This window comes from Somniosus microcephalus, chromosome 7 (genome assembly GCF_052327205.1).
Source record: "Somniosus microcephalus isolate GS21.2 chromosome 7, FLI_Smic_1.0, whole genome shotgun sequence".
Taxonomy (NCBI): Eukaryota; Metazoa; Chordata; class Chondrichthyes; order Squaliformes; family Somniosidae; genus Somniosus; species Somniosus microcephalus.
The window spans coordinates 78,847,880-78,992,058 of record NC_140993.1 but is presented as its reverse complement, the minus strand read 5'-3'; the positions used below and the strand labels follow the sequence as shown (position 1 = coordinate 78,992,058).

Below are 144,179 nucleotides of genomic sequence, written 5' to 3'. Positions count from 1 at the left end.
TGAGGAGCAGGACGTCTCTGTCAGTGGCAGTGAAGGTAACAGTGGCTCTCAACTTCTATGCCACCGGCTCCTTTCAATCCGCTACTGGGGACATTGCCAATATCTCCCAGTTCACAGTGCATTGCTGCATCCGTCAAGTTATGAATGCCCTCTTTAAAAGGAGACGACAGTACATCTCCTTCCCCATGACCCCGGACAAGCAGCAAGAATGCGCAATGGGCTTTGCAAGAATAGCAGGCTTCCCCATGGTGCAGGGCGCCATTGACTGCACGCATGTGGCTTTGCGGGCACCGCAAGAGAATGCAGAGGATTTCCACAACCGAAAGGGGTTCCATTCGTTGAACGTCCAGTTGGTCTGTGACCACAGACAGCTGATACTCGCTGTCAATGCCCACTTTCCAGGCAACAGCCACGACGCCTTCATCCTGCGCCAGACTTCTGTGGCAGACCTTTTCGAGGCCCCAGCTCACCCAGGAGGCTGGCTTCTCGGGGACAAGGGCTATCCTCTGTGCACCTGGCTGATGACCCCACTCCGTTCGCCCAGCACCCCTGCTGAAGAGCGATACAGTGAGAGCCATCAAGCTACCAGGAACATCATTGAGCACACAATCGGCGTGCTCAAGCAACGGTTCCGCTGTCTGGGCCATTCCGGAGGAGCCCTTCAGTACTCACCTGAGCGAGTCTCCCACTTTGTTGTTGTGTGCTGCATGCTGCATAACCTGGCAATCCTCAGGACTCAGCCAATGCCACCAGACATTGGAGCACCAGCAGAGGAGGAGCAGGAGGAGGAGGAGGAGCAGCAGCACCAAGACAGGAGGGAGGCACAAAGTGCAAGGGCCATCCGTTAGCAGCTTATAGGAAGTCGCTTCTAGGCCCCCCCTGAGGGAAAGGCTTCTGCCATTCAAAGAACCTGAAAGGAACTGTGCCGCAACCCCTAAGCCGGTCAAGGCAACAATTAGTTCAAAGAGCAAACATGCACATTCTGAATAAAGACACTTCTTTATTTAACAAACTGTGTACCCTTCCCGCATGACAAAGTAATAGAAAGAAACCCCCAAAAAAACAGTCAGTCACATAACTGGTTGTCACAACCTGGAGACAAAGACCAAAACAGTAACAAAAATATGACCACGATCCTCGGCCTTCAATAAAACAATTAACAACATTTTGCCACACCTCCTACTTTTTGCCCTTTGAGGGTGATCTGCTTCGCTTGAGAGATTGGCCCCTTCCCACCCTGCAGCTCCTCCGTAATGGGACCCCAGTGGCTGCAGCAAAGCTGGGGGAAGGCTGCTGAGTGTCAGAAACTGAGACTGCAGATCCCTTGAGGGCCGGCCTGGACCAGCTCTGGGCCTGGAGGGCTCGGCTGCTGACTGCTCCAACTCTGCATGGGCGGCACCAGTCTGTCCTACAGGTGGTGGCAGCTGCAGTGGCGAAGTGACAGTGCTGGCAGCAGGAATGCTGTCATCCTGAGAGAGGACAGCAACTCCCTGTTCGGCCGACACACTGGCACTCCCACGGGGCAGCACTGCAGCATGCGGAGCAATCTGCTGAAGCACGGATTGCTGGCCTGCTGCAGCGCGGTGAGGGCCCCGGGGAATCCTGCCCGATCCATCGAGGGTGGCAGCAGTCAGTGCTTGTGTGGCCTCAATCTGCGTCTGCATGAGACCAGCCACTGACTGCATTGCAGCACTTAGCAATTACGTGGCAGCCGCCTGTGCATCGCCGAAGTCATCCTTGCCTGTGCTGCGCCGAAGTCCTGGACGCTCCTTGCCAGTGACTCAATGGATTCGGGCATCCTTGCCACTGCAGCCATGAGCTCAGTGTGCCTTTGCTCCACCTGGGCGCTCATTTCAGTGAGGAGCCGCACCTCTTCTGCGCTCACTGTAGCAGGACTCGAGGCCATACTCTCCCTCCGGGGAGAAGGCCCCCGAGCTTCCCTACCCCCCTTGCATTACTGCAGCCCGCTGGGTCCTGGAGCTTCACCCTCATCAGACCATGTCCCCCCGCTCCCCTCCAGGGAAGGCGTGTCCCCAGTATGGCCATGAGCTGCCTCGGCAGAGGGTTGCGCTGATGGTCCAGCTTCCTCTTCCTCCTCGCCTTCAGATTCACTCCCAGTGGCAGCTTGAGAGCCCGCCTCCTCACCTGGTGAATCAGCATCTGAAAGCAGGGAGGCACAAGAGTGGCTTTAGCGTGAGGACAGGGTGGCAGCAAGGGAGGCATGAGTGCTGCGATGTAGTGATTTGGCTCGAAAGTGGCAAAGGATGCTGGTGTGAGGAACAAGTGGAAGGAGAGAGGTCAAAAAGGTGATGACCTTACCATTGCTGTCCATAACGGGGTCAGCATCTCCAGTGGTGATGGGCCAATCATCCGGCCTGCCATAATCCGCTGGACTCGCTGCTCCAGATCGGTCAGGGCTTGAAGGTGAGGCTGGCCTCCCCCGGTCTGTTGCTGCTGCCTCCTATTATGCACCAGCTTGCCCTGCAAGAGAAAGGACGGGGTCTGAGTACAGTGTGCCGCCCTGATCTTGGCTGCAATGCCTCACATGGTCGAATAGCCCTTACAGTGTGAAGCCCTGATCTTGGCTGCAATGCCTCCCATGGTCGAATAGCCCTTACAGTGTGCAAAGTGCTGAATGTGCATGTGAGTTTCCTGAAAGGGCAATAGGTGTTGGATGAGTGCTGGGCATTGGGGCTTTCAGGACCCTTTGGCCATAAAGTGAGGTTGAGATGCAGGGATGAAGAGGATTCTGAAAAGGGCACTCACCCTGACGACCCGAGTGAGGTCGTTGAACTTCTTCCTGCATTGCACAGGGGTCCTAGGCACCATGCTTCTGGAGGTCATTCTGTGAGCCACCTCCCTCCAAGCTTTTCGATAGTCGCTGGGCAGCGGCCTCCTGCCACTGTCCGGGTACAGGAGAGATTGCCTGTGCTCCACCGCGCCAACCAGAGCCTCCAAGGCCCCCTCGCTGAACCGCTGCGCTCGCTCCCTGGCCCTCTCCATGGTCCTTGGCTTAAGTAAGTGGTAACAGGTCTGTCCAGGCCGAGATTCAGGGCTCTGATGCGCAGGGTGTGGCTGCATTTCAAGATCGACCCTCCCCTTTAAGAGCTGACCAGCGCCAGCGTGTCTGTGTGCAATCGCTAACTGACAGCACCTGCGCTGCGCCCGTCCTCGGAGGTAGCGCCTCGCTCCTCCGGCTTAGCGCCTTAAGACAGTCATGCAGCGCCTGTTTTAGTGCTTCAATCACCTCCTGGGGTGAAGTAAGCCAATTTAGCAGTAGGTGGCGATAATTTGCATCGGGCGCAAAATTTCGCGCCCGGCAGATGCTTACGTCCCACACGGGGCGGTACCGAATTTCTCCCCCAGAGATTTTAAGGAGCGTCTTAAAGGAGGAGAGAGAGGTAGAGAGGCGGCGAGGTTTAGGGGCGAATTCCAAAGTGTAGAGCCTAGGCAGCTGAAAGCATGGCCGCCAATTTGGGATGCACAAGAGACATGAATTGGTGGAGTGCAGAGATATCAGAGGGTTCTAGGTCTGGAGGAGGTTACAAAGATAGGGAAGGGCGAGGAGGGATTGAAAACAAAGATGAGAATTTGAAAATTGAGACGTGACCTGACTGGGAACCAATGTAGGCGAGCAAGCACAGGGGTGATGGGTGAATTTCAATTGCTGTAATTATTTTATTCAAACCAATCATCTTTTAAATTTGTTTACAAACTGTGTTCAAGACATCCATTCGATCATGAATATTTCACCTTCTAAATTGTTTGGAGCATATATAATTCACTGGTTGGATGATTTTGAATGAGTTCTATATAAATTGGCTTTAAACCGGCAAGTTGATTATAGGAAAGGAGAAGTTGCAGCTTCGAAATACTGTTATTTTCCTGGCAAACCTATATGTTTATTTTCCCTCAGGGAATGTGCTGAGAACACAATAAGATGACTTAGAGCTTCCATTCTGTCCCCTCCACCATCATTTTGATAATATAATTGCTTTACGTTCATAAAGTACCATATTAAAAGGTGTCAGTTCTCATTCAAAGCTGCTCAGCCCACAATTAATGGGCGGAAACATATCTGCTTGAGGTCCGCTGTGACTGTTGAGATCAAGGCATCTTTCTGCATTCTAACATCCGACCCAGTGGGACCATCACAGCAGTCAACAGCCCACAATATGGCAGGCTAAGTGGAAACTGGTGACCTGACCTTGGGAACAAGCCAGAAGCTAATTCTGAAAGAATTTAGCTGCTGGGGTACTTGGACTAATGGTTTGTTTTTGCCAGATTACTCATTAACAAAAGTTTTGTTCTCTAGTTTAGGCTGATCTAATTATATTGTACCCATCTGTAGACAATAAATTATATAAGAATAAACAAAGAATTTTATTTTTCTCTCTATGTTTTAACACTTGTAACGAGCTTCCCAAGCTTTTAGTGTTGCCTCATGGTTTGTTTATTTATTTTAACTTTATCCTAGTAGGTCATTTTTTTTCTTTTTCCCATTGTTCTTCAAATATTCTCTCTCTCTTTCCCATCTTCAGAAGGTAGGAAGGATCATCATGGTAGAAAAATGTTGTAAGTACGATTACAATAGATCACAAATGAGTGGAGACAGCGTAAGAGAGAAAGAAAGAAGGAAGATTGGAGAGAGTGAGATAAATCCTTTATAAACGAACACGCAAAATACTGCAGATGCTGGAAATCTGAAAAGAAAAATAGGAAAAGCTGGAAATAGTCAGCAAGTCAGATGCTATCTGTGGAGAAACAGAAGCCAGTCAGTCGACGTTTCAGGTCATAAGGTCGTTCTGTTTCTCCAGAGATGTCGCCTGACCTGCTGAGTATTTCCATCTTTTTCTGAGACAAAGGCTCAATATTAATCCCCCTTCCACCCACAACGGATGGGAGGGGGTTGGTGAGGGGGTGTGATGCTAAAAATTAAAAAGTGGGGAACGCATTCCCAACCGGCCGCATAAGCACCTGTTGCTGGGTTTCGTGACATGTGAAGGGGGCCACTTAATTAACATATTTAAATCAGGCTCCCATAGTGCAGTTGGGAGCCTTATTTAAATTGCCACGTGGGTTTCTCAGGGTTTGGGAATCCTGGCAGCTCAAGAAGGTAAGTGCCGTTTATAGCACTCCGTGTGGGCCAGGCCTGGCCACTCAAGGAAGCCTTCGGCCTCCCCCTGCTGATCATGGTCTCTCTCTCTCTCTCTCTCTCTCTCTCTCCCCTGCTGTGATAGCTGACCTCCCCCCATCCGCCCCCCCCCCACCAAGTGTCTCTGCATGTCACAATTGTGGCCAAACTAACCACCCCCGATCTCTCATTCTCTCATTCCCTCCCTCCTCCCAATTTCCAGGGACCGTACCCAAGGGTCCTCGGCTGCGGCCTCCTGCTGTTGTTTTTCCTGCCCGCCTCCCCAAAAATATTGCGGGCAAAGCCTTTGTTGTTACTTGAAAACTGACAAGTTCCTTTATTAGAGCCCATTATAAAAGATGTAATAGCAGAGCACTTGGAAAACAGTGACAGGATCGGACAAAGTCAACATGGATTTACAAAAGGTAAATCATGCTTGACTAATCTACTGGAATTTTTTGAGGATGTAACTGGTAGAATAGATAGGGGAGAACCAGTGGATGTGGTGTATTTGGACTTTCAGAAGGCTTTCGATAAGGTCCCGCATAAGAGATTAGCGTGTAAAGTTAAGGCACATGGGATTGGGGGTAAGTTACTGACTTGGAGAGAGAACTGGTTGGCAGACAGGAAGCAAAGAGTTGGAATAAATGGGTCTTTTTCCGAGTGGCAGGCAGTGGCGGGTACCGCAGGGATCGGTCCTAGGACCCCAGCTATTCACAATATATATAAATGATCTAGACGAGGGAACTAGATGGAATATCTCCAAGTTTGCAGACGACACAAAGCTGGGTGGGTATGTGTGCTGTGAAGAGGATGCCGACAAACTCCAGTATGATTTGGACAGGTTGGGTGATTGGGCAGATGCATGGCAGATGCAGAATAACGTGGATAAATGCGAGGTTATTCACTTTGGTGGCAAAAACAGGAAGGCAGATTATTATCTGAAAGGCAATAGATTGGGAGAAGGGGAAGTGCAACGAGACCTGGGTGTCCTTGTGCCCCAGTCGCTGAAGGTAAGCATGCAGGTGCAGCAGGCGGTTAAGAAGGCAAATGTTATGTTGGCCTTCATAGCGAGAGGATTCGAGTACAGGAGCAAGGGTGTCTTGCTGCAGTTGTACAGGGCCTTGGTGAGACTACACCTTGAGTATTGTGTGCAGTTTTGGTCGCCTTATCTGAGGAAGGATGTTCTTGCCATGGAGGGAGTGCAGCGAAGATTCACCAGACTGATACCTGGGATGGCAGGAATGACCTATGAGGAGAGATTGGGTCGATTAGGCTTATACTCGCTGGAGTTTAGAAGAATGAGAGGGGATCTCATTGAAACTTATAAAATTCTAACAGGACTAGACAGACTAGATGCAGGAAGGATGTTCCCGATGGTGGGGGAGTCCAGAACCAGGGGTCACAGTCTAAAGAGAAGGGGTAAGCCATTTCGGACAGAGATGAGGAGGAATTTCTTCACCCAGAGAGTGGTGAACCTGTGGAATTCTCTACCACAAAAGGTAGTTGAGGCCAATTCATTAAATATATTCAAGAAGGAGTTAGATATATTTCTTAAGGTTAAAGGGATCAAGGGATATGCGGAGAAAGCAGGGACAGGGTACTGAATTTGGATGATCAGCCATGATCTCATTAAATGGCGGAGCAGGCTCGAGGGGCCAAATGGCCTACTCCTGCTCCTATCTTCTATGTTTCTATGCTTCTATTCTTCAGCTTGGCAAAACTGGGAGATAGTTTGCTGGGGAAGTTTTCAACCGTGACAAATTGCTGTTCCTGCTGCTTGATCAACTCACTAAAAATGGTGCTGCTCATAAACCAACTCTTATGTGTGCATGACGGATGTGGAACTATAGTAAATTAAAATAAGCAAAATACAGGAAATATTTGACACCTTGATAGCTCTTGTGCTCAATGGGGAAATCACTGCTCAGTGTGGTACTGTGCCATACCAATCAGGAAGAACTTTAGATTCAATCTTTGCTCCATGCTTACTTCATTAATCTCAGCTGGGGCAATGGCCAGGGTATGATGATTGGCCTTAGCATTTCCAAGGTAGGGAAGGGAACAATCAACCAGGGTGCCCACTTCTGTCCAAAGTGTGTTTGTGTGGGACACTGGGTGAGGACAGGAACAGACTTAAACAGTGCTTTCTCCCATAATGGAATAATCCACCAATATTCACTTTATAGGCTCACAGATGAATAATGGCCACTTCAGCAAGGTCCTGGAGAGCTGCTGGTATCTGTGGAGTCAGGCTTCAACATACACCAGTGCCATCCGGACAGAAGACAAAAATATGGGAGAAAATCTCTGAAAAGCAACTGCCAAGCTTGCAATCTGCCATTGCTACAAGAATCCAGAAGGATAATGAGTTAAATTGTCGCAAAAGCTGTAGTTTGATAATCGTGACTGTACTTGCATAGTGCATGGGATTCAAAGATAGGAAGCTGGTTGACCTGCTTGCCCCTGGAGCAACACTGATTGCTAATTACTACTTCAATTCGAGTTGTAATATATGTCAAAAGCAGCGTTGAACACTAACAGAGATTGTGCTTGTAATGCATATTTGTAGAAGCCCTTAAACGATATTCTGGTGCATGTTTCAGGGTGCAATGCATGTACATATTCTGGTATTCTGGTGCATTCCCTCCCTAAACATCTGTCTCTCTCTCCCCTCCTTAAAGACACTCCTTAAGACCTATCTCTTTGGCCAAGCTTTTGGTCACCTGTCCTAAAATTTCCTTATGTGGCAGAGGGAGGAGGAGGACGGAGGGCTCTCAGCAGGAGGTCTTCCCCACCTAGGATCTCAGGGAACACTTCTCCTACCTGCAACTAAGCTAGGAGCAGTGTATGCGGCGACTCTGCTTCACCAAGGAGGTGGTCACAGAACTCTGCCACCTCTTGCAAACAGACCTCAGAGTAGGGTGATGACAGCTTTTTTGCCAGCGGTTCCTCCCAGGCTGGAAGAGGCAATATAGCAAACATTTTGCAGCTCACCCTCCATTGCTGCATCCAGGAGGTCAGAGAGCCTCATGGCAATGTCAAGGAGCATGGAGGAGTCTGGCTCTAACATTGAATGGGGCTTTGCGCAGAACTTTGAGCCCATGATTTCCAGGCTGGAAACCACAAGGGTGATTCGTTGATATTGTAATGTGAATTGAATAGTGATAATTTATTAATTTTGTTTGGAATGTTTATTTTTTGATGGCTCTCATTTCAGCTTTGTGCCCAGGAGGATGCTGTGATATTCCGTGACAGAGGGATGGTATGATGGGGATGTGGTGAGCAATGGGGATCTGGGCTTTCATTCACTGGAATGTAAGTCTGATAAGGCTGTAGTGTCCGTGTGTTGATAAAGACACTGAAGACAGGAGTTGGTTCATAGGTGTTTACTAAGCAAAGTCTGGGGGGGGGTTCTAACGGATATACACAATATACAGGCTTATATAGCCCGAGTGGCCATTACCGGCATTACAGCACACCTGGGGCTCTTAAAGGCACATACACTACAATTCCTCCCCTTTTAGTTAACCAGTACATCATATTTTAAGTAATTATTAATTACATGTTATAAGAAAAATAATATACACATTGCTGTAGTTAATTAATTATAAGTCAGTCTCTCAGGAGGCTTCCTGACTCGGTCCGGATAACGCCTCGGGGGTGTAGTAGTTTCTGGTGGTGTAGTAGGTTCTTTTGGCAAGGCTGATTCGGCTTGAATGCCAGTGTCGGGTTCATCGGGTTCCAGTATCACCGGATCGGAGGTAGATATGGGTATCTCTACTTCATCGTTAGACGTATAGAGTTGTGGTGTAGGTTGTCCCTTTTTGGGTGACTTTATGATTTGGTCAGCATGGCGCCTTATTATGCTTTCTCCGATGTCCACGGTATACATCAGTGGTCCTAGTCATGTGCAGATAGTTCCAGGCTGCCATTTCTCGGTATGGTAGTCCCGGGCCAAAACTTGTTGACCTATCTGGAAGGTTCTAGTTGGCCTTTCATTCATGCCTTGAAACTGCCGGTTCTCCACGTCCCTTCTGATGTTGGGCTTGACCAAATCCAGCCAGCATCTTAGGTTTCTATTTAAGAACATCATGGCGGGAGTTTGGTTGGTAACCATATGTGTTGCATTCCTGTATGCGAATAAGAAGTTATCCACCTTGTGCTGAAGTTTTATGTCTTCATTACCCATGGCCTTTATGGCCTTCTTGAAGGTCTGGACAAACCTTTCAGCCAATCCATTGGTGGCGGGATGGTATGGGGCGGACGTGTAGTGCTTAACCCCATTGTTTTTTAAGAACTTTCTGAATTCTTCGGACACAAATTGCGGTCCATTATCAGAACATATCTGTTCCGGCAGCCCATTCCTGGCAAATATGGTCCTTAATACTGTGATGGTTTTTTCCGTGGTGGTGAAGGACATCTTTATTACCTCCGGCCACTTGGAGTGTGCATCAACCGCGATTAAGAACATTGAGTCCATAAATGGACCAGCAAAGTCGATGTGCACCCTTTGCCAGGGAGATGAGGGCCACTCCCATGGATGTAGAGGGGCTTGTGGTGGAGCGTTTTGGACCTTCTGGCATCCTAGGCAGCTCTTGGTCATTTCTTCGATGTCTCCATCGATACCTGGCCACCATACAAACGCCCTAGCTAGGTTCTTCATTTTCACTCCACCCAGATGCCCCTCGTGAAGCTCCTTTAGCACTTTATCCTGGAGTTTGGGTGGAATCACCACTCTGGATCCACACATCAAGGTTCCTCGACACACTGACAGCTGTTCTCTTCTTTGCAAGAATGCTGGCAACAGTGGTTCGCCATGTGCTGGCCATCCCTTCACTGTTAAATCGTAGACCCGTGAGAGAGTCGGGTCATTTCTCGTCTCCTTTTCAATGGCAGAATTTGTTACTGGTAGATATTCCACTATGGTAGAGTGGAACATCTCTACTGGGTCTACTGTAGGTGCCCCTTCTACCGTTGGCAACGGTAGGTGCGATAAACCGTCAGCATTCCCATGCTGTTTTGATCCTTTGTATTCTATGTTGAATTGGTGTGCCCCTAGAAAAAGGGACCACCTCTGTAGCCTTTGCGCTGTCATAATGGGAACACCCTTTTTAGGGTTGAATATGGAGATGAGGGGTTGATGGTCAGTCAACAAGGTAAATTTTTGTCCGTGTAGGTAATGGTTGAATTTCTTCACTCCCCATACCAGGCTGAGTGCTTCCCTGTCGATTTGGGCAAAGTTACGCTCAGCTGAGTTTAATGAGCGTGATGCAAAAGCTATCGGCCGTTCTGAGCCATCAGGGAATTTATGGAATAATACTGCTCCTATGCTGTAAGGGGATGCATCGCACGCCAATCTGATTGGCAGTGATGGGTTGTAATGAGCCAAAACTTCTCCGGATGTGATTAAGTCTTTGCATTTATGGAAGGCACGTTTACAGTCTTCGTTCCATTTCCAAATCACTCCTGTTTGTAGAAGTTCATTAAGAGGGTGTAGAAGAGTTGATAAGTTCGGTAAAAATTTATGATAGTAATTTATTAATCCCAGGAACGACCTTAATTGTGAAACATTTTCAGGTGCTGGGACTTTTATGACCGCTTCAATTTTTTCAGGTGACTTATGCAACCCTTCCTTATTAATTATGTGGCCACAATATGATATCTGATTTTGGAAAAATTCGCACTTGGGGCGATTTGCTCGTAGACCCCGTTCTTTCAGCCTAGTGAGCACCTGCTCCAAATTGGCAAGGTGCTCGTTGTCGTTTTCTCCTGTTACAAGGATGTCATCTAGGTAGCATTGAGTCCCCAGAATCCCTTGCAGGACTTGCTCCATAGCTCTTTGCCAGATAGCTGGAGCTGATGCTACTCCAAAAACCAGTCGATTGTACTGGTACAGGCCTTTGTGTGTGTTTATCGTGAGATACTTTTTAGAGGCCTCTTCAACCTCCATCTGTAGATATGCCTGTGCCAAGTCAATTTTGTTGAAACGTTTCCCTCTGGATAGTGAGGCGAAAATATCTTCTATCCTCGGAAGAGGATATTGTACCGCGTGAAGGACCGGGTTTACAGTCACCTTGAAGTCTCCACAGATGCAAATTTTTCTCTGTTCTTCAGATTTATCATTATTCAATGCTTTTTTCATGACTGGAACGATGGGTGTTGCCCACTCGCTCCAATCTATTTTGGATAATACGCCTGCCTTTTCCAAATTCTCCAGCTCTGCCTCGACTGCTGGATGAATTGCGTATGGCACCGGTCTTGCCTTAAAAAATTTGGGAATTGCTGCATCTTCCACTTTTATTGAGGCGGTGATGCCTTTCAAGGTTCCTAGTTTCTCTTGAAACACTTCTTTGGCGTTGGCCAAGATGTCTTTTAATCGTTCAGGTATGATGTCATCATTGTTTATTTTCTTACTGGTCACCGTCAGTGCCTGAATGGAGTGCCAGTCTAAATGTATCTTTCTGATCCATTCACGTCCCAACAACGGTGGACCACCATCTTGTAGAATGTATAAATACAACTTTTGTATTTCTTTGCCGTTGTATACAACAGGCACCCTTATTTTTCCTTTGGGGTATACTTTCTGCCCCGTATATGTTTTTAAGATAATGGATGTGTCTTTTAGAGGTATATGCGAAAATAGCCTCTCGTAATCCCGTCGATTTATTACGGTTAGAGCTGATCCTGTATCTAGCTCCATTTTAACAGGGGACCCTGCTATCGTGAGGGTAACCCAAATGGTTTGGTAATCATCTTTGGCAAGTACATTATGTAATTTGAGACAGCTTAGTCTCTTGTTTTCGGAGTCGCTATCGCTCTTCTGGTCTTCGGAGCTACTGTCCGTCATCATTTGTACCTTCCTGTACTTTCCTTTATTGATTTTTTTTTTCTGTCTGTGGATTTATTTTGTCCAGATCGACATACCCGTGCAATGTGTCCAATCTTTCCGCATTGCCTGCATGCTTTGTCCTTGAACCAGCAGTCCTTCTGGTTATGGGTGGATCTGCCGCAGCGATAACATCTTTCGAAACCCTGTGTCATTTCATGGGTGCCGAAGTCCTGTGTCTTTTGTTGTATCTCTGCAGCTCCTCTTGCTGCTGCTTCGTATGATACAGCCATACTGAAAGCTTTGTCCAATGTTAAATCTTTTTCAGAAAGCAGCCTTTTTTGTGTTCCTTCACTTAAGAGACCGCAAACGAATTTGTCTCGAAGATAATCTGCTAGTCCTGCCCCGAATTGGCAGTACTTTGATAGCTTTCTTAATTCGGTTAGGTAATCAGCGTTACTTTCATTCTTGTGTTGATTTCTCTTGAAGAATTTGAATCGTTCCGCTATCAGCAGCGGTGTTGGGTTTAAGTGCTCCTGCAGGGTATCAACAATTTCTTTAAAATTCTTGTCCTTTGGTTTGGCTGGAGTGATTAAATTTTGTAACAGCCCGTATGCCCTTGCGCCCATTAGGTTCAGCAGTACTGAAGCTTTTTTTTCATCTTCTATTCCATTTGCAGTGCAATATACCTCTACTCTTTCCACGTATGTGGTCCAATCCTCTATTTCGCTATCAAAAGCATCAATATTGCCAGACTTAGGCATTTCAGAAAAGATATGGCGCTTCCCGCGCTTTTCTTTCTTTTCAGCAGCAAAGGTATGGCGCTTCCCGCGCTTTCCCGCTGCTGCTGTCGATGACAACGCTGTTTCCCGTGGTTTCCGTTCTTTGTTTTTTTATTTTTTTAAATTTTATTTGTTTACAGTTGGAGACTCGTTCCCGCCGGACTTTCTCTGCAGGTCTGAACGCTGACCTGCTTGCCGCGCCAGCCGTCTCCCGAGTGCTCCCTCCCAGTCCGTTATTGCTTGCCTCTGATTTTGCTGCCTGTCTCAGCTGTAGAGCCAGCCGCTGGAGCCCCAGCCTGATGCCCAGGAAGGATTAGCGCAGTACCTGCCACCAGCTTGGCCAGCTGGTGAACCACAGCTTCTCTCACTTTCTTGAGTCTTCTGGATGCCCGAGAAATCGATGTCCTGGAGGTGCTGCCGAATTGCAGGTAAGTCCGTTTCCACTTCGTCGCCACTGTAGTGTCCGTGTGTTGATAAAGACACTGAAGACAGGAGTTGGTTCATAGGTGTTTACTAAGCAAAGTCTGGGGGGGGGGTTCTAATGGATATACACAATATACAGGCTTATATAGCCCGAGTGGCCATTACCGGCATTACAGCACACCAGGGGCTCTTAAAGGCACATACACTACAAAGGCGTTCACGGACATCCCGTGCTGAAGTGGGATTTGCTGCCTGCCTCCTCCCATCCTCTTCCTCTTCCTGAGGTGGTCCCACAATCCTTGCAGGACCAAGCTTTCGGAGCACTGAAATAGTTGGATAATAAATAACTGTTAGGTGAGCAGGAGAGCCCCATGATTCTCTGATGCAGCTGTAGAAGTGCTGCTGGAGGGAGGCAAGGCAAGGAGAGGGGTCTTGTTGAGCACCAAGAGACACAGGCCACCAAGGAGAGGTGGCCTGGTGCAATGGAAGGAAGTAGCCAGGGCAGTGAGTGCGAACTCCAACACTCCATGCATAGCCACTCAATGCAGGAAAACACTTAATTCCCTTTTTAAGTCAGGCAAGGTAAGAGGGTCCAGTCACACCTTCCAAGAATGTACTATACTAAGCAGGTCAGCCACTTACAATGATCTTCCCCTTAAACTGTGTTAAAGTGCTTGGATTGCCCACTAGGTGCTGAAGAAAAGCGATGTGGCTGGGAACCTGGGTCTTAGCAAGTACATGATCAAAAACAAGAAGGGAAAGGTGAACACGGTTAGAGACAAGCAGAAATAACTTCAATGAGAAGAATAGAACTGTTTCATGGCAGAACCCTCATTGCATTTAAGAACTACTTATATATGCACTTCGACGTAATAAAACTCACTACGCACTTGGTTTGAGCTTAAAGCAAGGCTTTAATCAACTTGTTTCAGAACATGGAGGTCTAGTTGTACTTCACTAGTTCCTTGTCTTACAAAATGTCCCTGGAAAGCTGGGCCCACACCCGAGTATTTATACTCCTTGGACAGCGCCACCAGCTGGCTGTCCAGCGTTATTTCATGAGTAGTTTTTTGATGAATGATGAGATTTATAACACACTTGAAGTGCCATAACCTGCAAGGCTACGGACCAAGAGATGGTATGTGGGATTAGGCTGGATAGCTCTCTTTTGGCCGACACAGACACGATGGGCCGAATGGCCTCCTTCTGTGCCATAAATTTCTATGATTCTATAAGAAAAGTGACAGTGAATTAAACAATAAAACAAAAAGCAAAAAACTGCTGATGCTGCAAATCTGCAACAAAAAGTGAAAATGTTGGAAACACTCAGCAGGTCAGACATCTGTGGAGAGAACAGATAAGTTAATGAAGGTGTAAGTCCTTCGTCAGAACTCTCACACTGGGTTTATACCTGAAACATTAACTGGTCTCTCCAGGGATGCTGTGTGTTTCTAGCAGGTTCTGTTTTTGTTCCAAAGGTATACATGTTTGTGACTGAAAAGCGTTTGCAATCTTTAAAGAAAAGAGGTCTGCTGGTGAACTATTGACTGGATCTTCTCAGGAGAAAACCCACCATTTGTCTGCCCACTTACCAATTCTGTCTATATCTGCCTGCAGTGACTCACTGGACTGCGAAAGTTAAGGGGTGACTTGAAAGAGATCTTCAAAATCATAAACGGTTATTGTGATAGCTTATTTCTATTGGCCGACAAGACAAGAGGGCCCAAATTTAAGATAAAACAAAGTTAAAAATTTCATTGCACAGAAGGTGGTTAAAATGTGAAAATCTCTGCTAAAACCGATATGCTGTGCCCTGACCTTAGTTGAACTTTCTTGCTCAGCCTTACAAGGTCATTTACACAGGGGTGGGGGGTGGGGGGTGTGCGGAGTGGCGTGGTGGTGTTGGGGCGAGACTCCCAACACGTGGAGTTCCCACTTTCATAGTCCATAAGGGACCTGTCATAGGACTGGTGGCCGGTAGTGCTGTTAAGATGCATTGTAAGGTAACACTGCAAAATTAAGACAAACGTGAGCAGTACTTGGCAAACACCAGCAGATTTCTTCTTCACCTGCTCTCATAATATGTGCACAGATGAGGCAGTGGGTAAAAATTCTATTTCTGCATTCCCAGCAGACACTGGGGGGCACATAATTTGCCTATTATTTGCCATCCATTAAAATGAATGGACAGAAAATCATGGATTGGAACTGTCCAGTTTAGCAATATAGAAGCGGAATTTTAACCCAGTACTGAATCTTTAAGCTACCACAGTTCAGGTAGTGCTGCCACGGGTCTTCTATGGAGGATGCCACTTCTCTCCAAAAAAAGCTCAATGTTCTCAGCAGGATCTTCTTCAGCACTACCAAAGCTGCTACCTTGTATGGTGCTCTTCAGTCTCTTGGCTTCACTGCAATCATTCATCACTATGGATATCATTGCCCCCTTAAAGGTGATCAGCAACCCACATGTGCTGTGTGACAGGTGAATCGCAATAATATGGTAAGGAGCTAACATTGCATTATGCCACAAGGATAACTCTTTACACAGTAGCAGTTCTTGTGCCTCTAGGCTGAGACCACATTATTGACTCCTAAATGTCATTACAGTAAACAAAATAAAATAATCATAGAACTTTCAACATGGTATCGATTCTTTTGCATTTCAGATAGCTGGGCACTTTCTGTAGAGTTTGATAAAATTACAAGAATGGAATACTATAAACTTGACAAAATTCTAGATCCAGTCATCTTTTGAGAAGAGAAAGCTGACCTACGTTACCCTTAACATTAGCATTATGCCTTCTAATAACTGCATCATATCATATTTAAAGTGCCCAAAAAGCCCCACAAATAACAAGAAATACCAGCAATGAGTGGTACAGCACTTCAGCACCGTACAGCCTGCAGTGCCAGCTTGAAATGCTACTCGCAACCCGTTACACAGAACAGATGTCCTCACCCTCAGCTGTTTATAGTCAAGTTTGTCAGCTTTTCATTGGTACACTTCATCACCAAGTAGCTGTCAAAACTGACAAAGATTACGCACCCACAACGCCCAGAAAACATGCACCAGAACATCCTCTTGTGGGTTCTGTGATTAATTACCCAAAATACGCACCAATAGCATTTATCACCTCTAACCATTCCCAGCATTGCCTACTCATAATTACAGTCACTATCTCACAACCTGAGGGATAAAGAAAACATTTGCCTGCTTTCAACAGAAAATGTTTTTTAGTGATATAAATAACAATTATTAAAGTCATTGATATTTATTGTCTGTTTATACAAGATTTGCTAATGCTGTGTTTCCATGGGATCTTTCTGGTTTGAAAAAAAATCGTGTTTATAGAATAAACCAGTGCCACTGGTAAATCATTACAATTTGATGAGTTTATATGGCTTTCCTCCTTCTCTTCTAATAAATTGCAGGGGAGGAGATTCAGACCTGTGTTAATATTACACAGCCCATTTACCACTGATAGTTGTCTGTTATTTTTGGCAGTGGCGTTACTTTTAGGGCAATTAGCACTTGGCTACAACTTGTGTTTTGTTTTTGCATATCAGCTGGAATAAGGACACTGTACAGCTGTAGACAGCTCCAGCAAGCATTCACCTTTCACCTGTTGGATGCTGCGAACATAATTTTTTACATCAGTTTAAGTAAAGGAGTAATGGATCATCGCACACCAACTGCAAACATGAATTAAACCAACTACTGGGAGAAAATCTGATTTGAATAAGCTCAATCTACAATACTATGAATTTGATGAGCACTCGACTGCCATGTTAAGGAGGAATGGAGAGCAGATTTGGGAACTATCATTTTAGAGGAACAGTGGAAAGTTATCTGCACACACGAATCAGCAACCAACAACCATTTGAGGGAGGCTCAGTTCAAATTACAATCGGCAACATTTACGCCATCTCATTTATCCTGGGCCTATATTGGGCAAATGGCGCTAATCATTATCATTACCATAGGCACTAATTACAAATCCATTGCTTAAACCATATTAAGCACGCCGGCTATATCGGGCAGTTCAAGCAGCTGTTCACAACTCTGTAAAGTGCAATTACCTGTCATTAAGTCCTTTCAGGCAGCCCCGCCGCCTTCAGTCACCCCCGTGGCCTCTAGAACTCCTACGATTGCGGCTTACAAATATTTACCTGCTGTAGAAGTGAAATTGATCAGAGGTGAAACTGACTAGGACCACTGCAAACTTCAGCCCCGAACTTCAGAACTTCTTTTGCATAACACTTACCGTGCCCCGACTGGATTAGTAGATATGCAGAGTAAACTCTCACCAAGAGTAATTAATCATAGAATCGTACAGCACAGAAGGAGGCCAGTCGACCCATCATGCTTGTGCTGGCTCCTTGAACAAGCTATCCAATTAGTCCCATGCCTCTACTCTTTCCCATTAGCCCTGCAAATATTTCCCCTTCAAGTATTTATCCAATTCCCTTTTGAAAGTTATTATTGAATCTGCTTCCACCACCCTTTCAGGCAGTGCATTCCAGATCATAAAAACTCGCTGCATAAAAAGAATTCTCCTCATCTCACCTCTGGTTTGTTTGCCAATTACATTACGTAAGCCCCCAAGTCTCTCTGTTCCTGCACCCACTTTAAATTGCATCATTTAGTTTATATTGCCTCTCCTCATTCTTCCTTCTAAAATGTTACGTTAATTAGCTACTTTAAAAACGTCACCAGAAAACGCACCCATGCCAAAATGCCGAAGAGTAGAGTAAAGAATCACACACAGCGTAGTAATGGTCAATTGATGCTGTAGTCAGTGTTAAAATCCTAACAAGTGGAGTTTACAAAATATGGCCGTGAAATTCGGCACCTTATCGCCAGCAGTTAAGACCAGTTCGAGAAAAAAATGGCGGTTGCCTTGCTTCCACCCACTTCCGGCACGGCCCGCGCTGGTCGTCATCTCAGTGACGGTGATAGCACAGGCAAGACATGCGTGCGCTGGCAGTATGCAGAGTAGGCAGATCGTGACATCAGTCAGCGTGTAACGGTGATTTGACGCACGACATACCTTTTTGGACATCGCCGCTCCAAACAACGCCCTCTCCTAAACATGCACAGCTGAACGGAATTAGCTTGCAAGTAATTTGATTATTTCTCTTGTACTGGCTCTTGCAAAGTTTATATCAATACTGGATTGCTGGATGACATTTATAACGTTGTTAAAGTGTGCAGAGGGTGCTGCTGGACGTTGGGAAGCTGTTGGCTGCTACTGGAAGGCCTCTGACTATACCACTTGCTCCCAGTCATGGGAACTCTAGTTGCAGTTTCTGGGCCATCATGAGGGAGCAGCCCTTGCCACCACGGATTCCGCAACCACCTCAGGAGGAGGAACAGGAGGAAGAGGAAGAGGAGGAGGAGAAGGAGGATGAGAAAGGGAGGAGGCAGCCTCTCAATCCCCATTCCGGCCGGACTGTCATGGAGCATCACAGCATCCTCTTGGCTACAATGCTGAAATGAGAGCCACCAGAAAACAAATATTCCAAACATAATTTATAAAAGTTTAATTAAAATATTACAATACACAGTCAACTAATCATCCTTGTGCATTCCCTTAGTGTCTGTCTTTTGGGTGCCTTCGCCTAGTTTAGTTTTCCTATGCAACGCTACCCCAATGGCTACAGCATGGCTGGTGGGAGGCTGCTGACTTTCCATTGGGAAGACTGCAGATAGCCTTGCACAACGACCTCGAGCAGCTCTGGGCCTAGAAGGCCCGGCTGCAGACTGCACCACTTCGGCATGGGTGGCAGCAGTCTGAGATATTTGGCGAACAGGCAACTGCAATGGCACTAGCGGAGTGGCAGTGGTGGAAGTTGGAATACTGTCATCCTGATGGAGGTCAGCAGGTTCGAGCTTCACGGAGCCACTGCCATTCCCCCAGGGCGGCGCCCCAGCATTCCTAGCCATCTGTTGGAGGACAAATTGCTGGACTGCTTGTGAAGGAATAAGCCATGTTCAGAAAAAGACACCATTCTATGAAAGAATTCTAGCCTTATTAAAACATGACAAACTAGGTCTGGAAATCTAGAAACCCGGCTATGAAAAGCTGTATTGTTAACAGCATACAGGCTATTGAGATAAGATAAGTTGTTGACACTGAATCAATAACCTTATTGAAACAGGAGGTTGGAGGCTCCTGAAGTCTGAAGCTTTGGAAAGAACACAATGGTATACCCTGTTAAGGTGTCCTAAATTACACTTTGGAAAGAAACACAGAAAATTAAGAAACATATGCCTTCATAAAAATGACATCAAATGAAACACAGGAGACACAATTCTGTGCTGCAACCAGCTGAAGTAAATAAGAATTGCATAGATCACCCTGGTTGAGGTGTGTTAATTTACACGTCATAAAAAGACACAAACAGAAGACCTTGATAAAAATGACATCAAATAGATGCACCTGCTGATTACACCATTTTTTATGGTGAGCTTCGAAGACCTGAGGTAGAGACATAGGGGGAAAAATTTGGTATCGCCCCATTTGGGGCGCCATTATTAGCGGTGCGCAAAGTTTAGTGCCTGCTGCTAATTATTGCCTCCGACAGCAAACTTGGCTTTTGTCGCCCCTGGAGGTGATTGGAGCGCTAAATCAGGCGCTACACACCTCTCTTAAAGCGCTAAGGCCGAGGAGCGAGGCGCTACCTCAGAGCGCTGGTGAAGCTCATGTGATGTCAGTCAGCAATGGAACACAGGCACACTGACACCATCCAATTCTTAAAGGGGAGTTCTGACGAATGGTCATTGATCTGAAACGTTAACTCTGTTTCTCTCTTCACAGATGTTGCTTGACCTGCTGAGTTTCTCCTGCATTTTATGTTTTTATCTTAAAGGGGAGGGTTGATCTTGCTCTCCATCCACATCCTGCTCATTGCAGCCTTGAATCTCGGCCTGAACCTCAGCCTGGAGAGACCTGTACATCAAATCTGCTGGAAAGAACAATGGAGAGAACCAGGGAAAGAGCTCAGAGTGCAGACCCCATAGTCTCTTCTAAATCGATACAAGGAAGATCAAATCAAAATCAACCTACAATGTGCTGCTCAGTACCCAAAACTCCTTTACACAGCATTGAATCTCTCCAGAAGTCTCTCTCACTCTCTCAGAATGCATGGTGCATAAATGTCACCGACAAAAAAAGGCAGGAAGTGGTCACCTTTAAATAGCGCTCCCCTAGTCCCTTTCTGACAGCATAACGCTCCCCTCAACCTGTCGTTGCTAGCGGCAGGCAGTAAGGCAGGGGGCGCCACCCAATTTTCGGTCCGGAGTGCTAACGGGGTGTTGCGCACTCGACTGACATCACAATTTGCCAGCGCAGGAGATTGTGGTGGTAGTGTTTAGCGCGGATGCAAAATGTCTAGTTAATTTCGCGAGTGGCGCAAACATCGCCGCGCCCGGGCGCTAGTTGCTTTGCGCCCCACTTGGCACCCTCTTAAGGCGCTAACGGGAGGCGCAAACAACTGAATTTTTCCCCCATAATTCTTAATGCTACCAGCTGATCCAACTGTAAGAATAGCAGGGGTCAGCAGAAAAATGACTAGAGATAATTAGCTTACATCAGCAGAAAACTTCAAAGGAAATACCACTGAGAAAGGATATTAATATTGAACTTTCAAATGGGATGATAGATTTGCTGTAAAGGGGCAAAGCGATTCTCGGCTTCAGAGGCAGGCTCTGTAAGTCTACACCTCTTTGTATCTCGGGTATCAAAGGTATTTGATTTTGGTGGATATCCTGGAATAAGACTAAGAACTGTAAAACTGTAGAGAAATTAAGATCTCTAATAAGAATTGTAAAGCTTATTCTTTTTGGAACTGTTAATGTTGCGATTGAAACACCTACTGTAATTACATGTTGGTTCTTTAATAAATCTATATATTTTTAGAATTGTCTCACATAATACTTCTGTATCAAACTCATGAACTCAATCTCTGTATACTCTTTGGTGAGGAGTTGCAGAATTCTGGGGGAGTTTTCCGGACCCTCATAATATCCGGAATGTTACAGACTAGCTAAACTTATTAAAAGTGCTATCTGAAGGACGGTAACATCTTCAGGTTGTTCCTTTCCTTTAGGGAGAGATAGTCTGGACCTTTAGACCCAATTAAGCGTCTTTAGGATTCGGCTACCTCAAACTTTAGTTGAAAGTGAACGTCTGAGGAATACACCTGATCCGGGGTAGCCCTAAAGGGGCTAGGACTAGTAATAATCCCTTCATGCTGTGACACCCTGCAAGCCCCATTCCACACTTGTAAATCCAACCACAAAGGTAGCAGTCTGAGCTTGCATGGCAGCAACTGAGCTTGCATGACAGAAGTCTGAGCTTCCACTGCAGCACTGAGACGTTGGGTCACTTCCGCTTGTGCTGCAATGGAAGCTGCGACATCGCCCGTCACACCCAGCATCATGGTTGGGCCCACAAGTGCATTAATGGTGTTGCCCATTGTAATGCATATACCTTTAAGGGCGCGAAACCTACAGGGCGCCGCCGTTGCCACGAGGACCACCGAGAGCGGTGTTGGCAGCAGCGGGGGAGGAAGGAAAGCGCGGGAGACGCCATTTTAAGCCATTGAAAACCACACCCAAAATGCCGAAGAGTGGCAGTATCACCGCATTTGACAATGAAGTCGAAGATTGGACTACATATGTTGAACGAATAGAGGTATACTGCAAGGCAAATGAGGTGTCAGATGACAAGAACACGCCGGTATTGTGAAATTTAATGGGTGCAAAGACGTATGGCTTATTACGAAATCTAGTAACCCCAGCGAAGCCAGTGGAAAAGAGTTTTGGAGACATAGTGACGATACTACAGGAACATTTAAACCCCACACCGCTGCTGATAGCAGAAAGATTCAAGTTTCACAAACGGAACCAGCATAAGGATGAAAGCAATGCTGAATATTTAACAGAACTGCGCAAACTATCGAAACACTGCCAGTTTGGAACGGGACTGGCAGATACCTTAAGGGACAACTTTGTGTGTGGGCTTCAAAGAGAAGGAACCCAGAAACGGCTTTTATCTGAAAAGGACCTTACGCTGGACAAGGCTTTCAGCATTGCGGTATCATATGAAGCAGCAGCACGGGGCGCTGCAGAGATACACAGAGACCGCAAGAATATGGCACAAATGAAATGTCATACAGAACAGAGAAGTGCTATCGCTGCAGCAGAACAACACACGACCACAATGATTGCTGGTTCAAAGACAAAGTGTGCAGACAGTGTGGAAAAGTAGGACACATAGCACGAGTCTGCAGGTCGGGAAAGAAAACCAGCAATAAGAAATCTCCAAAAGAAAAGTACAAGAAGGTACATAAGGTGACGGAGAATAGTTCAGATGAACAAAAGAGTGATACTGACTCTGAAAACAGGGAGCTGAGTTGTCTGAAACTACATAATGTGATCAAAACGGAGGATCACCGAACCATTTGGGTCACTCTCAAGATAGCAGGAGTCCAGGTAAAAATGGAATTGGACACAGGATCAGCCCTAACAGTCATAAACCGACGGGGCTATGAGCGGCTATTCTCACACATACCCTTGAGAGACACAAAAATTATTTTGAAGACGTACACAGGGCAAAAAGTCTACCCCAAAGGAAAAATAAGGGTGACCGTTATATATAACGGTAAGGAAACACCAAAACTAGACCTGTATGTATTGCAAGATGGAGGACCACCATTACTGGGACGTGAATGTATCCGGAAAATACAGCTGGATTGGCATTCCATACAAGCACTGACTGTGGCTGCCAAAAAGGATGACGACGTCACACCTGGGCGACTGTCAAAGATCCTAACCGACGCGCAAGAAGTGTTCCAGCAAGGACTCGGAACACTAAAAGGCATGACAGCAACAATTAAAATCGAAGAAAACGCAAGCCCAACATTTTTTAAGGCCAGACCGGTACCTTATGCGATCCGCCCAGCCGTCGAAGCAGAGCTGGAGAGTTTGGAACGTTCAGGAGTACTGTCCAAGGTAGACTGGAGCGAGTGGGCTACACCCATCATCCCTGTGATGAAAATGTTGTTGAGCAGCACGCCTGGGGAACCAAGGAAGGTTCGCATCTGTGGGGACTTTAAGGTAACAGTGAACCTAGTCCTTCACACCGTGCAATATCCACTTCCGCGGATTGAAGATATTTTCGCCTCGCTATCTGGAGGGAAACGCTTCACTAAGATTGATCTGGCCCAGGCGTATCTGCAAATGGAGGTAGAAGAAGCATCAAAAAAATACCTCACAATCAACACCCATAAAGGTCTCTACCAATACAACCGGCTGGTATTCGGGGTAGCATCAGCTCCGGCTATTTGGCAAAGGGCAATGGAACAAGTCCTGCAAGGGATCCCAGGGACCCAGTGTTATTTGGACGACATCCTGGTCACAGGCGAAAATGACAGTGATCACCTCGCCAACCTGGAGCAGGTGCTCACTAGATTGAAGGAATATGGGCTCCGAGCTAACCGCCCCAAATGCGAGTTTTTAAAAAAACAGATCTCGTATTGTGGCCACATTATCGATAAAGAGGGGTTACATAAGTCCCCAGAAAAGATTGAGGCAGTAGTCAAGGCTCCAGCACCGGAAAACGTGTCACAACTGAGGTCGTTCCTCAGGCTGGTAAACTACTACCATAAGTTCTTGCCAAATTTGTCTACAATACTACACCCACTGAACACCCTACTGCAAACTGGAGTGCCATGGAAGTGGAGTGACGAATGTAAACGAGCTTTCCAGAAGAGCAAAACACTAATCACATCGAAAGAGGTATTGGCCCATTTCAACCCAGCACTACCAATTCGGTTGGCGTGTGATGCATCACCCTACGGCATTGGAGCGGTGCTGTCGCACAAATTCTCGGCAGGCTCAGAGAGGCCAATAGCCTTTGCGTCACGATCACTAACCTCAGCCGAGCGTAACTACACCCAGATTGACAGGGAGGCCCTCAGCCTAGTGTGGGGAGTGAAAAAGTTCAATCACTATCTGCAAGGGCAGAAATTCACCTTGCTGACTGACCACCAGCCTCTTGTCTCCATTTTTAATCCGAAGAAGGGCGTTCCGGTGATGACTGCGCAACGACTACAAAGATGGTCGCTCTTTCTAGGGGCGCACCACTATGAGATTGAATATAAGGGCACGAAACAGCATGGAAATGCTGATGGGCTATGACGCCTGCCACTGCCTACTGCGGAGGAAGCACCAGCAGTGGATCCTGTCGAAATATTCCATTCGGCTATAGTTGAATACCTACCGGTAACTAACGCTCCTGTAGAAAAGGAGACCCGAAATGACCCGACACTGTCTCGGGTATATGATTTGACGGTGAAGTGATGGCCAGCACATGGCGACTCACTGTTGCCAGCATTCTTGACAAGAAGAGAACAGCTGTCAGTGTGCCGGGGGACCTTGATGTGTGGATCCCGAGTGGTAATTCCACCCAAGTTAAGGGATAGAGTGCTCAATGAGCTTCATGAGGGTCATCTGGGAGGGGTAAAAATGAAAAGCCTTGCCAGGGCTTATGGGTGGTGGCCGGGAATCGATAAACAAATCGAGGACCTGACCAAGAGCTGCTCAGGATGCCAGAAAGTCCAAAATGCACCACCACATGCCCCTCTACACCCATGGGAGTGGCCCTCATCTCCATGGCAATGGGTGCATATTGATTTTGCTGGTCCATTCATGGACTCAATGTTTTTAATAGCCGTGGATGCGCACTCGAAATGGCCTGAGGTCATCAAAATGTCCTCCACCACCACGGAGAAAACTATTGCAGTCCTACGGACCATTTTTGCTAGGAACGGCTTGCCAGAGCAGATTTGCTCCGATAACGGACCACAGTTTGTGTCCGAAGAGTTCCGGAGGTTTATGCAGAAGAATGGGGTAAGGCGTTACACATCCGCCCCGTATCATCCAGCCACAAATGGATTGGCTGAGAGGTTCGTACAAACCTTTAAGAAGGCAATAAAGGCTATGTACAATGACAACATTCCGCTGCAGCATAAGGTGGACAATTTCCTGTTCGCCTACCGGAATGCGACACATGCAGTCACCAACCAGGATGATGTTCTTTAACCGAAGGTTAAGATCTCGCCTGGATTTGCTCAGACCAAACGTACGAAGAGATGTTGAGAGTAAGCAATTCCAGCACATCCATGAGAAGCCAACAAGGAGCTTCAATGTAGGGCAACCAGTCTTGGCCCACGACTACCGAACAGAAAAATGGCAGCCAGGAACGATATGCACACGGCAGGGCCCACTAATGTACACAGTGGACGTTGGGGAGAACATCGTGAGATGCCATGCTGACCAGATCCTAGAGTCACAGGAACAAGTCAACCCCATGCCTCGCCCATACGTACCTGGTGAGGAACCCGACGTACAGGTCACATCTACCCCAGAAACAGTAGCATCGGAAGCTGATGACCCAACCGACGACAGGGTGCCAGAATCGCCTCCGCACCAAGAGCGAGACACTCGGGAAAGGCGCTATCCAGAAAGGATCAGGAAGCCTCCCCAAAGACTGAATATATAAATGGACTATTTTCAGCTAACGTTGTATGTTAAAAGTGTTAATTGTAATTAGTTTGATATTTAATTGTTAAATGAGTGTTATGGTACTGTTAATCTAAAAGGGAAGGAATTGTAATGTATATACCTTTAAGGTGGGAACTACTTTTTACAGCTCATGTATACTGTAGTACCGGCAGTGACCACACCTGTATATAGCACTGAGTAGTAATCTTTACAGTCAGTTCCAGAGTGAGCCACGTTGAGTAAACACCTGTTGTACCGTTCTCCTGCAGTCTGTGTCTTACTACTGACGGACACAACACCCATCACTTTGATCCTAGAAATCATGGGCTCCAAGCTCCACGCAAAGCCCCATGCAATGTTGGAGCCGGAATCCTCCATGCTCCTTGACACAGACAAGAGGTTCTCTGGCAGGCCTGTCATTGCACCAAGCATTTCTGTGTGCACACCCATCACCCTTCTTCTGAAGGCCGCCCCATTGAATCCTCATCGGAATGCTCTGCAGCAGAACTCGTGTATGACCTCGCCCTCCAGGGAGCTGGCACCTACGCTACCCTTTCCCCCTGGCCTGGCTGCAGCCCACTCATGCCCGGTGACTCATCATGTAGAGATGCTGCCTCTGTACTACCCTCGAAAGTTCGTACATTGCCATTTTCTGAGCTGGTGCCTGGGAGTGTCAGATTGAGTGACGGTGCCTCTTCTTCTCCATCACTCACCTCCTCTACTTCTTCCTGCACAAGCTGGGCTGCTGGCAGTTCTTGGGTATCGGAAAGAAGAAACGCACAAGGGTTGGGTTATGGTGAGGAAGGTGGGGGGGAGCAAGATGTGCATTGTAAGATTCGAAATTTTCAGCAATAATCACGCAAGAAAACAGGATAAAATAAGACAGTTTATTGACCACAGTAAGCTTGCACAGAAAAACCTTTGATAAAAGGGCATACAAAATGGCCGCCGGGCCTTGTGATCAGTTTTCTGGACCATTTGATTTCTGTTACTGCAAGCCAGACAGGCTTGTGGATTGAAGACAGTAAGCCCGCGAAAGCCAGTATCGGGAAACCGAAACTCAGGGAAACAGCATACATATTCAATGGATTCTAAGTACAGGATGGGGCCCATCAAGATATGGGCGGACAATGCATGTACACTTATACCCATTTAATGTACAAAGGAGAAACCGTTTAACAGCCATCAAGGGAAATCTCCAGACCGATCAATATGCGAACCGAGTCACGGTGACAATGTAAAAGACATTAAAAGACATTATCGGCCAGGAAGGCCAGTTAAGTTATCACCGGCTCCCGTTACAAGACAAAGCGCCCCTGCAGAGATTTCTGCCCGCCAAAATTAATACAAAGACAGGACTATGATTTGGCGGTAGATAAGACTGTCCCAAAAGGGTATAAATATGGATTTTGAAAAGTCCATCGGCGCGCCTCTTCTACCTCGGTAGCTTCGGAATTGATCAAGACGCTTCGTCTTTTTAAAGACGCTTCGGACGGACAATTTCGGTGAAAAGACAACGTGGTCAGTGTTCAGCCAGACAAGGCTCGGTGACGACGGGAAGACGACGAGGGTGGCCCGGGTACTGTTGTCGGGAGATCATCGACGACCCAGGCCGAAGGAGAAGATACCCTCAGGAAAACCGACGATCCAGGCCGGAGAGAAAGGACATTCCGGGCCTGACACTTCCGTGCCTCAACATCCCATCGGGTTGTTGCTCTGTTCCATGAACCCAAATCGACAACAGACCTAGTGGAACTCAACCTTGACGAGCGCTCATCGAGGCTGTGTCTACCCCGCCGCCTCGAGAGAGAGAGAGAGAGAGAGAGAATATCGACTGCGCCAGAAGTTTCCAAATCCACGTGACGACGGAAAGCTGTGTCAAAAGGCTGCGAACCCCTTTTTCACGATTTTGAGAGTGGTGAGCATGATCCCGAGTTCCTCAGGTCAAAACTTAGTTTAGGTATAGGGGAGGGAGTTAAGGGTAATCGTAATGTGTTTTCCCTTTTACGATGTGCCGTGTGTTCCCCATTTCCATAGAGTCAAGTTCATAAATTTGTGCATGATTGTAGTTACTTTAATCTGTGCCTATGACATGTATTTTGTAATGCTTCAAACTGTTTAAAATAAAAGCATCCATTTCGTGCTATTCAACCTGGTCTATTGAGTCCTTTCTCTGCACTACAGTTCTCTGCATCTAAGTCCAAGGTCTAGAACCGTAGGGGAGAGTGGGTCGAACCACTCAAGGGTAATTATTGCACAAAGCCTGGCAGGAGACCAGAACGAGCAAGAGAAACCCCCTACAGCATGCTTACACCATCAGCAGCTTGTAAGTGAGAAGCGATTGTCGGATGAAGTGGAAGTGGGATGTGTGAAGAGGGATTAGGTATGAGCATACCGTCACCATCAATGCTTTCAGTCTTGCCGATCACCACGGCCTCAGTGACGGCCCCTCCAATTATCCCTGGAACTAACTCATCCAGCTGGGTCAAGTTCTGCAGCCTTGCCTGCCCTTCGCCTGTTAACTCCTGCTCCTGTCGGTTGTGAGCCATCTTGGCCTGCAAGAGAAAGGGAAGTGTGTCAGTGAGTGTGGTGCAATGTGTTTGGGTGATGTGCCTGCCATGGTTGGATAGCTGCCATTATGTGCAAGGTGAGAGATGTGTGTGAGGGTGAGGTGGAGGTATGATTGTGAGGCATGAGTCGTGATTGATAGAGATTGTTGGTAGGTGAGTGATGGGGGTGTGTTGCATTGAGCAGTGTGTGAGGATAGTGGTACGGTTGGTGGGATAGGGCATTTGAAATGGATTCACTTACCTTGACCACTCGTGTGAGGTCATTATACTTCTTCCAGCACTGGATCCATGTCCTGGGGAAAAGACTGGAGGCACTGACCGCTTCAGCCATCTCCTCCCACTGCCTTTGAACAGTGTGTCTGGAAGGCCTTGGCCTCCTGCGGGTAGAGGACCTGTCCCCTCCTATAGACCCCCTGCACCAAGGTCTGCCCTGTTGTGACATTGCTAACTTCCAGCTCCAGTCAGAATGAGGTACTTTTCTCACAAAGCAACTTCTCTTTAAGAATTGCAGACAGCCTTTCACTCTGCAGGCAACCTTTAAATATAGAGCAGACTTCCCACGATATTGGGCCCCCTGTTGAGTGTGATTAGCGCTGGGCTCAGCGCTTCAATCATGTTAATGAGCAGGCAGCATGAATTTCCCGATGCGCGATCTGCCCATGCCCGTTTTGATGCCTTATCCAAGTTAGCCCCCTATATCTGCAAAATACCAACAGGTTTCAACAGACCTGTTCGTGATCAGTGTCAAAAGATAGCAGGGTTCTGCACCATGGTTCCTGCCATCTCCAAGATCTCGGCCATCAGGCTGCACTGGCCACCCTGTAGGGTGGGCAGATTGCGTCCACACGAACATGTCCGCACTGAGCGGTGGGGACTGTACTGCTTTTATCTTACTTCAGCCATTCAAGGTCCTTCTTTCAGGAGTTAAATGAGCACCTTGTCAATGGTAGCCCCACCCTGATTCTACCAGTCATCTTAACTGAACCTTCTTCGCAAGACTGGTAAGGAGGCAGCTAACACAAGGATTTGAGGGGCTTATTGCCTGAGGACTGTTAATCTCATGACCTACCTAAGATAAATTTGTGGAGCCATTTCTCTTCCTTTTCCCAATTTCCTTTTCCCCACTTTTCCCTTTTTCTTTCTTCTTCCCAAAACTTGACAGTTGTTGTTGTGCGACACAAATAACTGACCCGGCCTGCCAATCTCCCTTGCAATGGAAGCTTTGGCCAGGATCTACTTATTCACTCTGCCTCCACCTTACGAAAAGAATATCCAGATGTTTCAGGTGAACATAGTCAATATATAATACTCTTTTTAACTGTCTGCCATTTTAGAAACATAGAAACATAGAAGATAGGAGCAGGAGCAGGCCATTCGAGCCTGCTCCGCCATTCAACGAGATCATGGCTGATCATCCAAACCCTAGCACCCGGTCCCTACACCGACAGCCATCCCACCCAAGCCCTATCCCCGTAACCCCACGTATTTAATCCCCCCTAACACTAAGGGCCAATTTTTATCATGGCCAATCAACCTAACCCGCACATCTTTGGACTGTGGGAGGAAACCGGAGCACCCGGAGGAAACCCACGCAAACACAGGGAGAATGTGCAAACTCCACACAGACAGTCACCCGAGGCCGGATTTGAACCCGGGTCCCTGGCGCTGTGAGGCAACAGTGCTAACCACTATGCCACCTGTGGTAAACCACTGTTATTGTTGTTCACCGTTGTTGTTGTTGTTGCACACTGTTGTACCTATGCATGCCTCAGCATGTCTCTGCTGGCTCCGCCCCTGGCTCCACCCACAGGCCCAGGTATAAAGGTGACCGCTCTGCAGCCCCCTGCCTTCTTGGAACCCAGTCAACCACGAGAGGCATGCTCTGTTCTTTGCTAATAAAAGCCTTTTAGTTACTCTCCTAACTCTCCGTCTTTTATGAGTAATTGATAGCGCATCAATTTTATTAGCAAAAACAAAATGTTGGCAACAAACGCTGAGCAGCAGGCTGCTGCACCAAACGCTGAGCAGCAGGAGCTGCTGTGAGCCCTCAGACCAACATGCCTGGACCTAGACCCCCAAGAAGCGGGTTCGGCTACCAAATTCGCGCATTGGCTGTGTTGCTTCGAGGCTTACCTGCAAGCCTCAACTGTGACCCTGGATGAAAACAAGCTGGAAATCCTGGCCTCAAAGGTGAGCCACCAAGTTTATACAATAATCCAGGACGCGACGACCTACGCGGCAGCTATTGATCTGCTAAAAGGGCAATACGCACGCCCGGTAAATACGGTCTATGCCAGGCACCTCTTAAGATCCCGCAGACAGCAGCCCGGGGAATCGGTGGAGGCCTTCCTACGGGCACTACGGATACTCGGCCAAGGCTGCGATTGCAAAGAAGTATCAGCCACAGCACACACGGAGGGACTGATCCGAGATGCTTTCGTTGCGGGTCTAAGGTCTGACTACTCCCGGCAGAGACTGTTGGAAAAGGGAGAAATGGACCTGAGAAAGGCAGTGTCCCTTGCGCTCTCGCTCGACGCGGCCCACAGGAATATGGGCGCCTTCTCCCCTAACCGCTCCGCAACGTGGACGCCACAACCTTGGGTCATGGGACCGCCACCTTCAACTGCTGCTGCGATGTCCAAGGCACAGAAATGTTATTTTTGTGGCCAGGCAAAACACCCCAGAGCGCGCTGCCCGGCGAGAAACGCTACCTGCTCCGGCTGCGGGAAGAAAGGACACTATGTCAGCGCCTGCAAAGGTAAAACAGCTAACGCCAGCAGCGCCGCGTGCGAACCGTGGGGGCAGCCATCTTGTCCGCCATCTTGGGCTCCCCCAGCCGCGTGGGGATCGGGATCATGGGCGCCGCCATTTTGTCCGCCATCTTGGACGTCTCCAACTTCAACCACGGGGGACCCGGACTCAACCACCGCCTCATCTGACGACCACATCGACTCGCTCGACCATACGCTGGCCTCCGTGACGCTGGACCAATCTCTCCCTCATCAACTGTCCAGGTCCATGATGGACATTACGGTAAACGGCCGCGCCACTACCTGCCTTTTTGACAGCGGGAGCACGGAGAGCTTTATCCACCCCGACACGGTGCGCAGTTACTCTCTCTCGGTCCTGCCGACGCGCCATCAGATCTCTTTGGCTTCCAAAGCCCAGTCAGCGGACGTCGGTGGCTACTGTGTAGTGACCCTTTCAGTACGGGGCACAGAATACAAAAATTTTAAACTTCTGGTCATGCCACATCTCTGCGCTGCCGTTCTACTGGGGTTGGATTTTCAGTGCCACCTTAAGAGTGTCACATTAGCGTACGACGGACCCCTCCCCCCACTCACAGTCTGCAGCCAGCAGCTTTTAAATCGCCCGCCGCGCACCATTTGCAGCCTCTCCACCCTTAAAGTCCCCCCCCCCTCCTTGTTCGCTAACCTCACCCGCGACTGTAAGCCCATCGCTACCAAAAGCAGGCGTTACAGTGCCGGGGATAGGAGCTTCATTAAATCCGAGGTAGCGAGACTCCTGAAGGAAGGGATTATTGAAAGTAGCACCAGCCCATGGCGAGCACAAGTGGTGGTAGTGAAGACTGGTGAAAAACAGCGCCTAGTTATTGACTACAGCCAGACGATCAATCGCTACACCCAGCTAGATGCATACCCACTCCCCCGCATATCTGACATGGTCAATCAGATAGCACAATACCGGGTGTTCTCGACGATTGATCTGAAGTCGGCATACCACCAGCTCCCCATCAGGGCTGAGGACCGCCAGTACACAGCTTTTGAAGCTGATGGTCGTCTCTACCACTTCCTCAGAGTTCCCTTCGGCGTCGCCAACGGGGTTTCAGTCTTCCAACGGGAGATGGACCGGATGGTTGACCAGAACGCGCTCCAGGCCACGTTCCCCTATCTAGACAACGTCACCACCTGCGGCCCCGACCAGCAGGACCATGATGTTAATCTAGAGAAATTCCTCCGTACGGCCCAGCGGCTGAACCTAACATACAACAAGGACAAATGTATGTTTCGTACCACGCGCCTTGCCATTCTTGGCTGTGTAGTGGAGAACGGAGTCATTGGCCCCGACTCCGACAGGATGCGCCCCCTTATGGAGCCCCCCCTCCCCCACTGCCAAAAAGCACTGAAGAGATGCCTAGGGTTTCTCTCGTACTATGCTCAGTGGGTGCCCAACTATGCGGACAAAGCCAGACCCCTCATCAAGTCCACCTCCTTCCCCCTGACAGCAGAGGCCTGTGCAGCCTTCACTCTCATAAAAAGAGATATTGCGAGGGCCACGATGCACGCAGTGGATGAGTCCATCACTTTCCAAGTGGAGAGCGACGCATCCGACTTTGCCCTAGCTGCAACCCTTAACCAGGCGGGGAGACCCGTGGCCTTTTTCTCAAGGACCCTCCAGGGCCCCGAGATTCGACACTCCTCTGTCGAAAAGGAGGCCCAGGCCATTGTGGAAGCTGTGCGACATTGGAGGCATTGCCTGGCCGGAAAACGATTTACCCTGCTCACTGACCAGCATTCAGTAGCTTTTATGTTTAATAATAAGCAGAGGGGCAAAATCAAGAATGACAAGATCTTGAGGTGGAGAATCGAACTCTCCACCTACAATTACGATATCTTGTACCGGCCCGGGAAACTCAATGAGCCCCCAGATGCCCTATCACGTGGTACATGCGCCAACGCGCAGGTTGATAGACTGAAGACCCTCCACAATGACCTCTGCCACCCGGGGGTCACCAGGTTTTTTCACTTCATCAATTCCCGTAACCTGCCCTACTCCATCGAGGAGGTCAGGACCATGACCAGGAACTGCCAAATCTGTGCCGAGTGCAAACCGCATTTTTATAGGCCAGACAGAGCAAGCCTGATCAAAGCCACGCGCCCCTTTGAACGGCTGAGCGTCGATTTTAAAGGGCCCCTCCCCTCCTCTGACCGCAATGTGTACTTCCTCAACATAATTGACGAGTACTCCCGTTTCTCGTTTGCCATCCCTTGCTCAGACATGACCAGTACCACGGTCATTAAATGTCTGAATAACCTCTTCGCCTTGTTCGGTTTCCCTAGCTATATTCATAGCGACAGGGGCTCATCCTTTATGAGCGACGAACTTCGTCAGTACCTGCTCACGAGAGGTATTGCCACAAGCAGGACCACCAGCTACAACCCCCGGGGGAATGGCCAGGTGGAATGGGAGAATGCGACGGTCTGGAAGGCAGTCCTTTTAAACTTGAAATCTAAGGGCCTTCCGACCTCTCGCTGGCAGGAGGTCCTCCCTGCGGCGCTCCATTCCATTCGGTCACTGCTCTGTACAGCCACCAATGCCACCTCTCATGAGAGAATGTTCTCCTTCCCCAGGAAGTCCACATCGGGGATCTCGTTACCGACATGGCTGACTTCTCCAGGACCCGTCCTACTGCGGAAGCACGTGAGGTCCCATAAGACGGACCCCCTGGTCGAGAGGGTGAGCCTCCTCCATGCCAACCCTCAGTATGCTTACGTGGTGTACCCAGACGGGCGGGAGGACACAGTCTCTATACGAGACCTCGCACCTTCAGGTGCTCCCGAAACACCTCCTTCGCCACCCACCACTACCCACGCCTACCCCCAGTACGCTTACGTAGCGTACCCGGACGGGCGGGAGGACACAGCCTCCACACGAGATCTCGCACCTTCGGGTGCCCCTGAAACACTACCATTGCCATCCACCACTACCCACAACCCAACCCCGCTAGACGGCATGCCGCAGCCCCAGGACCCGTCATTGACCACCCAACCACTCAATGAGACACCTGATTCAACGTTGGATGCTGCACCATCACCGCCGCCACCACGACGATCAGGACGGCATACAAGGCCACCTGATAGACTTACTTACACGAACCTTTAGTACACTTCACCCCGCCGGACTCAATTTTAAACAAGGGGTGAATGTGGTAAACCACTGTTATTGTTGTTCACCGTTGTTGTTGTTGTTGCACACTGTTGTACCTATGCATGCCTCAGCATGTCTCTGCTGGCTCCGCCCCTGGCTCCACCCACAGGCCCAGGTATAAAGGTGACTGCTCTGCAGCCCCCTGCCTTCTTGGAACCCAGTCAACCACGAGAGGCATGCTCTGTTCTTTGCTAATAAAAGCCTTTTAGTTACTCTCCTAACTCTCCGTCTTTTATGAGTAATTGATAGCGCATCACCACCGTGCTGCTATATATGCTTATATATATCCCCTTGTAGGATAAAATTCTAAATAAAAAGTGATAAAAAATCATTTACCCAATAGTTACTTTTTCCAGATACCGGCACCCTAAATCAAAGAAACGTAGCACAGAACCAAACAAAGGCTGTTGCGAATATACAACAGATAAAAGCAGACAAACCATGCTATGCATTGCATAATTTTCCTGTTGTGATCCAAATGATCCAATTAAAGTCAAAATTCTAATTCATGTGAATAAATCCAAATTTAGCCAATACATGTCATTTTGATTTTTTTTTAAATCACTGCCACTTAGTTCAACTGATCACATTATAGTTGGGCGCCTGTCAACCGCTTTCAAACTGGACAGGGGCAATGCGCCTCAAATCTTCACCTATGGGGCCTTTGTGACGATGGCAAATGTCTTTTGCAGGCAAATACAAACCATGTCCCACATCATTGAATGGTGCCCACCAACTAAACGTGGGCCATTTTACTATGTTAAAGGTGCTATATAAGTGCAAGTTGTTGTTGTTTATATGCTGCTAATGACAATGCTCTAAGATGGCTGGAATTATATGCCGAGTCTGCATGCGCTAAGTAATAACTGTCATTTAATATTTTTATCTTTGTTTGACACCATCAATCTCTGTGGAATTACTGTCAAAGCCTGAAGGTGAGTTGAAGTTTCTCTAGCCATCATTTCTGGCACATCTTACTGTGTATTCAAATCACTTTTTAGTTTTAACAAATTCTGTCCAGCAGAATGTTGTTACTGTAACATATCATAGTGTTGGCAAGAAGAGAAAGGAGTGACAGTGTATGAGTAGTTGAATTTTAAACTACGTCTAACTAGTTTTTCTGTTGACTGTGTTTGTTTACTACATTTGTTTTATTTCTTTTAAACAAATGATGTTGGCATGAAGTTCTTAACCATGAATCCTTAAAGTACTGAAAGTGAACGTTTGCTAGACGGTGCTAAAAAAAATAAAGTCCAAACATGGTCTTTATCCACCATTCCTAAGTGTGTACTCCACGTATTCTACTGTAAACTTACTATGACTGATGAAGGCTTGCAAACCTTGGTTGTGCCCTTTTACATGCATTATCATCCGTTTGATGGTTTGTGTGGACCACTGTTTTGGAACGTGTATCCTAGATACTGCTGTACTCTGACCTCAGTCCTCTAAATAAAGTCAACTGACATTTAGCGTAAAGCATAACAGACTTGGGGATCAACACAGAGAGTTTAACAATGATTTAGACAAGAACTGCTAAAGATCCAAGGTAATAAAACAAAGAAAATTTATAAAGAGTGACAAAGACAAAAGAGACTTTTCATATTCAAATCCCATCTTGTTTCTTTAAGTCACATTAAAGAAAATGCTTTATAAACTTTATTGGTCTTTGGTTTTTTTAATTTTGAAAATGGATTGTAAGTTCTGAGGACTCTAAAGTTTCATGTTCTTACTTGTTTGGTATGTGACTTTTTCTCCCTTATCTTTTTACTTTTATTTATTTTTAGATTTAATACCCCTCTCAACCTTGGAAATTAATTTTATCTGTTTCTTTTGTATGGTTAGGCGAGCACTCTCTTCCCTGTTCTTTCCCACTGTTACCATTAGTGCAGTGGCAATTTAAAACATGTTTGCCCTGTACATTTCGGGTGGTCTTGAAGCGTGCGCCCAAGACAATTTTTATTTTTGAGACTGCACTTGGTGAATTTTATAGCATTTTGCAATAGAATTTATAATATTCTATAATAGCAATTTTGTAAATGGGAATGCTGTATATCTATGGAGGCCTGGGAGCAAGTTCTTTCAGAAAATGTTCATTTTTGACACTTCATTTGTGGCCCCTTCCATTTGTTCCATTCTGCCTTCAATCATCTTTGCTCTCCTCTGTGCCACAATTTCACATGTGCACTCTGGATTCATAGGGATAGAAATTGTTATGCGTTGCGTCTGTTTCTTGAGCGTAAAATGGGCACGAAGCATACCAATTTAGCACCGGGACAGCCTGTGCCAATATGCAGCAGCGATGGACCCACTGCCAAATTCATGGGGCTCATTTTTTTAGGCATTTCGAACAGACGCCTAACCTGTCTGTTAGGCCACTTGGATATGTAAATTAGGGGCCTAACATCTGCTGAAGCACCCCTTTGACAAGTTGGTCACCCATGAGCCACTGAGGATTCTTCAGTGGCTCCCGCAGCCACCAGCCAAAGGAAAGTTTTTGCAGTTTAAAAAGAAAACACCTTCCTATAGAATCAGGAAGAGCGTGAGTGCTTCTCCAAGTCCACAGCAGTCACGGTCGGCCCCCACTCCCGTTACCCACAATAAACCCCTCCTGGGACTTACCAGAGGGCCACTCCTGGTGAGTCAGGTTTCCCGAAATTGACGTCTCCTGTCAGGTGAACAATATGTACTCCAGTCTCTCTCTTCACACTTCTGCTGGCTTCTACCCAATCGCTGTACCACTCATTGTGAAGTACACACCTTACTCCTTCAAGTGCTCCGGTGACTTTGTGACACTGCAGTCTAACTATTCTGAAAATCAAAAAACAAATTACGAACTTCCTATCAGACTAAAACTATGAAGCCTTGAAGAGGCGATTCAGCAGAATAGTTATGCATTACTGACAACCTGACGTATGGCGTGTGGCACTTGCCAAATTGTCTTTCCTTGTAATCCAGCCAGGGATATTGTTCCTTGACGTCATCCTACTGTTTGGGGTTCCAAACGTTAGAGCTCCAGAGCTGCTGACATAAGGGGACTCATTCATTGGCATTGGCTAATTTCACCCCCATGAATTCCTGCCCCCGAACGGGCAAGCACCAAATAGGAGACAGTCATCACACCTGTTGCTCGCCAACCTCATACAAGTTAGTTGAACCTGGAAATACAGCAGGGTTCAGTAGACATTGAGTTGGGCATATGCAAACTGCGCACAATCCGATTCATGCTAGGGTGCTATTTTCAAGCCTTGGGTCAAGTCCATAAAGTAAACAAACTGGCCCCTAATTTGACCCAAGACTTGAAACTAAAACAAATATGTAAACATTCTCTAAACCTAGGACCCAGGCTTCAGTTGGAATTAAATAAATCTAACCGCATTGGCAGTATTACTGACAAACTTAATCTCACCTTTTTATAGAAATGCCCAGATTACAGTGGAGCAATAAAACAAAGTTAATAATAAATAAAAGCACAGAGAAAAATGTCTGAAATTTGTTAAAGCATCAAACATATGCTACAGTTGTTGGAAGTCTGACTGCTACCACAGTCATGGTCTTTAACCGCTAAATACCCAAAGTTTTTTTCTCACAGAATTAGATTTCATAAAATAGTGTCGAAGGAAGAATACCAACTCAAAAATTCATATTTTAGCAAATTTTCTTCAAAAGCTGAAAATTTATCAAACACCACATAACTGCTATTCGCAAACTTTTTGTTGAAGTTTTTACCAATCTGCAATTGCATGAAATGGAATAAAAAAGGGTCTGAAAATAACATCCAGATGGTGAGATTGCTGGCATTTCAAGCCACTTGAACCACTTGTTTTTCTGCAAATTGCAACATTTATCTGTTAGAAATTGTCCATAGCAACCGCAGAAAGAATGGAATAAGAAAAAGCCATTTTTTAAATTCATTCACAGGATGTGGGCATCGCTGGCAAGGCTAGGATTTATTGCCCATCCCTAATTGCCCTTGAGAAGGTGGCGGTGAGCCGCCTTCTTGAACCGCTACCGTCCTTGTGGTGAAGCTACTCCCACAGTGCTGTTAGGGAGGGAGTTCCAGGATTTTGACCCAGCAATGATGAAGGAACAGCGATATATTTCCAAGTTAGGATGGTGTGCGACTTGGAGGGGAATTTGGAGGTGGTGGTGTTCCCATGTGCCTGCTGCTCTTGTCCTTCTAGGTGGAAGAGGTCGCGGGTTTGGGGGGTGCTGCCGAAGAAGCCTTGGCAAGTTGCTGCATTGCATCTTGCAGATGGTACACACAGCAGTCACGGTACGTCAGTGGTGGAGGGAGTGAATGTTTAAGGTGGTGGAAAGGGTGCCAAATGAGCGGGCTGCTTTGTCCTGGATGCTGTCGAGCTTCTTGAGTGTTGTTGGAGCTGCACTCATCCAGGCAAGTGGAGAATATTCCATCACAATCCTTCTGCTTCTTCTCACTTCTTAGGCAGTCCCTCGGAACCGAGGATGTCTTGCTTCCACAATAGAAATCAGTTCTCAGGTGACTTATGAGTCCAATGCGGGATCTACAGTCTCTGTCACAGGTGGGGCAGACGGTGGTTGAAGGGGCGGGTGGGTGGGGTGCTTGGGTTGACGTGCGCTACTTCCATTGTTTGCGTTTGGCTTCTGTGGTAAACTACTGTTAACTCTGTACAGGTCCAGGCATGTCTCCGCCCCTGGCTCCACCCCTAAGCCCGGGTAGAAAGGTGACTCACCACCCTTCCCCCGGGAGCTCTTAGGATGGATCCACTAGCAGAGGCATGCTCCAGTTCTTAGTCAATAAAAGCCTACTTCGTATAAGTTCAACTCGTAGTCTTTGGTGTTGTTGATAGTGCATCAATTTTATTGACTAAATTTTCGACATGGAGCAAATCTTGAAGCCGGAACGTTTAGACCTGGATCCTCAAGCAGCAGATGCAGCCAATAACTTTGAACACTGGCTGAGCTGTTTCGAAGCCTTCCTGGAGGCCTCCAGCACTACCGTCACTACAGGTGACGCGAAACGGCTTGTCTTGAACTCACGGATGAGCCACCGAGTCTACTCGATCATCCGAGACGCCACAACCTACGCGGCCGCCATCGCAACGCTAAAGGAACAATACGTGAGGCCTGTTAACGAGGTCTACGCCAGACACCTCTTGGCTACCCGAAAACAGCGCCCCGGGGAATCGGGCGCCGAATATTTACTGGCACTGAGAGTCCTCGGCCGGGCCTGTAATTGCAAAGCGGTGACGGCCAAGGAATGCACGGAAGACCTGATCCGAGACGCCTACGTAGCCGGCATCAGGTCCAACTATACTCAGCAGAGGCTGCTGGAACAGAGGGGGTTCGACCTGCAGAAGACGGTGGCCCTCGCTAACTCGTTAGATGTGGCCCTCCAGAACATGGACGCCTACCCCCCTGACCGGATGGCCACGTGGATGTCACGGGAGCAGCCATCTTGGGACCCGGTAAGGCCACAAGCCGCCAGCAGCCCAACTACAGCTGCAATGACCAGAGGCCAGAAATGCTACTTCTGTGGCCAGGCCAAGCACCCCAGACAGCAATGCCCAGCAAAGGACGCGACCTGCTCCAAATGCGGCAAGAAAGGCCACTACGCGAGAGTGTGCAGGGCAAAATTGACCCCCAATTCCAGCAGCGCCGCGTGTGAACCGTGCAGGCCGCCATTTTGGACCCCACCAACCACGTGTGAGCCGTGCGGGCCGCCATTTTGGGCACCACCAGCCGCAGGGGAGCCGCCATTTTGGACACCATTTCGGGACCAGGCCCCCGGCGCGGGCGAATACTACAGCGACCCACCGACCTCGACGATGGCCTCCATCACCCTGGACCAATCTAGGCCCCATCAACTAGCCAGGTCCATGATGAACGTAAAGGTAAATGGCCATGCCACAAATTGCCTTTTCGACTGCGGAAGCACGGAGAGCTTCATCCACCCCGACACGGTGCGACGCTACTCCCTATCGGTTATGCACACACGCCACCAGGTCTTTATGGCCTCAAAGTCCCATACGGCGGACGTCGGCGGCTACTGTGTAGCGACTCTGACAGTGAACGGCGTGGAGTACAGAGATTTTAAATTCCTCGTCCTGCCACAGCTCTGCGCTCCCGTACTGCTAGGATTAGACTTCCAGTGCCATCTGGAGAGCGTCACGATGGCATATGGCGGGCCCCTGCCCCCACTTACAGTCTGCAGCCGGCAGAATTTAAACACGGTGCCGCGCAAAGTATGCAGCCTGCCCACCCTGAAGGTCAAACCCCCCCCGTTGTTCGCTAACCTCGCCAAAGACTGCAAGCCAATTGCTACTAAAAGCAGGCGGTACAGTGCCGGGGATAGGAGCTTTATTAAATCAGAAGTAGAAAGACTCCTGAGGGAAGGGATTATCGAGGGCAGCACCAGCCCATGGTGAGCCCAAGTGGTGATAGTGAAGACCGGCGAAAAACAGCGCCTGGTTATTGATTACAGCCAGACGATCAATCGATACACGCAATTAGACGCATACCCACTTCCCCGCATATCTGACATGGTCAACCAGATAGCACAATACCGGGTATTCTCGACGATTGATCTGAAGTCGGCATACCACCAGCTCCCCATCAGGCCTGAGGACCGCCAGTACACGGCCTTCGAGGCCGACGGTCGCCTCTACCACTTCCTCCGAGTCCCCTTCGGCGTCACCAACGGGGTCTCGGTCTTCCAAAGGGAGATGGACCGGATGGTTGACCAGAACGCGCTGCAGGCCACCTTCCCCTATCTAGACAACGTCACCATCTGCGGCCATGACCAGCATGACCACGACACCAACCTAGCAAAATTCCTCCGTACGGCCCAACGGCTGAATCTGACATACAACAGAGAAAAGTGTATGTTCCGCACCACGCGCCTCGCTATTCTTGGCTGCGTGGTGGAAAACGGAGTCATCGGCCCCGACCCCGACCGAATGCGCCCCCTCCTGGAACTACCCCTCCCCCACTGCCTAAAAGCCCTGAAGAGATACCTAGGGTTCTTCTCTTACTACGCCCAGTGGGTGCCCAACTATGCGGACAAAGCCCGGCCCCTCATCAAGTCAACCTCCTTCCCCCTGACGGCAGAGGCCCGTGCGGCCTTCACCCTCATAAAAGAGGACATTACGAAGGCCACAATGCACGCAGTGGATGAGTCCATCCCTTTCCAAGTGGAGAGCTATGCATCCGACTTCGCCCTAGCCGCAACCCTTAACCAGGCGGGGAGACCCATGGCCTTCTTTTCACGGACCCTCCAGGGCCCTGAAATTCGACACTCCTCAGTCGAGAAGGAGGCCCAGGCGATAGTGGAGGCTGTATGGCACTGGAGGCATTACCTGGCCGGTAAACGTTTCACCCTGCTCACTGACCAATGGTCAGTAGCATTTATGTTTAACAACAGACAAAGGGGGAAAATCAAAAATGATAAGATATTGCGGTGGAGGATCGAGTTATCCACCTACAACTACGATATCTTATACCGGCCCGGGAAACTTAATGAGCCCCCAGATGCCCTATCCCGTGGGACATGTGCCAACGCACAAGTCGATAGGCTACGGACCCTCCACAATGATCTCTGCCACCCGGGGGTCACCACGTTCTTCCATTTTATTAAAGCTCGCAACCTGCCTTACTCCATCGAGGAGGTCAGGACCATGACCAGGAACTGCCAGGTCGGCGCCGAATGCAAACCGCATTTTTATAGGCCAGACAGGGCACACCTGATTAAAGCCACCCGCCCCTTCGAACGTCTCGGCGTCGATTTCAAGGGGCCCCTTCCCTCCTCTGTCCGCAACACGTACTTCCTCAATATTATTGACGAGTACTCCCGTTTCCCCTTCGCCATCCCCTGCCCGGACATGACCAGCGCCACAGTCATCAGGTGCCTCAACGACCTGTTCGCCATATTTGGCTTCCCCAATTACATCCACAGCGACAGGGGCTCGTCGTTCATGAGCGACGAGCTGCGCCAGTACCTGCTCGAGAAGGGCATAGCCACGAGCAGGACTACCAGCTACAACCCCCGGGGTAACGGACAGGTAGAGAGGGAGAACGCAACGGTGTGGAAGACCGCCATGCTCGCCCTAAAATCCAAGGGCCTCCCAATCTCCCGCTGGCAAGATGTCCTCCCCGATGCGCTCCACTCCATACGATCACTGCTCTGTACTGCCACAAACGCCACCCCTCACGAGAAGATGTTCGTCTTCCCCAGGAAATCCACCTCGGGGACATCACTACCGCCATGGCTGACGTCTCCGGGACCCGTCCTGCTCAGGAAACACGTGAGGAGCCATAAGACGGACCCCCTGGTCGAAAAGGTTCACCTCCTCCACGCCAACCCACAGTACGCCTACGTGGCGTATCCTGACGGGCGGGAGGACACAGTCTCAATTCGAGACCTCGCACCCTCAGGTACCACCCGAAACACCATCGATCACCATCCACTACCTCCACCCACCACCACTACCCACGACGCACCACCGGGGTATCTACCACGAACTGACGACATGCCGGTGCCATCCCTACCCCGAGAGGACGACACGCCAGTGCTCCGTCCCACGCGAGAAGCGGCCGCGGGCAAAGAACCGCCGCAACCGGCACCACAAAGATCATTACGGCAGACAAGACCCCCGGAGAGACTTTCGTATACGAACTTTTGAAACACTTCACCCCGCCGGACTCTTTTTTAAACGAGGGGTGAATGTGGTAAACCATTGTTAACTCTGTACAGGTCCGGGCATGTCTCCGCCCCTGGCTCCACCCCTAAGCCCGGGTATAAAGGTGACTCACCACCCTTCCCCCGGGAGCTCTTAGGATGGATCCACTAGCAGAGGCATGCTCCAGTTCTTAGTCAATAAAAACCTACTTCGTATAAGTTCAACTCGTAGTCTTTGGTGTTGTTGATAGTGCATCAGCTTCCACTTGCTCCCGGCAAAGAGACTCAAAGTGTTCGGCGCCTTCCCGGATGCTTCTCCTCCACTTTGAGTGGCCTTGGGTCAGGGATGTTGCACTTTTTCAAGGAGGCTTTGAGGGTGTCCTTGAAGCGTTTCCTCTGTCCACCTAGGGCTCTCTTGTCGTGTCGGAGCTCCGAGTAGAGCGCTTGTTTTGGGAGTCTCGTATTGGGCATGCAGATGATGTGACCAGTCCTTCAGAGCTGATCGAGCGTGGTCAGATCTTCGGTGCTGGGGATGTTGGCCTGAGTGAGAACACTGACGTTGGTGCGCCTATCCTGCCAATGGAATCACAATCCTGATATGTGCCTTGTAGATGGTGGAAAGGCTTTGGGGAGTCAGGAGGTGAGTCACATGCCACAGAATACCCAGCCTCTGACCTGCTCTTGTAGCCACAGTATTTATGTGGCTAGTCCAGTTAGGTTTCTGGTCAATGATAACCCCCAGGATGTTGATGTTGAGGGATTTGACGATGGTAATGCCATTGAACCCCCAACCAGCGGAAATAGTTTCTCTCTATTTACCCTATCTGTTCCCCTTAATATCCTGAAAACTTCAATCAGATCACCCCTTAACCTTCTAAATTCTAGGGAATACAACCCTAATTTGTGTAATCTCTCCTCATAACTTAACCCTTGAATTTATAATTCTGGTAAATCTACGCTGAACTCCCTCCAAGGTCAATATATCCTTCCTAAGGTGTGGTGCCCAGAACTGCTCACAATACTCCAGGTGTGGTCTAACCAGGGTTTTGTACAGCTGCAGTGTAACTTTTACCCCCTTGTATTCTAGTCCTCTAGATATAAAGCCCAGCATTCCATTAGTCTTTTTGATTATTTTCTGTACCTGTTCATGACATTTTAATGATCTATGTACCTGAACTCCCAAGTCTCTTTGGACCTCCACTGTTTTTAGCTTTTTACCATTTAGAAAGTACCCTGTTCTATCCTTCTCAGGTCCAAAGTGGATGACCTCACATTTGCCTACATTGAAATCCATTTGCCACAGTTTTGTCCATTCACTTAATCTATCAATATCCCTTTGTAATTTTATGCTTTCATCTACACTGCCTACAATGCTGCCTATCTTTGTGTCATCAGCAAATTTGGATATATGACCTTCTATGCCATCATCTAAGTCGTTAATAAATATTGTGAATAGTTGAGGCCCCAACACAGATCCCTGCAGGATACCACTAATCACATCCTGCCAACTTGAGTACCTGCCCATTATCCCTACGCTCTGTCTCCTGCCGCTCAGCCAATTTCCTAACCAGGTCAATAATGTGCCCTCAATTCAGTGGGCTTCTACCTTAGATAGCAGTCTCTTATGTGGGACTTTATCAAATGCCTTCTGGAAGTCCATATAAATAACATCCATAGACGTTCCCCTGTCCACTACTTTAGTCACCTCTTCAAAAAATTCTATCAGGTTTGTCAGGCATGACCTACCTTTCACAAATCCATGCTGGCTCTCTCTGATCAACTGAGAATTTTCGATGTGTTCAGTCTGTAGGGTTCTCAAAATTCCCACATTCCCCAAAAGTTATGGATAAAGGGACCCTGTATGGACAAGTTATTAAAAAGGGTACCCAAAATGGCTTCTGAGACCTCATGACCAAAACCGACAGGATTTTAAAAGCAAGGCCCTGCAAAAAGGCAGGCCCTGAAATGAAGCCTAACATGCATGGATCTGTGAAAGACTTTGTAAAGCCAGACAGCTAGGTAAACACAGAATATGCATTCTTCACCTTGGAACAGATCAAGTCAGGATGGTCCTAATCTGAAGGCCATCAACTCTTCGCATAAATAATTGGTAACAGCTCACAGGTAGCTGCCAAGCCAGGAAAGACGATTAAGTTTCATAAATGACAAACGGCCAGGATATCAAAGCCATTATACAAGGAGACAACCGCCCCATAAGTCGTTAAAGTAAATGGCTGTTATCATTTTAAACAAGCCCGCCAAAAGTTAGACAAAGGACTGACCTGATTTGGCGGGCAGATAAGGGGTGAAGAACCGGGTATAATTGTAGGCCCACCGGTAGTAATCGGCCTCTTATCTCTTGTCGCTTGCCTCTTAGCGCCTGCCTCCCTCCTGCCTCCTGCTCTCACTTCATGCCTCGTGGCGGGCCCTCTTCTCCCTCCCCACACCGCTTGACACCAAGGACGCCCATTAATACACTGGGGCCACACGCGAGAGGAGAACGAGACCCGAATCGAAGAAGCACAGGACACACGGGGCCACGAACAGACGAGACGAGACGAGGAAAACGGTAACACCGGTAAAGGCAGAGAAGGGCAGCGGAAAGATGCGTTGGGGGACAAACGGCCTAGTTATAAGCTGGCGTTTGATGCTTGGACAGTAAAGCCCAATTAAGAATAAACTGGTGTTCGAAGCTTGGGTAGGAAAATCTCATTAACGGTAAAAACCGCCAACCGAGCCCCAACCGTAATACCATCGGCGACCGCCGGAAGAAGAAGAAGAGCCATCGCGACAAAGTACCCAATGAAGACGTTAACGGAGGAAAAGGAGGGTGCTTCGCACAAACAACTCCATCGCCGCGCCCTGCGAACACGTGACGACGACGAACCCCAAAGGACAACAAGAGTGAACCTCAAAACCCACAACCAGTTAAAGCAGCAGGTTTTGAATTGGTGAGCATGAATTCCTGGCCCCTCATAGCTTAATCTAGCTAGGTATTGTGGGTGGGATAAGGATAAGGGGATTTTTAATGTATTTGTTTCCCTCGATGTGCCGTGTGTTCCCCATTCCCATATAAGTGTAATTGTATATGCCTGTAATTATTCCAGTAATTCTCAGTAAGATTGTGTTTTATTGTGCCTTTAATAAAATTTGCAGTTTTCTTGCACCAAACCACTTGTCTACTCAATTTTCTGTATCGCCACCTGTACCTAAGTCCGGTGTCTAGAACCCAGGGGTGTGGGAGCGATTCAAACCACTCAGAGACAGTCAGAGGTGAAGCTGACTGGGCACACGCCACCCCCTACAAGTTACCCTATCCTTTATTATAGACAGATGTTAGGCTAACTGGTCTATAATTCTTTAGTTTCCCTCTCTCTCTATTCTTAAAAAGCGGAGTGACATGTGCAATTTTCCAACCTCAAGGGACGGTTCCTGAATCTAGAGAACTTTGGAAGATTATCGTTAGGGCATCTGCAATGTGCTCATCTACTTCCTTTAAAACCCTGGGATGGAAACCATCTGGCCCTGGGGACTTGTCACTCTTTAGTGCCATTATTTTCTTCATTACTGTTATTTTACTTACATTAATTTTATTGAGTCCCTGTCCCTGATTCAATATTCGTTTCTTTGGGGTTTCCGGCATGCTATCCTCTTCCTCTATTGTAAATAATGATGCATAGTAATTATTCAACACGTCTGCCATTTCCCCATTGTCATTGACAATATCATCACTTTCAGTTTTTAAGGGACCAACATTGCTCCTGACCACCCTCTTTTTCCTAATGTAACTATAAAAATTCATCGTATTGATATCCCTTGCAAGTTTTTTTTCATACTCCCTTTTTGTAGATCTTACTATCTGTTTTGTGACCCTTCACTGTTCTTTGTATCTTTCCCATTCTCCAGGATCTCTGCTATTTTTTTGGATTTTTTGTATGCCCTTTCCTTTAGTTTTATACTATCCCTTACCTCTTTAGTTGTCCATGATTGTTTTTTTTTGATAAGTAGAGCTCTTGCCCCTCAGTGGTATAAACTGGTTCTGTATCACATTAAATTCTTTTTTTTAAATCTCCCACTGATCTTCTGTCATTTTACCCATTAACAGATTTGCCCAGTTTACTGTGGACAGTCGCTGCCTCATCCCATTGAAGTCAACCACACCTAAATCTAGATACTTAGTAGCTGTTTCGCATTTCTCCCTTTCAAACGTTGCGTTGAATTGGATCGTGTTATGATCTCTATTGGATAAATGTTCGCTCACAGTTAGGCTGTTAACTAAATCTGGCTCATTACTCAATATTAAATCTAATGTGACTTTCCCCCTTGTTGCCTCTAGGACAAATTGTTGTAGAAAACTATCCCAGACACACTCAAGAAGTTCACTACCTTTCTGACAGGTGCTAGTCTGCTTTTCGCAATCAGTATGAAAGTTAAAATTTCCCATTAAAACCACTCTGCCTTTACTATACGCTTGTATAATTTCTGCATTTATACAATCTAGCACTTCAGAGCTACTACCAGGGGGTCTATACACAACTCCCAGTACAGTCATAGATCCTTTCCTATTTCTTAATTCAACCCATAAGGCCTCCACTGGCTGCTTACCTCTCTTTAAATTCTCTTTTATCATTGAAGTGATTTCATGCTTAATCACTAAAGCTGCTCCTCCCCTTCCCCCATTTTCCCTTTCTGTCCTGTAGACCTTATAACCTGGCATATTTAGTTCCCAGTCCTGACTGTCTTGCAGCCATGTCTCAGTAATGGCTACCATGTCACACTCTCCAATTTGAATTCATGCCTGCAGTTAATTCAATTTACTCCTTACTAGCTGGAGTGCCCGACGGTGCTGAGGCTTTTTCGAGGGCATGTTGTTGTTGGAAGAGAGAGAGAGAGCGACTGGGGGGAAGAGAGAGGGCGACTGGGGGGAAGAGAGAGCGACTGGGGGGAAGAGAGAGAGCGACTGGGGGGAAGAGAGAGAGCGACTGGGGGGAAACATAGAAACATAGAGATAGGAACAGGAGTAGGCCATTCGGCCCTTCGAGCCTGCTCCGCCATTCAATGAGATCACGGCTGATCTTCGTCTGAGATCATAGCTGATCTTACCAGTTCAGTACCCCGTCCCCGCCTTTTCTCCGTAACCCTTAATCCCCTTAGCCTTCAGAAATATATCCAATTCTCTCTTGAAAATATTTATTGAATTAGCCTTCACAGCCCTCTGTGGCAGGGAATTCCACAGGCTCACCACTCTTTGAGTGAAGAAATTCTTCCTCATCTCTGTTTTAAATGATTTGCCCGCTATTTTTAGACTGTGGCCCCTGGTTCTGTGCTCCCCGGCCATTGGAAACATTCTCTCTGAATTCAGCCTGTCCAGGCCTGCCATAATTTTATATGTTTCGATGAGATCCCCTCTCAATCTTCTAAACTCCAGTGAGTACAAGCCCAAACTATTTAATCTCTCTTCGTAGGTCATTCCCGCCATTCCAGGTATCAGCCTGGTGAATCGCCGTTGCACTCTTTCCATGGCAAGAACATCCTTCCGCAGATGGGGCGACCAAAACTGTACACAATACTCCAGATGCGGTCTCACCAGCACCTTGTACAGCTGTAGTAAGGTATCCCTATTCCTATACTAGAACCCCCTTGATATGAAGGCCAACATACCATTTGCCTTCTTGATCGCCTGTTGCACCTGCATGCTCTCCTTCAGTGACTGGTGCACAAGAACACCCAGGTCCCTCTGCACTTCCCCATCTCCCAATCTATTGCCATTTAGATAATAATCTACCCTCCTGTTTTTACCCCCAAAGTGGATAACCTCGCATTTATCCACATTATAGTGCATCTGCCACGTATCCGCCCATTCCCCCAACCTGTCCAAATCGCACTGTAGCCTCCTGACATCCTCATCAGAGCCCACCCCTCCTCCTAGTTTAGTGTCGTCAGCGAATTTGGAAATATTGCATCCAATTCCCTGATCCAGATCATTTATATATATTGTGAACAGCTGGGGTCCCAGGACAGATCCTTGCGGCACCCCGCTGGTCACTGCCTGCCACTCCGAAAACGAGCCGTTTATTCCAACTCTCTGTTTTCTATCCGCCAGCCAGTTCTCTATCCACGTTAATACTTTGCCCCCAATCCCATGAGCCTTAATTTTGCATGATAATCTTTTGTGTGGAACCTTATCGAAGGCTTTCTGGAAGTCAAGGTACACCACATCCACTGGCTCTCCCCCATCTATTTTACCAGTTACTTCCTCAAAAAATTCCAGCAGATTAGTCAAACACGATTTACCCTTTGTAAATCCATGTTGACTCTGTCCGATCCTTTCCCCATTTGTCAAGTGCTCCGCTATTTTATCCTTAATAATGGACTCTAGCATTTTGCCCACAACCGACGTAAGGCTTACTGGTCTATAATTCCCTGCTTTCTCTCTACCCCCCTTTTTAAATATTGGGGTAACATTAGCTACCCTCCAATCCACGGGTACTGTTCCCGAGTCAATGGAGTTCCGGAAGATGATCCTTAGAGCATCTGCTATCTCCAGGGCCACCTCCTTAAGTACCCTAGGATGTAGTTTATCAGGCCCCGGGGATTTGTCGGCCTTCAGTCCCCTCAACTTACCCAACACCATATCCCTAGAGATACTAATTTCTGTCAGCTCCTCCCTCTCATTAGTCCCTATGTTTGCCGATATTCCTGGGAGGTTATTTGTGTCCTCCTTTGTGAATACAGAACCAAAGTATGAGTTTAATTGGTCTGCCATTTCCTTATTCTCCATTATATATTCTCCCGAATCGGACTGCAAGGGACCGACTTGGGATTTTACCAGTCTTTTCCTCCTGATATACCGATAAAAGCTTTTGCAGTCTGTCTTTATGTTTGCTGCAAGTTTACTTTCGTATTCTATTTTCCCCTTCCTGATTAATCCCTTTGTCCTCTTTTGCTGTATCTTGTACTGCCCCCAATCTTCCGGTCTGGTGCTTTTTTTTGCCAGTTGATATGCCCTTTATTTTGATTTTATGCTGTCCCTAATTTCCCTCGTTATCCACGGTTGAGTCACCTTTTTAGGTTTATTTTTATGCCAAACCGGTATAAACATGTTCTGGAATTCTTCCATTCTATCTTTGAATGCTTGCCATTGTCTCTCCACTGTCAATCCCCCCAGAAACACCACCCAATCAATCTTACCCAATTCCCGTCTCATACCCTCGTAATTCCCTTTATTTAAGTTCTGGACCTTAGTCTCTGATTCAATTTCCTCACTCTCCATCTCGACTGAGAGCTCTCATATATGATCGCTCTGACCCAAGGGGCCTCGTACAAGAAGATTGCTGATAAGTCCCTTCTCATTGCACAATACCCAGTCTAAAATGGCCTGATCTCGAGTCGGCTCCTCGACATATTGGTCCAGATAACCGTCCCGAAAACATTCCAGGAATTCCTCCTCCTCAGAATTTTTACTAATTTGGGTAGTCCAATCAATATGTAAATTAAAGTCACCCATGATGACAGCTGTGCTCTTATCGCACGCTTCTCTAATTTCCCTTTTTATGCCTTCCCTCACCTCCATATTACTATTTGGAGGCCTATATATCACACCCACTAACGTTTTCCTCCCCTTGCTATTTCTCATTTCTACCCATACAGATTCCGTTTCATCCGAGTTAATATCCTTCCTTTCCATTGCATTAATCCCCTCCTTTACCAGCAATGCTACCCCACCTCCCCTACCTTTTTGCCGATCCTTCCTAAATATTGTATATCCCTGGATGTTAAGTTCCCAGCCTTGCCCACCCTGCAGCCACGTTTCTGTAATCCCAATCAAATCATACTTGTTTACCTCTATTTCCACAACTAATTCATCCACCTTGTTCCTAATGCTTCTAGCATTAAGATACAAAGCCTTCAGGCTTGCTTTTTTCACACTCTCATTATGAATTAGTTTGGCCCTTTGTGTTTCTCTCCTTTGCTTATTGCTTCTCACCTTTCTACCATCTATTTCTGACTTCATATGACTTCCCTCTTTTCCACTACCTAGGTTCCCATCCCCCTGCCAAATTAGTTTAAATCCTCCCGAACCGCCCTAGAAAATATTACCCCGAGGACATCGGCTCCCTCACAGTTCAGGTGTAGACCGTCCCCTTGGTACAGGTCACTCCTCCCCAAGAACTGGTTCCAATGCCTCAAGAAATTAAATCCCTCTCCCTTGCACCACTGCTCAAGCCACGTATTTAGCTTATCTATCTTACTCTCTCTAAACTTATTAGCTCGTGGCACTGGTAGCAATCCAGAGATTACTACCTTTGAGGTCCTACTTTTCAATTTAGCTCCTAACTCCCTAAATTCAGCTTGTAGGACCTCCTCCCTCTTTTTACCTACATCGTTGGTACCTACATGTACCACGACAACTGGCTGATCCCCCTCCCCCTTCAGAATGCTCTGCACCCGCTCCGAGACATCCTTGACCCGTGCACCAGGGAGGCAACATACCATCTTGGAGTCTCGGTCTCGGCCACAGAAACTCCTATCTATCCCCCTTACAATTGAATCCCCTATCACTATAGCCCTATCCCTCTTTTTCCCGCCCTTCTGTGCAGCAGAGCCAGTCATGGTGTCCTGAACCTGGCTGCTGGTGCCTTCCCCTGATAAGTCATCTCCCCCAACAGTACCCAAAACGGTAAACCTGTTTTGGAGGGAGATGACCGCAGGTGACTCCTGCACTACCTTCCTGCCTTTACCCTGCCTTTTGGTCACCCATTTACTGTCTGAGCTAGCCTTTACCTGCGGTGTGACCAACTCACTGAATGTGCTATCCACAACATCCTCAGCATCGCGTATGCTCCAGAGTGAGTCCATTCGCAGCTCCAGCGCCGCCATGCGGTCCGCTAGGAGCTGCAGCTGGACACACTTCCTGCACACATAGTTGTCAGGGACAGTGTCCCTGATTTCCCACATGGCACAGGAGGAGCATGACACGGGTCTGAGCTGCCCTTCCATGACTTAACCCTTACAATACCTTTTTATTTACTACGATTTAGCTTAATTATTGAATTCTACTTAGAATAAGTTTGTGAAAGTACTCACCAACCAGTCACCTACCTGTTTTCTGGTGTTGTATTTTCACTGCCGCCTCCTGTCCTGGAACCTTTTCCACCTAGGTTAGGCTCCTGAAATAAAATAAATTGAACCTACCTTTTCAACTTCCCCTAACCCCTAAAAGGTTAGAGGAGGTGGAAGGGTGGGAGACACTACACTGTAGTGTTTCGGGTTTAGCAACAGCTCCACCTATATAGAGTTACTGGCCTCCTGCTCTCCCGACTGCACCAGCTGCTCCCTGGTGACGTCACACACTGATTACTATTTACCCCTCTCCTCTGCTGTTGATTTGGTACGCCTCGCAGCTGCCGCCGGTTTTTAAGCCAGGCTCCTCCTCGCTGCTCTCTGCAGGCCTCGGTGCTCGCGCCGGTTTTTATACCGGGCTCCTCCTCGCCTCACTGCTCCCTGGAACTGGTCGGGCCTCGGTGCTCGCGCCGGTTTTTATACCGGGCTCCTCCTCGCCTCACTGCTCCCTGGAACTGGTCGGGCCTCGGTGCTCGCGCCGGTTTTTATACCGGGCTCCTCCTCGCCTCACTGCTCCCTGGAACTGGTCGGGCCTCGGTGCTCGCGCCGGTTTTTATACCGGGCTCCTCCTCGCCTCACTGCTCCCTGGAACTGGTCGGGCCTCGGTGCTCGCGCCGGTTTTTATACCGGACTCCTCCTCGCCTCACTGCTCCCTGGAACTGGTCGGGCCTCGGTGCTCGCGCCGGTTTTTATACCGGGCTCCTCCTCGCCTCACTGCTCCCTGGAACTGGTCGGGCCTCGGTGCTCGCGCCGGTTTTTATACCGGGCTCCTCCTCGCCTCACTGCTCCCTGGAACTGGTCGGGCCTCGGTGCTCGCGCCGGTTTTTATACCGGGCTCCTCCTCGCCTCACTGCTCCCTGGAAGAGAGAGAGCGACTGGGGGGAAGGAGACAGAGAGAGAGAGACTTGGGGGAAGGAGAGAGCGAGAGAGAGGCTGGGGGGAAGGAGAGAGCGAGAGAGAGACTGGGGGGAAGGAGAGAGGGGGGGGAAGGAGAGAAAGAGAGAGAGGGAAGGAGAGAGAGACAGAGAGGGGGAAGGTGAGAGTGAGGGAAGGGGCTGGACTCAGAGCCCGGTGGGTGAAGGGCGGCCGCCATTTTGTGAGGTCGGCGGGACGGTTGAGACCGTGGGGAAGGGCTTGGACTTAGAGCCCAGCCGCGGTGACCGTGGGTTATATTGCGATGACTGTGTTATAGGACAATGAAGCCAGCTACCCTCTGACCGGAGGAATCAGGAGCCACTTTCTTAAGGCTTTTAATCTGCGATTTAATAATTTCAAAATACTGTTACTTGTTCCACATTTAAATTTTATGTAGTTTAAAATACTTCTAACATTGAATATAATTCTGGTTAATGTTTGGGATCCAGGGTGTAGTTAGTAATGCTTGAAGTCTTACGTTGCAGCTTCTGACCGCCTGTGTGGAGCAGAAACTCAGACATAGTTTGATGCTGAATCTTTGCTGGTTGTTCGAATGATGCCAATAAATCTGTATCCGTTTCTGTGAATTTTTCTTAATTAGGAAATGCCCCTAATTGATGAAACGCCGACTCCCTCCTACCTCTCCCCCCCACCTCTTCCCCCCCTCCCCCTCCTACATCTTCCCCCCCTCCTACCTCTTCCCCCCTCTTCCCCCCCTCCTCTTCCCCCCTCCTCTCCCCCCCTGCCCCCTCTTCCCCCCTCCTCTTCCCCCCTCCCCACTCTTCCCCCCTCCCCCCTCTTCCCTCCCTCCCCCTCCTACCTCTTCCCCCCCACCTCTTCCCCCCTCCCCTCCTACCTCTTCCCCCCTTCCCCCCCTCCCCCCTCTTCCCCCTCCTCTTCCCCCCTCCCCCCTCTTACCCCCCTCCTCTTCCCCCCTCCCCCCTCTTACCCGCCCCTCTTCCCCCCTCCTCTTCCCCCCCCTCCTCTTCCCCCCCTCCCACCTCTTCCCCCCCTCTTCCCCCCCTCCTCTTCCCCCCTCCCCCCTCTTCTCCCCCTCCTCTTCACCCCTCCTCTTCCCCCCTCTCACCTCTTCCCCCCCTCCCCCCTCTTCCCCCCCTCTGCCCCCCCTCCCCCCCTTCCCCCCCTCCCCCTCCCCCCTCTTCCCACCCCCTCCCCCCTCTTCCCCCTCCTATTCCCCCTCTTCCCCTCCTCTTCCCCCCCTCCCCCCTCTTCCCCCCTCCTCTTCCCCCTCCCCCCTCTTCCCCCTCCCCCCTCTTCCCCCCCTTCCCCCCTCCTCTTCCCCCCTCCCACCTCTTCCCCCCTTCCCCCCTCCCCCTCCTACCTCTTCCCCCCTCCCCCTCCACCTCCTACCTCCCCCCCTTCCCCCCCCTCCTACCTCTTCCGCCCCCTCCCCCTCCTACCTCTTCCCCCCCTCCCCCTCCTACCTCTTCCCCCCTCTGCCCCTCCTCCTACCTCTTCCCCCCCCTCCTCCTACCTCTTCCCCCCCTCCCCCCTACCTCTTCCCCCCTTCCCCCCTTCTCCTACCTCTTCCCCCCCTCCCCCTCCTACCTCTTCCCCCCCACCTCTTCCCCCCCTCCCCCTCCTACCTCTTCCCCCCCTCCCCTCCTACCTCTTCCCCCCCTCCCCCCCTACCTCTTCCCCCCCTCCTACCTCTTCCCCCCCCTCCCCCTCCTACCTCTCCCCCCCTCCCCCTCCTACCTCTTCCCCCCTCCCCCTCCTACCTCTTCCCCCCCTCCTCCCTCCCTCCCTCTCCCCTCCCCTCCTCTCCTCCCCTCCTCTCCTCTCCTCCCTCTCATAAAACATAGAAACATAGAGATAGGAACAGGAGTAGGCCATTCGGCCCTTCGAGCCTGCTCCGCCATTCAATGAGATCATGGCTGATCTTCGTCTGAGATCTTAGCTGATCTTACCAGTTCAGTACCCCCGTCCCCGCCTTTTCTCCGTAACCCTTAATCCCCTTAGCCTTCAGAAATATATCCAATTCTCTCTTGAAAATATTTATTGAATTAGCCTTCACAGCCCTCTGTGGCAGGGAATTCCACAGGCTCACCACTCTTTGAGTGAAGAAATTCTTCCTCATCTCTGTTTTAAATGATTTGCCCGCTATTTTTAGACTGTGGCCCCTGGTTCTGTGCTCCCCTGCCATTGGAAACATTCTCTCTGAATTCAGCCTGTCCAGGCCTGCCATAATTTTATATGTTTCGATGAGATCCCCTCTCAATCTTCTAAACTCCAGTGAGTACAAGCCCAAACTATTCAATCTCTCCTCGTAGGTCATTCCCGCCATTCCAGGTATCAGCCTGGTGAATCGCCGCTGCACTCTTTCCATGGCAAGAACATCCTTCCGCAGATGGGGCGACCAAAACTGTACACAATACTCCAGATGCGGTCTCACCAGCACCTTGTACAGCTGTAGTAAGGTATCCCTATTCCTATACTCGAACCCCCTTGATATGAAGGCCAACATACCATTTGCCTTCTTAATCGCCTGTTGCACCTGCATGCTCTCCTTCAGTGACTGGTGCACAAGAACACCCAGGTCCCTCTGCACTTCCCCATCTCCCAATCTATTGCCATTTAGATAATAATCTACCTTCCTGTTTTTACCCCCAAAGTGGATAACCTCGCATTTATCCACATTATAGTGCATCTGCCACGTATCCGCCCATTCCCCCAACCTGTCCAAATCGCACTGTAGCCTCCTGACATCCTCATCAGAGCCCACCCCTGCTCCTAGTTTAGTGTCGTCAGCGAATTTGGAAATATTGCATCCAATTCCCTGATCCAGATCATTTATATATATTGTGAACAGCTGGGGTCCCAGGACAGATCCTTGCGGCACCCCGCTGGTCACTGCCTGCCACTCCGAAAACGAGCTGTTTATTCCAACTCTCTGTTTTCTATCCGCCAGCCAGTTCTCTATCCACGTTAATACTTTGCCACCAATCCCATGAGCCTTAATTTTGCATGATAATCTTTTGTGTGGAACCTTATCGAAGGCTTTCTGTAAGTCAAGGTACACCACATCCACTGGCTCTCCCCCATCTATTTTACCAGTTACTTCCTCAAAAAATTCCAGCAGATTAGTCAAACACGATTTACCCTTTGTAAATCCATGTTGACTCTGTCCGATCCTTTCCCCATTTGTCAAGTGCTCCGCTATTTTATCCTTAATAATGGACTCTAGCATTTTGCCCACAACCGATGTAAGGCTTACTGGTCTATAATTCCCTGCTTTCTCTCTACCCCCCTTTTTAAATATTGGGGTAACATTAGCTACCCTCCAATCCACGGGTACTGTTCCCGAGTCAATGGAGTTCCGGAAGATGATCCTTAGAGCATCTGCTATCTCCAGGGCCACCTCCTTAAGTACCCTAGGATGTAGTTTATCAGGCCCCGGGGATTTGTCGGCCTTCAGTCCCCTCAACTTACCCAACACCATATCCCTAGAGATACTAATTTCTGTCAGCTCCTCCCTCTCATTAGTCCCTATGTTTGCCGATATTCCTGGGAGGTTATTTGTGTCCTCCTTTGTGAATACAGAACCAAAGTATGAGTTTAATTGGTCTGCCATTTCCTTATTCTCCATTATATATTCTCCCGAATCGGACTGCAAGGGACCGACTTGGGATTTTACCAGTCTTTTCCTCCTGATATACCGATAAAAGCTTTTGCAGTCTGTCTTTATGTTTGCTGCAAGTTTACTTTCGTATTCTATTTTCCCCTTCCTGATTAATCCCTTTGTCCTCTTTTGCTGTATCCTGTACTGCCCCCAATCTTCCGGTCTGGTGCTTTTTTTTGCCAGTTGATATGCCCTTTTTTTTGATTTTATGCTGTCCCTAATTTCCCTCGTTATCCACGGTTGAGCCACCTTTTTAGGTTTATTTTTATGCCAAACCGGTATAAACATGTTCTGGAATTCTTCCATTCTATCTTTGAATGCTTGCCATTGTCTATCCACTGTCAATCCCCCCAGAAACACCACCCAATCAATCTTACCCAATTCCCGTCTCATACCCTCGTAATTCCCTTTATTTAAGTTCTGGACCTTAGTCTCTGATTCAATTTCCTCACTCTCCATCTCGACTGAGAGCTCGATCATATTATGATCGCTCTGACCCAAGGGGCCTCGTACAAGAAGATTGCTGATAAGTCCCTTCTCATTGCACAATACCCAGTCTAAAATGGCCTGATCTCGAGTCGGCTCCTCGACATATTGGTCCAGATAACCGTCCCGAAAACATTCCAGGAATTCCTCCTCCTCAGAATTTTTACTAATTTGGGTAGTCCAATCAATATGTAAATTAAAGTCACCCATGATGACAGCTGTGCTCTTATCGCACGCTTCTCTAATTTCCCTTTTTATGCCTTCCCTCACCTCCATATTACTATTTGGAGGCCTATATATCACACCCACTAACGTTTTCCTCCCCTTGCTATTTCTCATTTCTACCCATACAGATTCCGTTTCATCCGAGTTAATATCCTTCCTTTCCATTGCATTAATCCCCTCCTTTACCAGCAATGCTACCCCACCTCCCCTACCTTTTTGCCGATCCTTCCTAAATATTGTATATCCCTGGATGTTAAGTTCCCAGCCTTGCCCACCCTGCAGCCACGTTTCTGTAATCCCAATCAAATCATACTTGTTTACCTCTATTTCCACAACTAATTCATCCACCTTGTTCCTAATGCTTCTAGCATTAAGATACAAAGCCTTCAGGCTTGCTTTTTTCACACTCTCATTATGAATTAGTTTGGCCCTTTGTGTTTCTCTCCTTTGCTTATTGCTTCTCACCTTTCTACCATCTATTTCTAACTTCATATGACTTCCCTCTTTTCCACTACCTAGGTTCCCATCCCCCTGCCAAATTAGTTTAAATCCTCCCGAACCGCCCTAGAAAATATTACCCCGAGGACATCGGCTCCCTCACAGTTCAGGTGTAGACCGTCCCCTTGGTACAGGTCACTCCTCCCCAAGAACTGGTTCCAATGCCTCGAGAATTTAAATCCCTCTCCCTTGCACCACTGCTCAAGCCACGTATTTAGCTTATCTATCTTACTCTCTCTAAACTTATTAGCTCGTGGCACTGGTAATAATCCAGAGATTACTACCTTTGAGGTCCTACTTTTCAATTTAGCTCCTAACTCCCTAAATTCAGCTTGTAGGACCTCCTCCCTCTTTTTACCTACATCGTTGGTACCTACATGTACCACGACAACTGGCTGATCCCCCTCCCCCTTCAGAATGCTCTGCACCCGCTCCGAGACATCCTTGACCCTTGCACCAGGGAGGCAACATACCATCTTGGAGTCTCGGTCTCGGCCACAGAAACTCCTATCTATCCCCCTTACAATTGAATCCCCTATCACTATAGCCCTATCCCTCTTTTTCCCGCCCTTCTGTGCAGCAGAGCCAGTCATGGTGCCCTGAACCTGGCTGCTGGTGCCTTCCCCTGATAAGTCATCTCCCCCAACAGTACCCAAAACGGTAAACCTGTTTTGGAGGGAGATGACCGCAGGTGACTCCTGCACTACCTTCCTGCCTTTACCCTGCCTTTTGGTCACCCATTTACTGTCTGAGCTAGCCTTTACCTGCGGTGTGACCAACTCACTGAATGTGCTATCCACAACATCCTCAGCATCGCGTATGCTCCAGAGTGAGTCCATTCGCAGCTCCAGCGCCGCCATGCGGTCTGCTAGGAGCTGCAGCTGGACGCACTTCCTGCACACATAGTTGTCAGGGACAGTGTCCCTGATTTCCCACATGGCACAGGAGAAGCATGACACGGGTCCGAGCTGCCCTTCCATGACTTAACCCTTACAATACCCTTTTATTTACTACGATTTAGCTTAATTATTGAATTCTACTTAGAATAAGTTTGTGAAAGTACTCACCAACCAGTCACCTACCTGTTTTCTGGTGTTGTATTTTCACTGCCGCCTCCTGTCCTGGAACCTTCTCCACCTAGGTTAGGCTCCTGAAATAAAATAAATTGAACCTACCTTTTCAACTTCCCCTAACCCCTAAAAGGTTAGAGGAGGTGGAAGGGTGGGAGACACTACACTGTAGTGTTTCGGGTTTAGCAACAGCTCCACCTATATAAGAGTTACTGGCCTCCTGCTCTCCCGACTGCACCAGCTGTGAAAGAAAAAGCCCGCGAAAGGTGAGCTTTTAAACTCACCAGTTACTGGCCTCCTGCTCTCCCGACTGCCCCAGCAGTTACTGGCCTCCTGCTCTCCCGACTGCCCCAGCTGTGGTCTCAGGCCTCGCCTCTCTCCGGTTTTTATACCGGCTCTGAATCACTGCTCCCGACTGGTCTCGGGCCTCGCTGGTCGCCGGGTTTTCTCCCGAGCTCCTCCTCGCTGCTCCCGCTGGTCCCGACTGGTCTCGGGCCTCGCCTCTCTCCGGTTTTTATACCAGCTCTGAATCACTGCTCCCGACTGGTCTCGGGCCTCGCCTCTCTCCGGTTTTTATACCGGCTCTGAATCACTGCTCCCGACTGGTCTCGGGCCTCGCTGGTCGCCGGGTTTTCTCCCGAGCTCCTCCTCGCTGCTCCCGCTGGTCCCGACTGGTCTCGGGCCTCGCCTCTCTCCGGTTTTTATACCGGCTCTGAATCACTGCTCCCGACTGGTCTCGGGCCTCGCCTCTCTCCGGTTTTTATACCGGCTCTGAATCACTGCTCCCGACTGGTCTCAGGCCTCGCTGGTCGCCGGGTTTTCTCCCGAGCTCCTCCTCGCTGCTCCCGCTGGTCCCGACTGGTCTCGGGCCTCGCCTCTCTCCGGTTTTTATACCGGCTCTGAATCACTGCTCCCGACTGGTCTCGGGCCTCGCCTCTCTCCGGTTTTTATACCGGCTCTGAATCACTGCTCCCGACTGGTCTCGGGCCTCGCTGGTCGCCGGGTTTTCTCCCGAGCTCCCCCTCCTCCTCCCTCTCACCACCTCCCTACCCCCTCCTCCTCCCTCTCACCACCTCCCTACCCCCTTCCTCCCTCTCCCCCTCCTCCCCTCCTCCCCCTCTCCCCTGCCCGAGCCCTCATCCCCCGCTCCAATCCCTCTTTCCGCCCCGGGGCCCGGGCCTCGGCACCTGGATGAACGCGTTCCCTTGGACGCTTTTGGCGGCCTCGGCCGTCACCCTGATGCCGTTGGCCGAGGCGAACACCCGCAAAGACATGGCCCAGCCGAGTCCAGCGCCCCGGTCAGCTCGAGGTCCGCAGCTGCTGTTCGGCCGCAGGCCACAAAGCACCCGAGCCCAGCGCCGGCGATGGCTCCACGGAGCTCCGTGCCGCCCCACGCACTGACATGGCCCCGCCCTCCCGAGCTGGCTTGAAGAGCGCCGATTGCGGCTGTGAGAGACGGCCGGCGGGCCCGGTTGCCGGGGTAACCCTTCCCGCTCTCCAAGCCCCGCCCGAGATCAGCACTCCCGAGAGCCCCGCCCCCCCCGCCCGAGCCGAGCGGGGAACAGAGAGAGACGCCGCGTCTCAGCTGCTCCTGCTGCACGCGCACCCTTTACTAAGGTAGCGGCGCTTGGCTGAGGCCCGCCCCTCCAGCCTTCTCAAAGATGGCGGCGATCGGGGGCCGCTTGTTGACTGGGGCCGGGAGGTGCCTAACTTGGGCGTGGGTGCGGAGGAGAGGCCGAGGCTTCGAGGCCTACCTGGAAAAACGGGGAAAGGTAGGAAAATTAATGAGATTAGATAAAAGATTTAGAAAGTAATTAACTTTTTTAAAAAACAATATGGGCTAGATTTTCAGTATAGACAGTTTTGGGGCGCTAACCTTAGCGCCCGCCCGAAGTTAGCGCCCGCCCCAAAGTAGCGCCCCGTTGCCGGAAATTCAGTGGCTTCGCCCTAAGAGATTGGTGGAGCGCTAAAAGAGGTGTTCCACTCCTATCTTTAGGTGCTAAGCCGGCGGTCCAGAGGGATAGCGCCCAGGCGGGGCGCAGCGCGGGTGCGGTCATTTTTGGACTGACAGCAGACCCCGTGGCGCCGACCAGCTCTTAAAGGGGGAAGGGACGAATTGGTCTGCTGCCACGCCCTGCACACTGCAGCCTTGCAAAGAGGCCTCAACACTGCTGCTCAGCCCCAGGGAGTCATGGCAACACCAGAGAAGGCCCGTCAGCGTGCCCTGCGCTTCTCAGAGGGTGATCTGGACATAATGGTCACAGCTCTGGAGGTGAGGCGCAAGATCTTTGTGGTAAACCACTGTATTGTATATTGCCACCTCTGGGTGGCGCTGTGTATGGAGGCATGCCTCAGCTGACTCCACCCACCACTGTGTGGGTTTCGTTCAGACTTGTTCAGTCACTCACGAAGAAGCATGGTCTCTTCTTAGCTAATAAAAGGCTTATTCATCTCTTCTTTCGACTCATCATCTCTTCTTCGACTCATCACCTTTTATGAAGTAATTGATAAGCGTATCAATCTTGTTCCCAGAGAGTGGGAGGAATCCAACCCACCACGACTACACCAAAGCCTGGAAGCAGATCGCCCAGAGGGTGACGTTCACCGGCGATGCCCCCAGGACCCACAAACAATGTCGTAAAAAATACAACGATCTGACCAGGATTGTGAAGGTGAGTAGCCTTTCCAGTCTCCTCCTCATTCTTGCATGTACACCTGACATGATGGGCAAAGGGAGCTGAAAGTCCTATTGGCCAGCCCTCAGCCAGCAGCATTGGGACAGTCATGAGCATCACATGGCCATTCGGCACTCTACACTTTGTCCAAGCTATTCCACCATGGGAGGCAGTGCACACTACATCAGGGCTTCACTCTGTCCACGCTATTCCACCATGGGAGGCAGTGCACACTACATCAGGGCTTCACTGCGCACTTACAGCCCGTCCTTTCTCTTGCAGGCTAAAGTAGCGTTTAATCGCCAGGCGCGTGCCAGGGGTGGCCGCGCCAAGCTGCAGAAGCTCACTCGGCTGGAGGAGCGCGTGTGTGTGCTCATGGGAGCCCGTGTGATTGTCCCCACAGCGTGCGGAGTATCCGACCCTCCACTGCCCGGCAATGGTAAGGACCTCACCTTTTGGCCCTCTCGCGTCGCACTGGCCCATCTGAGCTACCTCCTTTGCCACTGTCCCACCAATGCGCTGAATGCCACCAGTCCTAACTCCCTCGCTGACGCCGTCTCCTCACCCTGAAGCTACTCTTGTGCATTCCTGCTTTCAGCTGGTGACGACCAGGACCCTGAAGCTGCCAGTGACAGCACCTCCGACCAGGAGGAGGAGGAGGAGCAAGCCGGACCTTCGGGGGAACAGTCACGTCCCGCAGGAGAGGAGGAAATGCTTGACACCTCCTCACTGGACGAGTGCCTGGAGGAACTGTCGCAGGGCAATGCAGCTTCTGGGACCAGTGGCATCCAGCCACCCAGGAGCCGTGCGCGTGGCCCATGGCCTTCCCCCCAAAGGGGGGAAGGATCAGAGGGGAGTGCTGCTGTTCGGCACACTCGCCGCCACCAACGCAGCAAGGGTCCCCTAGTTCGGCCCCCTCCTCCCCAGCGGGAGAGTCGCGACTCCAGTCCGGACACCTTCACCTCGGAGGAGGTGCGGAAGCTGGATAAGATGGCCGAGGATTCGGACCGGCGCCACACGGAGCTCATGAGCGTGGTGGGGCGCATGCCTGAGGCCATCGAGTCGCTGGCGACCAGTGTGCGCGAGTTCGGGGCAGCAACTGCCGCGAGTGGCCGCATGCTGACTGATGCCGTCAAGACCCTGGCGGCTGTGATGCGCGCGCACAGCAGGACCACAGGGGCACTCACTGCTGCCACACGCGCTGTCTCAGGCAGGCATCGCCAGGGCAGCCGCCGCGCTGGACCATCCCAGCAAGCCGCCCCTCGGCTGATTGTTGCGGATCCTGCAGTGCGGGCCCGGCCGAGTGCCACCGCGCCACAGCACCAGCCAGCGCATCCCAGACGCCAGCTGGCCCACATTGCGCCATCCGTCGCCGCCATTCCCCCACTGGGGCGTCAAGGGCAAGCGGCTGCAGCTGATGGTGGCCAGGCTCAGGTGCGCCACTCAGCAGACGGCCCCTCGAGGCCCAAACGCCGTGTAGGCCGCCCCCCAGCGGCATCTGGCGGAAGGGCATCTGAGCCTCAGGCGCCTTCCCCCAGCCTCGCAGCAGCCACTGGGCAGAGCTTGCGAAGGAGCAGCAGGCCGGGCAGGGGAGGCAAAAGGCTGGGCAAGGTCTCGCCCTCGCGGGCCACTCAGTAGAGGGTGTGGGCAGCTTTCCTTTTATATGGCGGTGGCCATCTTTATTTTGCCCATGGGTGTGTTGTTGGAGGGCTTATTTTTTGCGTTAGGCCGACGTTGAGGCCCGGTTTGAAGAAAGGTGGAGTGACTCCTCCCCAGTTTGTGGGAGTGAGTCGTTTGTTGGGCTTTTTGTGGGGCCCGTTTATTGTTTTTGGGGATTCATGTGGGAAGGGCTTTTCATTTTTGTGTAATAAAAAATTATCTTTATTCATGCAGTCTCCATGGTTGTTCTTCTTAGTGTTTGTTGGCTTTGCCGGCTGAGGGCTTGCGGAGCGGCTGCATTCATCTTCCCTCATGGCCCCTGGCCATTCCCTGACAGGGGGTTTAGAAGTACCGTGTAATAAGGTGGCGTCGTGCGGCCCTTGGCCCTGGTCGCTCCCTCCTGGGAACGTACTCCTGCTCCTCCTCCTCCTCCTCATGCTCCTCCTGCTCCTCCTCCTGAGGTGCTGGTCCAACGTCAGGTGGCAGTGCCTGAGTCCTGCGGATAGCCAGGTTGTGTAGCATGCTGCAAACCACCACAAATTGGGAGACCCGGTCCGGCGAATACTGGAGAGCTCCTCCGGAGCGATCAAGGCAGCGGAACCGCTGCTTGAGGACCCCAATAGTTAGCTCGATGATGTTGCGGGTGGTTTGATGGCTCTCGTTGTAGGCCTCTTCAGCAGCGGTCCTGGGCGCGCGGAGCGGGGTCATGAGCCAGGTGCACAAAGGATAGCCTTTGTCCCCGAGTAGCCATCCTCTTGGGGGAGGCTGTGCCTGGAACATGTCATGCACAGTACTCTGCCGCAGGATAAAGGCATCGTGGCTGCTGCCTGGGAAGCTGGCATTGACTGCCATGATGCGCTGCTTGTGGTCACAGACCAGCTGCACATTCAGAGAATGGTAGCCCTTCCTGTTGCGATACTGCTCGCCATGCTCCAGAGGGGCCCGCAAAGCCACATGCGTACAGTCAATGGCGCCCTGCACCAAGGGGAATTCCCCGAGTCTGGAAAATCCCAATGCGCGCTGATGCTGGCTCTCCAGGGCCATGGGGAAGGAGATGAATTGGCTTCTCCTTCTGAACAGTGCTTCGGTCACCTGGCGGATGCAGCGATGCGCGCCGTACTGGGAGATGTTTGCTATGTCCCCAGCAGCGTATTGGAAGGAGCCGGTGGCATAGAAGTTCAATGCCACCGTCACCTTCACTTCCACCGACAGAGACGTCCTGCACCTGAGCTTTGGCCGCAGATCTCGGCGAAGCAGGTGGCAGATCTCTGCAATCACCTCCTTTCGGAATCGGAGCCTTTTAACACATCGCGTGGCACTCATGTTTAGGTAGGAGCGCTGCTGGCGGTATAGCCTGACTGGGTAAGGCCTACGTGGCCGACGCATGTAGCCCCCTCTGCCTCTAGCCAGGGCTGCCCCTCTCACAATGCGTCTGCGAGCCCTACGGACATGGAGCTGCAGCTCCGCGTTGGCACCCCATGCAACCCCCATCAAATCCTGGCAAGCACTCTAATTTCCAAAAGGCCACTTGCAGCGCTCTGGCCTGAGTCCAAAAATACCTGGCTCTTGCTGCTTGAAACCAGTTAGCTATCCTCCTTGTTGTGTCTCCAGAAATGCGTTGCACAAGAGTGTTTTCTGAAAAAAGGCTGGCCTTTATACTGGAGAGTACGTCCCCTTTAATTTGCGCCCCCCGGGGCCCGCGCTGGTTGTGTTGCGTTCCTTTTTCCAAACGCTCCGGCCGCCAGCCGCACAATGGGGCGGTCCGACTGAAGTTTGGAATCGGGGCGCACAAAGGGCGTTGCACGAGGATGTGACGTCATTCTCTGCGCGCGCATCCGGGCGGGCGCTAAACTTTGCGCCGGCGCTAACGGGCAACTTAATTTGGGGCGGGGCGCGAACTGCGCTGCGCCCGGGCGCTACATGCATAGCGCCCAAAAAACACTTCTCTTAAGGCGCTAACTGCTGGCGCAAGCGACTGAAAATCTAGCCCTATGTGTTTTAAAAGCAACGTTTTTTTGAAAGACGCAGAAAGCAGGAAAAAGAAAGGAAAAGTTTGGAATCAAGATGGCGGTGACTCACCTTGGTTCAGAACGATAAGGCCCGCCCACACACGCACCGATTGGTCGACCGTCAGGTCACCAAAGCGTAGGATTGGTCAATCGTCCCATCACTCGACCGTAGGAGGGCCCGGCCGCACACGCCAGGAACCCGGCATACGATTGCTCGACCTCGAGGTCACTCTGTCGCCAATGAGCGGATAATGAGATGCTAATGAGCGGAATTTTGAACGTTTTTCGGATACCACGGGTGCGATTTTTGTCCGGCCGAAACGTAAATACACTTACGACCGTTTCGGAAAGGTAAGCTTTCTTTCGACGTAACGCACACGTAGGTACGCTCTATAACTTTCGAGCGCATAGCCGGACAGACGCACACGTGAGGACAGACAGACAGAAGGACAGACAGATAGACAGACAGACAGAACGATCCGTTTATATATATAGATACGCCGTGCGTTTGTATAAAGAATGTTTATTTGGGCCACACACCCTAGCCTGTCCTTCAGCTCTGATATTTTACTCACATGTTTCTTACTTCCCTCTCCTGGTTTAATTGCTTTACATCTTTTAGTTTTTCCTTTTCTTGTAGTGCCTAAAGCATAATTTCTGACTGCTACTCTACTCTCTTCCCTTTCGTTTGTTTTTGAACTACTATTTGTACTATTTGTACTGCAATTTCCCCCTGAGCCGTCCTCCACCCCACCCCCTCTGCATTTACTAGTTTAAAGTCCTTGTGACCGCCCTATTTATCCTTTCCATTAGGACCCTGGTCCCAGGTGGAGCCCGTCCCAATGGTACAGTTCCTTCCTGTCCCAATACAGGTGCCGGTGCCCCATGAAATGAACCCTCTTTCCCGCACCACTCCTTTAGCCACGTGTTTACTTCCCTAATCATCTTATCTCTATGTTAATTTGCATATAGCTCAGGAAATAATCCAGATATTATAGCCCTTGAGGTCCTATTCTTCAATTTAGCTCCTAGTTCCTGGTACTCTCCAAACAGGAACTCTTGCCTGCTCTTCCCTATGTTGTTGGTCCCAACATGGACGACAATGATTGGATCCTCCCCCTCCCTCTCCAATATCCTTTCAAGCCAGTTCAAGATGTCTCTTACCCTGGCACCAGGTAAGCAACATACCATGTGGGACTCTTGATCTTGCTTACAAAGGATGCTATCTGTCCCCCTAATTATAGAATCCCCTACAACTACCACATTACACTTCCTCTCCTCCTCTTCCTCCTTCCCCCGTAGGACAGCCTCCGGCTCCAAAGTGCCATGGTCTGCATTCTGGCTGTCCTTCCGACAGTCTTTATCCTTATCCTCACAGGTAGCAAGTACATTGTACCTTTTGGATGGAATCAGTTTCTGTGAATCCTCATTCCTTTTCTTACCTTGGTTTCCCTTACTCTGCACACTATCGGTCACACCGACCCCATTCTGATCCTGCACTGCTCTACGAGGTGTGACCGAAGTCTGGAGCAAACTGTTCAGATACTCTTCCCTCTCCCTTATGTGTTAGAGTATCTCCAATTCGCACTTCAGCTCAATGACTCTGAGCCGGAGAGATTCGAGACGGAGACATCTACTGCAGGTGTGTTTGCTCGGGACAGTCTCGCTATCCACAAACTTCCACATACTGCAGTCCAGACACACAACCTGCTCTGCCATGCCTTAGTCTAACCTTCTTTTATTTATTTAATTAGTTAAAATCTTTATTCAATTACTATTTATAGTTTTATAAATTAGGTTAACTAGTTAAGTTATAAATTTAATAAAGTACTGTTGTGTTTGTACCGCTGTACACAACTACATAAAATAATAAAGCAGCAGAGACTGAGAGTAACTTCAAGTGATCTTTACTGGTTAACTGGAACTTCGGCACTGACTATACAAATCGATATGCGTCTGTTATATACGCTCGCAACTAAGGATGTACATCTGCAAAACAAAGTAGTCCCTTCAATGTTGTATACATTACACTTCCTCCCCCTTTAGTTTAATAGTATATTAACGCAAAATTTCTATAATTAACATACAGAGCCTGTCTTTACAGTAACCATTTTGTTTTCTTAAAAGTAACAAAATTCAAATTCCAACATAACATTTTATTTTGTCAACAACCCTTTTACAAGTCAAGTCTCTGGGGAGGCCTCCTCTGCCTCTCTGGGTAACGTCTCTCCAGACTCTTTTGCTTTGGGGAATGACACTGTACAGGTATAGGTGCATCAGGTGAGCTATCAGCACAGGTAGAGCTCTCAGCTGTGGATGAGGCTGGTGCTGATACTGATGAATCAGGAGTGTCTGTTTTCATGTCAGGTGAGTCTGGGCGAGGTATAGGGGTGTTTTCCACCTAAACATCCAGAATTTGGTCCACATGACGTCTCAAAACGTTCTCTCCCACATCCACAGTATACATCAGTGGTCCCTCTCTCGTGGATATTGTCCCTGGTTGCCACTTTTCCATCCGGAAATCACGAGCAAGAACTGACTGTCCCACACTGAAGCTTCTTGTTGGCTTAGCATTGAAATGGTTGAACTGTTTGTTCTCTACATCACGACGTACATTCGGTTTAAGAAGATCCATGCGAGACCTCAGGTTCCTGTTCAGAAACATCATCGCTGGAGTCTGATTAGTGGCTGCGTGTACTGCGTTCCGATAAGCAAAGAGGAAATTGTCTATCTTGTGTTGCAGTGGTAGATTCTCGCTGTACATTGCTTTGATGGCCTTCTTGAAAGTCTGTACGAATCTTTCTGCCAAGCCATTTGTAGCTGGATGGTACGGGGCAGATGTGTAGTGCTTGATTCCATTTTTCCTCATGAAACCTTGGAATTCGTCAGAGACAAATTGTCGTCCATTGTCTGTGCAGATTTGTTCTGGTAGGCCATTTCTAGCGAACATGGTCCTCAGAACTGAAATGGTCTTTTCAGATGTGGTTAATTTCATTTTAATGACCTCGGGCCATTTGGAATGTGCATCGACTGCAATCAAGAACATGGAGTCCATGAACGGTCCAGCAAAGTCGATGTGCACACATTGCCATGGTGATGAGGGCCATTCCCATGGATGGAGAGGGGCTTGTGGTGGTGCGTTCTGGACCTTTTGACATCCTGAGCAGCTCTTTGTCAGGTCCTCGATCTGTTTGTCAATTCCCGGCCACCACACGTATCCACGGGCAAGGCTTTTCATCTTTACCGTACCTAAGTGGCCTTCATGCAGTTCATCTAGCACTCGGTTACGAAGCTTGGGAGGAATCACAACTCGTGAGCCGCACAGCAGTGTTCCCCGACACACTGATAACTGCTCCCTCCTAGCTGAGAATGCTGGAAACAATAAGTTACCATGCGCTGGCCATCCCTTCACAGTGATGTCATAAACGTTTGACAATGTAGGGTCATTGCGTGTTTCTCTTTCAATGAGGGAGTTTGTCACTGGTAGCTGCTCAACTATTGTTGTGTGAAATACCTCTGCTGAGTCAACTGTTGTAGTTCTCTCTGAGGTTGGCAGTGGTAAATGTGACAAACCATCGGCGTTGCCATGTTGCTTGGTCCCCTTGTATTCAATGTCATACAGGTGAGCCCCTAGGAAGAGTGACCATTGCTGCAGCCGTTGTGCCATCATCACTGGAACACCCTTCCTTGGGTTGAAGATTGAAACGACAAGTAGTGGTTGAATTTCTTGACTCCCCACACAAGGCTGAGGGCCTCTCGGTCAATCTGTGCATAATTGCGTTCAGCTGTAGTCAATGATCTTGAGGCAAAGGCTATTGGTCTTTCTGAGCCGTCTGGGAACTTAATTGACAACACGGCACCAATGCCATGGGGTGAAGCATCACATGCCAGTTGAATAGTTAAGGATGGGTCAAAGTGAGCTAGCACCTCTTCTGAAGTAATGAGTCTTTTACTCTCTTGAAAAGCTTGTTCACAGCTGTCACTCCACTTCCATTGTGACCCTGTCTGTAGCAGTGCATTTAGTGGATGTAACACTGTGGATAGGTTGGGCAAGAACTTGTGATAGTAGTTCACCAGTCCAAGATATGATCTCAACTGAGACACATTTTCAGGTGTTGGTGCATTAATCACAGCTTCAATCTTGTCTGGAGACTTGTGTAAACCGTCCTTGTCAATCACATGTCCACAGTATGAGATTTCCTTTTTGAAAAACTCACACTTGTCTCGGTTCGCTCGGAGCCCATACTCCCGTAACCTAATGAGCACCTGTTCGAGGTTGGAAAGGTGGTCGTTGTCATTCTTGCCAGTAATGATGATGTCATCAAGATAACACTGAGTACCTGGGATTCCCTGCAGGACTTGGTCCATTGCCCTTTCCCAGGTTGCAGGAGCTGATGCTATTCCGAATACCAGCCGATTGTACTGGTAAAGGCCTTTGTGCGTATTTATTGTCAGGTACTTCTTTGATGCATCATCAATTTCCATTTGGAGATAGGCCTGGGCCAAGTCAATCTTTGTGAAGCGTTCCCCTCTTGACAGGGAAGCAAAGATGTCCTCAATGCAAGGCAATGGGTACTGTACTGTGTGGAGGACTGGGTTAACAGTCACTTTAAAGTCTCCGCAGATGCGCACTTTTCTTGGCTTTCCTGGTTTTGTCCTGGAGGTTTTCTTCATCACTGGAACTATAGGTGTGGCCCATTCACTCCAATCCACCTTGGACAGGACCCCTAACTGCTCCAAGTTCTCCAGCTCTGCTTCTACTGAAGGGCGAATTGCATAAGGCACTCGTCTGGCCTTGTGGAACTTTGAATTTGCGTTCTCCTTAATCTTAATTTTTGCTTTCATGCCCTTAAGTGTTCCTATTCCCTTCTTGAACACTTCCTGAGAGTCAGAGAGTATTTGTGACAGTCTCTCAGGAGTGGCGTTGCTGTCCTCTTTTGCTGACACAAACAGTGCTTGGATGGTGTGCCAATCCAACTGTATTTTCCTGAGCCATTCGCGTCCCAGCAATGGTGGTCCTCCATTTTTCAGTACATAGAGGGTCTATTGCGTTATTTTTTTTTCTTTGTTTCAGTGACATTTTATTAGTTGAATATTCCAGGGATTTTTGTTGAATTTCTAAAGCGCCACGTGCTGCTGCTTCCATTGATATTGCAATACTCAGAGCCTTCTCCAATGTGAGGTCTTTTTCAGACAGGAGCTTCTTTTGTGTGCTTTCATTTTGCATGCCACACACAAATCTGTCCCTCAATGCGTCTGATAAGCCCACTCCAAATTGGCAATGTTCTGATAATTTGCGCAACTTTGCCAAATATTCAGAAATGCTTTCATTTTTGCTCTGGTTCCGTTTATGGAATTTAAATCTTTCAGCTATGAGCAGTGGTTTGGGGCTTAAATGGTCTTGGAGTGTGTCCACTATTTGTTTGAATGTTTTGTTTGCTGGCTTTTCAGGGGTTAATAAACTACGCAGCAGCCCATATGTCTTTGCGCCCATAACACTCAGCAAAACAGTGGCTTTCTTTTCTACCTCCACTCCGTTAGCCTCACAGTACAACTCCACTCTTTCAATGTAAGTTGCCCAGTCTTCAATGCTGCTATCAAATGCTGCAATAGTGCCAATCATCGCCATTTTTTTTTTCCAAACCCGTTTTTCTTTCTTTACTAGTTAGCTAGTGTCATGCAAGTCACTGTGCACTTTTCACTTGACTTACGTATCCCCTGCCTAGCTTAGCAAGCGTGCTGCATTTTCTCTACCTTCTCGCTCCTTTCTTCCAAGTTTCGGTGTCCTCTGGATGCGATGCCAGAATAGGAAGACGTAGGTTTATAATTCTCGTCGCCAATTTATTGTGTTTGTACTGCTATACACAACTACATAAAATAATAAAGCAGCAGAGACTGAGAGTAACTTCAAGTGATCTTTATTGGTTAACTGGAACTTCGGCACTGACTATACAAATCAATACGCCTCTGTTATATACGCTCGCAACGAAGGATGTACATCTGCAAAGCAAAGTAGTCCCTTCAATGTTGTATACATTACAAGTACGTTATAGTTTTTCGCTCCTAGTTTAACCACTGTCCTAGCTTAGAGAGAAAACGCATTAACATTCACCAACCAATCACCTACCTGCTGTCCTGTGATGTCACTCTTTGTTTTTTGATGTTGTTGAAATCGTCGGAGGTACCACATCCTCCGATGCTGCCGCCGCTAAGGTCCACGCTACCTTGGTCTCCCGCTGCTTTTATCTGCTGCCTGTAGCCTTTGCTATACCCAGTGCACTCAGCCTTTTCTTGATATCACGTGGACTGAATCAAATTGGCTGAAGGCTGGCTTCTGTAATGGTGGGGACCTCAGGAGGAGGCCGAGCTGGATCATCCACTCGGCACTACTGGCTGAAGGGGGTTGCATTCACATGCTGGGCTCTGCTATCATTGAGGACAGGGGTGATCATGGAGCCTCCTCCTCCCGTTAGTTGTTTAATTGTCCACCACCATTCACGACTGAATGTTGCAGGACTGCTGCTGCTCCTGGCATGCTCTTCTATACTTTTCATTGAACTAGGGTTGTCCCCTGGCTTGATGGTAATGGTAGAGCAAGGAATATGCCGGGCCATGTGGTTACAGATTGTGGTGGAATACAATTCTGCTGCTGCTGATGGCCCACAGTACCTCATGGATGCCCAGTTTTGAGCTGTTAGATCTGTTCTGAATCTATCCAATTTAGCACGGTGGTAGTGCCACATAACACAATGGAGGGTGTCTTCTGTGTGAAGACGGGACTTCTTCTTCACAAGGGCTGTGCGGTGGTCACTTCTACCAATACTGTAATGGACAGATGCATCTGCGATAGCTAGATTGGTGAGGATGAGGTCAAGTAGGTTTTCCCCTCGTGTTGGTTCTCTCACCACCTGCCGCAGGCCCAGACTGGCAGCTCTGTCCTTCAGGACTCGGCCAGATAAGTCAGTAGTGATGCTATCAAGCCACTCTTGGTGATGAACATTGAAGTCCCCCACCCAGAGTACATTCTGTGCCCTTGCTTCCAAGTGGTGTTCAACATGGAGGAGTACTGATTCATCAACTGAGGAAGGGCGGTAGGTGGTGTTCAGCAGAAAGATTCCATGTGCATGTTTGACCTGAAGCCATGAGACTTCATGGGGTCCGGAGTCAATGTTGAGGATCCCCAGAACCACTTCCTACCGACTGTATACCACTGGTGTGTCTGTCCTGCCAGTGGGAGGATTCTGGGACGTTGGCTGAAAGGTATGATTCTGTGAGTATGACTATGTCAGGCTGTTGCTTGACTGTCTGGGACAACTCTCCCAATTATGGCACAAGTCCCCAGATATTAGTGAGGAGGACTGGGCTGGGTGTGCCTTTGTCATGTCCTAATACAGTGTCATGGTCGATGCTGGGTGATCCGTTAGGTATTATTCTTATTATAGAGTTTCGTAGCGGTTTTGATACAAATGAGTGGCTTGCTAGGACAGTCAGACCGGGTAAGGACAACAGATTTTCTACCCTAAAGGACAACAGTGAACCAGATGGGTTTTTAGAACAGTCCAGTAGTTTTATGGTCACCATTACTGATACTGGGTTTTTATTACAGATTTATTTAATTCACTGAATTTAAACTCCCCAGCTGCCGTGGTGGGTTTTGAACGCATGGGCAGGATTTTAACTCAGGTGCGGGATGGTGTCGTGTTATCCGCATTTCGTGTTATCCACCGAATCTAAATGGCTGTGGGAGATTGATGCAATTTTAACTTAATTGTCCAATTGATTTCCAACGTGTGGGAACCCTTGGCAAATGGGTTTTTCATGACAGAAAGTCGCCTCCGATGACGTCATCATTGCTGCTGCATTTAAGGTCAACAGCAAGCCTTGCTTCTTCTGCAGGCTTCCAAGCTTTCTCCATTTGGTGTAAGAGGGACCTGCAGGAAAGATGACAAGCGGGAGGCCCAGAGCAGCTCCTCATTTCGACAAGGCAGCCCTGCAGGCATTGGTGGATGGGGCTAGGGCCAACAGGAAGGTGCTCTTCCCTTCCTCAGGGAGGAAGAGGCCTCCCAAGCAGACTAAGGCAGTGCGGATGCAGGTGGCTGAGGAGGTCAACTCCTTGGGAGTCACACGATGAACCTGGATTCAGTGCTGGAAAAGATTTCATGACCATCAGCGCACTGGAAAAGTGAGTATGAATATCCCATCACCCTCAACCTGACCCCCATTGCCTTTCCTCACCAGCACTCAGCTTTAGCAATCTCTTCTATAAAAATAGGGGTATGGTAGCATAATGGTTATGTTACTGGACTAGTGAGCCAGAGACCTGGACTAACTAAATCCAGAAATGCAAGTTCAAATCCCACCATGGGAATTTAAATTCAGTTAATTAAATAAATCTGGAATAAAAAGCTAGTCTCAGTAATGGTGACCATGAAACAACTGGATTGTTGTAAAAACTCTTTAAGGGTACTGAATTTGGATGATCAGCCATGATCTCATTGAATGGCGGAGCAGGCTCGAGGGGCCGAATGGCCTACTCTTGCTCCTATCTTCTATGTTTCTTCCTCCACATCCCACTTGACACTGACATCCATGCACCCTTACCCATTCACTCTCTCTCTATGCTCACATTCGCATAACTATTCGACTATGCAGCCCTATCACTCTGATGCTATGAAAACAACTGACAACACACAGGGAGGGCCCTTGGTCTTGCCACCTCACTCCATCTCTTTCTCCTTCTAAGTATCTATGCTATGCAATCTCTACACTCACTCCTTCATTCTCACTCAACCTCCACTTGTCTCCCTCATTGCAGGAAAAGAGAGCTCACAACAAAAGAGAGCAAGCGAGGACAGGAGGAGGGACAGCCTCAATAGTCCACCTGACCCCCTGGGAGGAGGCGGTCCTCGAAATAGTGGGACTGGAGGATGATGCGCATGTGGGGGACGGACAGACGGGTGCAACACAGCAAAGCTGGTGACAGAAAAGTTTCCCATCTCTCTCTTTGACATTGCATGAGTCGCTGATAATCATTGTGAAGCTCTAACAGATGGACTTATGAGCATCTGCAAAAAGGAATGTGCATGTAGCCTTGGCATCACATCTCTGACTCTTTCCTTTACTCCCCCACAGGACCATCACAAGCATCCGTCCCCCCTAGCCAGGAAGAAGAGGCTGAGCAGCCAGACTCCTCAGAGGAAGCTGCAACCTCTGAGGGCGCAACGTCACCAGAAATCTGCGCACCCAGCACCAGCGCAGACACTCACACCTCGGTGGGACCTTCGGGACACAGAGTAGTGTTGTCACCTGGCGTATCACAGCTCACAAGTGAGCATCAGCAGATTGTGGAGACAGGGACAGCAGTGGAGAGTCCTAGTCGGAGGATGCAGGACTCTTCCAGCTCGGCTCAGCAGCATGTCGACCCTCTGCCTCTGGGTCCATCCCTGAGATCAGCGGTGATGAAACTCCAGGCACAGATGCAGGAGTCTCTGGCAGGTTTTGTCTCTAGGGTTGCTGCGAGTGTGGAGCGAATAGAGGAGTCCATAGCGAACATGACCAGAGCCTTTGTGGAGTCATTGGCGCATGAACGCATCACCACGGAAAGGATGGCAAACTCCGTGGGAAGGATGGCTACCGTAGAGGAGAGGATGGGTACGGTAGAGGAGAGGATGGCTACGGCCATGGAGGAGATTAGTCGCCAGGGTATGGAAAACATGGTCATTTTTCAGAATACAATGACATCTCTTGAGAAGCGATGGGCATCTATTGAACAGAGAAACCAGGCCTTCATGGAAGTCCTTCTGAGTAGGACTGCCATTACAGATACGGGTCCCCATGGCCCCACTGATGTGCAGCAAGGTGCTCTCAAGCCACTTGCAGACGCTGAGGGGGACCTGACCCATGAGAGGGGGGTTGGTGGCAGACCTCAAGGAAGTGGGGGCTCCTCTCCAAGCGCTCACACTTCCATGCCACTGCAGAGCCCTCGGTCAGAGCCCCACCGGAGTCCACACCCAAGTGAGATAGGCGTCTCAACCCCTGCACAGCCGCAGGAGCAGCAGACTGTTGACGAACCCTCACAGGCTCGCCACCCCAGAGGACGCCCGCCAAAGGTGTCGAGACAGGAGCAGCAGGAAAGTGAGCAAGGGGCCTCCACATCTGCTGAAGCCACAGGGGAGGCACCACGTAGGAGCACGCGTAAGAGGAAAATTCTGCACAAATAGTCACAAGGGTAGTCACTTGGGTGCAATTTTGTGTTTACTTTAAAAATGCCATCACTTCGTTATTGTACATAAAATTTCTGATGGCAAATGTTGCAGTTGTATCGTCTGCCATTTCGCTATTGGAACTTCCACATTGAGGGCTTAGGCATACTTTCAACTGTCGGTATGGTGGTCAGAGTGCTAGGAATCCACTGGTTCTTGGCCATTGTTAATGCTCTGATATGAAGCTGCGAGGCAAAAGTGTTTGATTGACTAGGCGAAGCAAATCTGGCCAGGATGAGTGCGTTCCTTGCATCCCGGGCAGCAATGTTCTCGTGTAATGCTGCCGCTGGTTGATGGGCCTCTGCAGGATGTTTATTTTCACCCTCCTCCTCCTCCTCATCTGAGAAGGATATGTGAGGAGCCACTTGGTCCTCAGGAATCTGCAAGCCACGACACTGTGCCATGTTGTGAAGTGCACAGCAAACCACGACGATTCTGGAGACCCTGGCTGCTGAGTACTGCAGGGCTCCACCTGATCTATCCAGGCATCTGAAGCGCATCTTCAGCAAACCGATGGTTTGCTTGATTATGGCTCTGGTGGACATGTGGCTGGAGTTGTAGCTCTGCTCAGCTTCGTTGGATGGCCTCCTCAACGGCGTCATTAGCCACGTCCTCAGGGGATAGCCCTTGTCTCCAAGTAGCCATTCGTTAAGTTGACCTGGTGGACTGAATAGCAGAGGGACACTAGACTGGCGCAGTATGAAGGAGTCATGGCAACTGCCAGGGTACTTGGCACAAACATGCAAAATTTCCTTCTTGTGATCACACACCAGCTGAACGTTAAGGGAGTGGAAGCCCTTGCGGTTGACAAAAATACCTGGATTGCGATGGGGTGCCTTAAGGGCCACATGTGTGCAGTCAACGATGCCCTGCACCCTTGGAAAGCCTGCCAGGTGAGCTAATCCAACCACTCGCGTCGTGACACTTGCTCGATCCTTAGTGAAATGGATGTGATTGTGCGCGAGGGCAAAGAGGGCATTGGTTACCTGCGTGATGCAAGTGTATGCATCCGCCTGGGAGAAGCCGCTGATGTCTGCTGCTGATCCCTGGAATGAGCCTGAGGCAAAAATGTTGAGTGCGGTGGTGACTTTGATGGCCACCGGTAATGCTTGTCCACCTGGTCCTCTGGACAGCAGGTCTTGCTGTAGCATTGCGCAGATGTCACTCACTACCTCTCACGAAAGTCGGAGCCGCCTTTGGCACTGTTGCTCAGACATGTTGAGATAGCTGACTCTGTGTCTGTAGACCCTGTTTGGGGGGTATCTCCTGCACCGACAGGCTTCCAGGCGCTGGCCCCTTCTGGCCTGTGCAGCCTCAGGTGGGTGAGCAGCAGCCTGGCACTCCTACTGCTGCTGCTGTTGCTGGTGCTGCTGATGTTCCTGGTTCTGTTGGTGCCACAGGTGGTGCTCGAGCTCCTCTAATGCCCAGATGGGAAGGAAATAGATGGCTCGCATGCTTCTGGTATATGCCTCAGTTGAGGAAGCGCAGAGGGAAGGTGGCGAGAGGGGTTTCCCAGGAGATCACACTGGAGATGGGTGTCAGGCTCCAACCTGCCACAGGTGTGGTTAAGCCTTCTAAAAGTTGCCCCAGACCTGAGACCACTAAGTCCTGCCACCTGCAAATGATGACTGATCAAATCTCCTCTTTAATGGTTGACCTGCAGTTGATAGTCAGCAATCCAATAGTGCTCCCGCCAGGTTTCACCGTCGTGTTTCCCACCAGGCGTGTTTCACGTGGGACAAGGGTTAAAATTGCAAGGGCCTTTTAAAATAGGATTATAGAGGCCATTTAGTGCTTGTTAAGGGGCTAAACGACCAGTCCCGCCTGTTGGATGCGGGATGGAGTCGGTACCATCAGACACGCCTGAGTTAAAGTTGCTCGGAGTCGGGAACCAGGCGGGGGGGGGGTGGTCCCGCACGCCAGTTTTTGTGATTTTAACCCCCCACACGCCTCCAATCCCACCTCCACGGCTCAATGAAAATCCTGCCCCATGTCTCCGAATCTTGAGTCCAGGCTTCTACTGCACTACTAGTCCACTAACATAACCACTATGATTATTAGCCAAGTAACATAACCACTATGCTACCGTAACCCTCAGCCAATCAAGACTGTTCCTTTCACAAACCTTCTTAAATCATGCACCATCATGGACACCACCCAGCCTACTTAAGCTTCTGAAGAAGCTTCAACAGTTCCTGCTAGCCCTTCCAAAGGTAAATTAAGTGATATTTTAGAATATCTAATTCGCCTTATATCCTACATTATTCATCTCCAATTATGTGCCTTATTTGGCACAGATTTTCATAGAAGAATCATAGAGGCATAGAAATTTATGGCACAGAAGGAGGCCAATCGGCCCATCGTGTCTGTGCCAGCCAAAAAAAGAGCTATCCAGCCTAATCCCACTTTCCATCTCTTGGTCCATAATCTTGTAGGTTACGGCACTTCAAGGGCATATCCAAGTACTATTTAAATGCGATGAGGGTTTCTGCCTGTTCCACTTTTTCATGCAGTGAGTTCCAGACCCCCACCTCCCTCTCAGTGAAAAAATGTTCTCCTCAACTCCCCTCTAATCCTTCTACCAATTACTTTAAATCTATTTCCCCCTTGTTATTGACCTCTCCACTAAGGGAACTAGGTCCTTCCTATCCACTCTATCTAGGCCCCTCATAATTTTATACACCTCAATTAAATCTCCCCTCATTAGCCTTGTTAGCCCTCTCCGAATACATTACCTCACACTCCCGATTGAATTCCATTTGCCACTTTTCTGCCCACCTGACCAGTCCCTTGATATCTTCCTGCAGTCTATAGCTTTCTTCCTCACTATCAACCACACGGCCAATGTTTGTATTTTTTTTTATATTCATTCATGGGATGTGGGCGTCACTGGCATGGTCAGCATTTATTGCCCATCCCTTGTTGCCCTTGAGAAGATGGTTGTGAGCCACCTTCTTGAACTGCCCTCACCATGTGGTGAAGGGACACTCACAGTGCTGTTAGGTAGGGAGTTCAGGATTTTGACCCAGTGACGATGAAGGAACGGCGATATACTTCCAAGTCAGGATGGTGTGTGACTTGGAGGTGGTGGTGTTCCCATGCACCTGCTATCCTTGTCCTTCAAGGTGGTAGAGGTCATGGGCTTGGGAAGTGCTGCTGAAGAAGCCTTGGTGAGTTGCTGCAGTGCATCTTGTAGATGTATCATCTGCAAACTTCTAAATCAAACCGCCTACATTGAAGTTTAAATCATTGATATATACTACAAAAAGCAAGGGACCTAGTACGGAGCCCTGTGGAACCCCACTGGAAACAGCCTTCCAGTCACAAAAACACCCGTCGACAATGACCCTCTGTTTCCTGTCACTGAGCCAATTTTAAATCCAACTTGCCACTTTCCCTTGGATCCCTTTGATTAAAAACTGCGTTATAATCAGTTACTTTCCTGACCAGGTATCGAACCCCGTGGCGGCGGTGAGAACGCCGAATCCTAACCACTAGACTACAAGGGAACGCTGAATTCAACTGTTGCTCAGAAAGATTTCTTGCACCTGCAAATCTCTGAGTGAAAGACAAACATCCAGGACAATTCCTATCTTCAAATTTTTGGTTGTCACAATTAAAATTGCGAATCGAAAATCAGATTTATAAATTGATAAAGCTAAGGTAAAACCAAAAGCAAAAACAAATGCAGCAAAAAATGCAGTAAAAGTAATTCAAAAGCCACAAATCTAACAAGATAAACTGCAACACAAAAATCTCCAACATACCTTACAGATACCAATCTCTAAAAGGCCAGACTGCGAATCAGCACCCACTTTACATCTCTTCCCGATTTTTATTTCCATTGCACAAAGTCAAAATCTACCCTAAGGAGTTAAAAATGTTGCTAATGAAACCTATTGAACACTACAGCCTTCATGTCTTACGATAGCAAAATACTGCGGATGCTGGAAATCCAAAATAACAACAAAAAACACTGGAAAAACTCAGCAGGCCAGGCAGCATCCGTGGAGAGAGAAACAGAGTTAACGTTTCAGGTCGAAGACCTTTCGTCAGAACTGGAACAAAGCAGGAAATGGAAAGCAAGTTTAGGGGCTGGGAAAAGGAGGGAGGGGATGAAAGAACAAAAGGGAAGGTCAGTGATAGGATAGAAAGCAGGGGAGATAAAGAGACATTGAGAGACATTAAGAGATATTCAAGACACGAGGAGGTGGTAATGGGACAAGTTAAGGAAGAAAGGATGGCTCTAGATGAGGTGTGAATTGCGCTGGCAGAATGAAGGACAGCTGCCATGTGGGAGGGGAGAAAAAAAGGGCCAAACAAAAAGTGTGGATAAAAAAAAGAAAATATATATATGTGCTATGTCTTATCGGCTGACACAATGTGGCATCGTTAACAATCACCAAGAAGCCTCCCATCCAGAATATTGCACCTTTCCAGCTGTAGCAGGCAAGTGTAGAAATGGAGGTCAATAACTTACATAGTGTGTAAATTAAAAATCGCAAAGAATTGGTTATTTTTAGTTGGCCACAAACTAACTAAATGATAGCTTTAATAAAAACAGAAAATGCAGGAAACACTCAGCAAGTCAGGTAGCATCTGTGGAAAGAGAAACGGAGCTAACATTTCAAGGCAATGACCTTTCATCAGATGATATTAAATGATAGCAAAGCTATTGAATGATAGCTTTAACTCGTTTGTAACGGAAGTGATGAACAACTATTCAGATTTTTTATTTTCTCCCAAATTCAGGTCAAAGAAAGTTACATGAAATCAGCTGCAAGCTTTTTCGGGTCAAAGATAACTTTCGGGTCAGAAAACTACAGATTTTTAATCAACAAATAAGGTGCATGGAATGAATGAAATATTTTAAATGATGCATGCTGACAAAGGTCTTTAAATGTATGAGGCTGAAAGCCATTAGCACGCACCACGGCTGCGTCCTCAGGCCTGCTGCCCCATTCAGTTGACTGTCTGTGCAAAATGGAGGCGAATGAAGGTGCACTTTAGGTACAGACAGAAGAGGAAGTGTTCCCTGGGCCAAACAAGTGTCTATACGCTCCCCACCAGAATTGTAGAGTACCAACCTTAAAGTTTCTTGTTTTTTCAGTTATGGCCATAATTTTGGATTTCATCTTTTGAAACGGGAAGATTATTATTAGATTTAGTTAGGGTCAACACTAAAATCTGAAGGTTTAATTACGTTGCAGTGTTGATAAGTCTATTTTTCTTTCAGTAATAAATATATGAAAAAGTAGCACAATTTGAAAAACCGTTGAGAGATCATTTATGTGGGTGGTTGCACAGGAATTTATTTGGCTTTAACATCTTTCAGGTATAATCTATACAACTGAATGAAAAATGGCACTTCTAAAATAATAGAGTTGATGTCATTGTTATTGTCGGAAAGGTAAACTGTCAGCCGACTTTTATTCAGAGTTGTAGTGTACTTTTTTTTTACTGCCCATCCCTAATTGCCCTCGAGAAGGTGGTGGTGAGCAGCCTTCTTGAACCGCTGCAGTCCGTGTGGTGAAGGTACTCCCAGAGCTGTTAGGTAGGGAGTTCCAGGATTTTGACACAGCGACGATGAAGGATCGGCGACATACTTCTAAGTCAGGATGGTGTGTGACTTGGAGGGGAACTTGGAGGTGGTGGTGTTCCCATGCGCCTGCTGCCCTTGTCCTTCTAGGTGGAAGAGGTCGCGGGTTTGGGAGGTGCAGCCGAAGAAGCCTTGGCGAGTTGCTGCAGTGCATCTTGTAGATGGTACACATGGCAGCCACAGTACACCGGTGGTGGAGGGAGTGAATGTTTAAGGTGGTGGATGGGGTGCCAATCAAGCGGGCTGCTTTGTCCTGGATGGTTTTGAGCTTCTTGAGTATTGTTGGAACTGCACTCATCCTTACTTGTGCCTTGTAGATGGCGGAAAGGCTTTGGGGAGTTAGGAGGTGAGGCACTCGCCGCAGAATGCCTAGCCTCTGACTCACTCTTGTTGCTACAGTATTTATGTGGCTGGTCCAGTTAAGTTTCTGGTCAATGGTGACCACCCAGGATGTTGATGGTGGGGGATTCGGTGATGGTAATACCATTGAATGTCAAGGGGAGGTGATTAGACTCTCGCTTGTTGGAGATAGTCATTGTCTGGCACTTGTGTGGCGCGAATGTTACCTGCCACTTATAAGCCCAAGCCTGGAAGTCATCCAGGTCTTGTTGCTTGTGGGCATGGACTGCTTCATTATCTGAGGAGTTGTGAATGCCACTGTGCAGTCATCAGCGAACATCCCCATTTCTGACCTTATGTTGGAGGGAAGGTCATTGATGAAGCAGCTGAAGATGTTTGGGCCTAGGACACTGCCCTGAGGAACTCCTGCAGTGATGTCCTGGGGCTGTGATGATTGACCTTCAACCACCACAACCATCTTCCTTTGTGCTAGGTATGACTCCAGCCAGTGGAGCGCTTTCCCCCCAATTCCCATTGACTTCAGTTTTACTAGGGCTCCTTGATGCCACACTCGGTCAAATGCTGCCTTGATGACAAGGACAGTCACTCTCACCTCACCTCTGGAATTCAGTTCCTTTGTCCATGTTTGGACCAAGGCGTAATGAGGTCGGGAGCCGAGTGGTCTTGGCGGAACCCAAACTGGGCATCCGTGAGCAGGATATTGGTGAGTAAATGCCGCTTGATAGCACTTTCGATGACATCTTCCATCACTTTGCTGATGATTGACTGATGGGGCGATAATTGGCCGGGTTGAATTTGTCCTGCTTTTTGTGGACAGGATGTACCTGGGCAGTTTTTCACATTTTGGGATAGATGCCAGTGTTATAGCAGTACTGGAACAGCTTGGCTCGAGGCACGGCTAGTTCTGGAGCATAAGTTTTCAGTGCGATAGCCAGGATGTTGTCGGGGCCCATAGCCTTTGCTTTATCCAGTGCACTCAGCTGTTTTTGAAATCACGTGGAGTGAATTGAATTGGCTGAAGACTGGCTTCTGTGATGGTGGTGACCTCGGGAGTAAGCCGATATGGATCATCCACTCAGCCCGTCTGGCTGAAGATGGTTGCAATCGCTTCAGCCTTGTCTTTTGCACTCACGTGCGGAGTTCCACCATCATTGAGGATGGGGATATTCATGGAGCCTCCTCCTCCCGTTAGTTGTTTAATGGTCCACCACCATTCACGGCTGGATGTGGCAGGACTGCAGAGCTTTGATCTGATCCGTTGATTGTGGGATCACTCAGCCCTGTCTATAGCATGCTGCTTCCGCTTTTTAGCATGCATGTAGTCCTGTGTTGCAGCTTCCCCAGGTTGGCACCTCATTTTTAGGTACGCCTGATGCTGCTCCTGGCATGCTCTTCTACACTCCTTATTGAACCAGGGTTGGTCCCTTGGCTTGATGGTAATGGCAGAGCGAGGGATATGCCGGGCTATGAGATAACAGATTGTGGTGGAATACAATTCTGCTGTTGCTGATGGCCCACAGCACCTCATGAATGCCCAGTTTTGAGCTGCTAGATCTGTTCTGAATCTATCCCATTTAGCATGGTGGTAGTGCCACACCACACGATGGAGGGTGTCCACAATGTGAAGATGGGACTTCGTCTCCACAATGACTGTGCGGTGGTCACTGCTACCAATACTGTCATGGAGAGATGCCTCTGCGACAGGTAGATTGGTGAGGTTTTTCCCTCGTGTTGGTTTTGTCACCACCTGACGCAGGCCCAGACTGGCAGCTGTGTCCTTCAGGACTCGGCCAGCTTGGTCAGTAGTGCTGCTACCGAGCCACTCTTGGTGATGGACATTGAAGTCCCCCACCCAGATTACATTCTGTGCCCTTGCTACTCTCAGTGCTTCTGCCAAGTGGTGTTCAACATGGAGGAGTACTGATTCATCAGCTGAGGGAGGGCGGTAGGTGGTAATCAGTAGGTGGTTTCCTTGCCCATGCTTGACCTGAAGCCATGAGACTTCATGGGGTTCAGAGTCAATGTTGAGGATTCCCAGGGCCACTCCTTCCCGACTGTATACCACTGTGCCGACACCCCTGGTGGGTCTGCCCTGTTGGTGGGACAGGACATAACCAGGAATGGTGATGGAGGAATAACAACAGAAAATGCTGGAAAAACTCAGCAGGTCAGGCAACATCCGTGGAGAGAAATTTGAGTTGACGTTTCGGGTCAAACCCTTCTTCAAAACTGGAAAGAAAAGAAAATAGATCGAAGGCAGGGCTGCGATCGGACAAAAGAAGTGAAAGAGACAAAAGAAGTAGAAGAGACAATAAAAGGTGTTCGAAGCCAGACGAGATGGTAATAGGCTGAGATTAGGTGTGAAGTGTACTGGCAGGGCAAGAGATAGCTGCCAGGTGGGAGAGTGAAACAAAAGGAAAGGGGCGGGGAGGGGAAAGGAGTGGAAAAATTACAGGTAAAAAATTAATGGGGGCCGAGGTTATGATCTGAAATTGTTGAACTCGATATTGAGTCCGGAAGGCTGCAAAGTGCCTAATCGGAAGATGAGGTGCTGTTCCTCGAGTTTACGTTGAGCTTCCGTGGAACAATACAAGAGGCCAAGGACGGTGAGCTCCGAGTGGGAATGGAGCGGGGAATTAAAATGACAGGCGACCGGAAGCTCGGGGTCACCCTTACGGACTGAACGGAGGAGTTTGGGGGAACCGTAGTCTGATGTGGCGCTCACGGACAGCCCGTCCAGAACAGGGATTTGCTGCCTGCCTCCTCACTTCCTTCGCTTTCTCCTCCTCTTCCTTCTCCTCCTCCTCTTCCTGAGGTGGTCGCGGAACCCATGGTGGAAAAGGCTGTGCCCTCATGATGGCCAAGTTATGGAGGATGCAGTAGACCACAACAAAATGGGACACCCACTCTGGCATGTACTGGCGGGCTCCTCCCAAGCAGTCAAGGCAGTGGAACCATTGCTTTAGCACCCAGATGGTCTGTTCAATGAGGTTCCTCGTGGCAGCATGGCTGTCATTATACGATTGCTGGCTGTAGTGTATGTGCCTTTAAGAGAGAACTACTTTTACAGCTCCTGTATACTGTAGTACCGGCAGTGACCACACCTGTATATAAGCCCTGAGCAGGCATCTGTACTGTTAGTTATTAGATTACCCTCATCCAGTAAACACCTGTTGATTGTTGATCTGCAGTCTCCGTCTATTTATTGAAGAACACCATACCCTAAGATTCACGGATTTAATAGTGGCGACGAGGTCGATTCGAACCTTCCTGCAACTCTGCATTTTCTCCCAAGGATTCGCTCCTGGAGGACAGTGGAAGAAAGTCGAGGCCAGAAGCACGGGCGTCGACCACGAGCAACCGCCCAGTCATCCGGCAGAGAGTGAGCATCGCAGGGGAGGCTGTTGAGAGCTGGGCTTGGTTCACCAGCCACGACGATCCAGCAACAGGCTGGCAACTGGTACAGCGCAGACCCTTCCCGGACAGCGGCGGCTGGAGCCAACCGACGGCACAGAAAAGGCCGAGCAGCGTCGACAGGGTAAGAGAGAGGGTAAAGCGCACAGGGCACAGCCGGGGGTTGAAGACCGAGCGGCATCGACGGAAAACAAAAAGAGAGAGAGGGTAAAGCACAGCCGGGGTTCAGGACCAAGCGGCGGCAACGAGAGAGGCACACAGGAAAACGCGCAGAGCGCAGCCAGGGCTCTAGGGCTGAGCAGCGTCCGCGGGGGAAGAAAGGAAGCACGGGAGACGCCATTTGAGCCGCGGAGAAGAAGGGAGAGTGCGGGAGGCGCCATTTTTGAAGCCGCGGAGAAGAAGGGAGAGCGCGGGAGACGCCATTTTTGAAGCCGCAGCGGAGAAGAAGGGCGAGCGCGGTAAGAAAGGGAAGCGCGGGAGACGCCATTTTAGCCAGTCTAACCACACCCAGGGATGCCGAAGAGTGGCAGTGTCACAGCATTCGACAATGAAGTCAAAGATTGGGCGACATATGTGGAACGCATTGAGGTGTACTGCAAGGCGAATGAAGTGCCAGATGCCAGGAAAGCACTGGTTCTGTTGAATTCCATGGGTGCAAAAAGTATGGCTTACTGCGAAACCTAATAACCCCAGAGAAGCCAGAGAATAAGGATTTCGAAAACATAGTGAAAATCCTACAGGACCACTTAAACCCCACACCGCTGCTGATAGCAGAAAGATTTAAGTTTCACAAAAGGAACCAGCATAAAGATGAAAGTAATGCTGAGTATTTAACGGAACTGCGCAAGCTATTGAAACACTGCCAGTTTGGAATGGGACTAGCAGATATGTTAAGGGACAAGTTTGTGTGTGGGCTTCAAAGTGAAGGAATCCAGAAACGGCTTCTATCAGAAAAGGATCTTACGCTGGACAAGGCTTTCAGCATGGCAGTATCACATGAAGCAGCCGCATGGGGCGCTGCAGAGATACAATGGAGACCACAAGAATATGGCACCAATGAAATGTCATATGGAGCAGGGACGTGTTATTGCTGCGGCAGAACAACACATGACCAGAAGGATTGTTGGTTCAAGGACCAAGTGTGCAGACAGTGTGGAAAAGCAGGACACATAGCAAGAGTCTGCAGGTCAGGGAAGAAAACCAACAGCAAGAAATCTCCACAAGAGAAGTACAAAAAGGTACATAAGGTGATGGACAGTAGTTCAGACGAACAGAAAAGTGATACAGACTCCGGAAGCAAGGAGCTGGGTTGTCTGAAACTACATAATGTGATCAAAATGGAGGATCACCAGTCTATCTGAGTCACGCTCAAGATAGACGGAGTCCAAGTGAAAATGGAATTGGACACAGGATCAGCCCTAACAGTCATAAACCGAAGGGACTACAAGCGGCTATTCTCACATATACCCTTGAGAGCTACAGAGATTGTCTTGAAGATGTACACAGGGCAAAAAGTCTACCCCAAAGGAAAAATAAGGGTGAACGTGATATACAACGGCCAGGAAATACCAAAAATGGACCTATATGTATTGCCAGATGGAGGACCACCACTACTAGGACGTAATGGATCTGGAAGGTACAATTAGATTGGCATTCCATACAGGCACTGACGGTAGAGGCCAAAAAGGATGACGACGTCACATCTGGACGACTGTCAAAAATGCTAACTGACGCACAAGAAGTGTTCCAGGAGGGACTCGAAACACTAAAAGGCATAACAGCGACGATTAAAATAGAGGAAAATGCAAGCCCAAAGTTTTTTAAGGCCAGACCGGTGCCTTATGCGATCTGCCCAGCCGTCGAAGCAGAGCTGGAAGGTTTGGAACATTCAGGAGTACTGTCCAAAGTGGACTGGAGTGAGTGGGCTACACCCATCGTTCCTGTAATGAAGAGATCGTTGAGTAATACGCCTGGGGAACCAAAGAAGGTTCGCATCTGTGGGGACTTTAACGTGACAGTGAACCCAGTCCTTCACACGGTACAATATCCGCTTCCGCGGATTGAAGATATTTTCGCCTCGCTATCTGGAGGAAAACGCTTCACTAAGATTGATCTGGCCCAGGCGTACCTGCAAATGGAGGTAGAAGAAGCCTCGAAACAATACCTCACGATCAACACTCACAAAGGTCTCTACCAATACAATCGGCTGGTGTTCGGGGTAGCATCGGCTCCGGCTATTTGGAAAAGGGAAATGGATCAAGTCCTGCAAGGGATTCCAGGGACCCAGTGTTATTTGGACGACATCCTGGTCACGGGCAAAAATGACAGTGATCACCTCGCCAACCTGGAGCAGGTGCTCACTAGATTGAAGGAATATGGGCTACGAGCTAATCGCCACAAATGCGAGTTTTTCCAGAAGCAGATCTCGTATTGTGGCCACGTTATTGATGAAGAGGGGTTACATAAGTCCCCTGAGAAGATTGAGGCAGTAGTCAAGGCTCCAGCACCGAAAAATGTGTCACAACTGAGGTCGTTCCTCGGGATGGTGAACTACTACTATAAGTTCTGACCAAATTTGTCTACAGTATTACACCCACTGAACACCCTACTGCAGACGGGGGTACCATGGAAGTGGAATGGCGAATGTAAACGAGCTTTCCAGAAGTGCAAAGAATTGATCACATCAAAAGAGGTGTTGGCCCATTTCAACCCAGCACTACCAATTCGGTTGGCGTGTGATGCATCACCCTATGGTATTGGAGCGGTGCTGTCGCACAAATTCCCAGACGGGTTGGAGAGGCCAGTAGCCTTTGCGTCTCGGTCACTAACCTCAGCCGAGCGCAACTATGCCCAGATTGACAGGGAGGCCCTCAGCCTAGTATGGGGAGTAAAAAAGTTCAACCACTATCTGCATGGGCAGAAGTTCACCTTGCTGACTGACCACCAACCACTTGTCTCCATCTTTAATCCAAAGAAGGGTGTTCCGGTGATGACTGCGCAACGGCTACAAAGATGGTCCCTTTTTCTAGGGATGAACCAATATGAAATAGAGTATAAGGGCACGAAACAGCATGGAAACTGTAAAGTCTGTGGGTTGTTTAGTTAATTAATACACAGACTACCAGAGTAACTTAAAACAGGACTTTACTATTCGAAGGTCAGGGCGAATCTGCCCAATAAATCCTGACACAGCACTTATATACCGGTGTGGTCACCGTCAGTATTACAGTATACAGAAGCCAACAAAGTAGTGCAACACCTGAAGTAGTTCTCTTAAAGGTGGACAGTTACATACAATAGTTCTCTTACAGGTAGACGGGTACATACACTACAATCCTCCCTTTTTAGCTTACAACATACTGATTCCCCATTAAACATACATTATAACATATATACAACTTTATGCAAGACAGTTCACAGATTCAGTCTCTCTGGAGGTTTCCGGACTCTGTCCGGATAACGCCTCGGTGGTGTCGTAACTCCCGGCGGGGTAGCAGGTGCTTCTGGCAAGGTCGATTCGGCTTGAAGGACAGTGTCAGGTTCATCTGATTCCAGTATTACCAGATCGGAGGTAGGTGTTCTGGGTATCTCTGTCTCAACATTAACCGTGTAAGGTGGTGGAGTAGGTTGGCCATTTGTGGCTGACCCTATGATCTGGTCAACATGGCGCCTTATTATACTGTCCCCAATGTCCACCGTATACATCAACGGCCCTAGCCTTTTTCCAATAGTTCCAGGCTGCCATTTCTCGGTACGGTAGTCCCGGGCCAAAACTTGTTGACCTATCTGAAAAGATCTAGTTGGCCTTTCATTCATGCCCTGGAATTGCCGGTTCTCTACGTCCCTTCTGACATTTGGCTTAAGCAAATCCAGCCGGCATCTTAGTCGTCTATTAAAAAACATCATGGCGGGAGTTTGATTTGTGACCGCATGTGTTGCATTCTTGTACGCCAACAAGAAGCTATCCACCTTATGTTGTAAGTTAATGGCTTCATTACCCATGGCCTTTATGGCCTTCTTGAAGGTCTGGACAAACCTTTCAGCCAATCCATTGGAGGCGGGATGGTATGGGGCTGACGTGTAGTGCTTAACCCCATTGCTCTTTAAGAATTTCTTGAATTCTTCGGACACAAATTGCGGTCCATTATCAGAACAGATCTGTTCCGGCAGCCCATTCCTAGCAAACATGGTCCTTAACACTGTGATGGTTTTTTCCGTGGTGGTGGTGGACATCTTTATTACCTCCGGCCACTTGGAGTGTGCATCCACCGCTATTAGAAACATTGAGTCCATAAATGGACCAGCAAAGTCGATGTGTACCCTTTGCCAAGGAGATGAGGGCCACTCCCATGGATGCAGAGGAGCCTGTGGTGGCGCGTTTTGGACCTTCTGGCATCCTAGACAGCTCTTAGTGATTTCTTCGATGTCCCCATCAATGCCTGGCCACCACACAAACGCTCTTGCTAGGTTCTTCATTTTCACTCCACCCAGATGTCCCTCGTGCAGCTCCTTTAACACCTTCTGTTGAAGTTTGGGTGGAATCACCACTCTAGATCCACACATCAGGGTTCCTCGACACACTGACAGCTGTTCTTTTCTCTGCGAAAATGCTGGCAGCGTTGGTTCGCCCTGTGCTGGCCATCCCTCCACCGTTAAATCATAGACTCGTGAGAGAGTCGGGTCATTTCTTGTTTCGTTTTCAATCATCGAATTTGTTACTGGTAGACATTCCACTATGGATGAGTGGAACATCTCTACCGGGTCCACTGTAGTCGCTTCTTCTACTATCGGCAATGGCAAGCGCGATAACCCATCAGCATTTCCATGCTGTTTGGACCTTTTGTATTCGATGTCATATTGGTGTGCCCCAAGTAACACGGACCACCTCTGTAACCTTTGCGCTGTCATGGTGGAAACGGCCTTGTTAGGGTTGAATATGGATACCAACGGCTGGTGGTCTGTCAGTAATGTGAACTTCTTGCCCTGCAGGTAATGATTGAATTTCTTTATGCCCCACACAAGGCTGAGGGCCTCCCTATCTATTTGAGCATAATTTCGCTCCGCGGAGGTCAATGATCAGGACGCGAATGCCACTGGCCTTTCCGAGCCATTTGGTAACTTGTGTGAAAGTACTGCTCCAATTCCATAGGGGGAAGCATCATAAGCTAGACGAAGAGGTAACGTTGGGTTGAAATGAGCCAACACTTCTTCAGAGGTAATCAACGCCTTGCTTCTGCGAAAGGCCTTTTTACATTCCTCACTCCACTTCCATGGTACTTCTTTCCGCAACAGAGCATTCAGCGGATGCAGCACCGTGGATAGATTCGGCAGAAACTTGTGATAATAATTAATCAACCCCAAGAATGATCTTAACTGTGATACGTTTTCCGGAGCGGGGGCCTTCACGACAGCTTCTATCTTGTCAGGTGACTTGTGCAGCCCCTCTCGGTCAATGACATGACCGCAGTACGAGATCCGTTTTTGGAAGAACTCACATTTCTTGCGATTAACTCGAAGGCCATATTCCTTCAACCTAGTGAGCACCAGTTTCAAACTTGTGAGGTGTTCTTCCTCGTCTTCTCACGTAATCAGGATATCGTCTAAGTAACACTGCGTGCTTGGAATTCCTTGTAATACCTGCTCCATGGCCCTCTGCCAAATTGCTGGAGCCGAAGCTACCCCAAAAACCAGTCTATTATAACGATACAAGCCTCTGTGTGTGTTGATGGTGAGGTACTGACGCGACTCTTCCTCAACTTCCATTTGTAAGTATGCCTGTGCCAGGTCTATCTTGGTGAAGTGTTTCCCTCCAGCCAACGAAGCAAAGATATCTTCAATCCGCGGAAGCGGGTATTGTACCGTGTGAAGCACCGGATTCACTGTGATCTTGAAGTCTCCGCAGATGCGGACCTTCCCCGGTCCCCCTGGCGTGTTACTTGGTGAAGACTTCATGACGGGAACAATGGGCGTGGCCCACTCACTCCAGTCCACTTTTGACAGTACCCCTGATCGTTCAAGTTCTTCCAGTTCTGCCTCCACAGCAGGTCGTATCGCGTAAGGTACCGATCTGGCTTTGAAAAATTTTGGGCTTGCATGTTCTGCAATCTTAACCTTTGCTTTAATTCCTCGCAGTGTTCCCAGTCCTTGCTGGAATACCTCTTTAGCTTCGTCCAATATTCTGGACAACCGTTCAGGTTTGACATCTTCCTTTCCGGAATCTACCGTCATGGTGTTTAGTGAATGCCAGCCTATCTTTATTTTCCTGATCCACTCCCGTCCCAGAAGTGGTGGACCTCCCTCAGGCAACACATACAGGTCCATCCTTTGGTGATCTTTGTCCTTGTATCTCACCTTGACTTCTATCTTTCCGATGGGGTATACTTTGCGCCCCGTGTATGTCTGCAATACTAGTTCCGTATCCCGTAGGGGAATATGCTTGAATAACTTTTTATAATCATGCTTATTCATGACCGTCAACGCCGATCCGGTGTCCACTTTCATTTTCACTTGGACTTTTGCAATCTGTAGTGTGATCCAGATAGCTTGTCGGTCAGCTTCATTACTCACATTGTGAATTCTCAGACTATCCAGTTCCTTGCAGTTGGAGTGTGAGTCCGAATTCTGTTCTTCCGGACTCTTCCTAGTCACCTCATGTACCTTTCTGTACCTCTTTTGTGGTGACTCATTATTGTTGGTCTTCTTTCCTGACCGGCATACCTTAGCTATGTGACCGAGCTTGCCACATTTCCTACATTCCTGGTTTTTAAACCAGCATTGGTTCTGGTCGTGTGTTGTCTTCCCACAATGATAGCATTTCGTTGTACCCAAAGTAATTTGCTGCACACTGAGTGCCGCTGCCTTTAGCTGCATTTCCGCCGTTCCTTTCGCTGCAGCTTCGTTCGATGCAGCAATAAGGACAGCCTTATCAAGTGTAAGATCGTTCTCTTCGAGCAGTCGTTTTTGTGTTTCTTCCTTCGACATTCCGCACACGAATTTGTCTCTGAGTGCCTCTGCCAGATTTTCCCTAAACTGACAGTGTTTCGCTAGCCTATGCAGTTCAATCAGGTACTCCGCGTTGCTTTCCTCTTTCCGTTGCGTTCTCGCGTAAAATTTGGATCATTCCACTAACATCAGTGGTGCGGGGTTAAAATGATCCTTCAGGACAGCAACAATATCATCGAAAGTCTGATCCGCCGGTTTAGCTGGTGCTAGTAGATGCTTCAAGAGCCCGTATGTCTTCGCGCCCATCAAGTTTAGCAAGGTTATAGCTTTGTCATCTTCTTCTATTTTATTGGCCTCACCATAGATCTCAATGCGTTCCACATACGTGGCCCAGTCTTCTACCTCGGAATTAAAATCGTTGATGTTACCACGCTTAGGCATCTTCCTCTCTTCCTGATAACACCACGGATTATTTCTTTAAATGTTCTTTTTTTTTCTTCAAGATGGCGGTTCCCGCGAAAATGGCGGTTTCCCGCGCTTATCTTCTCTCCCCGCCCACTTCAATGGCGGTTCCCCGCTTCTGTCTTCTTCTCCGCCTAATGGCGGCTTCCCGCGTTTCTTCCCCTGGCGGGAGGGGTACACTTTCCCCACGGGCGACGGCCGCTGGCTTTCAGGTTCACAGCCTGCGCATCGGCTTCAGTGCTTTCCCTTTTCTTGGCAGGGCAACCGGCGCTGGGTACCCCCGTTGACGGCGAACAGTTTCAGCTGCTGGGCTGGCTCTCGCTCAGTTCCCCTTGCTCGGGCTCTGTCTCTCTCCCGCTCGCTCGGCTCTACCGGTGCTGGGTACACCCCGTTGACGGCGAACAGTTTCAGCCGCTGGACTGGCTCTCGCTCAGTCTCCCTTGGTCGGCTCTGCCTCTCCCGCTCGCTCGGCTCCCAATCGCGCCTCCCAGCCCTCTCGCAGTCCGGTGCTTCCCTCCCCGGCTGCGGCTGAGTTTTTATATCTTCCCGCGCCTACGCTCCCGGTCGCAGCGCTTCGTGGCTTCGGTCGCTGCCCGGCCTTTTTCGCCGGTCGCGGTCTAGCTGTCTCACGACGCCGTTGCGTCCCCAGCCTGTCTGTACCGCGGCTTCCTTGCTCCACGCTGCCCCAGTCTCAGCGCCTCTGGGCCCGACTTCTGTCCGGCTCCTTTCCCCCTTGACCGTGGTCGAGTGCACCGCCCTTATCCTCCGGTTATTCTTTTTACTTTTCCCTTACTCACAGTCACCGTGGCCGGCTTGCTTCTCGTGCTGATCGGCTCACTCCTCACCGTGGCAGAAGGGACAGTCAGTGCCTGTTGCTGATGGAAGTCTTTGTCTCTGAATTCTTCCTCCTTTCCAGCTCTGCAGACTCGAGTTTTCTCCCAGCAGAATGACGAGGGCGGTTGCCTCTTCTCGACGCTCGTTAACTGCTTCGGAAGTATTGTTGCCGCAGGGTACGATCGGACTCGTCGCCACTGTAAAGTCTGTGGGTTGTTTAGTTAATTAATACACAGACTACCAGAGTAACTTAAAACAGGACTTTACTATTCGAAGGTCAGGGCGAATCTGCCCAATAAATCCTGACACAGCACTTATATACCGGTGTGGTCACCATCGGTATTACAGTATACAGAAGCCAACAAAGTAGTGCAACACCTAAAGTAGTTCTCTTAAAGGTGGACGGTTACATACAATAGTTCTCTTAAAGGTAGACGGGTACATACACTACAGAAACGCTGATGGGCTATCACGCCTGCCACTGCCTACTGCGGAGGAAGCACCAGCAGTGGACCCTGTCGAAATATTTTATTCGTCGATAATTGAACGCTTGCCAGTAACTAACGCGGATATAGAGAAGGAGACCCAAAATGATCCGACACTGTCTCGGGTATATGATTTGACGGTGAAGGGATGGCCAACACATGGCGACTCACTGTTGCCAGCATTCTCATCCAGAAGAGAACAGCTGTCAGTATGCCAGGGGACAGTGGTGTGTGGATCCCGAGTGGTAATTGCACCCAAGTTAAGGGAGAGAGTGCTCAATGAGCTTCACGAAGGCCATCTGGGAGGGGTAAAAATGAAAAGCCTTGCTAGGGCTTATGTGTGGTGGCCGGGAATCGATCAACAAATCGAGGACATAACAAAGAGCTGCTCAGGATGCCAGAAGGTCCAAAATGCACCACCACAGGCCCCTCTACACCGATGGGAGTGGCCCTCCTCTCCATGGCAACGGGTGCATATTGATTTTGCTGGTCCATTCATGAACTCAATGTTCTTAATAGCAGTGGATGCGCACTCGAAATGGCCTGAGGTGATCAAAATGTCCTCCACCATTACGGAGAAAACGATTGCAGTCCTACGGACCATATTTGCCAGGAACGGCTTGCCAGAGCAGATTTGCTCTGATAACGGACCACAGTTTGTTTCCGAAGAGTTTCAGAAATTTATGAGAAGGAATGGGGTAAGGCATTACTCATCCGCCCCGTATCATCCAGCCACAAATGGATTGGCTGAGAGGTTCGTACAAACCTTTAAAAAGGCAGTAAGGGCCATGTGCGATGACGACATTCCACTGCAGCATAAGGTGGACAATTTCCTGTTAGCCTACAGAAATGCGACACATGCAGTTACCAACCAGACCCCGGCCATGATGTTCTTTAACCGAAGGTTGAGATCTCGTCTGGATTTGCTCAGACCAAATGTGCGAAGAAATGTTGAGAATAAGCAATTCCAGCACATCAATGAGAAGCCGACAAGGAGCTTCAATGTAGGACAACCAGTCTTGGCCCGCGACTACCGAACAGAGAAATGGCAACCCGGAACGATATGCACACGGCAGGGGCCACTAATGTACACAGTGGATGTCGGGGAGAACATTGTGAGACGCCATGTCGACCAGATCCTAGTGTCACAGGAACGAGTCAACCCCATGTCTAGCGTACCTGGTGATGAACCCAACATACCGGTAGCATCTACCCCGGAAACAGTAGCATCGGAAACTGATGAACTAACCGACGACAAGGGGCCAGATTCGCCTCCGCAGCAAGAACAAGACACTCAGGAAAGGCGCTATCCAGAAAGGATCAGGAAGCCGCCCCAAATACTGAATCTATAAATGGACTATTTCAGTTACTGTGCATGTTGAAAGTGTTAACTGTTATTTGAATGTTATGGTACTGTTAATCTAAAAGGGGAGGAATTGTAGTGTATGTGCCTTTAAGAGAGAACTACTTTTACAGCTCCTGTATACTGTAGTACCGACAGTGACCACACCTGTATATAAGCCCTGAGCAGGCATCTGTACTGTTAGTTATTAGACTACCCTCATCCAGTAAACACCTGTTGATTGTTGATCTGCAGTCTCCGTCTATTTATTGAAACATAGAAACATAGAAGATAGGAGCAGGAGTAGGCCATTCGGCCCTTCGAGCCTGCTCCGCCATTCAATGAGATCATGGCTGATCATCCAAATTCAGTACCCTGTCCCTGCCTTCTCCCCATATCCCTTGATCCCTTTAGCCTTAAGAAATATATCCAACTCTTTTTTGAATATATTTAATGAACTGGCCTCCACCGCCCTCTGTGGCAGAGAATTCCACAGGTTCACCACTCTCTGGGTGAAGAAATTTCTCCTCATTTCAGTCCTAAATGGCTTACCCCTTATCCTTAGACTATGACCCCTGGTTCAGGACTCCCTGGCCATCATAAACATCCTTCCTGCATCTAGTCTGTCCAGGCCTGACAGAATTTTATAGGTTTCGATGAGATCCCCTCTCAACCTTCTAAACTCCAGTGAGTATAATCCCAATCGACACAATCTCTCCTCATACGTCATTCCTGCCATCCCAGGTATCAGCCTGGTGAATCTTCGCTGCACTCCTTCCATGGCAAGAACGTCCTTCCTCAGGTAAGGCGACCAAAATTGCACACAATACTCAAGGTGCGGTCTCACCAAGGCCCTGTACAACTGTAGCAAGACATCCTTGTTCCTGTACTCGAACCCTCTTGCTACGAAGGCCAACATACCATTTGCCTTCTTAACCGCCTGCTGCACCTGCATGCTTACCTTCAGCGACTGGTGCACAAGAACACCATACCCTAAGATTCACGGATTTAATACTGGCCACAAGTGGTGAGGTTGCAGAGGGGAGCCATCAGCCAGGATAGCCCTTGTCTCCAAGCAGCCACTCTCGGGTTTGACATGGTGGCTGGAAGATTGCTGGAACACCAGACTTACGCAGGATGAAGGCATCATGACTGCTGCCAGGATACCAGGCATTAACCATCATGATGGGCTGGGCGTGGTCGCACACCAACTGCACATTAAGTGAGTGATAGCCTTTACAGCTGTGGTACATCTCAGGATTGATGTTCAGGGAGAAGACAATGATGTCCCTTCTCTTGGAGTACAGAGACTCTATGACCTCCCAGATGCAGTGCTGGACAGCGAACTGGGAGGTGTTCGCTATGACACCTGCTCCACACTAGAAGGATCCACTGGCAAAAAAAATTGAGGGCCACCGTCACCTTGAGGGCCACTGGCAGCAATGTCATCGCCCTGCTCTGAGGCTGCAGGTCTGGTTCCAAGAGATGGCAGAATTCAGTGACCACCTCCTTGGTGAAGCAGAGCCTCTGAATGCTCTGCTTCTGGCTTAAGTGCGGGTAGGAGAGTGCTGTCAAAAGACCCTAGGTGGGTAAAGCCTCCTGCTGAGAGCCCTTCTGCTCCTCCTCCTCTATGGGGACTGCAAGTAGAGCCCCCATGACTGGGAGAAAGTGGTCTGAGCGAACCCTTGAATTCAGAAGCAAGGCCTTCTCCACTTTCAGCACTACTGCCTGTAACCTCACCAACTTTAAATAACTGTAGAAAGCTCCAAACCGTTCCACAAACTAACTCAAGTAGAAATCAAGAAGCAAGTTACCTGAAAGTTGCTGATGATCCCTTTAAATATCGCTGGTGGGGAGTCCCTTGTGCAGCTAAACGCACGTGCGTGCTTTGGAGAGGGCATGCAGTTGAGCGGCGAGGTCCAAAATAGCAGGTCGTGTGTCAAATCAGCGTTGCACACTGATTGACGTCACAATCTGCCTCATTAACATTCTCCTGGCTACTGACCTGTCCAAAATGGCGACCACCACGGCCCATGCCGGAAGTGGCCGGAAGCGAGGCGGCCCACTTTTTTTGCCGAAACCAGCCTTAAATGCCGACACAAAGAGGGGGAATTTTGTGGCCTTAATCTTGGATAACAATAGTTTCAAAGTTGTACCAAAATTCTAAGCAAAAATCTTGATTCAAGCTGGTAATAAAATCATAATCTGAAGCGTTAGACTCCTTCAGCTGGGAATATGAGACCTAAGTCTGAACTGAACTGTAAAACAAAAAAGATTTGTATTTCTGCTCATTATTAAGGTGTAGGAAAATCCCCAAACTGTTTATAGTCATGCCAAGTGAGGTCATGCTTTAATGTTTCCAGGCAACAGGACTATAATTAGATACTTTCTGGGTGCTGTTGTCATTAAAGGCTTGATTCAGTGGTTTGTATTGAAAAGAACTTTCGAAGAATGAAAGGATGATGGGGTAAATTTCATGATTTAGTGCTCCCAGCGCAGATCTTCACCCAACAGAAACACAAAGCAGAAATTTAGGTGTGGACTGTGGAGGTCAGCTTACACCATTTTGGAAGAAAAATCATACAGGCTATGAGTCGGGCCCTCTTGCCTAAATTCCCACTACACAATTCAATTGTGCAAAGTTGTGCACCTGGAGTGCTAAATTGTAATATTTAGTCCAACCAATGAGTAATGATTCTCATTTGAGGGTTAAACCTGATTCAACCACCACCAAAGGTAAATTCCGGAATTCAAATGAAACAGGATAAACCTGGAAACAGTAATGTTGGCACACTGGAGTTCTGCTATGAAGCACACAACCCATTCCCTGTTCGTCTTCTATCCATACCAACAGGCAGCATCAGGATAGAATGCATGACTTAGCAAAGCCAAATACAGGAGGAGGCACAAAGGATGCAACAGGCCAACTCCTTTTATTACTATACTCTATGAAGACAGTTGTAAGTATCTATCATTTAAAGCATTTCATTTGTTCCTTCCAAAATTGTTTCATGATTTTACCACAGTTTTCTGATTACAAACACTGCGGCCCCCTGTTGTGCCCATTTTTGGGTGCGAATGCGGAAATAGCACAGAGAAAATGGCAGGGCACTACTTATTGTCCTGCTCCCACTGCTAATCCATCCAGACCTAGAAATGGGCGGCCTCATTAATGTACTCAAATTGAGGTCCGATGACATACAGAGAACAGCGATGCAATTTCCAGGTACCATTGAGCAGAGCGTGCAAGCTTCACCCTTTGGTACTTGGCATAGAGCAGCCTAACCAGCAGATCCTTAAATAGATTGCTGCAGCATTCTCAAGTACAAGTTTTTTTAATGTTTTTCATGGGGAACATTAGTGCACTTGTGTAGCACTGCAAATTTCTTGCTCACTTGCTCTCAGATTTAGGCCATAGGTGAGACAGCATTAATTCTCTCTGTTACCTCCATCCAGGCTGCTCTGGTGGTACTCCTGACTATAGGGTGCCTCTTACACTCATTGTAGCTCCTCCTCCAAATTTACCTCCAAAACGTTTCTTGGAAAGGTGCTGATCTGCCATTTTCAAAATTTGAAGCCTTTCTCCTTTTAAGACTGCTAGCGGACAACCCACCACCTGACCACAGCGTGTTATAGAAACATAGAAACATAGAAGATAGGAGCAGGAGTAGGCCATTCGGCCCCTCGAGCCTGCTCCGCCATTCAATGAGATCATGGCTGATCATCCAAATTCAGTACCCTGTCTCTGCCTTCTCCCCATGTCCCTTGATCCCTTTAGCTTTACGAAATATATCTAACTCCTTCTTGAATATATTTAATGAATTGGCCTCCACTGCCTTCTGTGGTAGAGAATTCCACAGGTTCACCACTCTCTGGGTGAAGAAATTCCTCCTCATCTCTGTCCTAAATGGCTTCCCCTTATTCTTAGGCTGTGACCCCTGGTTCTGGACTCCCCGGCCATCGGGAACATCCTTCCTGCATCTAGTCTGTCTAGTCCTGTTAGAATTTTATAAGTTTCAATGAGATTCCCTCTCATTCTTCTAAACTCCAGCGAGTATAAGCCCAAATGACCCAATCTCTCCTCATACGTCATTCCTGCCATCCCAGGTATCAGTCTGGTGAATCTTCGCTGCACTCCCTCCATGGCAAGAACATCCTTCCTCAGATAAGGCAACCAAAACTGCACACAATACTCAAGGTGTGGTCTCACCAAGGCCCTGTACAACTGCAGCAAGACATCCTTATTCCTGTACTCAAACCCTCTCGCTACGAAGGCCAACATAACATTTGCCTTCTTAACCGCCTGCTGCACCTGCATGCTTACCTTCAGCGACTGGTGCACAAGGACACCCAGGTCTCATTGCACTTCCCCTTCTCCCAATCTATTGCCGTTCAGATAATAATCTGCCTTCCTGTTTTTGCCACCAAAGTGGATAACCTCGCATTTATCCACATTATACTGCATCTGCCATGCTTCTGCCCAATCACCCAACCTGTCCAAATCATACTGGAGTTTCTCGGCATCCTCCTCACAGCACACATGCCCACCCAGCTTTGTGTCATCTGCAAACTTGGAGATATTGCATCTAGTTCCCTCGTCTAGATCATTTATATATATTGTGAATAGCTGGGGTCCTAGGACCGATCCCTGCGGTACCCCACTAGTCACTGCCTGCCACTCGGAAAAAGAGCCGTTTATTCCAACTCTTTGCTTCCTGTCTGCCAACCAGTTCTCTATCCAAGTCAGTACCTTGACCCCAATCCCATGTGCCTTAACTTTACACGCTAATCTCTTATGCGGGACCTTATCGAAAGCCTTCTGAAAGTCCAAATACACCACATCCGCTGGTTCTCCCTAATCTATTCTACCAGTTACATCCTCAAAAAATTCCAGTAGATTAGTCAAGCACGATTTACCTTTTGTAAATCCATGTTGACTTTGTCCGATTCTGTCACTGTTTTCCAAGTGCTCTGCTATTACATCTTTTATAATGGACTCTAGCATTTTCCCCACTACCGAAGTCAGGCTTACCGGTCTATAATTCCCCGTTTTCTCTCTACCACCTTTTTTGAATAGTGCGCTGGGTACCAGGAGTGTAACATTTATTTAACCTCAGATTGAAGTGCAGGGTCAGAGCAGCGGTCTAGGCCCATACCAGGCAGAAATTAGTCCTTAGACCTATGAAAATGAACGTACATTCTCGCAGGCGGACAGTAAAGGGCAGAAATGGCAAATAAAGAGTAGATACAAAGAAGACCACAGTGAAACTCAAATGCTTGTTTGTGATGTAGTACAGCAAATTTTAATCTGGTTTTCATGGGAGTAGCCCAGGAGTGCCTGCAGCATAGGGGCATTGAAAGGGTTGGGCAAATTATTTTGCAAAGTCAGCAAGGTTTCTGTAGCTGTTAGAATTACTGAGTGCTGCAAAACACATATTAGTGTTTTGAAATGTGTAGCTCAAGCCAAGATTACAAACAATTAAATCATTGTACACTGGAGTAATTCTATTACATGTCCACCAAAAATTGTCTTAGTTGGCTAGATAAACATCTGTTGATTGTAAAAATACCTTGTTTAAATTGGAGTTGTAGCACTGGAAAAATTTAAACACTAAAATGTGGGAGTACATTTTACGATTTAGTCCTCTTGGCTCACAGTTTTACGGGACAGGAGCACCTATTGGAAATTTGGGCTTGGAGGGCAGTTTACCTGATTTGCATTCAGCACAATCTTCCATCCATAAGACACGTTGCTCTCCATGCCTGAAATCATGATAGGTGCTCTCGTCACACAAAAATCTGCCTGAGTGCTAGATCGTAATTTTTACCTCATGCAGTCTTAATTCGATGTAATCCCCAATAATGAAACCAAGTGGTGTTTTTAGTTTTTGGTGGATTTTAGTCTCGAACCAGTCTCAAGATTGGTAGCTGCAGTGTAACTGTAGCCGAGGACACATCATAAGTCAACTTTGTCACTAATTGGTTCAGCATTTCCATTATGATCTCTGATGTAAGCCCCCAAAGTGCGGACCAAGTGATATACAAGGTCGACATCACCGGCTTGTTGTAAGGAAGACAGACCAAATAATTGAAGTCACAACGGGTTATTCAGGCCTGGGGAGGACTTCTCGCGTCCCTACGCGAGTCCAAACTCCAACGAGCCTCTCAAAAATCCACAGTTATACACATTTTGCCAGCCATACCTCCTCAGAGATCCAATCAATTTAAAAGTTTACACATTAATCACTATCCGGGAGTGGCTGTTCATACAGAGTTAACATATAGTATAAGTTTCGTTTCTCTATGAATAGGTCATGCCTGGCCTGCTCATTTCTTGGAAATGAGTCATACCCCTTATGGCCTCTATAAGTTTCATTTCTCCAGAAACGAGTCATGCTCCTCTTGCCTTTGTAAGGTTCAATTTCCTGGAAATGAGTCATACCAGTATCACCTTTGTAAGTTTCATTTCTCCGGACTGGTAGACATCATTTCTGCAAGTAAGCATACGGGTGATTAGTACACTTCATCCTTAAACATTCTGTGGCTTTGCCTGTTATAAACCTGCTTTTCTGCAGGTGAGTCCTGTTTGTCTTGCCCTTTTATGTCCAATTTTTAATACCTTACTTCAATCTGGTTAAATATGGCCAGCTGAAAATGTGTTTTATTGCAACAGGGTTAGTGCTGGCAGTAGTAAATGTAGGAGGAGAGCATTAGATTTTTGTGAGTCAGAGGTAGGTAAAACATGAGTCAATGGATCTATGCACTGTATTGTGTAAACATTCACTAAAGAATAGTTTAATAGTGGAGGTGGTGAGGTTAACTACTCCTGTTTCATAGCATACTGGAGACAAGTGGCATGTGAGAAATAAACCACTTATCTCTTGGCCAACTTAACTTTCACAGGTCTGTGACAATCGTGAGTTCTGCAACAGCACCGTTCATTTGGTTGTCTATTCTCCATGAACCCCTGGTCTGTGACATGCATCATAATCATTTTTATTTTAGGATTTTGTCTTGTATATGTCATGTCTGACATGTTTGTGACCAATGTTTTCTGCTTCCTGTGATACATTGCTAGAGGTTCTGTCAAACAATCACAATGTGAACTCAAGACTAGAAGGTTCGATGTTACAATGATGGATCCGTGTGCAGTCCAAAGAGGCTGGCAAATTTTTCAAACTTGCATTTTAAAAAATAACTTAGCTACTTTAACAACATTTTTGCTAGTATAAAATAAATATATGTTGTTTCTGACAATAGTTAATGGAAAGTACACGTTGCTGTGTCCAGTTTAATAGTGTTTCTGACTTATACTTACTGAAGTCATTTGATGGTTTATTCCAAATTCATCACGTTCACCTTATATTTTCTACAAAAGGCCTTTGGCACAACTACTGTGACTCTCAATCCAGGAAAGTAAGACAAGGAGACGTCAGAGCTAAAAGAACAAAGTAGCTTCATGGAGTGACCGGTAGGAGGTGTGCACTGCCCAGAAATGTGCCAACTAGGTTTTCCTATTCCAGTCAATAGATGATTATCTGAAAGTGAAATGTTCCACCATGTGGTTCAGCTGAAAATTTACCAAACTACTGATGTATTTGTCAGGAAGGTTGAAATCAGAGCCTGGAAATGCAACATGTGATCCGGATATATCATGAAATTAACCTACTGCTACACAAGCAGACTAATTGCCTGTCGCTCTTTTCAAAGATGCTCTGGAGAAACAAAGGCTCAATGTTTTTTTTTAAACTCTTGTCTGCAAAACAGGCTATTGGAGCACAGTGCTTTCAACCTACATGTGGAACTGTGCCAAAATAAAACAAGCCATTTGGTTCTAAATATCGAGAACTGTTTTCATATCACAAGACATGAAGCAGTTTCTCACTTCCTGCCTCTTTTCAGACAACTTGACCACTGAACCTAATCCCAGGGGTGGAAAAACTGAGCCTGAGATGTAACTCTACATGACATCCAGCTGGCTCGTAGATAGCTTCTCTTAAGTAATACATTTTTCAACAAAAAAAGCCTGGAAAACATTAGCAATTAAAGTGGAAAACAAGCAGCCTGGGTGGTTTTAAATGGAACACAGTGCTTATGATAACACTGAATGGGGTGTGGGATGGAGGGGGGAGGGTTCCAATGTTGATGCCATTATATTGATAGTTCACAGAGCTGACATTACAGTCTTCACAGGTTCTCACTGCACCACAAATTTCCTCTCTGGTCTACCTCAGCATTTTATGACTTTTACTTCACCTTCCCTACCACTTAATAAACTCATAACATCACGTGCAAAATGTGATAAGTATGTAAAACATCATAAGAAGATTATGGGGTATCCTGATTGAGTAACTAAAAGAATTGGCTTACTTTTAGCATGCACACTGATTCATGCTCGTATGATATTCTGCAGAACACCACAGTTGATTGTGTGTCCCTCATAAAAGTCAAAAATATGTTTGTTATTCCTGATGTGAAGACCCGGGTGGATACAAACAGAACTGTGTTATTAGGAGAAAAAATTGCTGGACCCAGCGTGAGACAAACTGAGATACATAGAGCTGTGGGGTCCTTTTCAAAGCACAGAACGCACAAAAAAATGGACCTGAAGTTGCAGTCGTAGGCTTCCCGCGGGTGAATACCTTCGAACCGCAAGTAAAATCCACACTTACCCACTGCCTCCGGACCTAAGAAGACTCGCGCTCCTGGGCCTGCAGGCGTATGCCTGCATAAAGGCCCACGTATCCCAGGGGTGCATGCGGTTCGCAAGTGTCCCTGGGATCATGTGGGCCGACCCAACCAATCAAAAAGGGGGATTCCCATTATGCTTATAGGGATTCCATTTACATACGGAATCCCCATAAGCATATTAGGAATCCCCTAAAAATACATTTTCACACAACCTAAATAAAAATAAATCATCACATGTTTAAAATTAATTAAAATACATTTTAATTAAACATTTAAACCAAAAATTTAATTTTTTTGAACAATAAATTTAAGCATTTTTCAGGGGGCCAAAAATAACCTAAAATAATTTTAAAGGTTTTTGAATTTTTGAAAAATTATTTTAATATTTATTTAAACCCTTACGCTGGTAAAAGCAGGCCCTATGCCTGCTTTTACCAGGCATAAGCGTTTCATGGACCTTCGTTGGGCAAATAGCCCAACTCTCTGCCAGCGAATGTCAATTTCCTGCGTATGCGGATGATCTGTCAAGCTGAAACTTGACAGATCGCAAGTTCCGGGTTTTCGCGCACGCAGAGCGCATGCGGAAACCCGGAACTTGTGAGACACTTACGGCTGCGTACGCAGTGTACGCGGTCATAGACCCATAAAATTCAGGCCATTGTTACCAAAATAATGAGATGCTTATATGTAGCCTGGTTCTTTCCCTCCTGTTCAAGGATAGTGGCCTTCTGAAATGCCCTCGCATTTTTTAAAAGTTGGGTGCCAGTGGCACTGGATTCCACTATGGACACTGAGACCCAGTTGCTCAATCAGTTGAAATACGAGGGATCAGCTCCCTACCATTACTCCCTACTATAATTCCCCAAGTGTGGGGGTGCTTATACATATGGAGTACAGCCAATGGAGAGCGAGTTTCATGCCAACAGAGTGACAGTTTGCAGGCCTGGGTGGATGCCTTTTATTGTTCTTTCATCACAGGTCAATTATTTTGAAGCTTTGTCATGCACCTAATCTTTAGCTGAACTCATAAAAATGGATGCAATCAGTCATCTTTCAGCTGATTGCTGCTGTATTCATGGGCGCTGCTGCTGCTGGAATACTGACAGTGATAATGCAGGTGAAAGACACAAGCAAACAATTCTTAACAAAATACTTCACAATCACCAGAAATGTGCAGCATCTAGAAACATAGTAAAATGATGCACCAAGGTTTTAGGCTATCGTTGGAACTGTTGATGCTCTTTGAACAATGCAGGCAGATTTTTTTTTAATCATTAGTTGCATAGATGGTTTCACAATAATAAAATTAAATATTAGCAAAATGGCAGTTATATTGCAGAATTTGATTCATTTGTTTTACGCAGCGAGTTGTTATCCGGATTGCACCGCTTAAAATGGTGGTGGAAGCAGATTCAATAGTAACTTTCAAAAGAGAATTGGATAAATATTTGAAAAGGAAAAATTTGCAGGGCTATAGGGAAAGACCAGGGGAATGGGTCTAATTGGATAGCTCTTTAAAAGAGCACGATGAGTTGAATGGCCTTCTTCTGTGCTGCAAGATTCTATGATTTCCAGTGCACTTATTGCACTATGTGGTGGAGTGATTGGCACGGTACTGGAATGCCCGAGGCTATTTGTATTTATTTAAACAATTGTAAATGTATTATGGAGTCTGTGATAGAGTTGAAATCTTCCTATCAATGTGGCATCATGATAAAGGTACTGTGCAAAGATCTGGTGATTTCCATAAAAAGGGATGAAAAGTAAGAGGAAATCAGCTGGGCCATTCCTGAGATCTTCTAATGAAAGTTAATAGAGTGGCATTAACAGAGCCTTAAAAGAGACTCCTATCTACTGGGATACAATGTGTGCCCGGGTAAATCTAGCGAGAGGAACAGGAAAAAGATAGTCAGTAATTCATAGATACATATATACAAAAATCTAACTGAAGTCAAGTTGATACACTTTGCTGTACAGTGTTAGTGATATTTAGGACAGGGTTAAGCTTTAGAGATTAAAAACTGGAGGATTTTTGAGAATACAATTCAATCAGCTTTAAAAGCCTGGAATAACTCCACATTTAAGGAATTAGGATGCCATGTTATTTGTTCAGTGGATATTAACTTTCATTCCATTATGAATTTTGCCCTAATCCTTTTATGCACCTATCAGCTTATAGACATTTTTAATTTCCACAGGGATGAGAATTTAAAATGGACTATTAGCTCCAAAATATAGCACAATATTGATGCAATTTCGAATTATTACACCCAATTGTTTCTTTTGCCAGCTGAGTGGATTATAATCCCTGGTAATCCATTAGACAAACAATTGATGAGATCCCTTATGAAAGCATATATGTAATGGTTATTTTATTCCTCCGTATTGACAATCAAGTTACTGCTAAAAGGTAGCAAAATTTATTTCTGGGAATGTGAAGAAAAACATGGATCAAATTAAAATTCCTTAAAATAAGACTTTATTTTTTTGCCTTATTTAAGTACTTTAAGATGTCTTCCTACATGATGAATACTATAGAAATAAAACTGTTGTTCAAAAGATAAAAGAGCGTATGTTTATACACATGGGAGGTGAAATTGGTCTTTGCCAGCAATGCAAAACAGGCTCATAGTGAATCGGCAGCCCGTTTTACACCATGGCATCAATAGAAAAAGGATTCCGCACAGTTTTAAATAAGCTGATGATATTCACTATGAGCCCGTTCTGCGTGAATGGTGAAGACCAAGTTCACCCCTTTACGCTCACACATCACCTCATGGTGCCCTTTGTTTGCTACAGCACTGAAAATTCTTGCAGATATCAAGAAAACGGGGGTGGGGATCATGGTACGTGATTAATCTGCGCCCATTCATTGCATTGGCTCTTACAACAAGATTGCTAATTAATCCTTTCTCGTTACATAATACCCAGTCTAAGATGGCCTGATCTCTGGTTGGTTCCTCGACATATTGGTCCAGGAAACCATCCCATAAACACTCCAGGAATTCCTCCTCCACAGTATTGTTACTCATTTGGTTGGCCCAATCTATATGTAGATTAAAGTCACCCATGATGACTGCTGTGCCCTTATTGCACGCTTCTTTAATTTCTCTTTTAATGCCATCCCCAACCTCCGCCTTACTGTTTGGAGGTCTATAAACCACTCCCACTAACGTTTTTTTCCCCTTAGTATTTCTCAATTCTACCCATACAGATTCCACCTCATCAGAGCTAATATCCTTCATTACAATTGTGTTAATCCCTTCTTTAACCAGTAATGCCACCCCACCTCCCTTTCCTTTTTGCCTATCTTTCCTGAATATCGAATACCCCTGGATGTTGAGTTCCCAGTCCTGGCCTTCCTTGAGCCACGTTTCCGTAATCCCAACCAAATCGTATTTGTTTACTTCTATTTGCGCAGCCAATTCATCCACCTTATTACAAATGCTCCTCGCATTAAGACACAAAGCCTTCAGGCTTGTTTTTTTAACGCTCTTAGACCTATTAGAATTATTAATTACTGTGGCCAAGTTTGATTTAAACCGTTGATTTCTCTCACTGCCACTTTTGTTTTTCTCCTTCCTATCTTTTGCTTTTATCCTTGTTTCCCTTTCCTCTGTCTCCCTGCTCAGGTTCCCAACCCCCTGCCATTTTAGTTTAAACCCTCCCCCACAGCACTAGCAAACACTCCCCCTAGGACATTGGTTCCAGCCCTGCCCAGGTGCAAACCGTCCGGTTTGAACTGGTCCCACCTCCCCCAGAACCGGTTCCAATGTCCCAGGAACTTGAATCCCTCCCCCTGGCACCATTCCTCTAGCCACGTATTCATCTGAAGTATCCTTCTATTTCTACTCTGACTAGCACGTGGCACTGGTAGCAATCCTGAGATTACTACCTTTGAGGTCCTGTTTTTTAATTTATCTCCTAACTCCCTATACTCCGCTTTTAGGACCTCATCCTGCTTTTTACCTATATCGTTGGTGCTTATATGCACCATGACAACTGGCTGTTCACCCTCCCCTTCCAAGATGTTCTGGAGTCGCTCGGAGACATCCTTGACCCTTGCACCAGGGAGGCAACACACCATCCTGGAGTCTCGTTTGCGGCCGCAGAAACGCCTATCTATTCCCCTTACAATTGAATCCCCTATTACTATAGCTCTACCCCTCTTTTTCCTCCCATTCTGTGCAGCAGAGCCACCCCTGGTGCCAGGAAGTTGGCTGCTGCTGCCTTCCTCTGATAAGCCATCCCCCCCCAACAGTACTCAAAGTGGTGTATCTGTTGGAGAGGGGGATGGCCACAGGGGAACCCTGCACTACCTGCCTGCGCCTAGTACTCTGCCTGTTGGTCACCCATTCCCTTTCTTCCTGTCCAACCTCTACCTGCGGTGTGTCCAACTCCGTAAAAGTGCTATTCACGTTGTCCTGAGCATCGTGAACGCTCCAGTATGTGTCCAATCGCAGCTCCAGCGCCGCAATGCGGTCTGTCAGTAGCTGCAGCTGGACGCACTTCCTGCACATGTAGTTGTCAGGGACACACGCAGTGTCCCTGAGTTCCCACATATCGCAGGAGGAGCAGATCACGGGGCCCGGCTGTCCTGCCATGACTTACCCTTTAATTAATTGAATTTAAATTAAATCAATCAATCCCACTAATTACACTACAGTTAACTGGTTTACCAACAGTCCCTGCTACACCAGAGAGACCTTAGAAACTATAAACCAGAGTTAAAGTTTAAAAAAAAAGAGAAATACTCACCAACCAATCACTTACCTGCTTCCTGGTGACGTCACACTTTGATTACTTTTTACCTCTCTCCCCTGCTGTTGAACTGGTCGGGCTGCTCCTGACTCACTGCCACCGGTTTGAACTGCCGCCGATGCTGTGTTCCCACACAGGCCCGCTCTAGTCGGGCTGCTCCTGACTCACTGCCACCGGTTTGAACTGCCGCCGATGCTGTGTTCCCACACAGGCCCGCTCTAGTCGGGCTGCTCCTGACTCAGAACTACAGAATTTGTTCATCCCAGTTTGGCATAAAAATAAAACAAAAAAGGTGACCCAACCATGGCTAACAAGGGAAATTAGGGATAGCATAAGGTCCAAGGAGAGGGCATATAAATTGGCCAGAAAAAGCAATAATCCTGAGGATTGGGAGCAGTTTAGGATTCAACAAAGGAGGACAAGGGGATTAATTAAGAAAGGGAAAATAGAATATGAGAGTAAGCTTGCAGAGAACATAAAAACTGAATGTAAAAGCTTTTATAGATATGTGAAGAGAAAAAGATTGGTGATGTCAAGCGTAGGTCCCTTGCAGTCAGAATCGGGGGAATTTATAATGGGGAACAAAGAAATGGCAGACCAACTAAATACATATTTTGGTTCTGTCTTCACAAAGGAGGACACAAATAACCTCCCAGAGATGCCGGGGAACATAGGGTCTGATGAAAGGGTGGAACTGAAAGAAATCAGTATTTGTAGGGAAATGGTGTTAGGAAAATTGATGGGACTGAAGGCCGATAAATCCCCAGGGCCTGATAATCTACATCCCAGGGTACTTAAGGAAGTGGGCCTAGAAATAGTAGATGCATTGCTGGTCATCTTCCAGAACTCGATAGACTCTGGAACGGTACCCATGGATTGGCGGGTAGCTAATGTTACCCCACTATTCAAAAAAGGTGGTAGAGAAAAGGCGGGGAATTATAGACTGGTAAGCTTGACATCGGTAGTGGGGAAAATGCTAGAGTCCATTATAAAAGATGTAATAGCAGAGCACTTGGAAAGCAGTGACTGGATCGGACAAAGTCAACATGGATTTACAAAAGGTAAATCATGCTTGACTAATCTACTGGAATTTTTTGAGGATGTAACTGGTAAAATAGATAAGGGGGAACCAGCGGATGTGGTGTATTTCGACTTTCAGAAGGCTTTCGATAAGGTCCCGCATAAGAGATTAGCGTGCAAAATTAAGGCACATGGGATTGGGGGCAAGGTATTGACTTGGATAGAGAACTGGTTGGCGGACAGAAAGCAAAGAGTTGGAATAAACGGGTCGTTTTCCGAGTGGCAGGCAGTGACTAGTGGGGTACCGCAAGGATCGGTCCTTGGACCCCAGCTGTTCACAATATATATTAATGGATCTGGACGAGGGAATTGGATGTAATATCTCCAAATTTGCAGACGACACAAAGCTGGGGGGGAGGGTATGCTGTAAGGAGGATGTCGTGAAACTCCAGCACAATTTGGACAGGTTGGGTGATTGGGTAGAAACATGACAAATGCACTATAATGTGGATAAATGTGAGGTTATCCACTTTGGTGGCAAAAACAGGAAGGCAGATTATTATTTGAATGGTAATAGATTGGGAGAAGAGGAAGTGCAAAGAGACCTGGGTGTTCTTGTACACCAGTCGCTGAAGGTAAGCATGCAGGTGCAGCAGGCGGTTAAGAAGGCAAATGGTATGTTGGCCTTCGTAGCAAGAGGGTTCGAGTACAAGAACAAGGATGTCTTGCTGCAGTTGTACAGGGCCTTGGTGAGACCACACCTTGAGTATTGTGTGCAGTTTTGGTCACCTTACCTGAGGAAGGACGTTCTTGCCATGGAAGGAGTGCAGCGAAGATTCACCAGGCTGATACCTGGGATGGCAGGAATGACGTATGAGGAGAGATTGTGTCGATTGGGCTTATACTCACTGGAGCTGAGAAGATTGAGAGGGGATCTCATCGAAACCTATAAAATTCTGTCAGGCCTGGACAGACTAGATGCAGGAAGGATGTTTCTGATGACCGGGGAGTCCAGAACCAGGGGTCATAGTCTAAGGATAAGGGGTAAGCCATTTAGGACTGAAATGAGGAGGAATTTCTTCACCGAGAGAGTGGTGAACCTGTGGAATTCTCTGCCACAGAGGGCGGTGGAGGCCAGTTCATTAAGTATTTTCAAGAAGGAGTTGGATATATTTCTTAAGGCTAAAGGGCTCAAGGGATATGGGGAGAAGGCAGGGACAGGGTACTGAATTTGGATGATCAGCCATGATCTCATTGAATGGCGGAGCAGGCTCGAAGGGCCGAATGGCCTAATCCTACTCCTATCTTCTATGTATCTATGTATTGCAGGCAGCATATTAAATTGGTGCTGCCTCATGCTTTTCATGACTGCTGTGTCCAGCCAGCACAACCCACGTTGTTCATTGACTGCACGCTTCGGCAGGGTGCCCAATATCGGAAGTGGCTAGCGCTACTTAAAGGCAGTCTGCATCTCTTAAAGGGAAGGTGCATTGCAGCTGCAGGAAATGGTGGGAGTTGTTTATTTCTCTCTCCACGGATGTTGCCTGGCCTGCTGAGTTTTTCCAGCATTTTCTGTTGTTGTTTAAAAACGAAGTCTGTGCTGTGAGACATAGAGGAATGGCTAAACATGCAAGAAACATAGAAACATAGAAAATAGGAGCAGGAGTAGGCCATTCGGCCCCTCGAGCCTGCTCCGCCATTCAATGCGATCATGGCTGATCATCCAAATTCAGTACCCGGCCCCTGCTTTCTCCCCATACCCCTTGATCCCTTTAGCCTTAAGAAATATATCCAACTCCTTCTTGAATATATTTAATGAACTGGCCTCCACCGCCTTCTGTGGTAGAGAGTTCCATAGGTTCACCACTCTCTGAGTGAAGAAATTCCTCCTCATTTCTGTCCTAAATTACCTATCCTTTATCCTTAGACTGTGTCCCCTGGTTCTGGACTCCCCGACCATCGGGAACATCCTTCCTGCATCTAGTCTGTCCAGTCCTGTCAGAATTTTATAAGTTTCAATGAGATCACCTCTCATTCTTCTAAACTCCAGCGAGTACAAGCCCAATCGACCCAATCTCTCCGCATACGTCATTCCTGCCATCCCAGGTATCAGCCTGGTGAATCTTCGCTGAACTCCTTCCATGGCAAGAACATCCTTCCTCAGATAAGGCGACGAAAACTGCACACAATACTCAAGATGTGGTCTCACCAAGGCCCGTACAACTGCAGCAAGACATCCTTGTTCCTGTACTCAAACCCTCTCGCTACGAAGGCCAGCATACCATTTGCCTTCTTAACCGCCTGCTGCACCTGCATACTTACCTTCAGCGACTGGTGCACAAGGACACCCAGGTCTCGTTGCACTTCCCCTTCTCCCAATCTATTGCCATTTAGATAATAATCTGCCTTCCTGTTTTTGACACCAAAGTGGATAACCTCACATTTATCCACGTTATATTGCATCTGCCATGTTTCTGCCCAATCACCCAACATGTCCAAATCATCCTGGAGTTTCTCGACATCCTCCTCACAGCACACACGCCCACCCAGCTTTGTGTCATCTGCAAACTTGGCGATATTACATCTAGTTCCCTTGTCCAGATCATTTATATATATTGTGAATAACTGGGGTCCAAGGACCGATCCCTGCGGTACCCCACTAGTCACTGCCTGCCATTCGGAAAAAGACCCGTTTATTCCAACTCTTTGCCTTCTGTCTGCCAACCAAGAGAGAGAGAGTGAGCACCAAGTTTTTCCGACAATGCACTAGAGGTCTTTGTGCAAGACGTGGAGAGAAGGAGAGGCATCCTGTATCCACAGGGGGGCAGGAGGCCCTCCACATATATGCTGAGGAGGCAGTGGGAAGAAGTAGCGGCAGAGTTCAATGCCAGGCATGTAGTTCCAAGAACATGGATTCAGTGCAGGAAGAAGTTTACCAATCTGACACAAGCTGTCAAGGTGAGTAAGTTTAATCTTCAAATGGTCTATCCTACCAACTGCACCAGTAGCCTCATCCACTGCTCAATTCATTGCATTCCCATCACACACCTACCAACAATCCCAATCAATCAGTACTCAATCCTGCAGTTCATATGCTTTACCTCACCCTCACACACTTAGCACTGTTCCAAGCCTTTCCACCACCTACACGGCACAAGTCAGAAGTGTGATGGAATACTCTCCACTTGCCTGGATGAGTGCAGCTCCAACAACACTCAAGAAGCTTGACACCACCTAGGACAAAGCAGCCCACTTGATTGGCACCCTATCCATCACCTTTAACATTCACTCCCTCCAGCACCGACACAACGTGGCTGCAGTATGTACCATCAACAAGATGCACATCAGCAACTGGCCAAGGCTATTTTGACAGCACCTCCCAAACCCACTACCTCTTGTAAGACTCTCAAAATTCACAGATCCCCCAAAACTCGGAGAAAAACCCTAAAGTAAAGGACTTTCGACTCTTTTCTAACCATTTCAGGGTGATAAAATATTGGGCCTAACAGAGGGAGATTCAAGGTCAAGAACCAAGGTTTGTCATTTTAAAAGGCATGTTTTGGCTTGTAAAGAAAAAAAAGGCTACAACAGGAAATGGGATCAACCTCTGTAATAGACAGTTTGAGTATTGGAGTTAATCAGTTAATCAAACTGTCTGGGGACCTGTCTAACATCACTCAGCCCCTATCAGACAATTTACATTCTAACAATGGACCCACGGAAGAACAGCCTCACCCAAAATACAGGACCCATCCAAAAACATGCATAAAACAAATCACTTCGCCAACCTACAAAGAATCTCAGGCCCCACAGGAAACTCAAAGCCTGAGGACAATTCACCACCATCAAGTAAGAGTTCAACAGCTCATGAAACCATCCCGAAACCACTTCATACATTCTTAAAACTTCAACAGCTTTAAACAACTTAATATTAACGAGCCCGCCAAAATCTAACAATAAACCGGGGTTGATTTGGCGCGCCGATTAGGAGGCCCCAATTAGTATAATTGAAGGCCTGTTTTCTCAAGAAAAGTTCGGGAGTTCCAAGTTCGAGTTCAGTACAGTTCCAACATCGAAACTCGGCGGTTTCAGAGCAACATCAAGATCAAGGAGTTCAAGCATCTCGAAGCAGTTCTCTCTCGAAGAAGAAGAAGAAGAAGTAACACACAAGAAGAAACCAGAGCAACTGTTTTAGTGACCATTGGACACCTCGCGGCAACAAGGGCCTTACGAAACAACCAACCGAACATTACCATCAGCCAACCGGGTAATATTGGGCCACCACGACCAAAGAAAACCAACTCGGAAGAAAACTGAAGATTCACAAGTTTTTTCCACTCTACAAACTATTCCTGACTTACCCCTGGGTAAGATTTTACTCAAAGAGACTCTAAGCCCTATTTCTAACAGAAGAAAATTGGGTACTCACCTGATAAATCCAATACGCATCCTACCGCACCAGCGGACTCGCAAAGACTGACCAGATATGCAGGTAAAGTCCCCTACCGCATCCGGGGTATGACAGGCCCCAACCAACATATCCAGCGAACCCTGAAACCGCGAACCAACCCAACTGTCAAGGATTCATTTGGTGAGCATTATCCCTGGTCCTTTAGGGTCCAACTTAGCTAGTAAGGTGGGATTGGGAGGGGTGAGGTACTTTTCTACTGTAATTCCTTCTTGTGTATCAAAGTGTTCCCCATTTTATTAGAGTGTTAAGATTATTGTGTTTTATTTTCTTTCTCAAATAAAGATCAAAGTTTTCTTGCACCAAAACCAGTTGTCTGCTGCACTTTTGTCACAACCCCTAAATAAGTCCAAGGTCTAGAACCAAGGGAGTGGGAGCGATTCGAACCGCTCATAAGTCAGAGGCGAAGCTGACCCCAAACACCATCCCCTACATAATGGCGACCGCAGCAGGACCTTGGCAAAAGAGATGTGATGCAGTGGACACTGTTTTTGAGGAGAGAACTAAGATGGAAGAGAGAATTTCCTCTTATGTGTTCGAGAAAATAAATATAACAAAGAAATGGGTGCTCAGTCTGTTGCGCACTGAGCATCCAATGGACGCTGCAGCCAAGTGGACTGAGAGCAAGGACCACAAGAAATCTGTGGAGAAAGCCATCTGGTTGGTATGCTCCCAGCGACAGATCCAGCTTTTAGACAAATGCGTTGAGGCACTGGCAGAAGAGCTGCGGAAATCAGCTCAAGTGTCTTACGCAAGGGCTCTAGCAGGGGAAAAATTATTGGCAGAGCTAACCGCCCAAAATCAGGAAAAAAATGCAGATAGTAGAGAAACATAGAAACAGACAAGAATACTTTCGGTGTCAGGTCACCGAAGCTAAAAACAGAGAACTGGTGTTACGGGAAGAGAACGCCCGCCTTGCCAAGCAAGTAAGAGAGCAGGAGGAGAGGTTGAGAGATGTCCAGGCAGCTTACAAGATAGCAAGCACTAGCAGGTATGAGGTGGGCGATCACGGCCCCTGCCAGAAACAAATCGAGAGTTTGAACCTTGCTCTGTCCAGGGCCAAAGGCATGGTATGCCTGATAAGCCCGGGTGCGGCCCAGATGGACCTGGAAGTGCAAGGGGTAACTGTTTGGACACCACCTGTGGCACCGGGGAACGACCCGGTTTGGCAGCAGGAGGGACGGACGATTTGTGAGACCGGCAGGGAGTGCACACCACCACCTGTGGCGCCGGGTTTTAACTCGGTTTGGCAGCAGGGAGGGGTGAGCGAACCGATGCAGGAAAGGTTTGAGCCGGGGCCGATGTGCCCAGTCCGGCAGCAAAGGTTTGGCCCGCCCGACAGTGGTGGGGGTCAAGGACCCCTTGATAGCCAATTCGTGGCTCCCCACGGCACCCAACAGCTTAGGGCTATGGTAAGCCACCTGAGTAAGCTCACTCAAAAAGGGGACTCCTCGGTCCACTTCATGGAAGTGGAACAGGCAACGGGCATTAATGAGTGCGATGACTCCAAGATGGCAAAAATGCTCCTCTTCTCCCTGGATGGCAAATTGTACCAGTCCCTCTCTGCGGAGAGCAAGAAAGGGCAGGGCGGGTACGCTGCTATCTGGGAGGAAGTTCTGGAGGCCATGGGTATGAATTATGGTAGTCCCTTCTCCCAAGGACAACACAGCTAGCAGGGGAGACCCCACAGGCTTTCGCAGACCGACTGTGGCCTGTGTACAAGAGTGCCTGTAATGGGGTTCTCGACCGGGCTCACCTGAATCAGGATGAGCTGACCCACTGGCTCCGAAGCCTGGTGGCAAACAGCTTGCCACGGATCAGAGCCAAGGCTGAGCTGTGGTTTGACCCGAAAGACCCCCGGGTCACCGAGGAGACAATGGTCAGACAACTGACCCTGGCTCACCGGAACGGTAGAGGGACAGAAGAGCACCCACCAAAAGGAAAAGTACATGAAATGAAACCTAGTAATAAGAAAGAGTGGCACCAGGAAGGGGGTAACCCTTCCGACATGAAGTGTAACTGCTTCGGGTGCGGGAAGAATGGGCATTGGAGAAAGGACTGTAGGAATCCATGGAAGGATAACATAGGAAAGAACTCCCCAGCTCCTGCCCCAAAAACCGAAACACCGACCTCTCCCCCCACGTTAGACTCAGTCGTAGCTGCGATCCGAGCTTTATTAAATGGCCCAGGGAAGGTAGCCACCGCCACTGGTTCTTTAACCCCATCTGCCCCATACAACCCAGAACTACCACTGGGACCAGCGCAGCCTGTCTACCTGTGTCCCCTTGAAAGACGCGCCCAGGAAGAGACCTCCCGTAATATGGGGGAATACCTGCGCTGCCAGGTTACGGAGGCCAGGTTAAATGAGCAGGCCTTACGGGAGGAGAACGCAAGATTAACAACGAGAGTTGACGGTTTGGAGGGTCAGTTAAGGGACATTAAAATAGCTCATAAGGTAGCTAGAAGTAGGGGTTATGAAGACTCTGATCACGGTCCCTGCGAAGAAAGAATTAAAAAATTGACCCAAGCCTTGTCTGAGGCCAGAGGCATGGTCTGTTCAATGGCACCAGGGGAAACCCGGGTGGAATGGGACGAGGAGGGTCAGGAAGCAGAGGATAAGGTTAAAGATAGAGATCCTCAGCCAACAGCTGTGGCAGACTCACAGACCGCACCGGTGGGGGCAGTGGCTTGTGTCACTGGAGGGGCCGTCCCACCTATTATTTGGGACTCGGACACACCCCCGGTAGCCGGAGCCTTAAGAAGGTCTCCTCACACACCACAGCCAAAACTACTGTGGTCACCAGTGCGTCAGTTTCAATGGTTCAGCCCCGGAAGGGTCGCAACCCAAAAAAGAATGCCCAAGGTCAGGGATCGTTCTAGGAATAGGGATCCCCAGCCTGCAGCCTCCAACGGTGAGGGACTCACAGGAGAGGTAGCGGTGGGCAAAGAGAACGAGAGGGGTCCCCAGCCTGTGGCTTCAGACTGCGAGGAACCCACAGGACAGGACAGTGACTCAGCAGCCACACAGAAGGGGGTAGTGTGCTGTAGTACAGGAGGGGACACTCCCCCGATCATCTGGGATTCAGGGAATCCCCCAGTTGTTTTAAGAAGGACAATCCTGGTCTGACGGTACAGGCCACCTTACGCCCAGGCGTACAAGCTGCCCAGAAGCCGCAGAAGACAGAGGCCGAACAGGAATTAGCCTGGCCGCCCGGAGACGGGCAGCGGATGTACATAGCTTTTCTGATGAATGTTAGGTGTTTTTTACAGTTTTGGTAGTTTTAGGTTTATTATTATTTAATTATTTTACAATAAGTAAGTTTAAATTTCGAGACTCGGTAACTGTGTCAAGCCAGAGAACCTTCTCGGGACATGGCTATCTGTTTTGTGTGTCCCTACAGAGAGGAAATCGGCATGAGGAGGGTTCTGCTCCTGCTCGCCCTGGTAAGGGTGAGCATCGGTGAGTGAGGTGACGTGGAGGACTCCCACATTTATGGGTGCTCGGGAGAGAGAGCGCCAATCGTTACCGCTGGGGGTGGCGAACCGGGTGTGGAGGAGCTCGCTATTTATTTCCATGAGGGAAGGTGGCCAGGGTGGCTGGTGTAAAGTCTGTGGGTTGTATAGCGAAGTAATACACAGACTACAAGAGTAATTTAAACAGGACTTTACTATTCGAAGGTCAGGGCGAATCTGCCCAATAAATTCTGCCACAGCACTTATATACCAGTGTGGTCACCGTCGGTATTACAGTATACAGCAGCCAGGATAAAGTAGTGCCACACCTAAAATAGTTCTCTTAAAGGTGGACGGTTACATACAATAGTTCTCTTAAAGGTAGAACAGTTACATACACTACAATCCTCCCTTTTTAGCTTACAACATACTTATTCCCCATTAACATAACATCATAACATATCCAACTTCATGTTACAACAGTTCACAGAGGTAGTCTCTGCGGAAACAGTTCACAGATTCAGTCTCTGCGGGAAACAGTTCACAGATTCAGTCTCTGATCTTCTTGACTCGGTCCGGACCACGCCTCCGTGGTGTAGTCGGGTCACCTTGCCAGAGGGACTCCTCCCATAGTCCTTCCCTAGACTTAACAGCTTTACTTCCATCACTTCTGAACCAGCATTGCTGACTTTTTTAAAACAAACAAAAAACAGTTGGATTGTCTTGGGAAATTTTCCTACTTTCCAACTGATTTGGCTCCGTTCGGGGGACCACGTGTGTGATCGGGTAGAGGTAATAATGGTTCAGATGGTTATCATCTTCTGCTTTGTCTTTTCCTTTTTTGCTTCTTGGAGACTCTCGGGGCTCCATTGTCAGCTGCCAGCTGTAACGCCACCATCTCCCTATGTTCCTTAGACTTTAAGCGATTCATCCTGATTTCGGCACTTTGGGAGTTCTCGGCACAAGCTGGGCAGACCAGTTCCTCGTAATATTCAGTGTCACTCAACAGATCATGGTAATATTCGGTGTCGTCCTGAGCTAGGCCAGCGAGAGGGTCTTCTATTTCCTCCTTACCCAGCTGGACGTTAGCCAGCTTTTGTTCCAAATCCAGACATCTTTCCTGAAGAGACTTCTTCATGTGTTCCGCTTCATCCAGCTTTTTCTGGGCTTTCAGCAAGTCTTTTACTAATGACCTCATTTGTGATTTCAATACTTCAACTTCCTTCGGAGATTGATTGATCGGACTATTCAATCCTTCTACTGAAGTAGCTGTTTCAGCATTCTGTTGTTCTACATTGACGTGAGTCAGCGTACTTTTGGCATCCAAGGGCTGCTCTGCTGCCGTCTTCTCCGTCTGTGTTGCCACTTCAGCTATTTCAATAACTTTTGAGAGCTCCGAACCCCTTTTCTTTGAAGATTGAGGCTCGTGTTCAAGTTTTTCCCATTTCAGAGTCTTGTCCCTCAGCATATGAAGGAGTTGGCTGACTGTTAACTCTTCTGCCATCATCCCTTTCCCATTAGCTGCAGGGCTGTTTAGAACCTTGCCCTGGGGCTCCTTTGCTGTTTCTACTTCGCCATCATCCGCAGCCCCCACCATTCGAATTTCCACAATTGAATCGTCCGGTGATGCTGCACCCGACTTCAGTAGGAGCTCGGAATTCATGGCGACCAAATCAGCCTTTTCTGCCTGCAACCTGCTAACAAGCGCCTTCAGTTGCTGAACATCTTGCTCCACCAGATTAGAGCACGCACCTTCAGAGACTGAATCAGCTTTGATTCGTTTGGCCTCCTCGCGCAGACGGTTTGTGTGCTCCTGCTCCATTTTCTCCCTCAGCTGCTTCTGTTGTCTTTCCAGATTCTCCCACTCTGTGTCCAAGAACTTTTTCATTGCTGTTGTCTCTTGCTCAAGACGGCGACTCAATTGTTCTAATTGCTGTTGTAATTTGAAATAAAGTTGAGTTCGAGCCCGGTGTTCCTCAGTAATGTATATGTCTGTAAACTGGACAGACTCAGAATTCTCTGTCAAACTATGTTGTTGTTGTTCAGTGGAATTCTGTTCTGAAACTTTGTTCTCCTCTGGCGCATAAGCCTTTATGCACGCCTTCGTTTTTCCAACCTCAGTCAGCAAGTCCATTTTAGCTTTGTCTTTCATACTTGGGCTGGTCTTATCGTCATCCGTTTCAGAGTCTGAGCTGATTGTCTGCACCGAGTCCTCACTCATTATTGCTTTTAGGTAGTGCCATTCCATGTCTATTTTCTTGATCCACTCCCGTCCTAGAAGTGGTGGTCCTCCCTCAGGTAGTACATATAAGTCCATTCCTGGGTGTTCTTTGCCCCTGTCTCTCACCTTGACTCTTATCTTCCCCATGGGGTATACTTTATGCCCCATGTATGTATGCAATACGAACTTGGTATCTCTCAAGGGTATATGTGAGAATAGCCGGTTGTAATCCCTTCGATTTATGACTGATAGGGCTGATCCAGTGTCCAACTCCATTTTCACTTGGACTCCGGCTATTTTTAGTATGACCCAGATAGTTTGTAGGTCAGCTTTCTTACTCACATTGTGAATTCTCAGACTACCCAGTTCCTGGCCGTTTGGGTCTGAATCCGAATTCTGTTCGTCTGAACTCTTCTCAGCCACCTTGTGTACTTTGTTGTACTTTCCCTGTGATGGCTTTTTTTGGTTGTTGGTCTTCTTTCCTGACCAGCATACTTTAGCTATGTGACCCAGTTTGCCACATTTTCTACATTTCTGGTTTTTAAACCAACATTGGTTCTGGCCGTGTGTTGTCTTCCCACAACGATAACATTTCGTTGTACCCGAAGTAATTTGATCCACACTGAGTACCGCTGCCTTTAGCTGCATTTCCGCAGTTCCTTTCGCTGCGGCTTCGTGCGATGCTGCAATAAGGACAGCCCTCTCAAGTGTAAGGTCGTTCTCTTCGAGTAGTCGCTTTTGCGTTCCTTCCTTCGACAACCCGCACACAAACTTGTCTCGCAATGCCTCTGTCAGATTTCCTCCAAACTGGCAGTATTTCGCTAGTCTACGCAGTTCGACCAAGTATTCCGCGTTGCTTTCCTCTTTCCGTTGCATTCTCGCATAAAGTTTGAATCGTTCCGCCAACATCAGCGGTGTGGGGTTCAAGTGATCCTTCAGAACAGCAACAATATTATCGAAAGTCTGATCCGCCGGTTTAGCTGGTGATAGAAGATGCTTCAATAACCCGTATGTCTTCGCGCCCATCGAGTTTAGCAAGGTTATAGCTTTATCATCATCTTCTATTTTATTGGCCTCACAATATATCTCGATACGTTCTACGTACGTGGCCCAATCTTCCACCTCGGCATCGAAGTTGTTGATGTTACCATGCTTAGGCATCTTCACTATCTCTCACTATCTTTCTGCGAAACAACAGGATTTCTCTTTAACTTTTTAACTTTTTCTTTTTTTTCCCCAAAAATGGCGGTTTCCCGCGCTTGTCTTCTTCCCCGCCTACTGGCAAAATGGCGGTTTCCCGCGCTTGTCTTCTTCCCCCCTACTGGCAAAATGGCGGTTTCCCGCTCCTGACTTCTTCCTCTGGTGGGAGGGGTAAGCTTTGCCCTCGGGCGACGACCGCTGGTTTACGGGGTTTGTAGCCTGTGCGCCGGCTTCAGTTTATTCTGAAGCGCGCGCTAGAAAAGCCGATCGCATTCCTTGTTCCCCCCCCCTTCTTCTTTTCGGCAGGGGCAACCGGCGCTGGGGACAACCAGTTGGCGTCGGACAGATCCAGCTCCTGGTCTTTCACGGCAGCTGCTGCAAGCCGCTGGCCGGAACCTCGCTCGGTCTCTCTCTCGGGCTCTGTCTCTCCCGCTCGCGCGGCTCTCGCTCGCTCTCTCTCGGGCTCTGTCTCTCCCGCTCGCTCGGCTCTCGCTCGCTCTCTCTCGGGCTCTGTCTCTCCCGCTCGCGCGGCTCTCCCTCAGCGGCTTTAAACGCCTCTCCCAGACCTCCCGCAGTCCAGTCCTTTCCTCCCCGGCTGCGGCTGATTCTTCGCGGGTTATTTAGTTATTGATTTATTTATTTATTGCCTCCGCGCCTTATGATCCCGGTCGCAGCGCCTCGCGGCCTCGGTAGGTGCCCGGCCCTTTTCGCTCCAATTGCACCTCCCAGCCCTCTCGCAGTCCGGTGCTTTCCTCCCCTGCTGCGGCTGAGTTCTCCGTGGCTTATTTATTTTTATATCTTCCCGCGCCTTACGATCCCGGTCGCAGCGCCTCGTGGTCGCGGTAGTTGTCCGGCCTTTTTCGCCGTCGCGGTCTAGTCGTCTCACGACGCTCCCCAGCCCGCTTGTACCGCGGCTTCTGCTCCACGCTGCCCCAGTCTCAGCGCCTCTGGGCCCGACTTCTGTCCGGCTCCTTTCCCCCTCGACCGTGGTCGAGTGCACCGCCCTTATCCTCCGTTTATTTGTTTCTATTTTCCCTTTACTCACAGTCACCGTGGCCGACTTGCTTCTCGTGTTGATCGGCTCACTCACCACCGTGGCAGAAGGGACAATCCGTGTCTGTTGCTGATGGAAGACTTCGTGTTTGAATCTTCCTCCTTTCTTGGTCTGCAGACTCGAGTTTTCTCTCAGCAAAACGACGAGGGCGGGTGCCTCTTTTCGACGCTCGTTTACTTCTTCAGAAGTATTGTTGCCGCAGGGTAAGATCGAACTCGTCGCCACTGTAAAGTCTGTGGGTTGTATAGCGAAGTAATACACAGACTACAAGAGTAACTTAAACAGGACTTTACTATTCGAAGGTCAGGGCGAATCTGCCCAATAAATTCTGCCACAGCACTTATATACCAGTGTGGTCACCGTCGGTATTACAGTATACAGCAGCCAGGATAAAGTAGTGCCACACCTAAAATAGTTCTCTTAAAGGTGGACAGTTACATACAATAGTTCTCTTAAAGGTAGAACAGTTACATACACTACAGCTGGGGTCTAACTCGACACAGTACTCCAGCCAGACCGGGTTCACCTACGGGGAGGCCTCCATCCCGTGCCCCAGGGTACAGGTCGTTGCTACAAGGGTCAGTGTCACTGAAGGGAAACGTGTGTGTCTTACATGCAAGGGACGGATTCCCCTGGATAGGTGGTGGTGGCTCAGGAAGCTGAGCAGGGACATAGGGGACCATACAGCCGACTGGGAACGACTGGGGAACAACACCCACCGGACGATCACAGGGACCCAAGGGGGAGTGAGTGTGTGTTGGGATAACTGGTGGGAGTCGGAACAGGGAATCTATATCTGCATGTGGGGATCAGAGAGAGCCTGCCCCACAGGCATATCCATGATCTTCTCCAGATAATGGCAAGATACCGGGAAGGGGATGGGGTGGGATTCTAGCCTGCATGCGTGCGCGGTCCCACACTCCCCGATCCCAGTCAATGCCACCGAACTCGTAGAACGCACCCGAAAGCCCCTGCCCATGACCCCGACATCACGGACAGTAATAGAGAGGTGTCCTACCACCACCAAGGGACCAGGGAATGGGTTAGTGCTAGTGCCGACCGAAAAGGTACTATACCAGGGGGTACACTATGCAGTAGCTTCAGTTATCCTAAACCTTACCGAAGTACACTTACCTGAATGGTGCCCTAAGGAGACAGAACAGCTATACCAGGCCCTACTAAAAGAAATGTTTAGGAAATTCTACGAATTCGACTTTGCCAACATAGACAAAGCAGAGCTGTACAATTTACACTCTGAGCACACTATGGGCGCAGGGAGACAAAGAAGGGGAACCTGGAATGATACTTTCACAACCTACAATACAGGATCCTCGGTAATAAATAGCCTGGGCGATATAGAACTGCAAACACAAATAAATGGTCTAAAAACCCAACTACGAAAGATCCTAATGGAAGAAAACACAGTGGTAGGCTCAGAGCTACATGAGGACCAAGCTATGATGGTCCATTTAAAGGAGATCATTGCTGAGCTAGAAAGACATGCAAAAACATTAATGCACTCATACGGGAGGATAGGAATGCTTCGGATCAGGATGCACAGAATGAGGTGTGTGTGCTATACGGGGCATGGTTGCTGGGCGAGGGCCGCAGCAACCTGGAGGGTTTAAAACAAGGCTTAGTCCCCTCCTGGATTAGCAACAAGCACCTCGCAGCCCTCCACCCATTTAGCAATTCGCTGAGCCTGTATCAACTCCGCCTAGCTTCTGAAGCCTACCCTGTCCCAGTAGATTGCAGGCGTTCCAATCACACTATCATGGGGATAGTAGTGAGGATGCCGGTCATGGGTGGGACAGCCCAACCCGCACCGGTATGGAGGGTGGAGAACATTGGAATCATTCAAGGGGGTGCACACGTCCGTTTCACAGTGGTCCCACCTTATGTCATAAAGTGGGAGCACGCTATGACAGGTACTGACCTCTCCGGGTGCCGGAGCTGGGGTGCACATATAATACTGTGTCCCCAGCACTTGAACGCCTATTCTAGACCACAGTGCGGGTTTAAAGCTGCTGGCGCACAACCTGTGAACTGTACCATGGAGGTAATGGCACAAGGCCATGTTCCCCCACAAGTAGCATTCATAGGGGGTGGGACATATTGTGTCACCACAAGTGCGCCCCACTACCAGCATGGACACCACATCTGGTGTCCGGTGAGTGACAGCAGTTTCTGCTTTAAACCCGAGGCAGAAGTTCAAGTGGCCCAGGAACGGATTGTCCCCATTCCTGAACCCTCCACTGTTCACCTCACTGTCAGGGAAAACATAACCAACCTGCAAGACTATGTCACATTCTTCGGCTATAAAATTCCCCCTCTACCCGAACATCTTACCGCCCTACTCAAAGCCATAGAAGTATCACAAAAACATTTCTATACTCTAGAACAAAAGACAGTCGAGATAGGGGCCGAGATTTCGGATATCATAGTTGCACCCTGGTGGGATATTTTTGAAAATATAGAGGTCCCTTCCTGGATCAGAATGGCTTCCCATATTTTAGTGGTTTGCCAGCTCGATATAGTCTTCTACTTACTGTGCACAAAGTGCAGGGGGAGGGACAGAATGCTCCGATCCCGAAATGAGAGCGCATGGGACGAGCGTTACAATAAAGTCTATGACCAAGTAATTGTTATTAAAAATAAAGCTTTGTGACTGTGTATTATTTTTACCATATTTTCCAAGTGGTGCAGGGGTGTTGGACCCCCTCCGTGTTTGGATACGAATGTAACTGAATTCTTATCTGTGTATGCATCTGAACACTACATCTAAAGGGGAATGTATGTTTTGGGTCTTAGATAGGTAAACTACAGGGGAAGGTTGGCTCTCGAGGATCAAGAATTTTGCTCACCCAGTATGATACTCTAGCAAGTAAAGTATCACAGGGGGGACAGTAAGATTCTCAAAATTCACAGATCCCCAAAACTTGGAGAAAAACCCTAAAGAAAAGGACTTTCGACTCTTTTCTAACCATTTCAGGGTGATAAAATATTCGGCCTAACAGAGGGAGATTCAAGGTCAAGTACCAAGATTTGTCATTTTAAAAGGCATGTTTTGGCTTGTAAAGAAAGAAAAGGCTGCAACAGGAAATGGGATCAACCTCTGTAATAGACAGTTTGAGCAATGGAGTTAATCAGTTAATCAAGCTGTCTGGGGAACTGTCTAACATCACTTAGCCCCTATCAGATAATTTACATTCTAGCAATGGACCCACAGAAGAACAGCCTCACCCAAAATACAGGACCCATCCAAAAACATGCATAAAACAAATCACTTTGCCAACCTACAAAGAATCTCAGGCCCCATAGGAAACTCAAAGCCTGAGGACAATTCACCACAATCAAGTTCAACAGCTCATGAAACCATCCCGAAACCACTTCACACATTCTTAAAACTTCAACAGCTCATGGAACCATCCCGAAAGCACTTTAAACAACTTAATATTAACGAGCCCACCAAAATCTAACAATAAATCAGGATTATTTGGCGCGCAGATTAGGAGGCCCCAATTAGTATGATTGAAGGCCTGTTTTCTCAAGAAGGGAGTAAGGTTCGGGAGTTCCAAGTTCGAGTTCAGTACAGTTCCAACATCGAAACTCAGCGGTTTCAGAGCAACATCAAGATCAAGGAGTTCAAGCATCTCGAAGCAGCTCTCTCTCTTTCAAAGAAGTAACACACAAGAAGAAACCAGACCAACCGTTTCAGTGACCATCGGACACCTCGCGGCAACAAGGGCCTTACGAAACAACCAACCGAACATTACCATCAGCCAACCTGGTAATATTGGGCCACCACGACCAAAGAAAACCAACTCGGAAGAAAACCGAAGATTCACAAGTTTTTTCCACTCTACAAACTATTCCTGACTTACCCCTGGGTAAGATTTTACTCAAAGAGACTCTAAGCCCTATTTCTAACAGAAGAAAATTGGGTACTCACCTGATAAATCCAATACACATCCTACCGCATCAGCGGACTCACGAAGACTGACCAGATACGCAGGTGAAGTCCTCTACCGCGTCTGGGGTATGACAGGCCCCAACCAACATATCCAGCGAACCCCGAAACCGCAAACCAGCCCAACTGTCAAGGATTTGTTTGGTGAGCATTATCCCTGGCCCTTTAGAGTCCAACTTAGCTAGTAAGGTGGGATTGGGAGGGGTGAGGTATTTTTCTGCTGTAATTCCCTCATGTGTATCGAAGTGTTCCCCATTTTATTAGAGAGTGTTAAGATTATTGCGTTGTATTTTCTTTCTCAAATAAAGATCAATGTTTTCTTGCACCAAAAGCAGTTGTCTGCTGCACTTTTGTCACAACCCCTAAATAAGTCCAAGGTCTAGAACCAAGGGAGTGGCACTGATTCGAACTGCTCATAAGTCAGAGGCGAAGCTGATCCCAAACACCAACCCCTACATCTACCACCTAGAATGACAAGCAGGGGCATGGGATCACCACCACCTCCAAGTTCCCCTCAAGTCACACACCATCCTGACGTGGAAATATATCGCCGTTCCTTCATCGTCACTGGGTCAAAATCCTGGAACTCCCTCTCTAACAGCACTGTGGGAGTACCTTCACCACACGGACTGCAGCGGTTCAAGAAGGCAGCTCACCACCACCTTCTCAAGGGCAATTAGGGATGGGCAATAAATGCTAGCCTTGCCACCAGTGCCCACATCCCGTGAATGAATTAACAAAAGGCTACAGAAGAAGGCTGATGGGTGTACACAACTAAATGCTTGGTGCATTAGAAAGCCTGCCAGAACAACTGCACACAATGTCAAGGAGCATGGAGAGTCTAGCTCTGGCAGCGGGCTTTGTGCAGAGCGTGGAGCCCATCCTTTTGAATATGAAATGGGTGGTCACCTCCATCAGCACACCTGTAGAACCCACCATGATGCAGTGTCGGATGGCAGATGTCACAGCTTCCATTGCAGCACCAACAGCTTCCATCAAAGGTCTGAATGCTGCAGTGGAAGCTCAGACTGCTGCCATCGTGACTCTGGATACCACTGTTCAAAGGGACTTCCAGGGCATCACAGCAGTTCATCAAACTGTTCTCCAATAGATCATAAGAATTGCTAAGGCGCCGTCCCGGGAGAATGGTAGTGGCTCCATGAAACACGAACCCGCTGTCCTCTCACAAGCTGACAGCATTCCTCCTCCCACCCCTGCCATTCTGCAGAGCCCTTGCTGTTGCCTGCTGCAGCCCAGACTGAGACGGTGCAGTCTGAAGAGGGGCCTTCTAGGCCCAGAGCTGCTCGAGGTTGTCCTCCAAGGCCATCTGCAGTCTCCTCAATTGAAGATCAGCAGCCTTCCACCAGCCATGCTGCAGCCACTGGGGAAGCACCTCATAAGAGCACTAGGATAGTCAAAGGAACACAGAAGGCAGGCACTAAGGGAATGCACTCGATGATTAGTTTAATTTTGTATGCCTTATTTAATGAGTGAATTTATGAAATTTGGATTTGAATGTGCATTTTCTGGTGGTTTTTATTTTTGTGTTATCGGAAAGAGAACGATGTGATGGCCAGTTATAAAGGAAAGGTAAGAAGCGTGGGACTGTTGGTGAATGGGCAGTTGAGGTTGAGGTTACTGGTATCGCTCATGAATAATGTGATCACATAGAGCCTGTGCAGAAAGGGACTGTCTATGTTGCAGCCTCCATTCCTTTTCCTTTTCTTCCACTTTCTGTTTCACTTCCTCCTCTTCCATTTCCTCCTCATGCTCCTCCTTTTTCTCATGCTTCTGCTCCACAGCTTCACGCCTGATAGGTGGTGGCAAGGACTATAACCTCATAAGAGCCAGGTTGTGCAGCATGCAGCATACTCCCACAAATCTGGATACCCGCTCAGTTGAGTACTGCAGGGCTCCTCCAGAGCAGTCCAGACAGCAGAAGTTTTGCTTGAGGATGCCAATGGTGTGCTCTATAATGTTCTTTGTTGGCAGCATGGCTCTCATTGTAGGCCTGCTGAGCATGTGTGTGTGGGTTCCTGACCAGAGTCATAATCCATGTCATGAGGGGCTATTCCTTGTCACCCAGTAGCCAGCTATTTACAATCTATATTAATGACGTAGATGAAGGGACCAAGTGTAATGTATCCAAATTTGCTGACAATAAAAAGCTAGGTGGGAAAGTAAGCTGTGAGGAGGACACAAAAACCCTGCAAAGGGATATAGTCAGGTTAAGTGAGTGGACAGTAACGTGGCAGATGGAGTATAATGTGGGGAAATGTGAGGTTATTCATTTTGGTAGGAAGAATAGAAAAACAGAATATTTTTTAACTGGTGAGAAACTATTAAATATTGGTACAATAGCAAAATACTGCGGATGCTGGAAATCTGAAATAGCAACAGAAAATGCTGTAAAACACTCAGCAGGTCAGACAGCATCGAGGAGAGAGAAACATATTTAACGTTTTGGGTCGAAGCCGAAATGTTAACTCTGTTTCTCTCTCCTCGATGCTGCCTGACCTGCTGAGTGTTTCCAGCATTTTCTGTTGTTATTTTATATTAAATATTGGTGTTCAGAGAGATTTAGGTAGCCTCGTACAGGAAACACAAAGAGTTAGCATGCAGGTACAGCAAGCAATTAGGAAGGCAAATGGCAGGTTGGCCTTTATTGCAAGGAAGTTGGAGTATAAGAGTAAGGAAGTCATGCTAGAATTGTACAGGACTTTGATGAGACCACACCTGGAGTACTGTGCACAGTTTTGGTCTCCTTATCTGAGTAAGAACATACTTGTCTCAGAGGTGCTGCAACAAAAATTCACTAGATTGATTTGTGGGATGAGAGGGTTGTCCTATGAGCAGAGATTGAGTAGATTGGGCCTATACTCTGGAGTTTAGAAGAATGAGAGGTAATCTCATTGAAGCATACAAGATTCTGAAGGGGATTGACAGGGTAAATGCTGAGAGATTGTTTCTCCTGGCTGGAGTGTCTAGAACTAGGGGGTATAGTTTCAGGATAAGGGGTCGGCCATATAAGACTGAGATGAGGAGAAATGGGGAGAAATTTCTTCAATCAGATGGTTGTGAATCTTTGGAATTCTCTACCCCAAATGGCTGTGAATGCTGAATTGTTGAGTATATTTAAGGCTGAGATAGATAGATTTTTGGACTCTAGGGGAATCAAGGGATATGGGGATTGGGCGGGAAAGTAGAGTTGAGATCGAAGATCAGCCGTGATCTTATTGAATGGCGGAGCAGGCTCGAGGGGCCGCATGGCCTACTCCTGCTCCTACTTCTTATGTTCTTATGAAATTGCCTGGGCTTCACTTCCACTGCACTACAACAACATTCCAATGGAAAGTCCTGTTTAAAAACTCAATTGGATGACCTGGGAACTTCTTTAACTTAATTCTGAATCTTTTCAATGTTAGTAGAGAACTGACGTTCCACCCAGCTCTCTCCCAGCATTAAAATTTAACCAGCAACTGAAACCCTGTGAGCAGAGTTCCACACTTACAAGCAAGTACTCAGACACTGAGCTCCATCCTCTCTAGGCAGTGGAGCTAGCAGCGTAATTTGGCTGACCTCACGTCACACTATAGCCCTTGAATAATGATTTATAGCATTCAATGATACATATGTTAATTCAATAAAGAAAGCCGTGGTCACCCTTGTCCAATCATTTTTTCCTTTCGACAATTAGATGTAGATGCCAGTTCCTTAGATTTCAATGACTTGGGCATTTCCCAATGAAGCACTCAATCTAGCATACCAGCTGGAATGGTTATACTCTTGGTATGCTCATCAACTACTACTAATTACCTCAGATATATATGTAGCCTGGCGAAATGGAGCAGCACAGGACACGAACTTTCGTTTTTGGGGTTTTTTATTCTGTATTAATAACTTGGGTCTAGGTTTAGGATGAAATTGTAAATACATAAAACACAGTCGACAAAATACGGCAGTGGCTTGCTGCAAAACAGAACATGAGGCAAACCACAGGTGAAGGCAGTTAATTAACTAACAATCATTATACAAAACAAAACATATCATACCATACATTCGTATGTCCCGTTATCACTTGTCACCTCTTACAAGCAAACAGAAAGTATTAAACTCGTTCGAAACGTAGCCCCAAGGACTCAACAACAATTTTAACAAAGGTTAACACCAGCACATGGTGGGACAATCTACAAGCATCCCCGTGATATCGAGTGATTTGGGAAACAATATCACTTTAAAACTATGTCTGGCTGCACTAAATGCTGTTTTAGTTGTACTTTACGCAGACTAAGTTCATTTCAAAAGTCATATTCACCCCAACTCTCCTCAGAGCACACCCCCCACGCTGGATCTAGAAAATGGAGGCTGTGAAGAAAGGGGAGGTTCCTTTGGCATCACATGGCCTTACCCATAACCCTTTTCTCCTTTTTTCAAATTCTAAAGGGGAAAATGAACCGCGCCATCTAGTGGACTTAAATATTCACTGCATTTTCCCACTTGGCTACATTCTCCCCTGCTTTAAAGTCAACGTCCTCGGTGACTTAGCACCCGTTTTTCACTTCTTTTACAGCTTCTCGAAAAAATGCAGTACCCAGACTCGATAAAACATGAGAGAACACCTCAGGACTGAGTGAGACTGCATTACAGGCTGACTGAGGCAAATGGTATGGGTTAGGGTTTACCCCAGCATTGGCTCTTTTAGTTCTGCGAGGAGCCGGAATGGGTACCTCAACCTCAGTCCCACACTCAGAAGGATCTGAATGCTCTGGCTCAGAAACAGCCTCTGATTCCTGTACATCTTGGGCGTTACCAACAGGATCATTGTTTACTTTTTCCTCCTGAGTTAACTCTGGATAGGTGACTTCCTCTACCACAACAAACTCAGTATCAGAGGGCTCTGGCAACGATTCTGTCAAAAGAGTGACAGGGGGTACGGTGACAGGGGACTTGGTTCTCGTCCGCCTAGGCTCAGGGACAGGGGTAACACATGGCCTAAGATTAACTCTATGGACCCTTTTTAAAGGACCGCCCTCTACAGGCTCAACTGCATGTGTAGTACCCTGTACCTCCACCACTCTGTACACAGTAGGACCCCACGCATCCTGAATTTTGTTCCTACCCAACGGCCTGTGTCGTAAGTATACCAACTGACCCACCTCAATGGTTGGACAGTACACTTTGTCTTTGTTAAGTTCAATTCTTTGAGCTGATTTCTTTTCAGTGTACTCTCTTGCCCTTGCATGTGCCTCCTTCAAACGCTCTTGGTGGACAACCAACCACTCATGTTTCTTGTCTAACACTTGCTCCTGACCTAATAAAGCATCTACAGGAAGGTGTGGATGAACCCCGAAAAGCAGATAGTACGGTGAGTAGCCAGTCGTAGCATGGGGTGTTACACTGTAGGCATACACCAACTCAGATAAGTGCTCAGGCCAGCGGCGCTTCTTTTCTGGAGGCAGTGTACGCAAAAGATCATGTAAAGATCTGTTGAATCTCTCACATTGAGCATTTCCTTCTGGGTGGTGTGGGGTAGTGCGGGTTTTCTTTACACCATAAAGCTTACACAGCTCGGCAATGATTTCACTCTCAAAATTTCGACCTCTGTCTGAATGCAATCTTTCTGGGACCCCATACTTCATGAACCACTCTTTGAGAAGGACTTTTGCCGTGGTATCAGCCTTTTGGTCCCGAGTAGGGAAGGCTTGTGTGAATTTAGTGAAAACATCGGTCACTACTAACACATTCTCACGACCATCGGAGGCCGGTTCCAGCATGGTGAAATCTACAGCAACTACTTCAAGGGGCCGGGAGGCTAGAAATGATTTCATAGGGGCATGTATCTTGGGGTGGGGCATTTTTGTCAAAACACACCTCTCGCATTTCTTGACCCACTGTTCCACATCCCCATACATCCCAACCCAAAAACATCTCTGTCTCAAAAGGTTCTGTGTGCGCTCTATTCCCTGATGGCCCATACGATCATGCACACCTTCAAGCACGACTTCTTTCAAACAAGAGGGCAGTAGTAGCTGGTGACACTCACCAACATGGACATCCTCGATTACACGGTACAACAAACCATCTTGCTCACAAATACGGGGCCACTGCTTTAACGTGGATAATACTAGCTTGGATAACTGCGACCTCTCCTTGTAAGTTGGCCTTCGCTGCTCACCCCAAAACTTCCTAAACACGCTGAGGGTGGGGTCTGTGTCCTGAAACTTACGTAGTTCCTCTTTAGAGTAACCGGGAAGTGTTGGTGTGTTACCCTGCAACTCACTACGCTCAGTACTTTCTTCTGCGTCCGAAACACGGATCTGTCTGACTTTACAGCACTTGACTCCTGCTGTCCCTAAGTCTGGTCCTAGAGCTGTTCCCTTGTGAGTGACATTACATATGGCCACACAACCATCATAGTCCGCATCCCCACTGTCTGACTCGGGCTCCCCTGCTAACGGCTGCCTAGAGAGGGCATCTGCTGCTGCATTACAGCGGCCTGGGCGGTACTTGACGTCAAAGTCAAAAACAGCTAACTGAGCCACCCATCTTTGCTCAACAGCACCTAACTTAGCTGTAGAAAGGTGACACAGGGGGTTGTTATCTGTTATGACAGTGAACTTGGAACCTAGAAGGTAACCTCGAAATTTCTCTGAAACAGCCCATTTGAGGGCGAGGAGCTCTAGTTTCATACTGCTGTAGTTTCTGTCATTTCTTTCAGCATTACGGAGCCTCCTACTGGCATATGCTATCACTCTCTTCCTATCTCCCTGCTGCTGGTGGAGGATGGCACCTAATCCTAGGTTACTGGCATCCGTCTCTACAATAAAAGGCTGAGTGAAATCTGCGTAACCTAACACTGGAGCACTGATCAGCTTTTCTTTCAGCTGTTCGAAAGCAGCTTGGCACGCCGCTGTCCATGAACCTTCAAACAACCGTTTTGCTTTTGCTGGGCGGTCTTCCCTAAGGCATGCATTGACTACGTCATGGAGAGGGCCAGCTCGTTTAGAAAAATCCTCAATGAACCTCCTGTAATAACTACAGAAACCAAGAAATGACCTCAGATCTTTGACTGTACTGGGGACCGGCCACTTCTTTACGGCGGCAATTTTCTCTGGATCTGTCCCTATACCCTCCCCTGAAATTTGATGCCCAAGGAACCTGACTTCCTGCTGCAGGAAGTGACACTTTTCAAGCTTTACTTTCAAACCTGTCTCTTTCAGTCGTCTTAGAGCTGTCTCAAGCCTCTCTAAATGGTCCGGGAAGGTCTGAGAGAACACAAGGATGTCATCTAAATACACTAATAGGATGTGGAACACTAAGTCGCTCATAGTCGCTTGCATAAGTCGTTGAAAAGTCGCAGGTCCATTACAGACACCAAAAGGCATTCTGAGGTACTCAAAAAGGCCAAAAGGAGTTGTAAAAGCAGTCTTAGGCCTGTCACTTTCACGAACAGCAACCTGGTGGTACCCACTTGCAAGATCAATGGTCGAGAAGAACTTTGCACCATGAAGGGCATCAAAACTCTCGTCAATGCGGGGCAAAGGAAATGCGTCACGTCTGGTTTTTGAGTTTAGTTTCCTAAAGTCAACACATAGTCGTATGTCTCCATCAGTCTTACGAACTACCACTATGGGTGAAGCGTATGAACTATTGCTCTCCTGGATGACACGCTTTCTTAAAAGCTTAGTGATGTGGTCCCTCACCTCTTTGTACAGTGTAGGTGGGATATGACGGTATGGCTCTGTAACTGGTGCGTCATCTACCAAGTTAATCTCATGCTCAACTTTATCAGTGTAGCCTAGGTCCTCATCCTTAAAAGCAAATACTTCCGAATGCCTGGCTAAAAGTGCACCTAACTCTGCTTGTTGGCCCTGTGTGCCACCTATGTGTAGTTTGTCCAAAAGCAACTGAATGTCTTTGTCTGTCATCTGTCCTTCTTGTCTGCCAACAGTTACTTCCTCTGTGTCAGCGGAGATGCGTTGAAATCGCACCTCACAGGAGTCCTTGTCTACACACTCTGCCTGAGTCGGAATACCAAGCCTGGTCCTGGGGCTTAACCACACATCCTCCTCAGAGAAATTTACCACCTGCACTGGAAATAAATGTCCCTTTGATTCAACTAGAGTGGGGACAACTACCAGGCCACCTGGCAATTGTGTGTTACCTGGCTCCAACAGCATTTTAGTGCTGCCACCTGACTGAGTTTTAAGTCCCTTTACGTAGACTGTAGCTATGGAAGACGCAGGCACATGTACAGCACCCCTACCAGCTACACGGACAGAAGATGACTTTGGAGTGATGTTACACTGTTGCACTTGCTGAAATGCTTCCCTCCAATCTGAATCCAACTTTCCCCCTAGAGTAGTGTCAAACTCAGCATGAACTAGTTGTCTGCATCGGCTGATGATGTTCATACCAATAAGACCTGGTGCTGCAGGCTGTGACTGCTGATGCTCTTTGACTACCAGGAAACCACATTCGGGTAAGGTTATGCCCATAGTTTCAACGTCTAACTCAAGGTAGCCCAAGTAGGGAATGTCCAACCCGTTGGCGGCAGTGATCTTAAGCCACCCGGTTGTAGGCAGCATATCCTCATCCCTCCCAAGTAAGTGCTCTCTGAAAAAAACTTCAGTAATAGTGCTGACTTGGCTCCCGGTATCCAGTAAACAGTTAGCAGTAACCCCCCCAATCTTGAGATCTACTACTGGACATTTACCTACTGCACGGTCAAGAAATCTGTCACGAATACCAGTACTGTTCTGAGAGCCTGCAGGTTTTCCTCGCATTGCCCGGCTCATGGCAATCGAGGGAGTTAGTTTTCCTGCACCCCAGCCAGCAGTGGTGGATGTGTTTGCTACCTCGTGCTTCTGAGGACACTGTTTGGCAATGTGCCCCGCCCCGTTACACTTAAAGCAAATAGGCTGACCTTCATCAGTGAACTTTGGCTTGGCTCTAGGTTTCCCAACCTTGTCATTACCCGTGTTTTCCTTCTGTAGAGCAAGACCCCGTACTGCCTCTGTTAGTTCCCCGATAGCTTTACCCTGTTCCGCCACCACTTTAAGAACATCCTGTAAAGTGACAGCCTGGCTGCCTGGTACCCCAATGGCAGAACACTGAAGATCCCTCCCCGTACTGTCACACACTACATTCTTGCTCTTTGCAACTTTAGTGCTACAGGGCTGGTCTTCTAAGGACCATAAGACAGCTTCCTCACGTACATCGAATAGGGTAGACTGGGGGTTGTCTCGTACAAACTTGCGCAACTCTCTCCGGAGTGAGGGATCTCTAACACCATCAACAAATCTGTTTCTGACAACCCGTTTTGTGTCCGGCACAGCATCAGGTGATTGCTTTACCAAAGTTCTAATAATCTGAGAGAGTGCATGTGAGTATTCTCGGAAATCTTCACCCTCTTCTTGCTTGCGTCCATAGAAAGTTTCTAACAGCTGGGACTCACTGCGTTTTTCGGTGAAAGCCCCCCTTAGGTAACTGAACAGGTCACTGGGCTGCTTAGACTCTCCACCCAACCGTAACCTAATTTCCTGTAGGGCTGTCCCCCTCAACAAAGATCGAATGAAATCTACCTGCTCTGCAGGAGTCTGATCTCTAGCTCGTAGTACACTTTCAACCTCTTCAATGAACTCATCAACTGAACGACTATCTTTGGATACCTCACCACTGAATGGTTGGATCTGACGCTCTCTGGGTACATACACATATGACTTGGTTGCCCCATTACCTAGAGTGGCAATAATTGCCATTGCTTGGTCATGGTTCTTTTTCAACTCTGAAATCTGTGCCTTGAGTTCATCTATCTGGTTGCCCTCACCCACACTAGAGGTATTGTCCTCACCATCCGAATTGTGAGCTCCACCCGCCTCCTCAGGAGGGTCTAACATTTTGACTCAGTTCACAAGTCCCTGACAGTCACTGAATGGGATGGCCGCTGTGACGATTCTTCTCCAATGGTGTCCCTCCTCGGTGCCTTGATGGGTCCTCTCCCAGATTGGTCCTGGCGCCCTCTGGATCCCGTCTGTCTGGTCTGGTCCTCCTTAGCAACCCCAGGCAGCACTCTCCGTCCGTCTCCAGGTCCACTTGGCACCACACCGCTCTTCCCCCACTGCCGTATTTTATGTAACTTTCCCAAACCTGAGAAACTCCAAGCTAACAGACCCCACTCCTGGTACCAAAATGTGTAGCCTGGCGAAATGGAGCAGCACAGGACACGAACTTTCGTTTTTGGGGTTTTTTATTCTGTATTAATAACTTGGGTCTAGGTTTAGGATGAAATTGTAAATACATAAAACACAGTCGACAAAATAGGCCAGTGGCTTGCTGCAAAACAGAACATGAGGCAAACCACAGGTGAAGGCAGTTAATTAACTAACAATCATTATACAAAACAAAACATATCATACCATACATTCGTATGTCCCGTTATCACTTGTCACCTCTTACAAGCAAACAGAAAGTATTAAACTCGTTCGAAACGTAGCCCCAAGGACTCAACAACAATTTTAACAAAGGTTAACACCAGCACATGGTGGGACAATCTACAAGCATCCCCGTGATATCGAGTGATTTGGGAAACAATATCACTTTAAAACTATGTCTGGCTGCACTAAATGCTGTTTTAGTTGTACTTTACGCAGACTAAGTTCATTTCAAAAGTCATATTCACCCCAACTCTCCTCAGAGCACACCCCCCACGCTGGATCTAGAAAATGGAGGCTGTGCAGAAAGGGGAGGTTCCTTTGGCATCACATGGCCTTACCCATAACCCTTTTCTCCTTTTTTCAAATTCTAAAGGGGAAAATGAACCGCGCCATCTAGTGGACTTAAATATTCACTGCATTTTCCCACTTGGCTACATATAGAAAGTTGACCTCATGCAGCAGCCATGACTCAGCTAATCACTGAACAGCACATTCTGAGTAATTGCAGTGCACTCAGCTGTGCCTTAAACAATTTTTAACCTCTACTGCGAACTTTAGAAGGTCAAAGCCTGTTTGTGGTTCATTCCATTCCTTAGTTAGGCATCAGGACTATTCACAGAACACCCTGGCCAACCTCTACGACCTCCATCTCCTCCCAAACTAACCCTATACTTAAGCATCTCCTCCCTCACCCCACTCCCACTTCTGACCTCACCTTCTTTAAAATCCTAGCTCATCTTTCCGACTATTAATCAGGCTCTCAGCTGATATCTCAGAGCATAACTCTTAATTCCAATCAACTGTCAGCTCTAAGATCCTCGTCAGTGGTCCCGAGAGAAAGAAAGAAAAGAAGGCACTGACTTCATTCACGTTTAGGTCTCAAACTTGTTCTGTTAGTGAGTCTTTACATCTGTATCAGGTTCAAATGCAACCTGGCGCTGCCTATTAACTGACGCAGCCTCACTCTCCTACAGAGATGTCTTTCTCTCTTAGGCAGTTCCTCAGAACCGAGGATGACTTGCTTCCACATTAAAAAAGGGTGGAAGATGCCTGTGCGTGAATTCTTTTAATGTGGGGTGGCCGTTGCACACCAGCTACCACACGGGCTTGACAGAGCAAGGGCTTGGTCCAATGGCAAGGGGATCCAAGACGATTGGAGACCAGGCTCTGCTACAACGGCCTAGCACACACATACACACAAACATAATGCTACTGTCCTCCTCCCTCCTTCCCGCAGGTCCTCTCTGCCTAGGTTTCGTAGAATGCATTGTGGTCCTCCCGACCTCGCTGTTGGTCCATGCCACACCTTCACTGGGCCCCGACCCCGCTGCTGGTCCACGCTGCGCCACTCCTGGGCCTTGACCTCGCTGCTGGGCTCGTCCTCGCTCCTGGGTCCCGGCCTTGGACATGAATGATGTTGTCTCTCACAGGATCAAATTAGCACTGATATTCTCGCGATCCCTGGCCCCGAGCACCACTCGTGATCCACTAGTCACTAGATTACTATTCTAGTGGTACTAGTCAGAGATGTACTATTCCTCCACAGACCCAAACATTGTTCCTATCACCATGAACAATCATCCTGTTTGTAGTACAGTTACTGCCGTTTAGCATGACAAACTGTGCAGTGGTACGTTGAGTTATACAGGTAACAGTTAGTGTAGTCATAGAGCAAGGCCATACAAAGGCAAATTGTCAGATAAGAAATCATTGGCGAGATAAACTATGCCTCCACTGAACTCCACTCTCCATTAGCACAAATAAACATATAGGGGCTGATAATGCTGTCTGGCACAGGGACTGCTTTGGCATTTTGCAAGGTCAATACACATATTTCTGGCCTCGCACTACAAAGCAAGATCAGCTTATTTAAATAATGTTCTCAGCACACAGTGCATGACATGCTGGAAGAGGGCAGGAGTGAAGGGGTGGAAAGAATCAGGCCATTTTAAGAGCAGACCCAACATTGGAGAAAGGGAAATAACAACAGAAAATGCTGGAAAAACTCAGCAGGCCAGGCAACATCTGTGGAGAGAAATTAGAGTCGACGTTTCAGGTGAACCCTTTTTCAAAACTGGAAAGGAAATGAAATAGATCGAAGGCAGGGCTGCGATAGAACAAAAGAAGTAAAGAGACATTAAGAGGTATTCAAAACCAGACGAGATGGTAATAGGACAGTGGAGAACAAAAGACGGCTCAGATTAGGTGTGAAGTGTACTGGCAGGATGAGAGACAGCTGCCATGTGGGGGAGAGAGGAAAAAAAGGAAAGGGGGGGGAGGGAAAACCCAAAACAAAGGGGTGGAAAAAATATATAAGTAAAAATGTAATGGGGCCGAGGTTATGATCTGAAATTGTTGAACTCGATATTGAGTCCGGAAGGCTGCAAAGTGCCTAATCAAATCAAAGGTGTTGCTATGGGTACCCGCATGGGTCCTAGCTATGCCTGCCTTTTCGTGGGATATGTGGAACACTCTTTGTTCTAGTCCTACTCAGGTCCCCTCCCTCACCTCTTTTTCCGATACATTGATGACTGTATCGGTGCTGTTTCCTGCTCTCGCCCCAAACTAGACAATTTCATTCACTTTGCCTCCAATTTCCACCCTTCCCTCACCTTCACATGGTCCATCTCTGACTCTTCCCTTCCCTTCCTCGACTTCTCCGTCTCCATCTCTGGGGATAGGTTATCGACCAATATTCACTACAAGCCCACTGACTCCCACAGCTACCTGGACTACACTTCCTCCCACCCCGCCTCTTGTAAGGACTCTATTCCATTCTCCCAGTTTCTCCGTCTCCACCGTATCTGCTCCGACGATGCCACCTTCCACACCAGTGCTTCTGACATGTCTTCCTTTTTCCTCAACCGAGGATTCCCCTCTACCGTGGTTGACACGGCCCTCGACCGTGTCCATTCTATCTCCCGCACTTCTGCCCTCACCCCTGCCCCTCCCTCCCGGAACCACGATAGGGTTCCCCTTGTCCTCACCTTTCACCCCACCAGCCTCCACATTCAACGGATCATCCTCCGCCATTTCCGCTACCTCCAAAATGATCCCACCACCAAACGCACCTTCCCCTCCCCTCCCCTTTCAGCATTCCGTAGGGACCGCTCCCTCCGAGACACCCTAGTCCACTCCTCTATCACCCCCAACAGCCCTTCCCCTTCACCTGGCACCTTCCCATGCAAGCGCAGGAGATGTAACACCTTCCCCTATACCTCCCCCCTTCCCACTGTCCAGGGCCCCAAACACCCCTTCCAGGTGAAACAGCGATTTACTTGTACTTCTTGCAATCTAGTATACTGTATTCGCTGCTCACGATGCAGTCTCCTCTACATTGGGGAGACCAAACGCAGATTGGGTGACCGCTTTGCGGAACACCTCCGTTCAGTCCGTAAGGGTGACCCCGAGCTTCCGGTCGCCTGTCATTTTAATTCACCACTCCATTCCCACTCGGACCTCACCGTCCTTGGCCTCTTGCATTGTTCCACGGAAGCTCAAAGTAAACTTGAGGAACAGCACCTCATCTTCCGATTGGGCACTTTGCAGCCTTCCGGACTCAATATCGAGTTCAACAATTTCAGATCATAACCTCGGCCCCTATTTCATTTTTACTTTTTTTTTCCACCCCTTTGTTTTGGGTTTTCCCTCCCCCCACCCCCCATTTCCTTTTTTTTCTCTCTCCCACATGGCAGCTGTCTCTCATCCTGCCAGTACACTTCATACCTAATCTGAGCCGTCTTTTGTTCTCCTATTACCATCTCGTCTGGTTTTAAATACCTCTTAATGTCTCTTTACTTCTTTTGTTCTATCGCAGCCCTGCCTTCAATCTATTTCATTTCCTTTCCAGTTTTGAAAAAGGGTTCACCCGAAACGTCGACTCTAATTTCTCTCCATGGATGTTGCCTGGCCTGCTGAGTTTTTCCAGCATTTTCTGTTGTTATTTCGGATTTCCAGCATCTGCAGTATTTTGCTATTGTATTAGAGAAAGGGGCCTGAGTGTCTGGAGTGCTATTCAGGCGCTCCAACTGCATTGTCGGGCCTATTCCTAATTTACATTATTTTCAGGACCTTAATGAATCTAGTGCACAATGTGTCTGCAGACTGTCAGTATTAGGAGCACTTCCACATTGCATTATGACATACACTGCACATCAGGCATTGAGCAGCTCTCAGTTCCCCATAGTGCAGGGTATCAATGCTCGATTCAGGTACCAAAGGTTGCATTATAGTCACTATAGGCATAATGCAATAATGGAATAAAATGTAAGTGGCTCTACATTGGTCTTGCAGCTCACATGTTTTGAAGCTCCCAGTTCAACACCAGTGCAGGCAAATACTACAAGGCAAGTGAACACACAGCTGTACATAAATATGGTACTTAAACTCTGTGATGGTCTGATAATGTTAGCCAGTTTGTACTTTTGTAATAATAGTAGGGATGAGCACCAATGTGTAGCCCAAACTCAGTGCTCTGATTTGGACCAATTTGAGTTAATCTTTTGAATGCAGTTAGATTTAGCTTAATGTGAGGAAATACAAGTTGGTGAAGTGCTTTGTTTTTCCATTCATCAAAAAGCTGGAAAGTAATTTGTGGCTGATTGTTGACTGATTAAAAATGTCTTTTTTGTTTCATTTACACCAAAGCAACGGATACCAGGAAAGGGAAATACGCCTGATTGCTCTCTTTATTACAGCTGTATAGGGTGGATGTGAACCATGTTATAGAGTCATAACGGCACAGAAGGAGGCCATTCAGCCCATCGAGTCCGTGCCGGCTCTCTGTAGAGCAATCCAGTCAGTTCCATCCCCACCCGTGTTATGGCAGGATTGTAGGGTAGAGGACCAAAGAATTTCGGCTCTCTATTCTTTGCTTATGCTGCTATTTCTCTCCTAGTCCATATGCAGGTTAAAATACGGCATGCATTTCTTTGTACAGGCCTCCCTGATCTGCACGGAGGTGTTCTCTAGGCTCCCATCGCAGCATGCTCCCTGGTGTTAACCATGTCTTGGATGAACTACATTTGAAACTTAATTAAATCTTAAAATGAACTCAGATACTTTGATACGGTAACAATATTAAGTCGGCAACAATGTGAGGCTCTTCTGTTTAACTTGACTTTCTTGGGTCACTAAACAATAATTTGCCATCACTGCAGTGCAAGAGGTTTTTTAAACCAATGTTTGATTTCACATAATTAATGTGATACTATCAGTGCTATCTTCTTTCATGAGCTGGTAAAAATAGGCCTAGGAAAACTAGTAAGGATGTGTAGGCCAGACAATGCTTGGCTCTATGTTCAAGTTCACAGAAATCACAGAAACCCCACAGTGCAGATAGAGGCCATTTCGGCCCATCGAGCCTGCACCGACACATATCCCACCCGATCCCCGTAACCCCTACACCAACACATATCCCACCCTATCCCCGTAACCCCACGTATTTAATCCCCCTAACACTAAGGGTCAATTTATCATAGCCAATCAACCTAACCCGCACATCTTTGGACTCAGACTGGGGTGTGTGGGTAGGGGGACAAGGGGGCATGTGTGAAAGGATGTAATTGTACAATTTTCTGCTAGCAATTAATACATGGCACAAAATTCAGCAAAGGTGCATGAAACCATAACCTTCCCCCAACAACCCCTCACCCCACACCACAAACACAAAAAAAGTTATCAAAACCCAGCTGTAAAAATGGAAAATCTGACAGGCTGCCAACAAGTCAGGAAAGCTTAAGGATAGGTTATCATGGTGGGGAAAGCATTTTTAAGAAGGAGCAGAAAACTTTGGCACCTAGAAAATGGGTATCATGCAGGAACAGCCTATGGAAAAACGCTGAGGAAATTTTCCTGAATCATTTACTTAAAAAATTTAGAGGGGGAAATTGAAGCAACGGAAGGAGAAAATGGTGAGTAGTTACTTGTCCCAAACATACTGTTAGCCAGGAGTAAGGTTCGGAATGTTGGCTGTGTCCTGGAGTCGTGAAGCTGTCTGAACAGTGCTGCTGTCGGTATAGGTGTGACTAGGATATGAAGCTCCATCTAATGGTAGAAGTTTGTAGCTGCAGGACTGACGGTGGGTCACAGTGGAGATGCCCGAATAAGGAGTGCGCAGCAAGCCCAGCAAATTTCATATATTATAGATTGAGCCAATAATGTGGTCCTGGTGTCTCTGCACCAAGAGTCCTGCTCCTTTGGTACCATACGTGTTTTTTCCACAAGGTGGCACCTGAGGTACTGAGCTTTACCCCTCTGCAACTCCATTCTTCACCATCGCTGTCTGTTTTCCCTGCCTCCTAATTACAACTTCAATTTACAAGTTAAAGCTGCCTGCTCCAGACCGCATTGCTCTGTCTTTCATTTGGATGCTGCTTCCACTGCCAAGACTCTGCTCCCAAAGGAGCCAGATTAAGAATCCTTTGGGCCTGGGCACTCCCGCTAAACCGCCTCCCCAATATCCATTTTATTTCCACAGGAGACCGGCATCCTCACTTTAGCTCAGAGTAGAATGAAGGTATTTCATTGCTTTGAGTTATTTAACTTAAAATGCTTCTTTTATCTCAGTGCTGGTAGGAGAATAATTAAATATTATATAGTCATTTATTATATCACATAATTCTTAGCGAGTTTTATAGAAAAAAAAGACTTGCATTTATACAGCGCCTTTCACGACCTCAGGACATCCCAAAGCGCTTTACAGCCAATTAAGCACTTTTTGGAGTGTAGTCACTGTTGTATTGTAGGAAATGCAGCAGCCAATTGCGCACAGCAAGCTCCCACAAACAGCAATGTGATAATGACCAGATAATCTGTTTTTTGCTATGTTGATTGAGGGATAAATACTAGCCAGGACACCGTGGATAACTCCCTTGCTCTTGTTCGAAATAGTGCCATGGGATCTTTTACGTCCACCTGAAAGAGCAGACAGGGCCTCAATTTAACGTCTTGTCTGAAAAACGGCATCTCTGATAGGGCAGCACTCCACTGGAGTGTCAGCCTAAATTTTTGTGCTCAAGTACCTGGAGTGGGACTTGAACCCATAACCTTCTGACTCAGAGGTGAGGGTGCTACCCACTGAGTCTGATCCATACCTTTCAGCATCTTTCCAATGAGTGTATATGCCCATTTCTCATTTTTCCCCCTAAAATGTATTTCATCACACTTATCCATATTATATTACATCTGCCATTATTTAGTTAACAATGAAATGGTGAGCTCTACTGGGGGCCCCATATTTGGCTATGTATAGGCCCCGGAGGCCCATGTGTTAATGCACCTCTGCTCCCATATGATCTTCTGACCTTCTTCAGCAGTTTTCACAAAGTCTCTGTCCTCCACAAACATGGTCCCCTGTGTTGGAAGGGGGACTCCCAGGCTGGGGATGAGGAAAATCCCAGTCTGGGAATACGTTGGCAAGCTGGTACACCATGTGGAGGCAAGTCCTGATGAATCTATACTATATGCTCCCTATGGCTTTACAGTTCTTTCTTTAAGGGGGCAGCCAAAACTGCACACATTACTCCAGTGTTTTGTATATATTCATCATTACTTCTTTAATCATACTCTATGCCCCTATTTATAAAATCCAAAATGCTATTGGCCTCTTTTATGGCTTTATTGACCTACACTAGCACTTTCAGGAAATAATATATTTCAACCCCTAGGACTCACTGTTCATCCTCACCCTTCAGCATCTTTCCAATGAGTGTACACGCCCATTCCTCGTTTTTTCCCCTAAAATGTATTGCATCACACTTATCCATATTATATTGCATCTGCCATCGGATTGCCCATTCCACTAACCTATGCCCTATTAACATATTTTTTGGGGCCTTAATGGACCTCATGCACAACATTTGCACTGACTCTCAACAGCTTATACAGCATTATGCGCGCCAGGCGCTGAGTAGGCCCCAAGCCTCAACAGTAAGGTTGCCAACTCCGGTTGAATGTATTCCTGGAGGATTCACTGCATGACCCAATTG

At 48.0% G+C, this 144,179-nt stretch overlaps 1 protein-coding gene and 1 long non-coding RNA gene across 2 annotated transcripts; both read right to left on the bottom strand.

The window, feature by feature from the left end:
- Nucleotides 1–100,194: 100,194 nt before the first annotated feature.
- LOC147114759 (uncharacterized) lies at nucleotides 100,195–103,680 on the bottom strand. The gene is made up of 3 exons (XR_015078985.1): nucleotides 103,590–103,680; nucleotides 102,236–102,455; nucleotides 100,195–101,408 (listed from the first exon to the last, which is right to left on the bottom strand). It is a non-coding gene; the product is annotated as an uncharacterized LOC147114759 (long non-coding RNA).
- A 970-nt stretch (nucleotides 103,681–104,650) lies between these two features.
- Nucleotides 104,651–142,382, bottom strand: LOC147114758 (uncharacterized). The gene is made up of 4 exons (XM_085993945.1): nucleotides 142,131–142,382; nucleotides 131,931–136,090; nucleotides 130,438–131,837; nucleotides 104,651–104,707 (listed from the first exon to the last, which is right to left on the bottom strand). The coding sequence occupies exons 2-4, from the start codon at nucleotides 135,652–135,654 to the stop codon at nucleotides 104,651–104,653; spliced, it is 5,181 nt and encodes a 1,726-aa protein (XP_085850071.1). The 5' UTR covers nucleotides 135,655–136,090; nucleotides 142,131–142,382.
- Nucleotides 142,383–144,179: the final 1,797 nt, after the last annotated feature.

Coding starts and splice junctions, on each gene's coding strand:
- LOC147114758 (XM_085993945.1), bottom strand. CDS start 135,654: ATGTTAGACCCTCCTGAGGAGGCGGGTGGAGCTCACAATTCGGATGGT. Junction 131,838..131,930: donor CGTGTTTAGGAAGTTTTGGG/GTGAGCAGCGAA, acceptor TTTGTGAGCAAG/ATGGTTTGTTGTACCGTGTA. Junction 104,708..130,437: donor CTAAAAGAGCCAATGCTGGG/GTAAACCCTAAC, acceptor TATCACTGTCAG/TATTCCAGCAGCAGCAGCGC.